Source organism: Zeugodacus cucurbitae, chromosome 2 (genome assembly GCF_028554725.1).
Source record: "Zeugodacus cucurbitae isolate PBARC_wt_2022May chromosome 2, idZeuCucr1.2, whole genome shotgun sequence".
NCBI classification, from domain to species: Eukaryota; Metazoa; Arthropoda; class Insecta; order Diptera; family Tephritidae; genus Zeugodacus; species Zeugodacus cucurbitae.
The window spans coordinates 20,801,004-20,909,725 of NC_071667.1; the positions used below are offsets into that span (position 1 = coordinate 20,801,004).

At 35.3% G+C, this 108,722-nt stretch overlaps 7 protein-coding genes across 23 annotated transcripts; 5 read left to right on the forward strand and 2 right to left on the reverse strand.

Annotated features, from left to right (window-relative positions):
• Positions 1 to 1,033: 1,033 nt before the first annotated feature.
• Positions 1,034 to 2,560, forward strand: LOC128921600 (uridine-cytidine kinase-like). Its single transcript, XM_054229688.1, has 6 exons — positions 1,034 to 1,277; positions 1,604 to 1,669; positions 1,732 to 1,922; positions 2,006 to 2,151; positions 2,217 to 2,314; positions 2,411 to 2,560. The coding sequence occupies exons 1-6, from the start codon at positions 1,176 to 1,178 to the stop codon at positions 2,465 to 2,467; spliced, it is 660 nt and encodes a 219-aa protein (XP_054085663.1). The 5' UTR covers positions 1,034 to 1,175; the 3' UTR covers positions 2,468 to 2,560.
• A 2,989-nt stretch (positions 2,561 to 5,549) lies between these two features.
• On the forward strand, positions 5,550 to 7,067 carry LOC128921599 (uridine-cytidine kinase-like). The gene is made up of 6 exons (XM_054229686.1): positions 5,550 to 5,794; positions 6,121 to 6,186; positions 6,249 to 6,439; positions 6,523 to 6,668; positions 6,734 to 6,831; positions 6,928 to 7,067. The coding sequence occupies exons 1-6, from the start codon at positions 5,693 to 5,695 to the stop codon at positions 6,982 to 6,984; spliced, it is 660 nt and encodes a 219-aa protein (XP_054085661.1). The 5' UTR covers positions 5,550 to 5,692; the 3' UTR covers positions 6,985 to 7,067.
• A 2,997-nt stretch (positions 7,068 to 10,064) lies between these two features.
• LOC105217187 (uridine-cytidine kinase) lies at positions 10,065 to 18,552 on the forward strand. Of its 5 annotated transcripts, XR_003752726.2 has the most exons (9): positions 10,067 to 10,311; positions 10,638 to 10,703; positions 10,766 to 10,956; positions 11,040 to 11,185; positions 11,251 to 11,348; positions 11,445 to 11,493; positions 11,983 to 12,095; positions 15,363 to 15,500; positions 18,441 to 18,552. XR_003752726.2 is itself a non-coding variant. In XM_011192072.3 (8 exons), exons 1-8 carry the CDS (start codon positions 10,210 to 10,212, stop codon positions 18,545 to 18,547), a joined length of 927 nt encoding a protein of 308 aa, XP_011190374.1. In that variant the 5' UTR covers positions 10,065 to 10,209; the 3' UTR covers positions 18,548 to 18,552. The 5 variants fall into 5 exon arrangements, 4 of the variants coding, with proteins under 4 accessions (XP_011190374.1, XP_011190373.1, XP_011190375.1 ...); XM_011192072.3 differs by lacking the exon at positions 11,983 to 12,095 and having other exon boundaries at positions 10,065 to 10,311; positions 15,363 to 15,530; XM_011192073.3 differs by lacking the exon at positions 11,983 to 12,095 and having other exon boundaries at positions 10,066 to 10,311.
• Positions 18,553 to 18,698: 146 nt separating this feature from the next.
• Positions 18,699 to 20,397, reverse strand: LOC105217190 (hatching enzyme 1.2). The gene is made up of 2 exons (XM_011192083.3): positions 18,999 to 20,397; positions 18,699 to 18,890 (listed from the first exon to the last, which is right to left on the reverse strand). Exons 1-2 carry the CDS (start codon positions 19,812 to 19,814, stop codon positions 18,795 to 18,797), a joined length of 912 nt encoding a protein of 303 aa, XP_011190385.1. The 5' UTR covers positions 19,815 to 20,397; the 3' UTR covers positions 18,699 to 18,794.
• A 2,457-nt stretch (positions 20,398 to 22,854) lies between these two features.
• On the forward strand, positions 22,855 to 65,442 carry LOC105217188 (protein crumbs). 9 transcript variants are annotated; one of them, XM_054235910.1, is made up of 17 exons: positions 22,855 to 22,985; positions 23,779 to 24,371; positions 50,848 to 50,991; positions 51,083 to 51,307; positions 51,393 to 52,379; positions 54,589 to 55,011; positions 55,556 to 56,106; positions 59,065 to 59,609; positions 59,672 to 59,777; positions 59,837 to 59,913; positions 60,003 to 60,889; positions 60,951 to 61,139; positions 61,480 to 62,506; positions 62,577 to 63,340; positions 63,434 to 63,561; positions 63,628 to 64,047; positions 64,108 to 65,442. In XM_054235910.1, exons 2-17 carry the CDS (start codon positions 24,047 to 24,049, stop codon positions 64,336 to 64,338), a joined length of 7,029 nt encoding a protein of 2,342 aa, XP_054091885.1. In that variant the 5' UTR covers positions 22,855 to 22,985; positions 23,779 to 24,046; the 3' UTR covers positions 64,339 to 65,442. The 9 variants fall into 9 exon arrangements, with proteins under 9 accessions (XP_054091885.1, XP_054091877.1, XP_054091879.1 ...); XM_054235902.1 differs by having other exon boundaries at positions 22,915 to 23,606; XM_054235904.1 differs by having other exon boundaries at positions 22,915 to 23,344.
• A 3,054-nt stretch (positions 65,443 to 68,496) lies between these two features.
• LOC105217184 (zinc finger CCCH domain-containing protein 13) lies at positions 68,497 to 73,640 on the reverse strand. Its single transcript, XM_011192069.3, has 8 exons — positions 73,481 to 73,640; positions 73,056 to 73,281; positions 72,344 to 72,984; positions 70,709 to 72,282; positions 70,546 to 70,640; positions 69,581 to 70,453; positions 69,248 to 69,517; positions 68,497 to 69,167 (listed from the first exon to the last, which is right to left on the reverse strand). The coding sequence occupies exons 1-8, from the start codon at positions 73,517 to 73,519 to the stop codon at positions 68,941 to 68,943; spliced, it is 3,945 nt and encodes a 1,314-aa protein (XP_011190371.1). The 5' UTR covers positions 73,520 to 73,640; the 3' UTR covers positions 68,497 to 68,940.
• A 1,272-nt stretch (positions 73,641 to 74,912) lies between these two features.
• Ald_5 (fructose-bisphosphate aldolase) lies at positions 74,913 to 93,106 on the forward strand. 5 transcript variants are annotated; one of them, XM_011192065.3, is made up of 5 exons: positions 74,913 to 75,065; positions 87,045 to 87,465; positions 87,741 to 88,160; positions 88,227 to 88,426; positions 92,751 to 93,106. In XM_011192065.3, the coding sequence occupies exons 2-5, from the start codon at positions 87,087 to 87,089 to the stop codon at positions 92,844 to 92,846; spliced, it is 1,095 nt and encodes a 364-aa protein (XP_011190367.1). In that variant the 5' UTR covers positions 74,913 to 75,065; positions 87,045 to 87,086; the 3' UTR covers positions 92,847 to 93,106. The 5 variants fall into 5 exon arrangements, with proteins under 5 accessions (XP_011190367.1, XP_054091967.1, XP_028899285.1 ...); XM_054235992.1 differs by lacking the exon at positions 92,751 to 93,106 and adding an exon at positions 89,471 to 89,940; XM_029043452.2 differs by lacking the exon at positions 74,913 to 75,065 and adding an exon at positions 75,122 to 75,145.
• The last annotated feature ends 15,616 nt before the right edge of the window (positions 93,107 to 108,722 follow it).

A 108,722-nucleotide genomic window follows, 5' to 3' on the forward strand; every position in this document is an offset into this window, starting at 1 on the left:
TCAAAAAAATCCACCGAACGAAGATTCCAATTACAAGTAAGCGATGAATTGGCAACGGACTCAATTTAGTTTAAACAATATACATATACTAAGGAAAGCATAACCGCGCGAAATATCTTTCCATATATAATCGAACAATCCAATACAAACTTCCCATTGGAACCACATCATTTGAGTACTGTTGATTACTTTATTCAATTGAGACTGAAACTCTCCACCGGTTGAGCCTTCAGATAGGCACGGATGACAAACTCAGCCGACTCCAATTTGTTGTTGCCTACACTTAGTTTTTAATACATTTAAACTTAATTACAAGCTTTGAATAATATGTTTAGTTACCTCTTTTAACTCACTTAGAAGCAAGGAATCCCATACGTTTGGTTGAAAAGCCATTGTGCGGCTTCCTTCACAAAAAGTCACAAACGCTTACAATTCACACGATTGCAATTACTTCGATGCGTACATACACGATATTTTTCACCTTATTCAACAAAATAAACGATTTATATTTAATAAAAGTAATTAAACTAAACATTTTCACTCGCGAATAAATTTTAAAAGACTTTTCCTCTAAAATTGACGCAGGAAACGGTAAATTGGCGCAATTGTACAGGGTTGCATATGCCAAAAAATAATTATGCTAAAATATTTTTTGTTAAACAATTGAAAAATCGTTCAATGACAAATTATGCAAATGCTTACAGAATTTATTTATTTATTCAAAAGTAATTCATATTTATTTATACAATAAATTTTAGTGTTTCTTTAATTTTAATGGAATGCTTTACAATTTAATGGGTAAAGTGGCAACAACCATAGTTGATGCTACCATCATCAATGTTCTTCTAGTATCGAAATAGCGAATTTTTATTGCTTTCAAAAAGGTCCTAAACACTAAAATTGTATATTTTTTGTAATATAAACATATATACATTCTTAAAGAGATTATTTCTGTATATGCAGTCTTTCATTTCATAATAGTTTTGATATGCAATATTTAATATACAAAATATTCAAAATGGGCAACACTGTGCGCAACAGCTGTTTTGATGTTTTACACAATGCGGTTGTATGAATAAAAAAAAAACTGCAAAGTTCTTGTCATAAAGTTAATAATATTAATTCGGAAGTTATAAGTGTAATTTGTGCTCCTGCAGAAGCTGCATACAATCATAATGGATATCGACAACACTCTACTGCTGCCTAATAGCGAGCACAAATCAGATATAAAGACACCATTTCTAATTGGAGTGGCTGGTGGAACTGCCAGTGGAAAAGTGAGTATACCTAAGTAACAATTGGTGCTAGTGTCCTCATATGGGGCACGACATATTATTTATCTGGTGAAAACGCATTAAAAGTTTGTGAAATAGTTTATACAACAGCGTAGAATGTTGTACTAGGCAGTGTATATACATATGTATATGGATGCATGTGTGTGGTCTTATTTGATAATTGAACTGAAAGTAAACCAGATAGTAGGAAGCGAAATCTTTACAAACACTAGGGCTTCCTCAGTTCATAATAATCTTGTCTTACTCAAACCAATTTTGTAGCTTTTCAATTGAAATTTAATGTTTATATTAAAATTGTTTACTTGCAGTCAACAGTATGCAAAAAAATCATGATACAGCTGGGTCAAGCCGACATGGATCAAGCACAACGACAAGTACAGTATATAAACCATCAGGAAGTGTATCTCATACTGATATTTGTCTTTTTTGTGTTTAGGTTGTCACAATAAGCCAAGATAGCTTCTATCGTGAGTTAACGCCCGCTGAGAAAGCCAAAGCGAGGAAGGGTCTCTTCAATTTCGATCATCCAGACGCATTCAATGAAAATTTGATGTACGATACATTGCAGGAGATATTAAAGGGCAGAATAGTTAAAGTGCCCTGCTATGATTATCGCACAAATTCGCTGTAAGCTAATTTATTAATTATCGGTGCTGCATTGAGTACTACATACTTATATTAATAATGACTTTATATCTCTTTAATGACAGTGATCACGAGAATAAACTAACTATATATCCGGCTGATGTGGTATTATTCGAAGGTATACTTGTATTTTATTTCCCCAAAATACGCGACCTCTTTCACATGAAACTCTTCGTGGATACAGACTCTGATACACGCTTGGCGCGAAGAGGTAACACCCCCTTAATTAAAAAAATTAATACTTATATAACATATCTTTTGTAAACAACTATATAGTGCCGCGTGATATCAATGAACGTGGGCGTGATTTGGACGCAGTGCTGACTCAGTATATGACATTTGTTAAGCCTGCTTTTGAGGAATTTTGCTCACCGGTAAGTAATTTGGAAGCAGCGTACATTGACACGCACCAATATTTACCCACACAATTCACACTTATTTATAATATTTGTTTTTTTTCTCATTTCTAGACTAAGAAATTCGCAGATGTAATTATACCGCGAGGCGCTGATAACACGGGTAAGTAATGTTTTATTTTGTCTGGTTTTGTTGTTGTACTCGTTTACTTTTTTGATTATTTTCTTATTTATGCCAAGTATTTGACAATTGATAACAGTCATACTATGTATATATATACATTGTATGTATGTATATGTAGCATTTAGTTGCGCTTCTTCAGTTGTTACTATGTTACTTAATGAAATTACTAAAAGATTACGTAGTTTGTTATTATGCTAATTTTAACCTGTTCCTTAAAGGCTTTTATTAATATTATTCGCAAAAACAACACACACACGGCTATTTTTCTAGGTTATCTATACAAAAAAAAATTAAAAAAAAGTAAATATTGTGGTATCAGCAAACGCAATACAAAGTCGGCGCAGTGTCGTACTGCAACACAATCAAGCACAGCGTCCTCGTCAATATCTTCCTCATCATTTGTTACCTGCAGTGGCGATTCACTCTCATCACACTCCTCGAGTTTCCTCGACAGCATAACCAGTCCAAGTTATTTGACTAGTTTCGTGCCCGCTATGTCCGAGCTAAATAGCCTGACGCTCGAATCCGATGGCGAATCACTGCATCTTTCGGATCCCTGCAACAGTCCTTTGCAAGACAAATACGACAGACTCTTTGGCACTGGCGCTTTGAATACCCGCACGTCGGCAGAACAAACAATTTTAGGTGATATCGACACGCCGCTTGAGTTGAGCTTACAATTCCTTGGTACAACGCCTGGTCCACTCGACTTTTCGCTGGAGCAGCCGCCGACGACATGCATTAGTCCGCTAGTGGCTTTGGACTCATTCAATCCGTTTAGCGATTTTCTGCATGATTATCCAGAACAGGCATCATTGGACCTGTTTCTAACATAACACCATCGTTCAGTGGGACCTTTCGCCTTACATTTTACTAGTATCTAACTTAGTTCGAATTTGCTTCAAATGCTCCAGTGAGCTTTATCACTATTCACATTTCACGTGGCCATCACTAGTATTTCACATTATTTTCTTACAACATAATTTAATATTCGTTGCTTATTTTAATAAAAAAAATTCATACATATATAATGCATTTAATCAAACAGTACTGAACGAGTGCGTGTTGAACTCAAATACTTACTTGAGTAAAAAATTATCTGTAATAATGCATTACTCTTACATCGCTATTTTATGGAGTTGACTGTACTTTTTAACTATTTTTTGTATTTTTTTATCCTCTTTAAGAAATTAAGTTAACACTTTGAGATTGTTTTTGTATGTTAGGTAAAAGAAGATTATTGTAAACATTTTCTATGGAAATATTTATTTTTTATTAACAAAATATTCTTTATAATTGTTGATTTTTTATTAATATAATATATACACAAGATATTAAAGCAGACAAAAATGTCACAAAATGTTTTAACACAAATACTAAAATTTCAAGAAAAATAAATAAATGCAACAAAAAGACAACAACAAGAAATAAACTTCTTGTCTTGACTTTGATTTAAATTGTTATAATATTATATACAGTGGAACTGCTCTAACTCGAATCACCATAATCCGCAAAAAAACTTCGAATTAGAGAGACTTCGAGTTATAGACATTTTCATTAAAATGTACATTTTTCAAAAAACTGTAAAATATAGATTTATGTACAGTTTTATTTAAATGCGTTAAAACATGTATTTTATAATTTTGTTTGTTGCTATGTTACTGGTGATGAATGTAGCTTTTCATTGGTGAAAGTATTCTTTAAATCGGCACAGTAGTTTTAGAGTTTATTCATTACAAACATACATACAAATGTTTCCTCTTTATAATTGTAGTATAGATAGATAAATATTTGTAGAGAGAGAGAAAAAATAAAATATAATAAAATCACAATTCGGAAGCTTCTTCACAAAGGCTCTGTTTATTGTCTACATACATCGAAATTAACGACTGATTTACCGTTACACTATTAAAGACTTATAACAAGAAGAGCCTTCCCCGCACCAAGTCTCTGTTGTCTTTAAAGTTTCTTATCAACCGTTTCTTTCAACCGCTTCATGATAATCGCATTTACAACTATTGAACATAATACAGTATTTCAAAAAAATCCACCGAACGAAGATTCCAATTACAAGTAAGCGATGAATTGGCAACGGACTCAATTTAGTTTAAACAATATACATATACTAAGGAAAGCATAACCGCGCGAAATATCTTTCCATATATAATCGAACAATCCAATACAAACTTCCCATTGGAACCACATCATTTGAGTACTGTTGATTACTTTATTCAATTGAGACTGAAACTCTCCACCGGTTGAGCCTTCAGATAGGCACGGATGACAAACTCAGCCGACTCCAATTTGTTGTTGCCTACACTTAGTTTTTAATACATTTAAACTTAATTACAAGCTTTGAATAATATGTTTAGTTACCTCTTTTAACTCACTTAGAAGCAAGGAATCCCATACGTTTGGTTGAAAAGCCATTGTGCGGCTTCCTTCACAAAAAGTCACAAACGCTTACAATTCACACGATTGCAATTACTTCGATGCGTACATACACGATATTTTTCACCTTATTCAACAAAATAAACGATTTATATTTAATAAAAGTAATTAAACTAAACATTTTCACTCGCGAATAAATTTTAAAAGACTTTTCCTCTAAAATTGACGCAGGAAACGGTAAATTGGCGCAATTGTACAGGGTTGCATATGCCAAAAAATAATTATGCTAAAATATTTTTTGTTAAACAATTGAAAAATCGTTCAATGACAAATTATGCAAATGCTTACAGAATTTATTTATTTATTCAAAAGTAATTCATATTTATTTATACAATAAATTTTAGTGTTTCTTTAATTTTAATGGAATGCTTTACAATTTAATGGGTAAAGTGGCAACAACCATAGTTGATGCTACCATCATCAATGTTCTTCTAGTATCGAAATAGCGAATTTTTATTGCTTTCAAAAAGGTCCTAAACACTAAAATTGTATATTTTTTGTAATATAAACATATATACATTCTTAAAGAGATTATTTCTGTATATGCAGTCTTTCATTTCATAATAGTTTTGATATGCAATATTTAATATACAAAATATTCAAAATGGGCAACACTGTGCGCAACAGCTGTTTTGATGTTTTACACAATGCGGTTGTATGAATAAAAAAAAAACTGCAAAGTTCTTGTCATAAAGTTAATAATATTAATTCGGAAGTTATAAGTGTAATTTGTGCTCCTGCAGAAGCTGCATACAATCATAATGGATATCGACAACACTCTACTGCTGCCTAATAGCGAGCACAAATCAGATATAAAGACACCATTTCTAATTGGAGTGGCTGGTGGAACTGCCAGTGGAAAAGTGAGTATACCTAAGTAACAATTGGTGCTAGTGTCCTCATATGGGGCACGACATATTATTTATCTGGTGAAAACGCATTAAAAGTTTGTGAAATAGTTTATACAACAGCGTAGAATGTTGTACTAGGCAGTGTATATACATATGTATATGGATGCATGTGTGTGGTCTTATTTGATAATTGAACTGAAAGTAAACCAGATAGTAGGAAGCGAAATCTTTACAAACACTAGGGCTTCCTCAGTTCATAATAATCTTGTCTTACTCAAACCAATTTTGTAGCTTTTCAATTGAAATTTAATGTTTATATTAAAATTGTTTACTTGCAGTCAACAGTATGCAAAAAAATCATGATACAGCTGGGTCAAGCCGACATGGATCAAGCACAACGACAAGTACAGTATATAAACCATCAGGAAGTGTATCTCATACTGATATTGGTCTTTTTTGTGTTTAGGTTGTCACAATAAGCCAAGATAGCTTCTATCGTGAGTTAACGCCCGCTGAGAAAGCCAAAGCGAGGAAGGGTCTCTTCAATTTCGATCATCCAGACGCATTCAATGAAAATTTGATGTACGATACATTGCAGGAGATATTAAAGGGCAGAATAGTTAAAGTGCCCTGCTATGATTATCGCACAAATTCGCTGTAAGCTAATTTATTAATTATCGGTGCTGCATTGAGTACTACATACTTATATTAATAATGACTTTATATCTCTTTAATGACAGTGATCACGAGAATAAACTAACTATATATCCGGCTGATGTGGTATTATTCGAAGGTATACTTGTATTTTATTTCCCCAAAATACGCGACCTCTTTCACATGAAACTCTTCGTGGATACAGACTCTGATACACGCTTGGCGCGAAGAGGTAACACCCCCTTAATTAAAAAAATTAATACTTATATAACATATCTTTTGTAAACAACTATATAGTGCCGCGTGATATCAATGAACGTGGGCGTGATTTGGACGCAGTGCTGACTCAGTATATGACATTTGTTAAGCCTGCTTTTGAGGAATTTTGCTCACCGGTAAGTAATTTGGAAGCAGCGTACATTGACACGCACCAATATTTACCCACACAATTCACACTTATTTATAATATTTGTTTTTTTTCTCATTTCTAGACTAAGAAATTCGCAGATGTAATTATACCGCGAGGCGCTGATAACACGGGTAAGTAATGTTTTATTTTGTCTGGTTTTGTTGTTGTACTCGTTTACTTTTTTGATTATTTTCTTATTTATGCCAAGTATTTGACAATTGATAACAGTCATACTATGTATATATATACATTGTATGTATGTATATGTAGCATTTAGTTGCGCTTCTTCAGTTGTTACTATGTTACTTTATGAAATTACTAAAAGATTACGTAGTTTGTTATTATGCTAATTTTAACCTGTTCCTTAAAGGCTTTTATTAATATTATTCGCAAAAACAACACACACACGGCTATTTTTCTAGGTTATCTATACAAAAAAAAATTAAAAAAAAGTAAATATTGTGGTATCAGCAAACGCAATACAAAGTCGGCGCAGTGTCGTACTGCAACACAATCAAGCACAGCGTCCTCGTCAATATCTTCCTCATCATTTGTTACCTGCAGTGGCGATTCACTCTCATCACACTCCTCGAGTTTCCTCGACAGCATAACCAGTCCAAGTTATTTGACTAGTTTCGTGCCCGCTATGTCCGAGCTAAATAGCCTGACGCTCGAATCCGATGGCGAATCACTGCATCTTTCGGATCCCTGCAACAGTCCTTTGCAAGACAAATACGACAGACTCTTTGGCACTGGCGCTTTGAATACCCGCACGTCGGCAGAACAAACAATTTTAGGTGATATCGACACGCCGCTTGAGTTGAGCTTACAATTCCTTGGTACAACGCCTGGTCCACTCGACTTTTCGCTGGAGCAGCCGCCGACGACATGCATTAGTCCGCTAGTGGCTTTGGACTCATTCAATCCGTTTAGCGATTTTCTGCATGATTATCCAGAACAGGCATCATTGGACCTGTTTCTAACATAACACCATCGTTCAGTGGGACCTTTCGCCTTACATTTTACTAGTATCTAACTTAGTTCGAATTTGCTTCAAATGCTCCAGTGAGCTTTATCACTATTCACATTTCACGTGGCCATCACTAGTATTTCACATTATTTTCTTACAACATAATTTAATATTCGTTGCTTATTTTAATAAAAAAAATTCATACATATATAATGCATTTAATCAAACAGTACTGAACGAGTGCGTGTTGAACTCAAATACTTACTTGAGTAAAAAATTATCTGTAATAATGCATTACTCTTACATCGCTATTTTATGGAGTTGACTGTACTTTTTAACTATTTTTTGTATTTTTTTATCCTCTTTAAGAAATTAAGTTAACACTTTGAGATTGTTTTTGTATGTTAGGTAAAAGAAGATTATTGTAAACATTTTCTATGGAAATATTTATTTTTTATTAACAAAATATTCTTTATAATTGTTGATTTTTTATTAATATAATATATACACAAGATATTAAAGCAGACAAAAATGTCACAAAATGTTTTAACACAAATACTAAAATTTCAAGAAAAATAAATAAATGCAACAAAAAGACAACAACAAGAAATAAACTTCTTGTCTTGACTTTGATTTAAATTGTTATAATATTATATACAGTGGAACTGCTCTAACTCGAATCACCATAATCCGCAAAAAAACTTCGAATTAGAGAGACTTCGAGTTATAGACATTTTCATTAAAATGTACATTTTTCAAAAAACTGTAAAATATAGATTTATGTACAGTTTTATTTAAATGCGTTAAAACATGTATTTTATAATTTTGTTTGTTGCTATGTTACTGGTGATGAATGTAGCTTTTCATTGGTGAAAGTATTCTTTAAATCGGCACAGTAGTTTTAGAGTTTATTCATTACAAACATACATACAAATGTTTCCTCTTTATAATTGTAGTATAGATAGATAAATATTTGTAGAGAGAGAGAAAAAATAAAATATAATAAAATCACAATTCGGAAGCTTCTTCACAAAGGCTCTGTTTATTGTCTACATACATCGAAATTAACGACTGATTTACCGTTACACTATTAAAGACTTATAACAAGAAGAGCCTTCCCCGCACCAAGTCTCTGTTGTCTTTAAAGTTTCTTATCAACCGTTTCTTTCAACCGCTTCATGATAATCGCATTTACAACTATTGAACATAATACAGTATTTCAAAAAAATCCACCGAACGAAGATTCCAATTACAAGTAAGCGATGAATTGGCAACGGACTCAATTTAGTTTAAACAATATACATATACTAAGGAAAGCATAACCGCGCGAAATATCTTTCCATATATAATCGAACAATCCAATACAAACTTCCCATTGGAACCACATCATTTGAGTACTGTTGATTACTTTATTCAATTGAGACTGAAACTCTCCACCGGTTGAGCCTTCAGATAGGCACGGATGACAAACTCAGCCGACTCCAATTTGTTGTTGCCTACACTTAGTTTTTAATACATTTAAACTTAATTACAAGCTTTGAATAATATGTTTAGTTACCTCTTTTAACTCACTTAGAAGCAAGGAATCCCATACGTTTGGTTGAAAAGCCATTGTGCGGCTTCCTTCACAAAAAGTCACAAACGCTTACAATTCACACGATTGCAATTACTTCGATGCGTACATACACGATATTTTTCACCTTATTCAACAAAATAAACGATTTATATTTAATAAAAGTAATTAAACTAAACATTTTCACTCGCGAATAAATTTTAAAAGACTTTTCCTCTAAAATTGACGCAGGAAACGGTAAATTGGCGCAATTGTACAGGGTTGCATATGCCAAAAAATAATTATGCTAAAATATTTTTTGTTAAACAATTGAAAAATCGTTCAATGACAAATTATGCAAATGCTTACAGAATTTATTTATTTATTCAAAAGTAATTCATATTTATTTATACAATAAATTTTAGTGTTTCTTTAATTTTAATGGAATGCTTTACAATTTAATGGGTAAAGTGGCAACAACCATAGTTGATGCTACCATCATCAATGTTCTTCTAGTATCGAAATAGCGAATTTTTATTGCTTTCAAAAAGGTCCTAAACACTAAAATTGTATATTTTTTGTAATATAAACATATATACATTCTTAAAGAGATTATTTCTGTATATGCAGTCTTTCATTTCATAATAGTTTTGATATGCAATATTTAATATACAAAATATTCAAAATGGGCAACACTGTGCGCAACAGCTGTTTTGATGTTTTACACAATGCGGTTGTATGAATAAAAAAAAAACTGCAAAGTTCTTGTCATAAAGTTAATAATATTAATTCGGAAGTTATAAGTGTAATTTGTGCTCCTGCAGAAGCTGCATACAATCATAATGGATATCGACAACACTCTACTGCTGCCTAATAGCGAGCACAAATCAGATATAAAGACACCATTTCTAATTGGAGTGGCTGGTGGAACTGCCAGTGGAAAAGTGAGTATACCTAAGTAACAATTGGTGCTAGTGTCCTCATATGGGGCACGACATATTATTTATCTGGTGAAAACGCATTAAAAGTTTGTGAAATAGTTTATACAACAGCGTAGAATGTTGTACTAGGCAGTGTATATACATATGTATATGGATGCATGTGTGTGGTCTTATTTGATAATTGAACTGAAAGTAAACCAGATAGTAGGAAGCGAAATCTTTACAAACACTAGGGCTTCCTCAGTTCATAATAATCTTGTCTTACTCAAACCAATTTTGTAGCTTTTCAATTGAAATTTAATGTTTATATTAAAATTGTTTACTTGCAGTCAACAGTATGCAAAAAAATCATGATACAGCTGGGTCAAGCCGACATGGATCAAGCACAACGACAAGTACAGTATATAAACCATCAGGAAGTGTATCTCATACTGATATTTGTCTTTTTTGTGTTTAGGTTGTCACAATAAGCCAAGATAGCTTCTATCGTGAGTTAACGCCCGCTGAGAAAGCCAAAGCGAGGAAGGGTCTCTTCAATTTCGATCATCCAGACGCATTCAATGAAAATTTGATGTACGATACATTGCAGGAGATATTAAAGGGCAGAATAGTTAAAGTGCCCTGCTATGATTATCGCACAAATTCGCTGTAAGCTAATTTATTAATTATCGGTGCTGCATTGAGTACTACATACTTATATTAATAATGACTTTATATCTCTTTAATGACAGTGATCACGAGAATAAACTAACTATATATCCGGCTGATGTGGTATTATTCGAAGGTATACTTGTATTTTATTTCCCCAAAATACGCGACCTCTTTCACATGAAACTCTTCGTGGATACAGACTCTGATACACGCTTGGCGCGAAGAGGTAACACCCCCTTAATTAAAAAAATTAATACTTATATAACATATCTTTTGTAAACAACTATATAGTGCCGCGTGATATCAATGAACGTGGGCGTGATTTGGACGCAGTGCTGACTCAGTATATGACATTTGTTAAGCCTGCTTTTGAGGAATTTTGCTCACCGGTAAGTAATTTGGAAGCAGCGTACATTGACACGCACCAATATTTACCCACACAATTCACACTTATTTATAATATTTGTTTTTTTTCTCATTTCTAGACTAAGAAATTCGCAGATGTAATTATACCGCGAGGCGCTGATAACACGGGTAAGTAATGTTTTATTTTGTCTGGTTTTGTTGTTGTACTCGTTTACTTTTTTGATTATTTTCTTATTTATGCCAAGTATTTGACAATTGATAACAGTCATACTATGTATATATATACATTGTATGTATGTATATGTAGCATTTAGTTGCGCTTCTTCAGTTGTTACTATGTTACTTAATGAAATTACTAAAAGATTACGTAGTTTGTTATTATGCTAATTTTAACCTGTTCCTTAAAGGCTTTTATTAATATTATTCGCAAAAACAACACACACACGGCTATTTTTCTAGGTTATCTATACAAAAAAAAATTAAAAAAAAGTAAATATTGTGGTATCACGTTATTTTTTTAAATTAATTGTTGTTGTTTAATGTTTTTTTAAACTATCAAAATTTTGCTAAAAAAGAAAGTTGTTATTGTACAAAAAACATGTTTAGTGCTTGATTTCCAGTTTTCCGTTTTTTTGTTACTTGTTATATCTCTTACAGTTGCCATTGATCTCATTGTACATCATATCGGAGAAATTCTTAGACCCGGCGGCAGCACTAACAACCTGCACTCGTCAGTGCACACAGCAATAAATAATACAGCTGACGGCATGGTGCGCGAACACTAGAATTAAATAGACAAACAATTAGGCAGAACAAAATAAATAAAAACAAAAATACAAAAAAAAAAAACAAACAAATACACGCATATATCTAATAATAAGTTAGGATCAAAACGATTGGCAAATTAATTAGGCGAGCAAACATTTAAATACCACACACACATACATACATACATGCACACATTCACGCACACGTGTGTCCATGTGTCTTGTTAAATAAACTCTAGCGTATGTGCTGGGCACACTCACTATCTACACCTTTGAGTCCTAAGAAAAAACAATTGCCGCACAATAGCCGTTTGCAGATTAATTAACAACTGTGCTGTCTTTTATTTTTGTATTTTACATAGCTGTAAGCTTAACAGTAACGCTTGGCAAAGTATTTTTAGCGTGATAATTTCTCAGAAAAAAATACATTTATGTGCATTGGAAAACTTCACTTTTTTCAGTCAAAAAAATGTTTTTGAGTAAAAAAAATAAATTTTGCGTTAAGTAATATTAAATATATTGAAGATTTTTTATTTTTTGTAATAATTTTTGATTTTAGTAAAAAAAGTGAACCTATCTACAAATATAAAATAAAAAAAAAAATTAATAACAATAATAAAAATAAAATTTTTACAACGCTGCCACTTTGTAAAATTATGCATTTTATTATATTTCTTTGAAATGAAAACGCTATTAAATCATTTTGCTGTTCATTAACACAAATAAGTACACGTACTCTATTAAGCGTATTTTAACAAATTTACATTTCAGCGCATTTATACATATTTTTAATTGATACTCTTTTTCTATAAGAATTTCAAAAAATATATATATTAATACTGCGCCACAAAATGCTAAAAATAGTAGAGTAGTATTTAAAATTATTAAATATAAAGTAAAAAAAAAATCACTTCAAAAACTATGTTTTTTTTTACTTTTAGCACTTTGTGAGCGCAATATTGATATAAATATATATATAAACTTCGATGTATACTAAAGGTCTCTAAATTTGTCTACTGAGCTATAATACATATCTAACGGATATAAAATCTACTAATATTTACTTTAAAAAACATATACACAAAAACAAAATGTTTTTTCGGCTATTAGAAGAGTTTCATGTAAAGCGTAAAAAACACAAATATTTATTTCGCACACCAAAAGTTTAGTAACGCTTCAATAAAGTATTTATGTAGTATTAAAATGCAATTTTATCTAGCTCGTTTTTGTAATGGTAAATAATTTTGGTACCACTGGGTTAGTAGATAATTTTTTAATTGCCGAAAGTTTGTGCGCAGAAATTCTCTAATTTTATGCGAATATATTCTTTATTAAGGAATTAGGGGTAATCAGAGACACGAAAAAATTAGAATTTTCTGTATTTTTTATACTCGGTTACCCCAAACTTAATTTTTTGCGATAAAATAATCCTATTTTACAAAAGTAATAATATGGCATTATTACACAATGTTTTGAGTGTAAGTCACGAAAACAATTAATTTATAATTCCAAAAGTTATAGCTGTTTGTGTTGACCCAGTTCCAATTACAGGTCCTTGCTGTGACTATCATAAATCCTTGGAAATTCATCTAAAATCTATCGAATATAGAAAATTAGTTTTATAAATTGATTCATTTTTGATCTTAAATTTAAATAAATTTTTTTTTTTAATATCAAAATGGCTGTCTCAGGAAATATTTTTCTAGATTTTTGGGAAAAAAATCAGCAGTATAATTGGTCTTGAAAAATCGCAATTATGAAAAAAACAAATCCTTCGCCCTTAATATGTATTCTGAGAACTGTATAAATTTCATCAAAATAACTGAGCGGCTTTCGAGTTACATTTGTCATCAGTTCAAAAAACATAGTTTTGAGAAAAACAACATGCAAAATGCTCCCGAACGTTTCGGAGTGCCCGAGCGCTCTTTGTTATTTGTCGAATAACTCGAAAAGTAATTATCGCATCAATTTCAAATGCAAAAAAAAAAAATAATTGTTGAAAAACCTGACTACCCCCTAAACCCCTTAAGGAATTTAATATGAGTAGGTCTGACATTGTCAAATAGTTTCCAAAATAAAATAAATTAGATATTGGAATCCATTGAAGTTAAAATCATTGTTGCATTAAAACTTAACAAATTATTGATTATTTAATAATATTTATTTTATAAACTACAATTTATTTCGTTAAATGTTTACATTACTGCTGAGTAAAGCAAGTAGCTGAAAAATGTGAGTTTCACATTTTTTTTTAAGTTAAAATAAAATAATTTATGTTCATATCCAGGCCGCTCTAGATTTTATTTATTTTTTCAATTGGAAAAAAAAATTAAATATTAAATTAAAATTAAATTATTTGAAAATCATTTGTGCACAAATGAAATTAACAGTTATTTATTTAAAGTGTTTAATTTACGTTAATTTATGAATAAAAAATATAAAAGCAAATATTGTTTGAAATTATTTGTTGAAAAAAAGTGTTTCTTTAAGTATTTACAGGCATAGATATGTATTTGTTGTTGCTGTTACGACATAAAAAATCACTAAAGTAGCTGTTAGTATATAATTATATTTATAATTTATTTATATATTATACATTGTTATTAACACTTATTTAATGCATTATTTTAACGTTTCAGTTAGAGTGAAACTTATTTTATTGAATTAAATTATTATTTAATATATTTTTATGAATATTTATAGCAACATTTAATGTGTATAATTATTATACATTGTTTTGTTGTTATTGTCTTAATGTTTCTAATTATTTCAAAATATTTATTTTTTAATTTAAATTTTTTTAAATACTCTAACACATTTCATTAATTTTACGCAATTATGCTAGTGCAAATGTATGAAAACATTTTGTGGGGTAACTAATTTATTTTTTAATTGTAGCAATAATAAATTACTATAAGTAGTTTTTTAGTAAGTAAAATAAACAAACAATGTATTATATGTTAACACAAATTGTTCAGCAAAAAAACAAAATAGTTTTCACCCATAACAGACACATTTTAAGAACGCTACGCTGTCTCCTATAAAAAAAACCTTGTTTGAGGTAAGTCAACAGTTTCTAAAAAGTATGTATGTGTTTATGGCTCCTTCAAAATTTTGTTTTCAAAGCTTTTTCGTAAAAACAAAAAACTTAAAAATGTTCCATACTAACTTCTTTAAAAAACAAAAAAAAAAAAATAAAATAAAAGCAAAGTTTACACATTTATCGAAAATGCATAACACTAACACTGGTGTACCCAAATTCTCTTTCAGTGGCCATTGATCTGATTGTCCAGCACATACGCGACTTCCTCAACAATCGTTCGCGTTACGGCTCGTCGACCAGCATCGCTACGAATTGCACGAATGCGGAACACGAGCATGGCAATTTGTATGGTATTGGATTTAGAGGTACTGGTACTGCTGCCAGTGGCGGCGGAGGTAGGCCGACTACTACACATTGCACTGTGCGCTTAATACCACCAGCACGTACTAACAACAACAACAAGCACTTGAAAGTCAATAATGCTTTGTCGTATATAAGACCGCATTAATGCCGTTGCGCTTGATTTTAACAACAACAAAAATAATAACAACAATATTAAACAACTTGCTCTCATTTGGTGCAATATTTTGTACTAAATACTATAAACAAGACAATGTGATAACAATTTTGCTTGTATGCTGCTCATTAACAAATTCAATTTCAATTCAATTCAAGTTGTTGCTGTTAAGCTAAAAATTATATATTTGTTGTAAACTAATATGCACATATGTTTGTATATACATATATTATTAATGTGAAAAACTACTTTATAAATTACTAAATATATTTTTAATCACCAATTAAATATAAGATTTAAATGTTTTCAATTATGCACGCAAACAAAAACAAAAATTACAACTATACAGTTCAATATATGTACGTTCTGGATAATAAAATGATTTAAAATTTGCTTTAGAACTGAAACGTATTCTATATTCATATGTATATATGCACTAAATTGCTATTTCTAAACATTTTCGATGGCCAAAGATAGTCAGTTAAAAATTTTGATTGATATATTAATATTTAAAAAATATGCGTTCATAATAATTTTAAAATTATAAATTTAACAGTTCTGTTTCAAATTGAAATTTCCATTTAGTTGCATTGTGATTCTGAAATTTTTTTAATTATCAATATTTAAATGTTTAAAAGCTTTGCATGACAATTTGATTTTTAAAACCTGCCATTTTTCATAATGAAAATATTTATTAATTTATTTTTTAAATTGTTTTGTTAAACAAAGTTTTTATTATCACATATGTATATAACACGATAATATATTATTATATATACATATATATGTATATAATATATATTATCACATTATAAAAATGTGTATTCTATAATATATTATATATAATATTTTTAACCAAATATATTTTATCTATATATTGATAATTTTTTTATTAAAATTTAAAATAAAAATTATTTTTATTATTAATATTTTAAAGTATACTTATTTTGAATGACAAATATTATTTGAACAAATTAAAAAGGATTCCATCATATAAACTCAAATAGATATTTTTAAATTTGTGATGCATAGATTATCTGTTCTTTAAACTTGATTATTTGTTTATTTTGAAAGAGTTTTTGTATAAAAAGATTTTAATACAAACTGAAATTGTTTAAAAATACATTTTTCGAAAATGAAAACATATTTTTTAATTTCATTGTTCCATAGTAATCACATATTTATTTTTTATTTGACAATGTAGAAGAGGCTTAAACAAATATATTTTGGAGGACAAATTATGTTTTAATTGTTTTAAGATTAATATTTTTCTAAAAATAATATTTTTTTTTAATAAGACATTTTTATACTCTCGCAACAAATGTTGCTAAAGAGAGTATTATAGTTTTGTTCAGATAACGGTTGTTTGTAACACCCAAAACTAAACGAGTTAGATATAGGGTTATATATACCAAAGTGATCAGGGTGAAGAGTGGAGTTCAAATCCGAATGTCTGTCTGTCCGTCCGTCCGTCCGTCTGTGCAAGCTGTAACTTGAGTAAAAATTAAGATATCTTGATGAAACTTGGCACACTTATTTCTTGGCACCATAGGAATGAGCAAAATCGGACCACTGCCACGCCCACAAAATGGCGAAAACCGAAAACACATAAAGTGCCATAACTATGTCATAAATAAAGTTATGAAAATGAAATTTGGAACATAGGATCCCATTAGAGAGGGGCACATTAGGATGTAATTTTTTTGGGGAGGTGGGCGTGACCCCGCCCCCAAATAGGTTTTTTGTATATAACTCGCAAACCAATAAAGCTATATAAGCCAAACTTTCTGCAGTCGTTTTTACTACTACTACCGATTGCAATGAAACTTGGTTTGTAATAGTTTCCTTATATCCCAATGATATGTTGTGAAAATAGGCCAAATCGCTTCACAACGACGCCTACTTCCTATATACCAGAACTTTGAAGACAATCTGAATCGTTTACTTTACAATATATAAAGTAAGTACTAGTGAAGATATCGGTGCAGAACTCTGCACAAATACTATGTTAGTAATGTCGCAGCCCCATTCTAAAAATCGCCGAAATCGGACCATAGGTTTTTAAGGCCCCATATATCGAACACGTGGACCTCGATGCTTCTAACCTAATATTATGGTTTCCAAATTTCAATGGACGAATATGTGGGTCAAATTGTGTATTATATAATATAAATAAAGTTAAATAAATAAATTGCGAGAGTATAAAATGTTCGGTTACACCCGAACTTAGCCCTTCCTTACTTGTTATTTTTGAGTTTAAGCCAAGATTTTGTTTACTACTTTACAAACTTATCAAAGCAAATATATATGTATAAATTTTTAACTATAATAGTAGTTTTTGAAATATATAAAACTGATTATTTTGCACTTATGTGTTTTTATGTATTAAATACAAATTACAAGTCTGCGTGTTTCAAGTTCAAGCCATGCTTTTATTTACTAATTTATACACTCTTTATGCAAATACGGCATATGCATTAAAGTATATTTAAAAATGTATGAAATTTTGACAAAACGACTTATTTGACTTAATCCTTTTAATATTTTACAACAACTACGTACTTTTATAGAGAAAGTTAATATTTTAAAGCGACTTTTAGGAGCAACACTCTATTTGTTTGCAAATTGTAAAGAATAATTTTATTCAAAGCGTCAGAGGAACAAATGACTAATTCAAGATAAGTTATTTTGTCAAATTTCGACATTTTCACCTAAAACTAAATTTATAAATGTTTATTTTCATTATGGTATCATATTAAATCTCAAATATTTTGTAATGCGAAAAAAGATCCCGATTCATTCATGGCCATACGCCGTTATTCGTCACTCTACAACGAACTCAACATGAAGGATAATGTCTACTTTGGCAAACATCAGAATATTACACACCATTAGAAGATCTCATAAAGAAAAGAGAAAACAAAAGCAAAGCATATCTAACTAAGCAAAAGTAAAAAGAGGCGATGTTTAATTTTACAAAAAAATTAAAATTATAAAAAAAATATTTGAATGTATATGTATGTATATAAAATACTTATGAAAAGTTGCATACGTTTATTTGACATTATTGATTGTAGTTATAGAAATGTAATAAATCCATATTTTAATAAAAAATAAATAAATTTATTTAATTGTAGAGCGTTTAAACTCGGCATTTATACATAGCATTTAGTTTTGCAATGTCACCTTTGGAGAAACCATTCCGTTGACCCATCAAGCGCGCATCGCTCGTTTGTTTCTAAAAAATGTTAATAAATCATTACATTTTTATTATAAAAAATACGACTCTCTAATGTAATATATAACCCGGAAAGGTCCGAACCTCATTTCTTCCATATCCACTTACCAGCGCCTCAATGGTCGGCTTCCCGTTCTTCGAGAAACTTGTCTTCGAGTAATGCATGACACTGGCATAATCGTAGGGCACACCGTAACCATATTGCTCTGTCGATGAACCCTTTTCAAAATTGGCCATCATACCATTTTTAACATTCTGACTCAGCACACGTACGTAACTATCGCGTTCGGGTCGATTCTGTTCGTGTAAGAAGCCGAGGGCGTGCATCAACTCATGCATCGATGTGCCGTAATGACGAAAGCAGAGAGCAGGCTGCAAATTCACAACCTGCTTGCCACCCAAGCGACCCACACTCGCCCAACAACCGGTACTATCGCCCGTTATCGCAATATAATCGCGTTCGGTGGAGCGTGGTTTGAAGCGCACACACGTCGTGCTGTGATACTCCTTGAAGGCATTGTTAATCATCGCCAATTCCTTCTCAGTAAAGCGTCCCTCTATCTCATAGGGTACAATACCTCTTGGCCAACGTGCGCTATATGCTATCAGACCATTACGGTAGATGATTTTTTTGCCATGCGGTATGAGTAGATCGCCCTCCAAATAGGGTCCAAGTTCTTCTGGATTCAGCGTTGCGTGCTCTTCGAGCTTTGAGAGTTTTTCACCAACCGCTCTGTCAGGATTGCCGAATATGCGTTCACCGAAACATGTTAGATCAATTAGGTTCCGTTTATCGATCAATAATTTAGTGTTGGCGTTTTGAACCGGTGTACATTGTAACTGCGAAGCAGATAAGGTTAAAAGCGCGACTGCGTAGAATACCAACATTACTGCGGAAGAGTTGAGTATAAGCTTGACTAACATTTCGCTTGTTAACGAGGGCTTTTATACTGGCGGAAGTCAACGAAAGTGTGATAAGAATAGCGCGGCCTTTTAAGTACTTTACTGTGGCTTTTTGCAAAGTACTGTTATAATCATAAATTTCCAGGAACATTAAACAACATCATTAACATGGGAATTACACATAAAACAATCTATTTTATTGCCTTTAAATTAGAAACCGGACGACTTTATGTATTAACTTACTTTTGCCGTTGTTCTTACAGGTAAAGCATGAATATGTACTAGCTCTCTTAAAATTATTCGAAACCCGTTTATTCGAATATCCGATTTTTAACATATGAATATTACCCGCGAGTAAATGAAGAAATGATAATTTTTCAAAATCCAAGCAGTCTTTGATTTGAGTGTGTTTTTCGTGAGTTTCACTTTTTTTCAAAAAAAAAAGAAATAAATAAACTCATACTATTCGAATAGTCGACAACGAACGGTTAACCGGATAGTCTTCGACTTACGACTATCCGGATACTGCAAATCAAATACCATTATTCGAATAATGGCCTAATAGGTACACATGTAGTAGAAATTGAAAACTTTATGGAATTTAGGATATAGCTGATTTGCTCGAACCGTCTCTATCACATTGTCTTTTAAAGAAATTTACAAACTCTACTCTTCACCTCTACCTTTTTGGGACTTCTACATCGTTATGACGATGGAAGCGACTTTCTAGCATGACATGGCTTCGTATTCTGAGTGACTTTTTACTTGTATATGTGGATATAAGGCCTTATTAGGTGATTGGCTTGAAATCGCCTTGTGGGTTTTAGATTTTAGGCGTCGTTGGGTTGATGACTGATGATAGGATTTCAAAAGAAAGGAGATTTCATTCGTATAAAGATTCGCGATCTCAAAGCTTCAACTTGCTTATTTATAAAATAGACCTTAACGTAACTTCCAACTCTTCTCCTCTGATTTATTTAATTTCATATCGTAATCACAATCATTCTTATTGACATTTGTAAAGTTGTTTCTAGTGAGGTGGAGTTGAGATCTGGCAGCTATGTCTACTTGGATTACTTTTCGAAGACATGGAGAGCCCATTCTGGTCATAAAGCCAAAAGGTTTTGAGCCGACAGGAAACCGACCAATTATCGGTGATTTCAGTAAAATATTAAAGAAAAAGCTCAGGTGCTTATACATTATCAAGTAAACAGATAGACAGACCCTCATGATGAAATCCTAAGTTTTGGCTTGAAACAACACGTGCGGACTCATGGAAAAAAATAACACTTTTAAGACTTTTAACATATCTCTCGGAATATATGTATGTTGCAGTAATGCAATTCCTAGGTGTGAATGAGACCCCACTAGAGAGTCATGATTATTCTAGCAGATGGAACCTCTAGCCCTAAAAATATAAAACTCAACTCCAGCTGACGGTGGTAGATACAGATTTAGGTCCAGTATCCGTTTGAAAAACCTGGTGGAGACAGATTTTGCATTATTTCGACCACAATTTAGGTTGCTATAAACTTCATGACGAGGTAGGAGGGAGATTACTACGCTGTTAAATTCCAAAAAATACACAGACAAATAATAATGCCTGAGTTTGACAATTAAATAAAATTTCTAACTAATACAAATATGTTTTCGATCGTTTTAACGGGGTGATCCAGGTAGAGGTACTTTTTTCAATACCCTTTTTTGGACAGATAACGCGTGAGTTGTGTCAAGCTGTCATGTTATTTTTGTTCAGTATTGTTATTCATCATGAAAAGACTTGCGCCTGAACAACGCTTACACATTTTTCAACTTTATTATTCATTCATTATTGGATAATATTCGATCCAATAGACCACGTACAGTATGCATTGAACAAGCCGAAGCTGACAGTGTTCACGAAAATCGTGGAGAGTCGGTGAGTACGTAACCGTCAATGGCGGCCGTTATCTCGCCATGATAACCGACTATTTGATGCCTGAAATTGAAGCTTGTGATTTCGGCGACATTTGGTTTCAACAAGACGGCGCCACTTCCCACACATCGCATCAATCAATGGATTTATTGAGAGAACACTTCGTTGAGCAGATAATTTGATGTTTTGGGCCGGTCGATTGGCCACACAGATCGTGTTAAATCACAACGTTAGACTTTTTACTGTGGGAATATGTAAAGTCTAAAGTCTATTCGGAAAATCTCGCTTCGATGCAGGTCTTGGAGCACCATATCGCGTGTTATTCGCCAGTTACCAGTCGAACTGATCGAACGAGTCATCGAAAATTGGACTCAACGGATGGACCATCTGTGCGAAGTCGCGGCCAATATTTGAAAGAGATAACCTTAAAAAATAAATGTCAAATAATGTTCTTTCGCCTGATAATAAACATTCCCTATTTTCTGGGTGGTTTCTCTTTGAAAAAGTAGAGAACCTCGATATGTATCACCCTTTATAATTATCTCACATCGCTTGAATTTCAACATTAGTCCAGAGTGCCATATAACTTAAACTTACTTTATTCATACCACCAAAGTACGGTTTGTTTAAGTTTCAGGTTCAGCTTCAGTATTTTCGCTAGTATTTCAATGTTCCATTTAGTTCGCCACCACTGTACATCAGCACCGCAAAACTGGAACAAAGCAGCGGCGAAAAGTGATTTCCTGCGCGCACAATCGATCAAACAACGCTAGCGCAGACACAAACCCTCAACTAGTAAGCGTCGTCTCACAGTTTGACAGCTTTGCCAATTGTTTTGCCTGCATACCTGTTTACCGAACGACGAACCACCGTCTTACCTGTATGCCGCGCTCATTTCCACACGCTACCAGCAAAGCGTGTGCAGAAACGGTTTTTCCTTTCCACGCGTGCGGTGATTTCATGCCGGCTACACCAACTTTATCTGTGATAACTACTGCATTTGCTGTCTGTTAGCCACACACTAACTGGCCTACTAAGTTACTGGCTAACTAGCGGCGAACATTGTTAACAAAGCGAAACTTTGTTCGTGTTATCTCGTTTCCGTGTGGCAGAACGTGAGCGCCCGATTGAGTGTGTACGCGCCGAATGTTGGTAGACCGACGGTAGGTCTGTGCTGCTAGCCACACTGGCTTAGTGCAGCGCGACAACCTGTAACTTCAGTTACGCTTTGATTCTCGAACCTGTCGGACGTTATGTTGTGAACAAAAGTGAGCGCAGTAAGTGAATTCGCTGGTTAATTTCTGTGGCGGTTAGTGCGCGTTTCTGTGTGTGTGTATATTCGTGTGTGCGTGTGTATATGTAATGAAGTGCAGTGTAGCGTGTTATTGTTGTTGTGCGCACACATTACAAATGAAATGGCTACATAGCGCTTTGGGTCAGTGCGACTGAAATGGCCATAAACGGAAAGGTGTAAATTTAATAAATGTGGAAAAAAATGAAAGAATGAAAATTTTCACTACCAGTTTCAACGCGAAAAGTTAAAGAATAATTAAATAAGTGTTGCGAATAATCATAAATAAATAATTGTTATTATTGGAAAAATAAGTTAATTCACAGAAGTGTTGAAAGATTCTTTGTAAGTGTAGAATTGCTGCGAACGAAAAATTAATACTTCATAGCCCGGCAGTTCGTCAGCGTTAACGAATTCGCTGCCACTTTTTTGCTGTTGTTGTTGTGTTATGAGGCGAAATAGGTTTTAAGACCAAGTTAAAAGGCAATAGCAGTAACAACACTCACAAAAAAAACAACAACAACAATAATAAACCAGTTTGCAGCGCCTGAATGCAATATTGCCTACATGTTTATGTATATTTATTTATACATATGTATGGGCATAAGTATGTAAATACATATGTATGAACGCATATAATTGCTATACAACAAAAATATAAATATTGAATTTTCTACTATTTATTTTCGTTGCCGTTCGTTAATTCTTTAGTGTTTTAGTGCATTTTTAATTTTTTACTCGCTCAAACCACTAACGAGTAGGCTCATTCATCTATTTAGAAATGTGTGTTCTTTAAGACTGGCTTTTGTGTGACAACGCATTGGCATAGAATTTAATAAAATATTCGAAATATCAAAAATAAATTAATTGGAAAGAAAATAAAATAAAAAAAATACAAAATAATTGGAAAACAACCACAAAAATTAAATAAACAGCAGCACACTGCAAAATTAATAAAAGCAATTTATTTAATAACAACAAAACCAACAACGTGTTTTTAAAGTAGTAAAAGTGTATTATTAAATTACAACAACAATAAAGCGCAGCATGCGCTCTAAAACAAAAAACACAATTAAAGAAATTGAAATCCAAACTGCAGCCAGAGGCAGCGACGCCAACAGCGACAGCACAATGCTGCCAACAACAACAAGTATCAATACAAGAATGACAACAACAACGAGGAGAGGGCACAGCGCAAGTGTCCAGCAGCAAAATTTCGCAAAATATGCGACACAGCGGTGTTTGAGGGGTAGCGGTGCACAGCTGCCGACTGCAAAAGCGCAAACGCAGCGGACGGAATCCATCCACCACCTGACAGCATCCTTCACGCCCCGTTGCTTGTTGCTTGCAATGCTACTATGTTTCATACACGGTAAGTTGCGTGACGATGCAATGCTTGGAAGGTTTATGAGTTGGGAAGGGGAGTTTGAGCAATTTTGAGCCAAAATTTCTTAGATATTACTATTTTACAATATATGGATATATGTATGTAATATTCGAACTTTGCGTCAACGTTTTAACAATACGTGTAGTCTTTTGATAATCACATCTGAATAGAACCCAGAGTTCCTTTATCATTGTGATCTTTTCCCGATCATTTCTGAATCGATATAAAACTATGGGTTTTCTTGGAACTCTTTGGTCTATCGCGCTTTTATTACATACAGTTCAGCAATATCTAAGAATTCGCTTTTACGCCTATTTATAAAGGTGGTGATATTACTTATATTCATAATGATAAGGTCCTTAGAATTAAAGTAGCCGTCCCATCAGAGCCAATCCACTATGATGTGAATTAGCGTCTGCCCCAATAGTTGCATATTTATTATTTTTCCCATGTATTTCGTCGTGGGGGTGAAGATAAAGAGTCGAAGAGGGAGCAGATAGAGTGCCACCAAAAGCAGGGAATAGTTGATCATGTAGCTTCGCCCTCACTGACATGAGGGCTGGTTCCGACTAGTAAACGCTGTTTGGGCTCTGCCAGTCTAGTGACCCCAAATTCTCAGACTTTTAGAGAAAGTTTCCTTCTCCTTTTGCCGTGCGGTTTAACGATTTTTTTTGTTTGTTTTGTGAGTTGGGTTGGGTTGCAGCCCAAGCTTTCCAGACGGTATTGTTCATTAAAACCTCCTACTTTCCGAGACGTTTCCGGATAAATGACACCTTTTTATTTTGCATATAGTTATACAAAACTAGTAATAATTTTGATTTTTTAACGATAACTTTGTTACTGAGATTTTCCATTGGGGCTATGTATGATTTTAAAATATCTCTTAATATATAATGGATATTAATAGATTAAACTGACTAGTCCTGGTATTTCTTAAAAAGTCATTTCCTTAAGCGAACTTTCTATCAACCACGAGCTCTGGAGTCGGTATAAATTTAACTTTTTATCGGTCGCATATTTTATTATTCCTAATTAATAAGAATATTCCTATTTATGTCTAAGGATATGTTTTCACATTTCCTTACTTTATTTTGATCGTAAGCATACGTAGTTGATTTGGTTTAAACAAGATATTATTCTTATAATCAATTTTTGAGAATTTTGCCTAGTAGCAAAGATTATCTTCCGGTATATTTTTCCTTAAGCGTACCCTTAGAATTTCACCTCTTAAAGTACGAGGGGTTGGGATTCTAATATTGTCAAATTATCGAACTCACGATCCAACAGATCCAACCGTCATTCAAATAAAGATAGATACGTTTTATTCCGAGAAGTATGAGCTCGAGCGGATCATCTTATACACTCTTGAGATCCCCTCTTATTACTGCGAACAATAAGCTGAGCTTAGGCTGCTAATTGCGCCGACTAACCACTTTTGCGAGATATCCACTTACATTTGCTTTGTGCAGAATTCTTTCCTACGTCAAACGTCATTGCGCATTGTTGATTTTGCTTCATCCTTTTGCTTTTGCTTTTGATTTGTTTATTTGTTTGGTTTTGCTACCACAGGTACCTATATATGTATATAATATATACTCATAAGGTGCAGGTGTATGTGTAAGCATTCGTATGTTAGACTCGTCTTGACGTGAGATCGTGTCTAGAAGTGGAACGCTCAGCGCTGCTGTCAAAGTGAAAGTGTTGTATTACCAAATGGTCTGCACGACGAGTCGGAATTTCTCTCGATTGGCGCGATTTATTTTTTTTTTTTTGCAAGATCGGCAGCAAGTGAGGAAGAAGATTGTTGCACAAACACTGACACTTACATATTCGGAAGCATGTATGCTCCTCCTGCTGTTTAGCACACTTGTTATTGTTGTTGCTGCAGAAAAAGTTGTTTTAATTAAAGCATCCAAGTATGTCAAGTAGGCGAGTTGTGGAAATTGTTCATTTCCACTTGTGATAATGAGAGAGAAGCCTTTCACTTGTTGAGTTGTTAATGTTATATTTTTCTGCTGATTGTAGTCAAGTATGTTTTCATCGGTTCTTCGATTGTGTTGTTGCTGCTGTTGAAAGGAGATTTTCACTGAATATATCTTTTTATGGCAGAATCCATTTACAACAAATACTTTCCATTGCGATTCGCTGTTTACGCCTACAATGGAGCTTCTGGTTTCGGCAAAACTTGATTGAGAAAAGTTCGTAGACTTTCAGCTGCTGTTTTATTTCTTGTACAATAAACTCAAAGCTTCTTCAAATTGTACGAGATTTGCACTTAGTTCAATTAACAGGGGATACAAAAGACGATTAGACGGGACTAGAAGTTTTCGAGAAAAAGGTTTTCGAAAAATTTATGGAGGAAGCCGTTGGAAGGAGCAAGTGAAAAGTGACCTAGCTTCTGGTGTTTCCAGTTGGCGCCAAAAAGCAATGAGTGGCATGCTCAGGTAGATTCGGCTATAATCGCTTAAAGCGGTTCCTATTCCAAATATTCACTCTCTCTATTTTTGGACATCAAGCAGTAAGCATCTCTTATCTATTCTTGCGCATATTCGTACCTACGCCTACACATTGGTACATACGGACACACGTCTACCGATCCCCACATCTGGTAATCCGTCAGGTAAATTGAACACAACAACAAAGCTGAAGCAATAAAGCTTAAGCTACATTCGAATGGCCTTAAACGACAGCCATTTGGTTTCCGATGTCAGTATTTTGGATAATCCAAGCTCCACTCCACGATTGCCATTACCAACGATGACAGAGGACAATATCGAAGAATATTTTTATTCCCTGGATTTTTGGTTCAACGCTTCTTCGATAAACAGCGACAATAAGAAATACGACATCGTCCTTGCTAGTGTACCGCCTAAAAAGTTGATGGAGCTTCGTTGCATAATGGACGCAGCACCGACTAATTTTAAATACAAGTACATCCAGGAGAAAGAAATCGAACATTTTTCGGACAGTCAACAGCGTCGGCTACAACGAGTTCTTAAGGTCATGGTTCTGGGCGATCGACGCCCCAGCGAACTATTCAACGAGATGAAAAGCGCAGCCGGGACGACTCTGAGTGACAGCATTTTGCACGATCTGTGGGTAAGCCGACTTCCTCCATACGAACAACCAGCAATAATAGCCACAAACGTCGCTATGGTGGAAAAGCTCAAAATCGCCGATTCCATCTTCGAAAGCATCGGGATTCGCAACAACAACGCTCAAGAGGTACTTACGCTTAGTGAAGTTTCTAACCTCAAACTCGAAATAGTGGAACTAACCAAGCAAGTACATAGACTTTTTAGTAGATCACGGTCTAGGTCACGTGGACCTCATACTCCGTTAAATAAATCAGATAAACCGTTTTGTTGGTATCACAACAAATTCGGCGCGAAGGCAACTAAATGCAGAGAGCCCCTGCAATTTTTTATCATCGAAGAAAGCATCATAGGCCAGCTCGGCTGCTACAGTTTTAGATTTATGCAAGCAATCTAAAACTGCTCAAACATACCGTTTACGTATATACGACACGTCAGCAAAAATGCATTTTTTAATAGATACCGGTGCGGACGTCTCCGTTATACCAAAGTGCGCTAACACAGCCCGAGCTTCCCCTAACGGTATGAAACTGTTTGCCGCAGACGGTTCGCCCATCTCTGTATACGGTGAGGCGATCCTCAAACTTAACCTCAATTTACGACGCGAATTTTTATGGAACTTTCTATTGCTGATGTTTCTCAAGCAATTATTGGTGCTGATTTTCTAGCACACTTCGAACTTTTAGTCGACCTAAAAAATATATGTCTACTTAATCGCAAAATCGAATTAAAGACGGTTTGCGTCTTTAATAGACAAAACTATTATTCTTCATTTAAAATCATTTAACGCCAATTCGACTTTTTCAAATATTCTCGAGGAATACGTTGACATCACACGCCTGCGACCGCGTAATACAGCAACGAAATCGTCAGTAGAGCATCGGATAATCACCACCGGTCAACCTGTATTCACACGACCACGACGCCTCTCACCCGAAAAGTTTAAAGCTGCTAAAGAAGAATTCGATTCTTTACTGAAACTGGACATTTGCCGCCCATCCCGTAGTAATTCTAGGAGGTTGCCACATATATATTCTAACCTGGTAACACAATGTTTGGAATTTTATTTGGTTTTTCTTCGTAGGCTTTCGAACATTGACTACAAAACTTATAAGAAAGTGTTATTCAACGTGTACGTCTAGTATTTCTTGGTCAGTACGACTTTCAAATAAAAGTAGTATAAATTTTAGGAATAGTTTGAAGGTAAACAAATAAGTTACGAAACCCAAGTTTTAGGTCATTCTTCAAATTATATATGTCTATTGTAGGGCAGATATACCAAACACACTATTTCAAAGAGCAATAGAAGTTAGATGGACTGAAAAACTTTTGTAATACTTAACTACAATCTCATTATCACACTTTTTACTTTCTCTCACGTGTGTATTTATAATAATTTTGTTACAGGCATGTCGAATTATCGGGTACTACAATTAGCGTCACATTTTTGTCAAATAGCAAGACGATCTCATTGCATCATAAACGTAATAACTCACCTGCCTATTTAAAAAAAATGTAACGCTGCGCCGTTACGTCAACGACATGAGTTAACGGTACACACTTGCGGCTAATAAAACGGCCTTATCATTTACACAGTACACATATTGTATTTTACATTTCACAAACGAATATTGATTTCACGCTCGTCATTTCGTCGTTTGTTTCTCTTCAATTCAATGTTTCACATTTTACTGCATTTCATTGCTGTTGATGTCGCGTGGCTGTTATGACGGCCTTTTCCGAACGATGACATGTGACTATGATGCTATGAAGCGCTAAATGTGAGCAAAAATTGTGATGTGCATTACCGCTACAGTTCCAAGTGCACGTGATTGTCTGCGTTTAATTGCAGCCACCCTGTAGGAAAATCTAAATTAAAGTATATTAGTTTCTTTACATTGTTCATTAGGTTGGAAGTAATGCTGTTCTTAACCCGTCCAGTAAAATAAAATATTTATTATATCTCTTTAGCACTCAATATTACCCAAATGGACCTCGCTGGAATTGTTTCAACGCATTGGATCATAACTCCTTTACAATAGCTAGAAGATTAGAACTTACCGATCCAGACAGGTCTGGGTCGCCGAAATAACAGAACCGGCTGTTGTAAGGATTGCCTTTACAATAGCTCCAATAAACTGTTTAACTCTGAAAACAGGTTTCTGATCAGTCACATGTTTTGTGTTCCTAACCCTGTACTAGTTTATCTTGTTGATATACATAATTACCGGCATAAAATACACAAATAATGCCTTCTATCAAGACGCGAATATAGGTGTGACCCCCTGAAAAATAAATTGTGAGATAGGTGTGTCTTTAAACTTATGTAAAATTTGTTCGTTAGTTGACTTCAATATGGCTTGACTTCAATTTTACTTGATGTACTGATCAGATATGCACTTTTTCATTATCGGTTACTTAAGCAATCAAACCTCGCATCTTAGCAGATTACGTTAATGTCTGGACATATACAGTCTAATTTAAGTATTTCTAATCAAATGTTCTTCGTAGCATGGCATCAGCAGATATAAGAATCCTATTTTATATGAGAGATTTGTTGTCTGTAATGGATCTGATAGTAGGCTATCTATCATGTCTAATGGGAGGAATACGAGGCGGTGCTACACTCTTGGTAAAGAACGTCATAGCAGGCTGAGTTTGAAAAGTATATAAAGGTCAAAATGTGTCAACTTTGAGTAAAAATTTCAAAAGTCAAAGCGGCTTCGATATGAACGTGCATCTAGGGGGAGTATTCACAATTTTGTTTTCTAGCATTTGTTTGCTCCATTTGGTTGTTGACTAAAATAGTATAATTTGTTGTAGTAAATTACAATATTAAAAGATCAAAAGCAAAAAACAAATAGAAATCACAACTGTTGTAGCAAAATGAACAAATGTGGCGTGAAAATACCAATAAGTCGAAAAGCTGCGCTCATTAACTTTTAAGCGGGATGTTTCGAGCTTGTTAAAATGTTTATAGAATATATTATATAGATACATATGTAAATAGGAAAGGCTATTTCTGACTGCCAGTGTTCGCTTACCAGTTTGGTCCCAGTCCGCTTGGCGTAGAATTTATGGGCGTATTCACATAGCGATAGCTGACAGCAGCCATAAAAGCAACAGCACACAAAAGCCACTGCTCATATTCATAGAAATAATTTTTTAGTAATTTCATTTTCGTATTTATTTGTTTGTTTCATGTCGACAAAGGTGCATATATGTATATATAGGTATGTACGTATGTTTGTTTGTACTTCCTTCATTTGTCGGCAATGCGTCATACCATCAGCGATAAATGTTTGCTTAGACCGGTTTTCACTTAAAATTCATTAGAAGCCTCAGTAGATAACCACGTACATATGTACATATTAACACAATATTTAAGTACTTTGTTATGTATGTATGTACTTTGAACAGCTTCAGTTTCTATTGTACAATATGATTTATTATCTATTTCATGTACAAACTTAAATATATACCGTTGTATGCTCGGTATTGTTATCTCGTGCTGTATGTGGGTAGATAGTTTGCTAGAAGCTTCTTAAAGCATTATCATATATTCACCTACTCTCTACATTGGAAAAAGTAATTAATTTAATAAAAAGTATTAAATAATGTACGATCTTGTTCAGATTTAATATCTCGCGATTTCTAAGGGTATTTTCAGTAAGATTTCAATGTTAATGTGCAATAGAAACGATCTTTATCTTTCTTGAAGAATAGTGTATTTCCGTATATTAGTTCTACCTAAAAAGAGTTTTATGTTCTCTAATTGAATATTTTTCGCTTATTTTATAAGCTATGTAACATAAAACAAGAAAGGAAGGACTTCCGGCATAAAGTCCAATAGAATAACGAAAATCATCACATACATATACATACATAGTATATGTATATTGTCTGAGGTAATTCTTGAACCAAATTCACTAATTTTCACCACCAACGTACACTACATCCAAGTCGCTCACTTAATTTTGCTAAGATATCGGTATAGAGTCCACCGGATGTGTGAAAACCCTAATTATTATATGGGAGCTTGGAGCCATGACTCGATTTCGCCCATTTTCAATGCAGAGACACGCTGTTAAAAGAAAAAGAATTTCTCTGAATAACATTAAATTAATAAGAGAATTATCCTTATTCACTGAGCACTTCTTGTTCGATACACGGGACCTTGAAAAAGAATGGTCCGATTTCGACAATTTGAACGAATCAGATCGACTTCAAAATTTTGTATATATAAGGTAAGTGGACGTGATTGTTAACCGATTTCGATTTCGTGGCCCGAAATAAGTCCATTAAGCGGATACATAATTTGTTCCTACTAGTGCGGGCTTCAAAATCTATCTGTCAGGGTTTCTGCCAAAGTGTCTTCTTCAACCTGGATGCAGCGTAAACCAATATTCCATTAATGATGATATTTTAGCCAAAACAGCAGGCTCCTGTGTGGCTTCCGTTCCAAAATTTATTGTGTAAGTCTGTAGAAATGTCTTTTTAGCTGTTGATCTCTATTCTGAGAATTCTTTCGGTTGATCTCTTGATCTCTGGTCATCTTCTGAAGCTTCTGAAAAACTATTAGCTCTAAAGTAAAATGTCTTAGTATATCAAATGGTTCAGCATTGCAATTTAAGGAAGAGAGTGTCGAGTGAAGCATCGATTATATTATACAGTCTTCATTCAAAAAAAATCGAGGAGAGCTACTAACGTCTCCATGTATAGATAACAATCAAAATTTTATACAAATACGATCAAACAAGCACCAATCGCTTGCAACCTTGATGTTTTCTTAAGAATACAGACTCAAAAAAGAGCGTATGGAATTTGAATAATGAAAGTATATTTCTTGTGCGGCATACCTATTTCATAGACGTCATAATTAATCACAAATATTTTTCATCAGATCAAATTAAACATGTTTGAGATTCTTTGTAACCCATATATGCTGACACACCCTCGAAAGAACACATGCTAGATAAATGAAGCGTGTCTGCTGCTTGGCTAAAACTAATTTTCTAATAAGTGCCTGCTAAAGAGCGTAGAGTTTTTCACGTAACACAGGTTTACCTCCGCTGTAGTATATATATACACACTAGGCGTATAGGTATTTGCCGTGTCAATAAACGCGACTGCATTTGGTGGATAGAGCTGCGCTATAAAGGGCGCTGAACCAAGGTTTCCACATTGTTTTCATTGTGCTGTTTATTGTTTTTTCCAGTTGTAAACGCGTTTTCTGCTCGTTTAGTACCACAAAATTGTTGTTGGTGTCGTTGTTGTCGGTTCATAGGTCTACCACTGATTCATTTCCTGAAAATGCTAAGCACATACAGACATAAATACATACATATATAAATGGTTTATATGTAAACATCAGCAATTGTACCTAGTTGTTACCTGATCGTCAGCTCGCCAACCTTTGGAAGCACACACACACATATATTAACTTCGCTTGGGACTCTGCACTCGATGCGAGGCAGCGACTCGCCGAAAACAAAATGATAAAAACAGGTTTTGAACGCATAGCATAAACAAAAGCCGCTCTTTGTCGCGTCATTCGAACCGAGCGCCGTCGCGCCGCTCTTGCACATTCCATGCGCTCGGCACGGTCGTGGCTGGCTACAAGATTATAGCGGTTGTCTGAACGAAATAGCCGATGAATCAAATGGCACAAATGCTGCGCCCGCATAACTTAGCGCGATCAACAAAAACAACAATAATTACAACTAAAAGTAAATGAAAGAAAACTGAATTATGACAGATTCGTGTCGATGGCTTGCAGAGGCATACGAAATTTGGAGCAAATTGTTGCTCATAATCGAGATATGCACGTGGGTATGTCTTCTGCATAGTTGAGTTAATTTTTCGTTGCGTGGAGTTTTTCGTTAATGGCTTCGAAATTTACAACCTAGAGGTGTCTAAACCTTGTTAAATTATTTCCTCAGGTGTGCGCTATTTCTTACTCTCTTATTCTGACTTTATTTTAGAAGTCGCTAAGCGCTGAATACACCAATGGAGTGAATCAACCTGTTTCAAACAGATCCACTCCATACTTACTAAGAGAGATTCATATGTTATTCTCGAAAACAATAGAGCCTGATCTGGTCTGGTCTCATAAACACGATACGTCTCTTTCAACCGTTTTCAGAAATCTTTAATAAATTGGGTATTTAACTTGAAAATTGGGTGCTGTGAAAACAATAATATTAGACCGGGGCCAAAATTGATGCGCTAAATTTAAGCTATGATCGGGATAAGGTTCCTTCTGAGATCATGACTCTTAACGGTTTTTGATGACCTTCCGAGGCATACGAGAGCGACAGAGAGAGATACAAGTTTATAAGTCAAACCTGGCGATCACAGCGTCAGACAGTAGAATATCGGAAAGTAAGGTTGAGAGGAAGACATTTAGAATGATAACTGTTTATCCATAATTGATACTTGGATGAAAATTTCTTCGATTTAATAATGAATGTAAAGAAGCATTAAAGGTTATAAAATTAATGCAATGGTGTTGAAAATGAGGTCTCCTCAGAGTCTTTACGTATCCATAATCAATACTAAAACTTTATTAGTTTCCATCCAGTTTAAATATATCTTGATATGATACATATACACTTAATTGAGCGATTATTTAAAACAGAATTTGTCAATAATCACGCCATAAATCACTTCATTAAGGCTATATTTGGATTTAAATTATATATAAAGGTGTGAATATTGAATTAATAACAATAAAATGCATTGCGTGCCACAATGCGAAATCGGCAGTTGCAACAAGCGCTACTTTCTAATCAGTTGTGCGCAAGCATTGCGTGTCGGTTTGGTATACAGCGGACTTAGCGGAATGCAATTGCATTACAAGACACAAAATTCGACTGATATATATGAATATATGTTTGTATATATACATTTGTATATATGTGCTTGTGCTTATGTTGTATATATGTATATACACATTAAATTGAAATTAAAAATACTTTCAACTCATCAAACCATAAATTTGGTGCAGTGTAAACCAAAATCACTGAACATAATCGTTACATATTCATTAAAATGCATAGTTTGTAAGTGTATTATATTTGTCTGTTAATTATTATTTTATTTTAAGTTTTGTTTTTATTTTTATTTTGCTTTTATTTTTATATTTTTTAAATGTTTTTTATTTCATTTTTTTATTTTTATTTTATTTTTCTTTTTTTCTTATTTTTTTTACTTTTTTTTTAATTTGATATTTTCATTTAATTTTTTATTTTTATTTATCATCTCATATGTGTGTTAATAATTCTGCTGAATTTGCTTTTTCAACACATTCGTGTTATTTGCACTACTTTAAATGGCTTACTTTTACTAACTGTAGATGATGTTTTAAGACGCCAACACAAATTATGCAAATTTTTAATTCGCCAAATTTAAATCCGTTTTGTATTATGAGATTATATATTTTTTTATCGGTCATATTGCCAAAACTAATCATTCATGAAAATACCGTTAAAGTAAAAGGTAGCTACTTCAAAATGATGCCACTTTTGAGTAATACAATACTCTACTAACTAATGTGAACTCTGAAAAAAGTGGGATATTTTAGGTGTTTCCATTTATGGAGACTTTTATTATGGTACTCACTGAGGGGTTAATCGCGGTCAAAAGATGTTTCGACAGAAAATATTGAATTCAATTGATTATACGAGTAAGTAAAATTAAAAATTTGGGAATATTTAGAATACTCATATAGGAGTTTCAGAATATTGGCAAAGATCCCGGGCTTTAGAATCTCCTTTCAACCTCAATTAAGAGAAAATTTGAGTTCAGAATTGATTATTCACTCAATTATAATTATACAAAATGAAGGAGCACTAGCTGCAGAGGCTTTCAGTTCCTACAATAACTAATCGAGTGTAATATAACATTATAATTTGTATAGATTTATAGCGTTTTTAGACAGCCAAATTATTTGAATAATCAAATTTTTGTTTAGAAACCCGTTTTTGCCTTTTACACTGCCGGCTAATCGATAACCGATCAGCTGTTATACATCTTTGTTTTTACTTTTCATAATAAATTAGTAAGTTTCATCAGCTGATTGATATTTTTTGGCACATCTTTTTAGACATCTAGTGTAGCTTCTTTATCAAAAAATTCAGCCAATCGCAGACAAAGAATTTATGTCGTACGTCTTTGTCGCAGAGGTGCATTTCATTTTTTTTCATTTTCAATTAAAAATTAATGTATATTTTTGTTTTGTAAATAGATCTTAATAAGCGTTGTAATCGAGCAGAGGCCGGTTAATTGATCAATCAGCTCCTGTGTAAAAAGGCTATTACTCTATCGAATACATTGAGCTTAAACACTTTAGACCAAGGTCGGAGGTCATCTTTTAATATTTAAACTAATATTCAAAACTAACAACACAGTTATACGGTCCAATTTAATACAGAATAAGAATGTATAGAAGCCCTATTGAAATGATCTAACCATTTACTATTCTAGTTACACTTCATTATGCCCATACTACTTGCTTTAAGCGAATTGTTTGTTCGATTCGTCACCTTCTAACTTTTCATTTTGGGAAAAACTTTTAAATAATATTATATATTTTACTAAAGTTAAAACCGCGTTTAAACAATTATCTCCATAATACGTGCTCAAAACCACTACAATTTTACAAACATTTCAACATTTTCTGCTGAATCGCATTTAAAATATTTTTTGTAACACTTCACTTCATTTCTGAAGTGTCGAGTTGATACATTGTACGCGCGATTTATTGACGTTAACACATTTAATAATAAAAAACAAGTTTAAGACTAATTGAGTTAGGAGTTCGGAGGATCGTTTATATTAATCTACATAATATATCATGTAGAACATATACTTCGAACATAATTGACCTTTTTTCGAAATTAACAGCGATGTATTCGCTTATGAGATCGTTAGACACTTAATTGATGTTCGATAGAAATAGTACTTATTTCTCAAATAACATTTCCTATAATTACTTTTTCGTTGATATCAGTATTGTAAGTTTTGAAATTATTCGTTTTCAGAGTAAAGAAATCAAAGTGTTATTAGGAGAGAAGAAATGGAAAGGAGAAAAAATGGAAAATATAATATAATAAAAGCTTATGAATCGATAATGCTATATGTTTCTCCATTGTCGTGACTAATTGGAGTGTGCGAAACTTCTTGGACTATTTAACTTATCATCCAACTCATATTTTCAAAATAATATTATCTTCATTCCATTAACATTTAAACTCTCTGTGTTACCCTCGTAAACCCACATGCATATTAAACCGTAATTTATTACACCGCCTTCTTTCGCCCTTTCGAAAAATTTAAATTAGCTGCAACTAATTACATTAAAACATTTTCAGATCAAGAAGCAAATTAACGAAGAACAATGTAGCTTCCACAAATCATTAGATGCATGGAGATTGAACTTAGCAATTCGTTACGAAAAAGTGTTAAAGAAGAAAGGGAAGTGTGTGCAGCCTAGTGACTTTCACAGAACAAGTTATGAATTATAAATGCATAGCATATTCGTTTAGAAAGAAGTGACTAGGCCTGTTAGGGTGGTACTTTTTTTGTTGGAAATTAGTTTGTTATACCATATGTCATGAATGTGTATTGGTATTATCATAAATTAAAATAAATATTCAAATTGTTAAGTCATGGTGTATGGCAAAGCTGTTTCTATAAATATTAGGGTGATGCTAAATAGTTGGAAAACATCTTTTTGTATTTTTTTTTAATATTTATTAAATTGTAAACATAAGGCAAACATCACTATAGCCAAAGACATCAAATAAAAGACAGTTTGGTTCTAATTATTCAGGTGTGTTGCGTGGGGTCAAAGTTCAGATTACCTCAACTTTACTTTTTTTTGGATTATCCCTAATTTAATTTTTCTTCAGTACCACCCTAATGTATAAAAAATTAATATAATCATAGTTACTTTTATCTTGTATATAAATTTGCCGTGCTCTACATTTTCGTATAGAGAATGCATGTTACATTTTCCCTTAATAGGTATATGTACATATGTACATTCAGACATAACATACATAAATATATAAATATGTACATGGCTCTTGTGCCACTTTAAATCATTTTCCCAACAGTCTAATTGTTTAAGCTCTTCAACAGGCCTCTCCAGCTCTCTCCAGCTGCTAAAAGTAATACAAGTATATACTAAATAGTAAATATGTACGATACCTCTGATAAGCGGTATTTCACTACAGACTTAAGTTTCTCAATGTTATCACATATTTCTTATTATATCATAATCGAATTCTTTTCGAATGCTATCACAGTTTACTTTAGTTGACCAAAAATTGTAACTTTTTCAAGTGCAAAGCATATTTTATAGACACACATACATACATATGTACACCTCCATATTACTTTCTTTGCTTTCTTCTACAAATTACCATTTAAATAAATAAATTATGAATAAATAACTTCTGTTTGGTTATTGAACCGCATAAACGTAGCTTTTTTACTGTGGCTTTCGCCATTTTTGGTGTGTTTATTATGTCAGCATATGACCAAAGTGTGGACCCGATAGTGAAACGCCTCTATAACGGCTTATTGCAATGCAAGACTCGTCGGCAGCGCTTTACTATTTTCATTCGACTCAAATTCAGCATATCAAGTGGCACTCGAACGCCGCACGTTTTAGCCACTAAGTACTCACATACATATATGCATTTATACATATGTAAATATATAAATACATATGTATCAAGGCAACGTGTATATTTGTTTAGGAATTTTCGTCAATTGTAGCACTCACAGTGCAAGCAGTGGAATGCATAAATAATTCGGTTAAATAAAAAATTAATTAATTTTCAAAAAAAATATTGTAAATTTTGTGTTTTTGCTTATTGACTTTGTGCGCCTAAAAATATCGGTAATGTCCATTTACAAGCACATCACCACAACAATGCGCGTTGTTTGGCTAAATGTAGGTCATGATAATTTTATTTACAAAAAAGAAATATTTTTAGAAATCAATACATATATATACAGGGTGTTCAGTAAGTTCAAAAAGGGGGTGGAGTAGAACAAAAGACTCTAACATGTGTCTAACAATTTATAACCTACTTCCGTATTTTCCGTATGAACGACAGAATTTTTCTAAAATTGCCTCATAAGTTGGTACTAACATAAAAAATCGTCGAATAAATAGCGATCCTCCTTTCTACTTGGTCTTTCTAGCGTAAAATTTATTACTTTGCTTTTAGTAGCGCTTTAAGACATTCCTCAAATAGTACCTTATCAACGAATTGTCTGCCACTGATCAGATAAAATTCAGGATGTTCATTCAGGGTATTCAGGAAAATTCAGGAAATCACCAGCTAACACGGGTCCAGATATAATTTCACTATGTTATTGTTATTCTTGCGGTAGGAAACAGACCGAAAATAATTTTGGTTAAAGTTGTCAAGTTAGCAGTCGTATACAAAATCAGAGTTTATTCCCGTTTCGTAGACCTTGGAAAAAATTTTATGTTTCGACAAATATTTAATTGAAACTTCCCAAGTAGCGTTCCATACTTGGAACGGGGAGTGAACCTAAGCTATATTTAGGCCATACACAGTTTTCCACAAGATCTAGTTATATCAGTCGGCGGTGGCTTCAGGACCCTGTCATGGATCGCAATATCAAATATAAACTGTTCTGTTTTACACATATATTAATTATTGTCTAGGCGAGGTTTAATTCCAGCCATGAATCAACAAATCTTAACAATTTTTGGTGTGTCGAATTTCATTGCTCTTCTTTTGAGTATTTTTCATACCTTAGTTCTGTCAGTTAGCAGACCGTCATTTCATATTTAGCCCAGTTTAACGATTCATTGACTGGTTAGATAGATAGGTAGGTATAGTGGACGTCGGACGACGCACCTAGGCCTTAGGAGGTCCATTGTGATACCACTGGGACTGGAATCCGCTCACACTACCATGTCTTCATTGAACCACCCAGTGGTCTTGATGAAATTAATTAATCAAAACAATTTTATCGAAGATACAATGACCGATAGTTGCCATTATTATCCTGTATAAAGCCTTGATCCGCATAGATTATGTTCTGCAGTCTCTTCTTCTTCTATTTCTTGTCAGCTTCTGCAGTATCCCCAATCTGCTGGCATGTCTACCAATCAAACCGTTAGAACTCCTACCAGAGTTCTTATATTGGTCCTTTTAAATTTAAACAATTGTCAAGTACGGCACATATTCCATCCAGGTCACATGTTTCTGCTTGTGGAGCAAGTTAGGGTTTGTATCCACTGTGACACAGCTAACTCGGTGAGATATTTATCGATTAGGTGTTTACAAGTGTCCAAAGGCATGTACATATATTCCCTCTTTATCGGGTGCTAATTGTGAGGTGGAGCCCAATCTGACAAGTCATCCGCTTCACAGTTGCCTGGAATATTGCTGTATCCTGGGACCCATTGCAAATTTGTAGTAAATCGTTCATTGCTGATACAACACGGCATATATAGAGTTATAGAGGAATCGGGTCCTCGTAAACTTATAGCGTACGAGATTGATATGGTCCAAATTTTTAGTGGTTGGCCAGATTAATTATTCTCACTAATTTTTCTTTACTTAGAACGAGGCTGAACATACTTTCTAATCCTTTACTTTTTTTCGGTAACTCTCTCGAAGTTATTGACGCGGTTCCTAAATAGCACTTCACTGAACACAAGCTTTGTAATCTAACCTATTATTTTAAGCCGAAGCAAAAATTTGACTTAATAGATCGTTATTTTTGATTAATCATTATACTCCTCAGGGCTTTAGCCCGAGCCAAAGCCACCATGTAGCCTGAGGAATCACACTCATTTGCCACTAATTATGCCGTTATGCCGAAGTTAGAACATTAATTATATATATATATATAATATAGACGTATATGTATATATACATATATTCATATACATATGTGTTTAAAGCGCATCTGCCGAAGTGCATTTCGAATACCACGATTGAATATGTTCGTGTAATGTGCATACAAGCGTTTAGTAAATGCCTCTAATAACCGAATGTGTTACTGTGGCCGCATAATGAGCTTCCGTTGCCATTAGATGAACAGATTTCCAACAAAGGCCTATATATGTAGGTACTTATGTACCCCCACACAAGAACATATATGCCGAACATTTGGTTGTCCGTCCACAAAAACACGCGCTCCATTAGCATTGTTAACTTGTCCATTTAGCTGTAGAACGGCTTAGTGTACTAAGAGAACGACGCACGACAAATGACACGCCACCAAACGAAGACCGAAGCCGGGGTTCGCACATATAGGCAACACGGTGAATCTGATCGATGGCCTCATAATGACACAGCAAATTAGTTGTCGGCGTTGACGACAGCCATGCGGATGACCAAGCGGGTTCTGCTGTAAATTCAGGGCAGGCCAGTTGGGTCGAGGAGCATACAACTTATTGTACACTTGCTGTTTTGTTGTTGACTCATTTGACCCGCGTCGTTTTTGTGCAACAAATCCACATTACATGCGCGCAAAATACCTTTCACACCCGCCGAATCCAACTAATGTCGCCCAGTTCGCCTGTTCAGCGGCTCAGCGTTGACCCACCCACTGTTTATGCGGTTTGAGGTTAGTTAGAGAGTCGCCAACATTGTTAGGCCGCTTCGCTATATTATCGCTTTCTATTTATTACATTCTATTGTTGTAATGATGTTGCGATTAAAGGTTAGACTTCGTGTTTCACGGCTCGCTCCATTCATCCACAACGGCATTACTACAACTTAGCACACATTTCACTGTGCTCCACATATGGCACTGAAGTCGTCGAGGGGTATATATCGTATGTGTCGGCAGTGGCGCTGAGTAGAGTAGTGGACAACATGTGGCTGAGCTGGCTGACCAGCTGAACAACAAGTTCAGAAGAAAGTCACTCTTTGCTGGTTAAGTGTCTTTTTGGCAAATATTTTTATAATTTCTAAAAATGTAGATTTGTATTTGGCGTTTTAGTGAAATAAGTTTATGTGGTGTCTGTAGAAATGTTCAGACTTGCAAATTTGCTTTCCCTTTTTTCTTTCTTGTTTAAAGACACTGTAAATGTATATGCCGAAATAATATTATTTGAGTTATTTGCTATCAGGCTCTTCTAATGCACAACTAGAATCTTTTAATATATCCTAATATTTATTCGTATCTCCAACACATAACATTTCGCATATCAAACTTTCCAAATAGGCATTATGTTTTCGATAGGAGAAATAATACTATTATCCCGTTGTGTACTTCTCTATAAGTTATAAGCTTTTCTAACTGTGATTTTCCCCCAACTAGTCAGTTTTGTCTGACATAGAGAGCTCAGAATGAACAGCATGTATTATAATCAGTATAGCAGTAGATTGTCTAGAATAGATCGTCGAATAAATTTGTGTTTTCACATCCGCCGAATTTTATTTCTAGACAATAATCGTTGGCACCCCAACATTTCATGACATTCCCATGAAACTAACGCACTAACTAACGAGTATTATAGTTTTGTTCACATAACGGTTGTTTGTAACACCCAAAACTAATAACTAAGATATAGGGTTATATATACCAAAGTGATCAGGGTGAAGAGTGGAGTTCAAATCCGAATGTCTGTCTGTCCGTCCGTCCGTCCGTCTGTGCAAGCTGTAACTTGAGTAAAAATTGAGATATCTTGATGAAACTTGGAACACACGTTCCTTGGCACCATAGGAAGGTTGCTTTCGAAAATGAGCAAAATCGGCCACGCCCGCAAAATGGCGAAAACCGAAAACACATAAAGTGCCATAACTAAGCCATAAATAAAGCTATGGAAATAAAATTTGGTATGAAGGATCGCACTATAAAGGGGCATATTTGGATGTAATTTGTTTTGGGAGGTGGGCGTGGCCCCGTCCCCAAATAGGTTTTTTGTACATATCTCGGAAATCAATAGAGCTATATAAACCAAACTTTCTGCAGTCGTTTTTTTTAGCCAGTTCTTAATACAGTCCAAAAATGAAAGAAATCGGATAATAACCACGCCCACCTCCCATACAAAGGTTAGGTTGAAAATTACTAAAAGTGGGTTAACTCACTAACGAAAAACTTCAGAAACACTAAATTTCACATAAGAAATGGCAGATGGAAGCTCATATGCAAAAGAATCGTTCCAAACGAGGCTTCAGACAGGGTGACTCACTATCGTGCGACTTCTTCAATCTATTGCTGGAAAAAATAATACGAACTGCAGAACTAAATAGAGAGGGTACAATCTTCTACAAGAGTGTACAGCTCCTGGCGTATGCCGATGATATTGATATCATCGGAAGCAACAACCGCGCCGTTTGTTCTGCGTTTTCCAGACTAGATAAAGAAGCGAAGCGTATGGGTCTGGTGGTGAATGAGGACAAGACGAAATATCTCCTGTCATCAAACAAACAGTCAGCGCACTCGCGTCTTGGCTCCCACGTCACTGTTGACAGTCATAACTTTGAAGTTGTAGATAATTTCGTTTATCTGGGAACCAGCATTAACAACACCAACAATGTCAGCCTTGAAATCCAACGCAGAATCACTCTTGCCAACAGGTGCTACTTTGGACTGAGTAGGCAATTGAAAAGTAAAGTCCTCTCTCGACGAACCAAAATCAAACTCTATAAGTCGCCCATTATTCCCGTCCTGATGTATGGCGCTGAAGCGTGGACGATGACAACATCCGATGAGACGACTCTTGGGGTTTTGGAGAGAAAGGTTTTGCGCAAGATTTATGGTCCTCTAAACATTGGCAACGGCGAATACCGCAGACGATGGAACGATGAGCTGTACGATTTATACGACGACATTGACATAGTTCAGCGAATAAAAAGACAGCGGCTACGCTGGCTAGGTCATGTTGTACGGATGGAAGAAAACACTCCAGCTCTGAAAGTATTCGATGCAGTACCCGCTGGAGGAAGCCGCGGAAGAGGACGACCTCCACTCCGGTGGAAAGACCAAGTGCAAAGTGACCTGGCTTCACTTGGTGTTTCCAGTTGGCGCCAAAAAGCAAAAAGGAGGAATGAGTGGCGCGCTCTGGTGGATACGGCTATAATCGCTTAAAGCGGTTCCTACGCCAAATATATATATATATATACATATATGGTATAAAGTCCAATAGAAACACGAAAATCATCATATATGGTAAATAGGCAGAGGTAATTCCTGAGCCGATTTCACTCATTTTCATCACCAACATACATTATATCTAAGTTATATGTTCACTTAATTTGGCTAAGATATTTCATATATTACCCGATTTATAAGCTATTAAGCCAATCGTTTTTTCTAATTTCTAAAATTAGCTATATGAGAGCTAGGGGAAGTTATGACCTGATTTTAACCATTTCTGATACAGAGACACGCTATTAGAAGAAAAAGATTTCCTCTGAATTAAATTAAGATATCTGAGAGATTTACCAATATTTTCGGTGAAAAATTACCATGGGGCACTGAGTTCTTCATATTCGATATCCGGGGCAATGGAAAGTTATAGTCCGATTTCGACAATTTTTTCACAAGTGATGTCACGGATCATATACTGTATTTGTGTAAAGTTTTATTTCACTATCTTCATTGATTCCTTATGTATATCTTATAAAGTGAAGGAATCAGATGGAAGTCAAAATTGAGTTATATGGGAAGTTGTCGGAGTTGTGAACCGATTTCATCCATTTTACACATGTGTCATCAGGGCGTTAAATACAGAATTTCATTGAAATCTGTCGAGTTGTTCCTGAGATATGGTTTTTGACCCATAAATAGCGATGCCACGCCCATTTTCCATAATGTAAAAAAATCTGAGTTCAGCTTCTTTCTGGTATTTATTCTGTAAAATTTAGTGTTTCTGACGTGTTTCGTTAGTGAGTTAACGCACTTTTAGTAATTTTCAACCTAACCTTTGTATGGAAGGTGGGCGTGGTTATTATCCGATTTCTTTCATTTTTGGACTGTATTAAGAAGTGGCTGAAAGAAACAACTGCAGTTTGGTTTATATAGCCTTATTGGTTTGCGAAATATGTACAAAAACCTATTTGGGGGCGGGGCCACGCCCACTTCCCTTTCATAGTGCGATCCTTTGTACCAAATTTCATTTCCATAGCTATTTATTGCTTAGTTATGATACTTTATGTGTTTTCGGTTTTCGCCATTTTGTGGGCGTGGCAGTGGTCCGATTTTGCCCATCTTCGAAAGCAATCTTCCTATGTGGCCAAGAAACAAGTGTGCCAAGTTTCCTCAAGATATCTTAATTTTTACTCAAGTTACAGCTTGCACAGACGGACGGACGGACGGACAGACAGACCCTATATCTAACTCGTTTAGTTTTGGGTGTTACAAACAACCGTTATGTGAACAAAACTATAATACTCTCTTAGCAACTTTGTTGCGAGAGTATAAAAATATGATATCTTTTCGTGCTTCACTGTTGTTATTATGTTATCTTTCCATATTAAAATGGTTTTATCGTTCTAAAAGCAAAAATTGTTGCAAACTTTCTTTAAAACTTATTTTCGGTGGTTTTATTTTGTTAATTTCCGTTGGAAATTACCGTAATACGTTTATGAACGTGGTTCCGTCACTATTTTATTATTTCTTTTTATATTTTTTTGTTATTATTAATTCGATTTTTTAATATCTTATATACATACATATGTATTTTCGAACTACATATATCTACATACCTATATATTGCGGTAGTTTTGCAAGTCAGGTTTTAATTAGATTCTACGTTTTGATATAATTATAGAAAGCCATATGTGTCTAGGTATACTATATATATGTATATATAAATATGCATGTATATATGTACTTTTTCCTAAATATATATCTATTTATAGAAATTTCAATTTTTGTACGTGCAAATTATTATATTTTTAGCTAAATTGTAATGTGTATATACTCATAAAACTAAGTAGTACATAGTTTCAAATCATACATATTCATATATTTTGTGTGAAAAATCGGGGCTGTAAAGTGGCTTTCAATGCTTATCAGATGAAATTCGTGTAGTATTTGCATATTGCTTGACTAGTTCGGCTGTAAATAGCAAGTTGGTAAAATCTATACCATTCTACATATGTATGTACTATATACTTACATATACATACACTTATGGACAAAATAATAGGTGTGCGCTTAGCTGTTACAGTTTTTTGCAAATTTGATTGTAACTGTTACTTTGTTTGATAATTTTATATTTTTATGATGAAGGGGAAATAGTAGAGTGGTTTTACAAACAAATTTTGCATTTTGGACATTAGTTATCATTGTTTCATTAAATTTGTTTGGTCACTAAAATAGGTTTCAGTACAATATTTAAAAAATAAGTGGTTATTTCGAAGTATTTATCATGTCAATATAGTTTTGGAGTATTTGCAATTTTATCTTTCTTTGAACACCATAAATTGAAAAGATGAAACGATTCAAAAAGCCACTCCGCCGATGTAGAGCATCGATTGAAAAAAATGGCGTTATGAATGAAAAACGCACAGATTCACTGTCAGTATGTTAGGGCGATCGTAAACTTTATAACTAATGGTATAAAGCAAAAAATAAATAAATAAAAAGAAATCACTGGTCGTCCAAGAAAAACAGACATGATCGATGATCCCCGTATACTTCTCATAGCAAGAAAGGACCCTTTTGTGACTTGACGACAAGTTGGACTAAAAAATAGATCGCGGACAATTTGGCATCCATTAGAGAATACAAAGACTCAAAGTACAAAAATATTCTTATACAGAAGAGGAAAGTTGCTGAGCACAAAAATTGATGTGGACCCACTGGCGGTGAAATATTATATCCAGGGTTAAAGTTAAGATAAATAATTATGGAAATGATTGTAAAAGGACTGCTTGTCTGCCAAAAGACTAAACAAGTTGATTGTAGAAACACCATCTGTCAAAGTGTTGGTCCGTTATTTTCGATAAATGACATAATGATCGCCAATGAGTACAGGGATATTTTGCAAAAAGTTAAGCTGTCATCCTTTGAAAATTACATGCCCCAGAGTTGGTGTTATCAACAAATTAATAACCTGAAACACGGATCATTGCTGGTATCTGAGTGGTTCATGGAGGAAACCTGTGACCTGTATGTAATGGCCCAATAAATCCTCTGATCTAAACATGATTGAGAACTTGTGGAGTGTTCTTAAGAGAAGATTGGCAGCCATTCCATTTGTAAATTTGAAGCAAAAGTGTTTGAAAGCAAAGAGACTACCCATTGAAAAACTACCAAAAATTAATACGATCCATGCAAAATGGAATCGGAAAACTGGTGAAAAACCATGGAGGATATACAGATTATTAAAAACGCATAGACCAAACTTCAATTTTTTTTTTAATTTAGAAACAAATATTTTACACCCATTATTTTGACTAATGGTATTTCGTATTATGTAAAAATTTTATATTTAATATTCAAAATGAAACATTTTGGATATATTTCGGTTGAATTACGTAAAACATAAATATAACTAAAAAGAAATTCTTTTAAATACAATCACTTTAAAATTAATAATTAAAATCTATACACACCTATTATTTTGTCCATGAGTATATATATATCTATGTATACTATATATTTTTTTGGAAGATCACACGAACAATAGAACGTGAGGATAAATATAACTGAAAACAAGTAAGGAAGGGCTAAGTTCGGCTGTAGCCGAACATTTTATACTCTAGCAATTTATTTATTTGACATTATTTATATTATATAATATACAATTTGACCCACATATTCGTCATATATATTGTATAAAGTCCATTGAAAGTTGGAAACCATAATATTAGGTTAGAAGCACCGAGGTCTTCGTGTTCGATATATGGGGCCTTAAAAACCTATGGTCCGATTTCGGCGATTTTTAGAATTGGGCTGCCACACTATAAACATAGTATTTGTGCAAAGTTCTGCTTCGATATCTTCACTAGTACTTACTTTATATATTGTAAAGTAAACGATTCAGATTGTCTTCAAAGTTCTGGTATATAGGAAGTAGGCGTGGTTGTGAAGCGATTTGGCCTATTTTCACAACATATCATTGGGATGTAAGGAAACTATTACAAACCAAGTTTCATTGAAATCGGTCGAGTAGTTCCTGAGATATGGGTTTTGACCCATAAGTAGGCGACGCCAAGCCCATTTTCCATTTTGTAAAAAAATCTGAGTGCAGCTTACATCTGCCATTTCTTATGTGAAATTTAGTGTTTTTGACGTTTTTCGTTAGTGAGTTAACCCACTTTTAGTAATTTTCAACCTAACATTTGTATGGGAGGTGGGCGTGGTTATTATCCGATTTCTTTTATTTTTGGACTGTACTAAGAAGTGGCTAAACAAAACGACTGCAGAAAGTTTGGTTTATATAGCTCTATTGATTTCCGAGATATGTACACAAAACCAATTTGAGGGCGGGACCACGCCCACCTCCCCAAAAAAAATACATCCCAATGTGCCCCTCCCTAATGTGATCCTATGTTCCAAATTTTACTTCCATATCTTTATTTATGGCTTAGTTATCGCACTTTATGTGTTTTCGGTTTCCGCCATTTTGTGGGCGTGGCAGTGGATCGATTTTGCCCATTTTCGACGGCAACCTCCTCAGGGTGTCAAGAAACATGTGTTCCAAGTTTCATTAAGATATCTTAATTTTTACTCAAGTTATCGCTTCCACGGACAGACGGACAGACGGACGGACGGACAGACATCCGGATTTCAAATCCTCTGGTCATCCTGATCATTTATGTATATATAACCCCATACCTAACTCTTATATTTCTTGGTGACACAAACAACCGTTATGTGAACAAAACTATTATACTCTGTGCAACAGGTTGCGAGAGTATAATAAATAAGATTTGTTTGTTTTGCGGCTCGGCAATTTCAAAATTTAAACACGGGTTACGGGACTAATATGTTCGCACGTCGCGTCGAATTATATATAAAAACTACATGCGGTTCGCTAATCATTGGAACGTGGCTAATCGAACAAGCAATTAAAGCTCTTTAAACAGGTTATTTTTACCTGAAAAAATCGCAAATAATACTTTTATATTCTTAATACATAGTATCCACATATATTAAAACAACTTATTTAAACTAAGTACTTTTATACTCTCAATTATTCCACAAAATTTTTTTTAATTCAGCTTCTTGTGAAAAATATACATCTGAATGACACATCGCATTTTACATTTGAATTCCATATAACAGAGTACATGGATACCTCATTAAAGCGGTTTAAACGCTTATTAGTTTAAGTCCGATTGACCGAGACCAGTTATTTGTTCGATTCACCACTGGATAATATTTGTAGAAAGAAGACAGCTATAGTTAGTTTATCAAACGAAGAATTTAAAGAAATTGTTAAATACAAAATTTGTTTTTGAAACATACCTCTATAAATTCTCTGCTATTACTGTAACTTCTCTAGTACTCTCGCAGCTGTGTGAGTTCAACAAGTCGGTTAAATGCTAATGGATTAAATGCTTTAAGGACTAAATATGCCCATAGGTCGACCATTCTGATGAAGACCTCGTTGATTACCATATAGAAGATATATTGGTAAGATCCAATATATGTAAATGTATTGCCAATTACTCCAGTAGAAAAGAGAATCACTAGTGCGAAATATACTTAAATGTTATACAATAAGCCTACACATACTACTTGGGTATATATAAATGTGTGTCCGTCAAATGCACTATTTCATTTTGCACTCTTAGTAAATACGATTTCCATGTGACATTTTGTCGCTCTGACATTTAGCACCTTTTTAGTTCAATAGGTCGCATAAAATGTGTGTTTCCGACTAATGACAGGGTCTTTATGTATGCGCATTTGTATACGTATTAAGATATATTCACACATAAATATATATTTTTACTGACATTTATATACCAATGTACTATATTAAGACTATTCGCACTTTGCTTTTCATTTGCTTTGTCATTATGCGTGGAGCTTCTCTTAAATGCCACTTCATTTCATTCTCCACTTAAAAGCAACGAAAAATAATAAAGTACAGTTGAAAAGACTTACTCTAACAATATCTAAAATAACTAGGAATGTTATAAGAAACTTATTTTTATTAAAATATTTGAAACCTTTTAGTTGAGCAGATGACACCACTTAAAGGTCCGAGCTAAGGTTAGGTTAGGTTAAATGAACTGCTATAAAAATGATGATAAGTTCTACTAGATCTCAAAACTTCCAAGAAAGATAACTCAAAAGGAAATTAAACTCATGTTTTGTGTAGTCAGTAATATATTCATCGGTTTTATTTTGCTTGTAGTGATGCGACTGCTTTTAGATATACCCCTTTCCAGAATTGAAAAACGTGCCTCAGGTGTTACCCAATCTCTGAATCACCTTATCGGTGGTCTCCTTATGCCACATATTGACACAGTATATCTTAATAAAACTTTTTTTAATTAAACAAAGCACAACGATCAAAGCTTTCTAGCACGCAATAAATAGGAACAACCTTCAAGAATTGTCAGATTTTCTGTGCATTCATGTCTTGTAGTACTGGTTCACGACTCTACTTTTGATTAAAGGAAAGTGTATAACCTTAATGCCGTTTCGACACCATTTCGCTAAGCACAAATAATAAATTTAACATCTGTCCTCTAATATAACATGGCGAAATAGGACTGGAACTAAATTGATATGGATCCAGGGTTTGCATCAAGATCTCTGCATTAAAAACTTCATTTAACCAATATACTCAACATTCTATTGTCCTTTACCTACAGGTTTCTTGTTGTAACCAATTCTTGAAATACGAGATGGAATTAGCTAAAACTTTCCAGAAATGAATAAAATTCTAGCGAACGCGATTCCCAACGTTTTTTAAGAACACTTTTCAATCATGCACACTCTATCGAAATTATACTAGATTTTCTTTACCTTTGTGAATTATAGGGCCTTTATGGTCATGATAGGGCTTCAATGTAATATGAACGGCTGAACTATTCTGGTAAACTTCATTTTGTTTTGTTTTACAACCGCCAATTCTAGAACCAGCATCCATTCAAATATAATTCGTTCAGCTTATAGTGGCTTTAAAGTTTCGAAACACGACGAACCAATTCTTGGAGTCCACAAAATAGTAATAGAATTAGAAATTACCACAGATTCGGCCTTGTTGTGTGTGGTACTATTGCTCCTATAATTCCTGGGGCTGTACTTAGCGTTCCAACTGGCAGGCACAGTTCTAAAAATTGACTTATTCATTGTACCAATAGATATTTTACTATAATTTTAATTATAAATCAATATGTTAAACTAATATTTTATTTATTTAATTAATATTTTTGCAGCTTTAGGTTTAATTCAAACAGTGCACGCCGTTTCGTCAGGTATTACAAGTACGGAGGCATATTTCAATGGTTCGGCTTACCTGCGATTGCTCACACCAATGCCAATTTGGGATCATTCTGCCATAAGTTTTCGCTCCTGTCGCGGTAAGTTAACAAGCGCAATACAAATATCAACTAACTCTAATTAAACCATCTTACACAATTGACACATCTCTTCAACTGACTCGTCTTGCAGGTGGTGAAATTTTAGCTCAACAATATAATAAGAACTCATTCGTCATCACTGTGCTGAGCGATTTTCTGCAAGTCTCACTGGCCGGTCCGGCGGTGATTGGCCCCAACAACCGTTTAGACGTTAAACTGCCCTATCACTTACTCGACAATCACTGGCACACGTTACAGTTCAAGTACGAGTACGGCAATCTCTACTTGTACATCGATCGCACGTCGTTAGTTTTCGGTAAGTACAGCATTACGGTTACACCATGTCAATATGACACTGTCATATTATGTAATACACTTCGTTGCTCCGACTTTAATTACAGCGAATTCCACGTATAACAGTCAATTTCTGACCAACCAAGATATCGGCAATGAGGCGGCTATTTTGATATTGGGCAACTCATTTAGCGGTTGTCTACAAGACGGACCCGGTTTACTCTTCATCAATGGCTCTGTGCAGAATGTCGTCTACGGCACATGTCCGTTGAGTACCGGTCCTTGTGGTGAACACGATACGCTCATGCCTGGACAGGATAATTATTGCTCGAACAATCCATGCATGAGTCATGGCCAATGTATACCGTTAAACGATGGTTACGAGTGCCGTTGTACGCCACGTTACGCGGGCAAGAACTGTCAGATCGATAACGGTTCGCCGTGTGCGCGCAATCCCTGCGAGAATGGCGGCAACTGCACCGAGGATGTGCGCGGCGATTACCAATGCAAATGTACACCAAATTTTAGCGGTCGTACTTGTGAGATGGAAATCAATGTGCATCCCGCCTGTCAACCGAATCCTTGTCAAAATAACGGCGCTTGCATTGTCGCGCCGGGTACCGCGAAAGTCGAGTGCGAATGTGCTAAGGGCTATGCGGGTTCGCGCTGTGAGAACGATGTGGACGATTGCGCCTCGCAGCCATGTCAGAATAACGGACGTTGCTTGGATTTGGTGAATGGCTTCACGTGTGATTGCCGCGACACCGGCTTCACGGGTCAACACTGCCAGACAAATATCGACGAGTGCGAGGGCACACCGTGCAAACATGGCGGTCGCTGTTACGATCGCTACGGTTGGTTCATCTGTCAATGCCCCGATGGTTGGGCTGGAGAGACGTGTGAGGAGCCGACGAACTGTAAGACGCAGCAGTGCTTAAACGGCGGCACTTGTGTGAATAAGACGATCGGCTTCTATTGCCAGTGCGCGCCAGGCTACAGTGGTGAGCTGTGCCAGCAAAGTCCACCGTGTCCGCAGTGTCCCATCGATTCGGAGTGCATTGGAGGGAAGTGCATATGTAAGCCAGGCACTACGGGTAAGTTTCGCCTTTTGGATAGATCTTTGAATTTCTCTACGATTTCGTACGCATTGCACGCATTTCATCGGTGTGCGCAGAATATGTGGGGTTTAGCAAGTATGGTTATATTTTTATATGAAATAAGTTAGTGGTAACGGCTTCAAAATGGGTTAAAGGTTACTTCTTTAGATTAAATTTATTTAAGCAGCTTTTTATAGGCTTCTACGCTGTAAATTTACTTTAAATTCAAATTTATTTTAAATATTCCTTCTGGCATGCCAAGCTTCTTCTGATATTAACCTCTCGCTCAACGAATCCTATGAGTCACTCAGCCAATGGGAATGTCAGGGTGAGAAGCGCAAGCGTTACATACCACCCGATTGGTTAAAAAAGAAGCGTTGTGAGCTGAAATTAAGTACGTCATTGCGAAATAAAAACATTTAAACATTGTTAAATGAAATATAAATATTTTTTATCGTACCTCAAGCGTTAGTCTATTTTAGTATTTTGAAGTAAAAATATTAATTTTGTATGGATGTGGTTATTTATTCAATTTTATTTTCTACTGCTTTGGTGGTTTTAAAAATGTATTATATTTACTATATATTATAATTTTTTCCTAAAGGTATATATGTACTGATTTAATCCGATTCTACAACTAAGTTAAGCTATTAATTATGAGTTTTTTCAACGAAAACGGCATAGATAATATTGAGTTTTGACTAGAAATCAATTCTGAGGCATTCCAAGCTTTCAGGATCTTTCGTCTCCATTATATGAATCGAGGTTAGAATACACTAAAAATTGTAGCAAAAGCTCGTCTAAAGACCCAGAAAAGATATAAATTAGTTTTTAACGTAATAAAAGAACAATTAAAAGCCTTCGCGGATTCCTCTGAAATACGAGTTTATTTTTCAAGATGCGGTTAGATATCGACTTAAAAAGTTTAGAATTAAATTAAATCAGTATATTTGTAAAAGCTATGTATTATATGTATATATACTGGTGGTATATAGAAATTAAGTTTAAAATGGTACATGAGGACTAACAAATGTTCGCTTGGCTAGCAAAATACACCTCTTTCAGATTTAATACCTGTACCCCTGAATGCAGTAAAAACCTTTTCAAAGTCTTTTCACCGGAGTTTTCTTTTTAAAAAATTCCGAGAACCCTCCCCAATCTTAAAGTATGAAAACTAAATGGTGATCCATTTCGAGGTTCCCTACTTCTTTAAAGAAAAAAAAAACACAGAAAATTCAAATTTAATGGGGAATGTTTATTATCCTTCGAAAGAACATTCCTTGGCATTTATTATTTAAAGATTATCTCTTCCAAATGTTGACTGTGGCTACGTCTCAGATGGTCCGTTGAGTCCAATTTTCAAAGACTCGTTCGAGCTTTTCGATTGGTAACTGGCGAATGACACCGGCCCGCACACCGCACCAAACCCTTTATTTTTCTGGATGAAATGACAGCTCTTGAATCTCTGCAGGTTGATCTTCGTCCCAAATTTTGCTTGTTTACATATCCATTGAGCTAGAAATGGGCATTTTGGCTGAACAGAATTCCCTCGAAAACGTCGGATCTTCATGGAACTATTCAAGAGCCCATAGAGCGAAGCGACTTCGCTTGGTAAGATCGAGCGATTTCAGTGCTTGTATATGCCAATTTTTGTACGCCTTCCATTTAAGATCTCGATATAAAAAGCGTCAAGTCGTTCCATACGTCAGTCCGAGTTGCTGCTAATGGCGTTGGATTGACTCCCCAGGGTCTTCGTGTACATTCAGCTCCGGTTGCTACATGTATTTTCTTGATTGATGATGATGACGAGCATTGTTGAATATCGAGGATCTTGAAAGATCTTGGCGACGTAAGTCACACCCTTAACGAATTATTTCAAGATTTCAAAATTCAAGAGTGATGGTTATAATCCAATTTAAAGAGAAACATTGTTTTAAGAACTTATCTTCAAAACAGAGAGCCACTAAATTATTAGTTAATGCCAACCAAGCGAACAATTTTGTTAGACACTCAGAGAATCTTTGTAAGCTTATCACACATTCAAACACACACACACATTAGTCATATACATGTAAACACAACAACAACAACAATGAAGCAAACACTCACACCAACATACATACATACAGAAAATTCTATAAAAACTAATTGTGGTGCATGTACTTTGTACTATTTCCTTTCAATTGGCACTAATATCTTAATTTAGGCCCAATTGGCCATTGTTTACCAATACCGACAACACCGTCACCACCAACAACAACAACCACAACGACGACAACAACAAGTACAACAACCGCCACAGCGCCAGCCACCAATTTGTTGGTGGCTAATGCAGCAACAACAGCAGCCGCAGGTGCAGCAGCAGCAGCAACAACAACAGCAACTGCTACTGCAGGACACATGGACATAACAACACCAATAACAACAACAGCCACATTGACAACAACCCGAAACAGTGCAACAAACACGGGAACAACAACAACAACAGCAACAATAAAAACCACACATAATGCGCTATTATCACATTTGGCTCAATTGAAAGCATGCCCTCCCGATAATTGCTTGAACGGTGGCACTTGTAGTGGCAGTGCTTCAAATTTTACTTGTTTATGTGCTAGTGGATACACAGGTTTGGAACAAACAACAATTACAAATACTACATATGTACTTACTATGTATACTACACATGCAAATACAAACTATCCAAAGTATATAAGCAAAAAAAAAACAAAAACCAAAACAACAACAAACAATCCCGTACAAAGTCACTATAAAATACTTAACCTAAAACACTGATTTATTTACCGTTTCTAATAGTAGTTAGTTAGTTGGTATACTTGTTGTTTTTGTAGCGTACTTTATATGCAAAAAAACGTTAAATGCGAATGTTATAAATATTATTACTTAGATGTATGTATGTATGTAATGCTGCTCGCAATATTATTATTTTTTACCCTCCTCTGACTCTCTCCCACCCACTTGAATGTAATTAAATTCCCCTCGCCGTATTGTTGAACGATCGTAAATTTACTTAATTGGCGTTTGGTTTGCTAGTTTTAACTCTTAGTTAGCATTAACCCTAAAAAATGTATGTAAAAATAACTGTACACTCCCCCACCTCACAACACACACCGAACGCGCTCGACTAATCAGCAATTTTCCCACAACCACAGGTTATAACTGCGAACTGCCCGTCACAGATGGTCCAACGAATGTGTTAACCGGCGGCAACAGCCCCATCGGCACCATGGTAAATTGCATCAATGGAGGCAAGTGTTTGAACGGCGGCACCTGTTCAATGAACGGCACACATTGTTATTGTGCCGCCGGCTATTCGGGCGAACGCTGCGAGAAAGCCGAACCTTGTACGGCGCTCAATTGCCAAGAGCCAATGGTGTGCCAGCTGAATAAGTGCGTCTGTCCAGAGAATAAGGTATGCACAGCTTGCTCGGCACAGCCGTGTCGCAATGGTGGCGTCTGCACGGATCTGTCGAACGGGGAGTACACCTGCAGCTGCACGTCCGGCTGGACGGGCCGCACATGCACGAAGGATGTGGATGAGTGCGCTTTGGATCCGAATATTTGCGGTAATGGCATTTGTAAGAATGAAGAGGGCTCGTACAAGTGCTATTGTACGCCTGGTTTTACCGGCAAACATTGTGACTCGGATGTGGATGAGTGCTTGAGTCATCCGTGTCAGAATGGTGCGACGTGCAACAATAAGGTAAGTTTGTGTACTTAGTACTCTTGTGCTTTGAGTTTCTAAAGCGTTTCTAGCTATTCTTTTTTAAATATGGAAAACATCGGATCTTGAGACAAGTGAGTTCGGTTGAAATTTGGAATTTATAGCAATGTTTTGCTTGTATGGCTGTTTCCTGTAATTTGCTTCGTAATACTAAAAGGTGATCCATTTCGAGGCTCCCTACTTTTATAAAGAATAAAAAAACCGAAAATTCCAATTTAATGGGGAATTTTTACTATCATTCGGAACAACGTGAATCCAATTTTCGATGACTCGTTCGAGCAGTTCGACTGGTATCAACTAATGACACGCGTAATGTTTTGCTCCAAAGCCTGAATCGAAGCGGGATTTTCCGCATAGACTTTAGATTTTCCCTATCCCCACAGCAAAAAGTCTAACGGTGTGAGAACACATGATCTTGGCGGCCAATTAACCGGCCATAATGTGAAATTATCTGCTCAACGAAGGATTCTCTCAATAAATTCATTGATTGATGCGATGTGTAGAAAGTGGCGCCGTCTTGTTGAAACCAAATATCGCCGAGATCACGAGCTTCAATTTCAGATATCAAATAGTCGGTTATCATGGGGCGATGACGGTCACCATTGACGGTTACATTCTTATCGGCATCAATTTTGAGGAAATATGAACCGATGATTTCACCGGCCCACAAACCACACAAAACCGTTGTTTTTTCTGGATGAATATCATCTCTTGAATCTCTTCAGGTTGCTTTTCGTCCCAATGCGGCAGGTTTGCTTGTTTGGCTTGCAAACGAAGAACATCTTCTTGAAACTTTTCAAAGACTCCATAGAGCAAAGCGATGTCGCTTGGGAATGTCGTGCGGCTTCAGTTCTTGCATCAGCTGTATTTTGAACGCTTTAAATTTAAAATCTATAAGTAAAATTCGCCATGTCGTTCCATACGTCAGTTCCAGTTGCTGCGAACGGCGACGAAACGACTATCCACTCACAACTATGGCTGCTATATTTTCTTTGCTGCGTGCTGGACGTGATCTATTCGGTCGAATATTATCTAATAATGAATACTGGGTCTCAAAATGGATGATCGTGTTGCGAACTGTACGCTCAGAAGGTCTATCATGTTGACCATAATTTGAGCGAAGCACATTCTTTCCACTACGTTGAACGTTTGCATACGCTGTTTAGTCTTTCTATGATGAAATTTCAAACAATACTGTACAAAAATAACATGACAGCTTGACACGACTCATGTGTGATCTGTCAAAAATGGTCTGTTGAAAAAATTACCTCTTCTTGGATCATCCAATATATATTTACATATAGTTGTGAACATTGTAGTTATTTTAATGCGTATTAGTCTATCCTTAGCTAATATTCTCAACTCATACCACTTATCCTATATATCCGACAGATTATTAACACCTTTAATAGGATTCTTTGGGTAATTTTATTAAGACATGGTGAATTCAGTGAACTGGGTGGTCCGTATAGGTTGGTGGTATACGGAGTATAGGTTGGCAAATTTCAAAAAATCACAACTCCAGCAGCGATCTAATTTAAATTTTAAGATAACTGATCCGTAAATACTTCTCTCCCATCCTTCGTTTTCAACACATTGATATAATTCTTTCGTGGATCCTAAAGATTAAGACCCACTAAATTATTAATAATAATTTAATAATCTGAACAATTCTATGACTGATTTGGAGTATAACGAGAAACTGCACATCAAACAGACAACAAGTGTTGCGAACTTAGACGCGTCTTAAACTTAAATGCCAAAGCTTGAGGCGCACGAAATAACGGGTGATTTTTTTGAGGTTAGGATTTTCATGCATTAGTATTTGACAGATCACGTGGGATTTCAGACATGGTGTCAAAGAGAAAGATGCTCAGTATGCTTTGACATTTCATCATGAATAGACTTACTAACGAGCAACGCTTGCAAATCATTGAATTTTATTACCAAAATCAGTGTTCGGTTCGAAATGTGTTTCGCGCTTTTTTATCGACAAATTTTGTTCAGCGATGAGGCTCATTTCTGGTTGAATGGCTACGTAAATAAGCAAAATTGCCGCATTTGGGGTGAAGAGCAACCAGAAGCCGTTCAAGAACTGCCCATGCATCCCGAAAAATGCACTGTTTGGTGTGGTTTGTACGCTGGTGGAATCATTGGACCGTATTTTTTCAAAGATGCTGTTGGACGCAACGTTACGGTGAATGGCGATCGCTATCGTTCGATGCTAACAAACTTTTTGTTGCCAAAAATGGAAGAACTGAACTTGGTTGACATGTGGTTTCAACAAGATGGCGCTACATGCCACACAGCTCGCGATTCTATGGCCATTTTGAGGGAAAACTTCGGAGAACAATTCATCTCAAGAAATGAACCCGTAAGTTGGCCACCAAGATCATGCGATTTAACGCCTTTAGACTATTTTTTGTGGGGCTACGTCAAGTCTAAAGTCTACAGAAATAAGCCAGCAACTATTCCAGCTTTGGAAGACAACATTTCCGAAGAAATTCGGGCTATTCCGGCCGAAATGCTCGAAAAAGTTGCCCAAAATTGGACTTTCCGAATGGACCACCTAAGACGCAGCCGCGGTCAACATTTAAATGAAATTATCTTCAAAAAGTAAATGTCATGAACCAATCTAACGTTTCAAATAAAGAACCGATGAGATTTTGCAAATTTTATGCGTTTTTTTTTTTAAAAAGTTATCAAGCTCTTAAAAAATCACCCTTTATTATGTATTTTCAAAGCCTAGAATTCCTCTACTTTTAGTGCTACTTATATTTACATAAATCCCTCATATCATTGATACCCTAAACTGTTTCCTACATTCAAATAAAAAATATGTACCCAATGAGTAGTTCTCCGATTTAATCATCTCCTTTCTTTATGTGAACCTGTTACTTTCAATTTCAAATATATATGTATGTATCCCACCACCAGATCAACGCCTATGAATGCGTCTGCCTGCCCGGCTATACCGGTATTAATTGCGAAATAGATATCAACGAATGTGAAATGAATCCCTGCAAGAACGGCTCAACCTGCCACGACATGATCAATAATTTCACCTGCACCTGTATGGTCGGCATGACGGGTCGCTTATGTGAGAACGACATCGACGACTGTATCTCGGCGCCTTGCCAACACGGCGGACACTGTATTGACAAATTGGGCGGCTTTCTTTGCGATTGTGCCAACACCGGCTATGAGGGACAACTCTGCGAGCAAAATATCGATGAGTGCGAATCGCAACCTTGTCAAAATGGCGCTGCTTGCATAGACGAAATAAATGATTATCGCTGTAAATGTTATCCGGGCTATATGGGCAAGAATTGTGAAACCGATATCAATGAATGCGAAAGTAATCCTTGCTTGTATAACGGCAATTGCTTGGAACGTTCAAATATGACATTGTATGCGTTGAGTCAAACAATGGATTTGCCGGAATTCTTCAATCGGCAATTCTCCTATCAGAATGCGAGCGGGTAAGTCTTGGTTGGATAACTGAGGGAATTTATATTTTCTGATTCTATATAATTTCTTGTAGCTATGAATGCGTTTGTGTACCCGGCATTATGGGCAAGAATTGCGAGATCAATATTAATGAGTGTGAAATGAATCCGTGCGGCAAGCATGGCACCTGTAATGATGGCGTAAGTTGTTCTTATAATTGATTTCAAAGCAAGTCTCTTTAATTTTTGCATATTTCCAGATCGGCACATACACCTGTGATTGTGATCCGGGCTTTGAAGATCGACATTGCGAGACCAATATCGACGAGTGCGATCGGTAAGTGCCTATAAATATGCTATATACTACAGCATTTTACTGAAGATCATGATATGAATTTATCATTTTTTGTACTCTATCATCCAAAGGTATCAACCTTGTGGCGCACACGGTACCTGTATCGATGAGATCAACGACTACACCTGCGATTGTGATGCCAATTATGGCGGCAAGAATTGTTCGGTTCCTTTGATAGGTTGTTTGAGCGCACCATGTCAAAATGGTGGCAACTGCAAGCCATATCTAGTCAACGAAACCGAACATCTCTTCAACTGCACGTGTCAGCATGGCTTCCAGGGTGACATTTGTGAGAAGACTACAACAATTTCGATGGTTGTCAGCAGTTTGATAACGGTGAAGACGCAACGCGAGGAAGGTTACGATATAAATCTACAATTCAAAACGACTTTACCCAATGGTGTACTCGCCTTTGGCACTTCGATTGGACACAATGAACCTGTTAGTTATATACTGGAGTTGATTAATGGTCGTCTGAATTTACACTCCTCGCTGTTGAATAAATGGGAGGGCGTCTTTATTGGTTCCAAATTGAACGATAGCAATTGGCATAAAGTATTCGTGGCGATTAATACTTCACATTTGGTGCTCTCAGCCAACGATGAGCAGGCCATCTTTCCAGTGGGTTCGTATGAGACCGCCAATGGCAGTCAACCGTCATTCCCACTTACCTATTTGGGCGGCACAATACCGAATTTAAAATCATATCTGCGCCATTTGCCGCATCGTCCATCGAGTTTTGTTGGCTGCATGCAGGATATTGTCGTCAATGGTAAGTGGATCTTCCCCGAGGAGCAAGGCAACGAAGATACGAATTTGACGAATATACAGGCCGGTTGTCCGCGTAGCGAGCAATGCATGCCGAATCCGTGTCATTCGAATGGCGCATGCACGGATTTGTGGCATACATTCTCGTGCACTTGTCAGCGGCCGCACTTCGGGCACACCTGCAAATACAGTGAGTTCAATTGTATTTAGTTTAAGAAGTTTTTAATAATTTTGAATTCAATATTTAACAGATATAACTGCAGCCACATTTGGTCACGAAAACACCACGCATTCTGCGGTCGTTGTGGAGACGAACGACTCGGCGCGTCGTGCCATACGTTCCATACTCGATATCTCGATGTTTATACGCACACGCGAGCCAACCGGTCAGGTCTTCTATTTGGGTAGTGACCCAAGGAAGACCACCATAAAAGGAGCAAGTAAGTATTTACAACTAATAAACTTTTTGAGATATATACATACAGTTGGATCAATAAGGACTCAAGTTTTCATGCACTCAGATTATACTTCGAAAGCGCAGCCTGGTAACTCTATCAGTAATCTCATGATTTTCATGGTCTTATGACAATGAAACCATTCCTTATTCATATTTTTTTTAATCACATAATGTTACGGTACTTATTGATCCAATTACCTTCAAAATATACATACATACATATATATATTTATCTTAAATCCTCTATAATAATTTCTTTCTACACCCAACAAATCTTTAAACATGTTAATAAAATTTCAATCTTCAACTCTCTTTAATTTGAGAGCGTTTTAAAACCAAAAATCTCTTTCTTAAAGCTGACACTGGCGAATCGTATGTAGCCGCCGAACTGCATGGCGGTGAATTACTAGTGAAAATGCAATTTAACGGTACACCAGAGGCCTACACAGTCGGCGGTAATAAACTCGACAACGGCTATAACCATCTAATCGAAGTGGTGCGCAATCAGACGCTCGTACAAGTCAAGCTCAACGGCACCGAGTACTTCCGCAAAACACTCTCCTCCACGGGCTTACTCGATGCACAGGTGCTCTATCTCGGTGGACCACCTGTTGGCGAGCAAACGCAATCGCCAACAACCACCGGTACTGATCCCGCGGCGGCAGCAACGGCCGAAGAGAATGTCATAAATAATGAAGTTGATGAGAAGGACTACTTTAAGGGCATCATACAGGATGTGAAAGTAAGCAATGGATCACACACGATGATCGTCGAACTGTATCCATTGAACGAAGATGACTTACTGCTGCCACCATCGTTCGGTGTGGTCACTATCGATCGCACTTCGGTGTTGAAGGGTGAAGTAACGGATGACTTGTGTCGCAAGAACCCTTGTAAGCATAATGCCGATTGTCGTAATACGTGGAATGATTACGTGTGCACCTGCCCGAATGGTTATAAGGGTAAAAATTGTCAGGAGATCGAGTTCTGTCAGCTGGTCCAATGTCCGGGCAATAGTAAATGCCAGAATCTCGACGATGGCTATGAGTGTTTGACGAACATCACATTCAAGGGTAACGAAAAGAATCCGTTGGCATTCACTTACTTCGTAGAACAATTGACTGATGAGCCGAAAATGTTAGTGAAACCGATTATAGAGATTGCGTACAGAACACGCGCTGGCGGCACTCTATTTTTCATAGAAAATGGTGAGAGCTTCTTTGAAATTGGCGTGAATCAGGGACAAGTCACGGTCACTTGGAAGTTGAGTCAAGAAGCGTTTGGCGACACCAAGCGTTTTACCAAAGACACATTCGATTCCAGTCAGATGGAGATGTTGAACGAACCAGGGTAGGTCTTAAAAATCATTAAATTAAATAAAAGATATATGCATATTTACTTTCATTCTTTGACCCAACAGTTGGAACCGCATTTATCTACGCGCGCAAGGCGGCAAACTCGAGGGTGGCTGGAAGGGTTGGGAGAGCATGGTCGACCCATCGCCCGCATTTTCTGCCGACATCGATCAGCAAGCCTTCCAAGAGTTACTCTCCAGTGACACACAAGTCTATCTCGGCGGCATGCCCACTGATAGCCGGCAAGCGCGTGGCAGCAGCTCAGCACAGCAGGGCTCGCAATTCAAGGGTTGCTTGGGCGAGGCACGCGTTGGTGATCTTTTGTTGCCTTACTTCTCCAACGCGGAGATGTATCCACGCACTGAGAACGTCTCGGTGCAGCCGCACTCGCAATTCCGTCTCAATTCGACCAAACCGGATGAGGGTTGTGTGCTTTGCTTTAATACGGATTGCAAGAATGGTGGCTACTGTAGCTCACCATCGGAGCAGTACGCCTGCACGTGTCTGCCTGGTTATGAGGGGGAAGATTGCGCAACCGATATAAATGAATGCCTGAATGCGACTTGTGAGAATAATTCCACTTGCATCGACAAAGTGGCCGACTTCCAGTGCCGCTGTTTGCCTGGCTACGATGGGCGTCTTTGTGAGCATAATATTGATGAGTGCGCCTCGCAGCCCTGTCATAATGGTGGCAATTGCACGGATCTAATTGCTGCCTTCCATTGCGATTGTACGGAGGACTATGCGGGCGTTCAATGCGATTTCTTGAAGCAAGTCACTTGTGATAATTTGCCCTGCCGCAATGGTTCGACCTGTGAGGATGGATTTAGTAAGTACAATTTTTTTATTACTTTCAAAAACAACAATTAGAAGAGGAATTCGTTTTTATACATATTAAAATATTAACTCTCGTTAACCACAGACGCCAACACCAACAACAATTTCACCTGTAACTGTATGCCTGACTTCGAGGGTCCCTATTGCGATGTGCCCTTCTGCGAAACGACACCCTGTCAGAATGGCGGTCTCTGCATACTCGCCGATGCTTTCGTAAGTACAAATATATGCCACTACTGAATGTAAGAAATTTATGAAACGCGCTTAATTTCCTCACAGACACCACTGTGTCAGTGCAGCTTGGGCTATACAGGACACTTATGCGAAAAGGATATCAATGAGTGCGAACCCAATCCGTGTCTCAATAATGGCATGTGTCACGACCTCATCGGCGCCTATCAATGCAATTGCACCGGCACTGGCTTTGAGGGCAACAATTGCGATCTCGATATCGATGAGTGTACCTCGGGTATTGAGTACTGCGGCGGCCTTGGACGCTGCATTAATTTACCGGGTTCATTCAAATGCATTTGTCAGGACTCTTTCTGTGGCGTCTACTGCAACTTTACCGATCCGTGCAAGAACGGTGAAGGTTCACCGTGCATGAATGGCGGCAGCTGCCTGGAGGCGTGCGGCGATGAAGCGGACTATACGTGCACCTGTAAGGCGGGCTATGAGGGCAAGGATTGCACGCTGGTGGTGAGTGCGAGAATGTAAAATAAAAGTATTTATGCAATTTAACGTTTTCTTTTGAAACAGATGGCCGCTAAAGATGAGGGTCCCTCCACCGCGGACATTGCCATCATTGTGATACCCGTGTTGGTGGTGTTGTTGCTTATTGGCGCAGCGCTTCTGGGCACCTTCTTGGTTATGGCGCGCAATAAGCGTGCGACGCGCGGCACCTACAGCCCCAGCGCGCAAGAGTACTGTAATCCGCGCCTGGAAATGGACAATGTGCTGAAGCCACCGCCAGAAGAGCGTCTTATTTAGTCGTTGACAGTTGCTTTGCTAATACTTTTTTAAACATATTTGTAGTTAATGTTGACTTGACTTGGCACGAAAGTGATGTATGAAATGAAAGTGAACTGGTTACTATAAAGTCTTTATCCGCCCATTAAGTATAGTTATAATAAATAATTAAGTGTTTAAGTGTATTAATTATTAATTATGAAATATTGCTCATTAAAACGGTTTGAAAGACATGAGGCGCGTTAAAAATATTACACTCGTTCTTTACATCGTGCATTCGCTCGATTTGTGCGACTTTCCTAACTTCACGTTACCGTTACGGAGTTTATAAAATGCAACCCTGGCATAAAAATGAAGGTAAAATATGATTCGCGTAAATAGAAACATTAAAAGACATTAATCATTAAATAATTAAGTTTAAATGAGAAAAAGAACAATAAATATATGTTTCATATAATGTAACTAGTTAGCTCAGACAACCTGTTTATGTGCTCAGTTCAAACACAGCGTACTTTCATAGATATAATAAACGTAAAATTTATAACTTAACATGAAAAAAAATAATATAAAATAAAAATATTTATAGTTAAATAGTTGTAAGGTTTAAAACCTCAGTATTGTGTTTGAATGCCAAGTGAGCAATAAAATTATAAACAAAAAATAGTTATTAAAAAAATTTAAGAAAAAAAAAACAAATTTAATATTAAAATTAAACAAAACATTTTACTCACACAAAGAAAAAAATTGTTCAACATAATTGCGATCAGAAAAAATATTTGTGTAAAGCAAACGCCTCACTATGGACTTCCAAACAAAAGTGCTCTTAAAGAAATATAAATCCAATTTATGTATTTGTCTAACTAATCTAATTCTAAGTCTAGTTAAGTGTATATCCATTACTTAATGCGAGGTAACCTAAAATCCGCGACTACTACAACCACACTGTGGCTTTATTTTGTGTAATGACATTTCGATTCGCGTTACTGTTATTTAGATTTTTTATCGTATATTTACTTATTATGTTATACTATATATACATACATAAATACGTTAACTTAAGAGACTGTATTATATTAAATCGACTAATTTATATTTAATATTAATAAAGACCTTGAAACATTCAAAGCTTCTTACTTGATTTATTTAACGAAGTGGAGCTACCTTCGCACAATAATCGGTCTGCGTAACGTGAACGGACCCAGGTTATTTCCGGTCAATTTGTTTCATTTTTACTCAATTCAGACACGTGGTCTTTAATTCTATTGGTCCTCTCAAAGAAACGATGTGATCATCAACTGTTACATCAATCCTTCCAGCATTACGATCACACTTAAAATAAGAATAGCTGTTGTGGGTCTATCTATATAACAGTTTCAGGAATGCTATAAATTGGGCGGGAAGGATCTCTCTGATCCGTTTGATCCAAACGAGGTTTCATACAGGATGACCCAGTATCGTGTGACTTCCTGAATCTATTGCTAAAGAAAATACTAAAAGCTGCAGAGCTAAATAGAGAAGGTACAATTTTCTAGTGTACAGCTGGTGGCGCACGCCGATGGTATTGATATCATTGGAAGCAACAACGGCGCCGTTCTGCTTTGTCCAGACTAGATAAGAAAACGAAGCGAATGTGTCTGGTGGTGAATAAGGACAAGACATCTCCAGGACATATCTCTTGTCATCAAACAAACAGTCAGCGCATACGCGTCTTTGCTCTCACGTCTCTGTTGATAGTCATAACTTTGGCGTTGTAGATAATTTCGTCTATCTTGGAACAAGCATCAACAACACCAACAATGTCAGCATCGAAATACAACGTAGAACCACTCTTGCCCACGTGTGTTACTGACTAGGCAATTGAAAAGTAAAGTCCTCTCTCGACGAATCAAAACCAAACTCTACAAGTCCCTCAATCCAGTCTTGCTTTATAGTACAGAAACGTGGGCGTTGTCGACATCCGATGAGACGGTACTAGGAGTTATCGAGAGAAAAGTTTTGCGGAAGATGTATGATCCTTTGAATATTGGCAACGGCCAATACCGCAGACGATGGAACAATGATCTGTATGAGCTATATGATGACATTGGCATAGTTCAGCGAATAAAAAGACAGTGGCTACGCTAGCTAGGTCTGTTGTTCGAATTGATAGTGTTCGATGCAGTACCCGCTGGTGGAAACCGAGGAAGACCTCCACTCTCTGTTCACTTGGCGTTTCCATTTGGCGACAAATAGAAAAAAGGAGGACTGAGAGACGCTCTCTTATTGATTCGGTTATAATCGCGTAAAAATCGGCAGCAAATTCAAGAGTGATACCTCTATTCAATTTTATAGTGAATGTTGTATTTAAAATCTACAATTTAAGATGGAATAACATGATGTAACCCTTTTCGAAGTTTGAAAAATATTTATTTTATAAGAAGTATACTCAACTGACCATTATTAAGCTAACGTTCTGACTGACCGCTCTTGGTATCAGTAACGCTTCCTAAAATCGAATACAGTCAGTTAGGCACGTGAAGGCACGAGAAGAATCTCCATGCATTACTGTTGAAGCGGATCGTTGCAAAAATAGGGGTGCAACTAAGAACGACGACTTCTTATTCGTATTTGTGAATCTGTAGTTGTTTTTGTTGTTGTAGCGGTTGCCCAAACCTGCTTGAACCGGCAAGTCTAAAATAATTGTTACCGGAGTCATCTAACGGGAGACCCAGAAAATGAGCTGTTTCGATAGATTCGGACCAGAGGGGAAGCGGTGTTAGATGAGTGGGATTTAGGGGACATGCAAAGAGGTGGTTAATGTCATGCGTGGACTCTTTGCATGCGGTACATATGTTGAGTATGTCGCGGTTCAGTCTGGATATTTAGAATGTTTACCTGTTACAGTATCCAGAATGAAGTTGCGCGAGCATCACTCTAGTACGCGAGGCAACTCGAGCTCTGTACCATAGTGATGCTTTATCTCCAAGTACGCCATTCACAGGGAAGGCGTCGAAGAAGGTGTTAATGGCTCCACTGTGATTGGCGTCCTGTGTTTGTCGAAAGATTGTCGCATCCGAAGTCCGGTCGGTATAGTCTTGTATGTCGTCTTAGTATATCAGGAATGTAATGGCTCTGGGAGCCGACTCGGCTTCCAGTAGGTGACTGCAGCGGTATTTTGACAAGTCTCAAGCTTCCCCAGCTGCGTCCTACTGCAGCCAGGCTGGCCCCTCTGTAGTAATATTTGTGCATCTATGTTAGGGGTTTCTTGGACATTGTGAATTTCAGTGTTGTAAATTATGTCAAGAACGCATTTACCAACATTCAATGTTAGACCCCAATAAATTATAATGGATACCATTTGCTGGCAAGTAGTGTACGAAGAGATCCATTAGGGCTTGCCGATCGCAAATATGTAGGTGTGTATTTTCATTGTAAAGATTTACATATCTATATAACGGTTAATAGTAAAAAAAAGAAAAAGAAAATTAAAAAGGAATTAACTAGTACTCAACTCCACAATGAATTTGGTGGATCATAAATATTTCGTCATTTCTATTAACTTACTCATACTCACATTTATTATTATTGTTTGGTTAGTTTTATTATACATTTAAGAATCAAACTAACGCGATTTAGTGTAAATGCAGCAAATTTTTAAATGAATTGGTAAGTAGAGCATTTCTATGAATTTTAAAACAGTTTATTTAGGATAAGAAGAAAGGGAAAATGCCAAAAATTGCAATGGAGTAGACCTTGAAAATGTGCAGAGCGCATTTATGAGTAGTGCTATTGAATTTGTTTTAACGATAATCGAGTCATAAATTATTAGAGCTAAAATTAGTTGTTAAATGTTTTCTGATGCTAAAACAACAATAAAATAATGTAAACTGAACGCACTGGATTTATATTGGGTCAGGGACTATTATTAAACTCGCCAGCATTCCATACAAGAATTTGAGGAATATTTTATAGCAACAACAAAAACAAGTTTGCTTGTTTGTAGTAAGCATTAAAACACATAACCTCAATTTTTTCTTTGTTTTCAAATATTGTACCTTAGAGAATCACGACATTCTTTATAGCAAAAACTAATGCTAACACCTAATTAACGATACAATTTGTGCAAAAAATATCAGAATATAGAAAAACTAGCAAATATTTAAATTATGCAAATTTTTGCTAAATATTTTTTTATTTAATTTTATCTGCATTTATAATTACTTGACAAGCCCTAAAATTCGAAAAAACATTTAATTTACATACTAATTCAAGAGTTCACTGCAAAACTCGATGCGATTAATATTTATTGCATATAGCATACTTTTTTCGTTTCTTTTTATATGCGAGAATATTTATTTCTTTCAGTGTATGTGCACCGCTTTAATATTTATTATGCGAGAATATCATTAGTTTAATAATTTAAAATTTGGATTTCCATATATTTGTTTGTGTTTTATTATTATTAATTTTTAATTGCGTAGAGCATAACTACGCAGCGTTTATAATTATAAATAAAGTAGTAGTAAATATGAATTCGTTTGCATTGCTGCACAACATTTACATTTACAAATATTCATAGAAATGAGGGAGAGTCCACTAAATGTATGTGTGTTAGAAGAAATGACAATAGGCATGCAGCGCATTTTAAACAACCGATGCGACCCATTTAAATTTGTTGCTGCTCTGCACTTCGTGATGATAGAAATTGCATTCCAATTTGTTGATGCAATTCTTGCCAAAGCGACACGGCTTGGGATGGTAGAAGGTGCAGCCGACCTTCGTGCATGTCGGATAGTATTTGCACATGGTGTTGTTGGCGGCTGCTGTGGCTGAAATCGATTTGTAATTCTGCACAGGCACAACATGGGATGCTGTAGAAGAGAAAGAAGATCAACAAAAAATATTAATTTACAACTACACTTTGAGAACTCACTGAACCTAATGCACTTACATAAAGGTGGCGCCTGTGGCACCAGCTGCGTCGGATCCCTTGCACCGCTGTGCGCATAATTGCAGTCCAGATTCGTGCAAGCGAGATCATATTTGCAATGCGGATGCGAGTACAAACATTTGTCGGCGAATTTGCAATTCGGGAAACTTTTACACGGTGCTGTCGGGTGATAATAGTCGCAGAATTGTTTTGTGCAATTCGGATGGTATTTGCACCGTTCCTTAGTCTTCATAACACGCACCGCGGACGAGTCCAAAGTGACGGAGCTCACTGCAAGTTACAAGATGTATGATTAGTTGAAGATTAACTCAAAATTACAACAAATATACTTACACGACGGTATGTTGTCGTATTTCTTCGCCTCCACATTGCGCGTTGAGATCTTGCGTCGCTCTTCACCGCTGTGCCGCTCTACGGAATAATCGCGCGAGGCTGCACGTTCGCGTTCACGCTCACGATTGTGACCTTCTTGTTCGCGTTCCCGCTCACGCCCTCTTTCACGCATACGTGTGCTATCGTCGCTTCTGGAACGGCGCTTATGCACCGGTTGCGCCTCCACATCGTCCATGTCATCATCATCTTCATCGCTGTGCTTCATGTCACGCGCTCTGCCCTCATATTGGCCACTGTTGGAGGAGCGTTTACGTTTGGGTGGCGTGCGCGACTCCGTGCGTGTTTCCTTGCGTAAGTCGGATTTTCGCAACGGTGGTGGCGTGGTGGAACGCTCCACGCTGTGTGTGCGCTTGTGTTTGCGTTGTTGACTGCCGTTGCCCACTACAATTGTGGATGACAACTTCTTTGGACTCATCTCCTCATCGTCCGTATCATTCTTGATAATGATCTTTTTGATCTCTTTTGGCTTGCGATAAGTTTCGACTAAATCGGAGCGTCTTAGTGGCGGTGTTGCTGGCAATGAATTGGATGATTCGTGATCGCTAAAACGTGATACCGTTGATGATGGCATTACTTTGGCTGAGAGGCGTGATTTTATGCTGGCGCGACGACTGTGCTCATTTTCATGTGCGCCCTGTCGTGAGCGTGGCGCTTGTGTTGATTTTGTGGTTGTTGTTGTAGTGGAAGATGCTTCAGCACGTTTGGAACGTGCCACCGAGGAGGATGAGGAGACTTCTTGCAATGGCGACTCGGAACGTACTCGCTTCAAGGCAGCCTTTGCGCGGGACATGAACTTCAAAGCCGCTTTCTCGTCTGCAAATGGAAAATACAAAAACAATTGAAACAACTGTAACTGTAGCTAATCACATTATAACTTAATCGCCGACTTAAAGCGTCTAACTTACCATTAAGCGTAACCACAAATTGTGTTTTCCTTTGTGGCGCTTTATCAGCTATTTGCTTCGCATTAGCAGTTTCATCCTCGTCAGCCTCATCGGAGCTGTAGAAAGCAAAATCATATTTAAAACTTATAAATATTGCACATAAATAACGGTATGTTCAACTCACTCTTCACTCTCGGTGCTTTCCTGCTCCTCATTCTTTATGCGTATCATTTGCGGCACATACATATAATTGATGTTGGAGTCTACGCGTTGGAACACCGTGCCTGGCACGTACTTCTCCTCCAACTCCTCTTCAGCCTCTTCAACATCCTCCACATCACTATGCGCTTGCTCCTCAGCATCCAACTCCTCCACATCGATTTGCGCGCGTCTCCGCTTTTGTAACGGCATATCGCTTTCCACTTTGATTACGAGATTCTGCGTTGCGCGTCTGAACAAATTCGAGCTTGTTGCCGATGTGGAAGTGACTTTGGCGCCGCGTTTCAAGCGCTCACGATAGGCTTTGGTATATAATTTGCGCTCGTCTGTTGGATCTTTCATGATGTTGCTAACTTTGCTCGGCACTGCCTTTTCCTCTTTGTGTCGGGCCTTTACGACGGTCGAGCGTTGTGCTTCGGCGACAGCGCGCAGCAACAATGTCTTGCAAGCCTGCTTGCTGGGTGATACCGGTGCACGTGGTTTAATTTTGATGATCGAATTCAAAGATTTATCCTCATCTTCGGAGGATTCCACTTGTTTCACGGGCGCTACAATGACACGTGAACCAATACGCTGTCGCTGTGTTTGTGGCGAGTGTGTGGTTTTAGACTCTTCATCACTACTATCACCACTGTCTGTAGATGTTTCACTTGCCGATGAGTTTGTTTTCTCATCAAGCTGCTTTTCAGAGACACTCTTGTTGGTATAATTTGGTTTCACTATTGCCGATACCGTTATGTTAGGCAGTGTACGCTGTTCGTTATTGGTTGTGGTGCGGCGTAATATTGGCGATAATGAGCGTCGCATGCGTGGCACACTACCTTTACGCCTATTTTCAATTGGATCACGACTACGCTCTCGACCACGTTCTCTTGGACGCTCACGTTCACGTTCCAAATCACGATCTTTACGTCGGTCTTCACTTCTACCACGCAGTCGTGCAGGAACTCGATTTCTTTCACGTTCCCGCTCGTGCTCACGTTCGCGTTGGCGTTCACGTTCCCTTTCTTTTTCACGCTCCCGCTCACGGTCGCGTTCCTTATTTCTATCATGGTCTCTTTCGCGTTCACGTTCTTTTTCGCGGTCGCGATCCCTATCGCGTTCACTGTCATTGTCTTTTCGCCGGAACGAGGGCACAAATAGTTGTTTATCCTCACGGGTGCGTCGCGGTTGTTGTTGTTGTTGTTGTGCATCACGCACTGCCGGCGGACGTATGCCCAAACGTTCATGCACTGGTTTCTTAAGCACCTCTGCGGGCGTTTCGTGTCTATCACGTTCGTGTTCGCGATTTCGTGACTTTTCACGCTCCTGACTATGTTGCTTTTGTTGCAATGGTTGACTACTTCGTAGACTATTAGTAAATTGTGGTTCACTGGTGGCCACAAAGTTCATTGGTGGTGGCGGTGGTGTAAAATGAGCAGATCTATCCGAGGTCTCATTTTCAATAGATTTCGTTTCATCGCTCTTCTTTTCACCAGCATCAAAAATGATTGGACTACGCCTCTTATTAGTTCGTTGTTCAGTTGGTGTTTGTGGGAGCTGCAAATAAAATTAAACAGTTATTAAAATATGAGTGGAAGTATTGAAATAATTTATATACCTTTTCTACTGCTTTTGGACTAAGGTTTTCAACTTCCTCTTCGGTGCCGTCCTCTTTCAAATTTATGAAATCTTCATCATCACTGTTGTCATCCAATTCGCCCAATTGGCGTAAGTGCTTTTTGGCTGCGTAGATTTTCTTTTGTATTTCGGCTAACTCAGCCAAGTCTTTTTCGCGATTGCCACTAATAATTGGTGCAGTTGTTGTGACTTTCTTACTATTAGTAGTAACACAATCACTAACATCACCATTATAACGTTGATCTTTGCTAGCTGTGGTATTTGGTGCTATATTCGAGTTCTCGCCAGACAATTTTGTAGTAGCATTTTTAGTTGTTTCACTACTTGCTGTTTTGTTGCTACCTTTAGCCTTTTTTATGTGCGCTGCCGCTTCAGCCGTTGTAGTTAAATTTTTCTTAGCTTTTTCCAAAAACACATCCGCAAATACATCGGTTATGGAGTTAATGGGTGGCACAGTTGGTGTGCTTGATGTTTCCGATTTTTCAGTTGTATTTACAGCGGTGCTCTGCACCTCTTCAGATGTTTTTTTAGAAGTTGAATTTTTTCTATCTTTTTTATTACTTTTACGTTCCTTTTTGTTTGACACATCTTGTTTTGGATCTGCCTTGCGTTTCTTTGTCGCTGCATGATGTGCAGAAAATAACAAAATTAATAAATCAAATATTTAGATATCACATATATTAAATGCTTACCAATAGCTGCGGGTAATGTCACTTCTTGCAATTTTTGTAGCACTTCATGTAGCCATGTTACGAAAAGTTCAGTTTGTGAGCCAAGAAACAGATTCAGGTCGGCGATCATCTGTTGTTTGGAACGCTTGTTTGCTACCATTATCATCACATAATCCGGCAGCTCATCGTCTATATAGCCGGCAGTGCCACCAGTGCCTAACTCTACGAGTTTGGCCTTTACGGCACTCTGTAATAAAATAAAACAATTATTTGACACTGACACACCTGATTTATGTAGATATTTTAGGGTGCTTAATCAATATTTGTTTGATATTGAAAATACTCCACCAGCTGCATACAACACTTCATATCATATATACATATATTGATAGTGAAAAGTATATTCTTCAACATTTTCATTATATTCTCACTTGAGCACAGCTTACCCGCATTTTTTGACCGATTTCACTGCCAAAATTTTCCATTTTTATCAGAAAAATATAGAAATTATGAAAATTTCGTATCCTTTCTCCTTAATGTTCACTCTGAAAAATATTGCTTTTGACTGACAGAAATTCAGTGCAAACGTCAAATAAATAAACAAGTAGGTAGAAGAATCGACGTTAATGCATGGTTGCAATTTTAATTCACCACCCTTAAAGTGTGGTGAATATAAGTTGCGGTAGAGAAGAACGATATTTCTATGGAAAAAACATTAATTGTTTATTAATGGTTTTTACCTGTTATGTGTTGGTAAAGGTCATTTCCTCGAATCCATTATTTACCTAAGAATGTAGGCGTAAATATAATAAAACTTTAAAGGGATTAGAAGAAATTAAAAATATATTTCTTGTACATATATAGTTTTACCAAAAAATTAAAATATATCAATATATTTAAAAAGACTCAAACATTATATGCTTTGTTTAACATTTGACTGTTTAACCATTATCTCTTCTGAGAAAGGGTGTGTTATGTTTACTAATTTTTATATAAGAAGAGAATTTAGTTAAATGCAAAATAGGATGATAAATTGAAGAAAATATATCTTTTATTCTTGCAATACATGATTATTAAATTCACCATGGTGATTAGAGTTAATAATGCCCAAGTTCCAGGAAGTCCTACACTTTCGTTCCACCGTTAAAATATTGAAAACATCACATTTTTTTCTGCAGAGGGGTTGTAGCGGCAACTTTTTTAATGTGATGTTATTGTAACGTGGTAAATCATTATTCTTGTAGTTTGAGTGATTTGACAATCCTTGGACAGGCTTTTATTCGAGCCGTTGACATAGCCCCAGCTTAATTTAAATAACATTTTTAATGCTTAAGACGTAAGCTGCATACTAAACAGTTAGGGCCATAACTTCGATTAAAGTGTATGCAAAGAATCAGTGATAAGTTTTTAAGGGTCGGGCCCTATAATTGTTGTTGATATGGTTTTTAAATAGGGAATAATATTTTAAATAATATCTTTTTAAAAAATCTACACGTGTTGCACCAGTTTTCCATGACCCTGTAGCATATTTTCTCTATGCCATAAGTCCTATAACTATAACTGAAGACTTAATATTCGATACTCTCTGTGTCTGCAACGAATTCAGAAATTTGAAAATCCGTCTAAGAATTCCACTTGCCGTGGAGTCCATATATCAGTCGATTTTGTAAAAACCCATAAACGTTTTCATGATTATTTTCCAGAATTTTAATTTAATACTTAAAATAGCGACTAAATTTAATAAAATATAAGGTTAATGGCCAATGCTCTATTGAAAAACACCAATTTAAATAAATTGTCACTTTTGCAAAAAAATGAATTTACTAACGCTTTACTAGCGCATTACTAAGCAGAAAATATTGCGCAATATTTCGTTAGCGTAATATTGCGCAGTATACGAATTGCCGGTGTGTGGCGCATATCGACTGAATTGCTGAATGTCAGTCTGAAGCAACGACCTCCATTCAACCTTTCGGCTGCCACTTCGCCACTTTGCAGAGCTCACAGTGAAAACTAAAGTTGAAACTGCAGGTACGTAAACGCGTAATCACAAAGTGAATTACTTAATATTCAGTTAAAAAATAGTTAATAAATAGTTAAATACACTCCAGGTTAGTGACGATAAAGTGTCGTACACAAACAAATATGAATTTCGCGATTTTTACAAAAAGTTACTGAGATAAGTGGCATTTTCTTTGGGGTGGTGCGAGTTGGAGGCATTTCGTAACTGCACTTTCAGATTGCATTACGCACGTAATATGTGTGTTTGTGTGAGAAAGTGCGTGGACGTGAGTGGCGTGGGAAGAAAAGTCCACTTAAGCGTGTACAATGTGCTATATAATTTTAACAATTCAAATTAAATGACTAATTTTTCAATGATTAGGGATGACGTCGAGGGCACAAGGGTCACGTGTAGTAGTATGTACCATTAACATGCAATTGCTGAGTGATTCTTCTCGTTTCAATTAGTTTGTCGCAAATTTGACTTTAATTTGTTGCTTTCTTTTTATTTATTTATTTTTACTTGTGTGCTATGTGAAGTGTAGCGATTAAAAAACGACAGTGATAATTGCACCTTAGATAAAGTGAATTTAATGAATGTATATATGTATTTAGATATAAAGTGTGCTATTGTGCACGTATATTCATACATATATACATACAAGTTACTGAGTATCAACATATGTACATATGTGACATTGTAGCTCTGTGGGAAATTACCTACTTATGCGTCACACAATTCAATGTTACTGAAGTTAGTAGATACGCACGTACTTAACTATATAAAGATATACATATATACGTACGTGTATATAATGACAGATGCAAATAATACAGAGCCAAAGAACATATAATAATAATAATTTAATTATTATATGTTCTTTGGTATTATAGGGGTTTCTTATTAATTCTTCACTCATATCTCCAATTTAATTATAAATCGCAATATATTGCATTGGCATTGAAATGATAGGTAATCAGAAAATTAGTTAACCACCCAGCCTAATCAAGCCTTTTTATACTCTCGCAACAAATGTTGCTAAAGAGAGTATTATAGTTTTGTTCACATAACGGTTGTTTGTAACACCCAAAACTAAACGAGTTAGATATAGGGTTATATATACCAAAGTGATCAGGGTGAAGAGTGGAGTTCAAATCCGAATGTCTGTCTGTCCGTCCGTCCGTCCGTCCGTCCGTCTGTGCAAGCTGTAACTTGAGTAAAAATTAAGATATCTTGATGAAACTTGGCACACTTATTTCTTGGCACCATAGGAAGCTTGCTTTCGAGCAAATGAGCAAAATCGGACCACTGCCACGCCCACAAAATAGCGAAAACCGAAAACACATAAAGTGCCATAACTAAGCCATAAATAAAGCTATGGAAATAAAATTTGGTATGGAGGATCGCACTATGAAGGGGCATATTTGGATGTAATTTTTTTTTTGGGGAAGTGGGCGTGGCCCCGCCCTCTACTAAGTTTTTTGTACATATCTCGCAAACCAATAGAGCTGTATAAACAAAACTTTCTGCAGTCGTTTTTTTAGCCCCTTCCTAATACAGTCCAAAAATGAAAGAAATCGGATCATAACCACGCCCACCTCCCATACAAAACTTAGGTTGAAAATTATTAAAAGTGGGTTAACTCACTAACGAAAAACGTCAGAAACACTAAATTTCACATAAGAAATGGCAGATAAAAGGTGCACTCAGATTTTTTACAAAATGGAAAATGGGCGTGGCGTCGCCCACTTATGGGTCAAAAACCATATCTCAGGAACTACTCGACCGATTTCAACGAAACTTGGTTTGTAATAGTTTCCTTATATCCCAATGATATGTTGTGAAAATAGGCCAAATCGCTTCACAAACACGCCTACTTCCTATATACCAGAACTTTGAAGACGATCTGAATCGTTTACATTACGATATATAAAGTAAGTACTAGTGAAGATATCGGTGCAGAACTTTGCACAAACTAGTGTGGCAGCCCCATTCTAAAAATCGCCGAAATCGGACCATAGGTTTTTAAGGCCTCGGTGCTTCTAACCTACTATTATGGTTTCCAACTTTCAATGGACTATAAGTACAATGATCTATACAATATATATGACGAATATGTGGGTCAAATTGTGTATTATATAATATAAATGAAGTTAAATAAATAAATTGCGAGAGTATAAAATGTTCGGTTACACCCGAACTTAGCCCTTCCTTACTTGTTCATATTCCGTTATTAAAGAAATCTTTTCTTAATATTTTTTTTTTATAATTTTAAAATAAATTTTTACCAATTACAGAGGAAATTTTAATGGCTTAAAAATTCAAAGCTAAATATGTTTAAAACAATTACTATGAGTTTGGATAAAATTATTCTGAAATAAACATTAATTTTCTAAAAACTCTCGGTATATTTTCAAAAAAGCTTCTAGAATATTCCACAAATCCCGTATATGTTAAAATAAATATTTGTTGCTAATCTCATTCCGTCATTCGAGATCTTTATTTGAGAGTATCTTAATTTATTGAGGACTTTCACTAAATTTTCAGGGATAATAGAGTGTGGATCGCTGAAGAATATTTGTGATAGATCTCTAAATAGAGTATGAAGCAAACGTCACATTTGTATACGATACCTTATTGCAGAACTTGACAATTTTACTTATATAAAATAATTTTAGCTAAAAAGTGATAGAATTAGATTTATGTTTTTAAATATTTAGAAACATTCATTTACTCGAAAAAAAATTACATTTCATATAAAGAGATCGAAAGTGATATTAATCGCTTTAATCTCGACTGAAACTCCGAAACTCATTCCGGGCTAGTTCCAATTCATACATGGTGCATATAATTATTTTCTATGTAGACAGAATTTCTTTGATTCGAATTTAACTGTAAATCTTAATCAATTATCCTCTGTCTAAATAGTTAGCACATCGCCATTTTTTCATAACCATAATAAAATTAATTGAATACAATTATCACTTTTTAATTAGTTTTCTACCAAATTCCCCTCCGCCAAACTAACACAATTCTTATATGCAGAAATATTTTCGAAATTATGCGCGCCGCAATTGGGTAAGTGGACAAAAATATACATATATACAATTGGCTATGTGTATGTATAAGTCCTGAGTGTAGTGGTCCACAAAATGCACTATCTGCTTGTCTAAATGCACGCAAATATTTCGGCTAAATAAATAGCTTAGTAATTGTCGCTTGTCTAAAATTGTTTCGCCTATTTGCATACATACATACATATCTACTACTCGTGGGTGCTCGTTTGCACCTTGCATGCGGTGGTGTGATGGCAGGCTTCCAATTTTTTCTTGCTAAAAAATTGCACGCTTAAGTCGATATGTATGCAGATTTCACTATATATGTATATATTATACTCATATGTGTACAGCAAAGAGTGGATACATTAAACTTTGTTGTTATTGTTAAATTCATATTTTATTTAAGTTAACACATTCAAATGAAGTACGTACATACTGGATCCCTTTACAAATATTTATATTTGAACTGTACTAAGGACAACCGACAGCAGAGCGGCAATACTGGTTTTGAGTTTTGTGACGGTACGCTCAAAGTATCATTAACGGAGTATTTGATCTCTTTAGTATTAGCTTCAATATACTTCGATATTCTAAATTGCCTGAAACTGCAAAGCCGATAAGTTAACAAACTAGGACACCTTAGCCACAATGTCATAGGAGTGGAAACAAAACGAATCGCTTGAGTGTGAGTGTTCGACATCCATACCTCGAGTGAGTTCGGTAATCGCTAGACAACAACCAGCACTTGTGCGGTTGCAACATTCTTTCTGGCCCGGGCTGTAGCGGAAGATGTCCTCCAAATTGTTTTGGCTAAGCAAGGTTCATCTTGCCGCATGCGGTGAGACTAAAGATTTTGCTAAGTGCAAGCTGCAAAAGCTATATGAAGGAAGGCGAAGATTACATTTAGGCACTTTCTCCTCCAATGAATAGCTCTTGCTAGACTAAGGTCGAAGCATCGTGATAATCATACCCTCGGCGAACACAATAAACTAGCTGGCATTGATATTAACCGACTCAAGAAATTTGTGGAAGTTTCAAAGTGCTTTGTCGATATGTGAGGGTCGTCTTGATCCAAATATAGCAGTGCTTTTTATTGCCATTACAAAATATCCACATTTTCTAGCTGTCCAGGTGGGATCCGCTGCGATCTAAAACGGATCAGCCTCCCAACCTAACATAAGGACAACTACAATAGATTTATTCAAGTTCAGAACCTATTGCCAATTTGACGCATATAATCGGTATAGAGTCCAATCGAATAACGAAAATTGTTATATATTGTATATGAGGTAATTCTTGAACCGATTTCACTAATTTTCTCCACCAAAATACACTATATCCAATACTATACGCTCACCTTATATTGCTAAGATTTCTCACATATTAACCGATATATGCGGAATAAAGCCCTCCGTATTTTTTGAAAAACCTATAATTTGGTATATGGGGGCTAGGGGAAGTTATGGCCCTATTTAAACCATTTTTGGTACAGAGACACACTATTAGAAGAAAAAAATTAAATTAAATTAAATTAAGATATCTGAGAGATTTACCTATATTTTCAGTGAATAATTACTCTAATTTACTGAAATTTTCATATTCGATATCCGGGTCCTTGACAGTTTTTCCACAAGTGGTACGACCCCTCAATAGTAAACCTCACACAGTTCCAAGGAACATGTGTACCATCTTTCGTCAAAATATCTTAATTTTTAGTCAAGTTCTCCGCTGACAGACGGACGGATGGACGGACAGACAGACTGAGTTCAACTCGTCTCATCATCCTGATCATTATGTTTTATATAACCCTAAGCTAATCGTTCACAATACTCAGTTTGCAACATGTTGCGAGACTATAAAAAACTTAAAATATTAAATAACATGATTATATAAACTATTATACTGTTTTCAAAAATTTATTTCGAAAAGCTGAATTAAGTCGGAGCTTCTCATTTTTGACTTCTTCTATGAAACGACAAGCACTGCAGTTCCACTTATATAACCAGTTCAGTATCAAAGTTCACGAGCCGTTATAATAAATACTGTTTGCAGCATAGAAACGACGCTTGCGCCGAATGCCGATCAACATTGAAACACTTCACGTGGCAACAATAAATGAGTATTGATCAGCTTTTAGGAACATAAATAAAATTACTTAATATTGACCAAATCGATTTCAATAAAAACAGAACGAAAACAAGTTGTTTATTTCAACTACACGAGCTAAATTATTTAGTTTATTTAGTGTTAGAAATATTTGTGGATGTATGTGTTTGTTGTTGATTATTTTATTTTTAAATATATTCACATTTGAGCTCAAATGCGTGCCAACTTGCAGATACGGAGGCTCGTTTTTTTCTAATCCGGTTTGCGTTTTAAGTGTTCAAATACATACATACCTACACAAGTGTCGAGTAACACGTCACAATTAAGGCAGACACGCCCCACCGCAATATATAGATACTGTAACTGTATGTTTGCATATACTTGTGTATATAAGTGCATATATACATATATGTTTCTTACTATCTGTCTCCACATTGATAAGCATAACATAGTGATAAAGCTGGAAGAACTTGTTTTGAAATTATTCGTTGTTTTTACTTTTCACGAATTTTCTTGTTGGTTTTACTTGCTTTGGGCGATATGTATTTTCTTATGTTATCAAAAGTGGTTTTCAGTTGTTTCACTTGATTGCATAGCTGGTGTGTGGCCACATTGTATCTCTCTGTATTATCATATAGACGCTTGCATGTATTTGTTTATATAGAATTATGTACAATTGTTAGATATGTATGTATGCCTATTCGGGTTTTTTTCTGCGTATATTAAAGTCCGTCGACCGGCAAGTTTCAGTCACAGTTCACTTTTAGTTGGCAGCGTCGCAGGAAGCTTGTCTATTTTTGAAGAAGGTAACGTTTTGTGAAGGTTCTGGTTTTTGAATTTGTAAAAAAATGTGTTGCTAAGGTGTAAAGTGCATAAAAACACTGAAAATTATAATTAAGTGAAACAAAATGTAGACGAAGTTACTAGTTGACCAAAAATTATTTGAGGTTATCTAAAGGGTGATTTTTTAAGAGCTTGATAACTTTTAAAAAAAAAAAACGCATAAAATTTGCAAAATCTCATCGGTTCTTTATTTGAAACGTTAGATTGGTTCATGACATTTACTTTTTGAAGATAATTTCATTTAAATGTTGACCGCGGCTGCGTCTTAGGTGGTCCATTCGGAAAGTCCAATTTTGGGCAACTTTTTCGAGCATTTCGGCCGGAATAGCCCGAATTTCTTCGGAAATGTTGTCTTCCAAAGCTGGAATAGTTGCTGGCTTATTTCTGTAGACTTTAGACTTGACGTAGCCCCACAAAAAATAGTCTAAAGGCGTTAAATCGCATGATCTTGGTGGCCAACTTACGGGTCCATTTCTTGAGATGAATTGTTCTCCGAAGTTTTCCCTCAAAATGGCCATAGAATCGCGAGCTGTGTGGCATGTAGCGCCATCTTGTTGAAACCACATGTCAACCAAGTTCAGTTCTTCCATTTTTGGCAACAAAAAGTTTGTTAGCATCGAACGATAGCGATCGCCATTCACCGTAACGTTGCGTCCAACAGCATCTTTGAAAAAATACGGTCCAATGATTCCACCAGCGTACAAACCACACCAAACAGTGCATTTTTCGGGATGCATGGGCAGTTCTTGAACGGCTTCTGGTTGCTCTTCACCCCAAATGCGGCAATTTTGCTTATTTACGTAGCCATTCAACCAGAAATGAGCCTCATCGCTGAACAAAATTTGTCGATAAACACATTTCGAACCGAACACTGATTTTGGTAATAAAATTCAATGATTTGCAAGCGTTGCTCGTTAGTAAGTCTATTCATGATGAAATGTCAAAGCATACTGAGCATCTTTCTCTTTGACACCATGTCTGAAATCCCACGTGATCTGTCAAATACTAATAATGCATGAAAATCCTAACCTCAAAAAAATCACCCGTTATAATTTTTTTGTAATCTGTTTTTAGTGTTAATGTATTCTATCTAAAGCATTAATTATTCTTCTCTAACATAAGAGGTGCAGTTTTATTCTCTCTTCGCTTGTTTGATAGTGTTCAATAGGACTTGGCATTATGTTTAACGAGTTGTTGGCAGCATTTTCTATTCGTCAATTTCGACTAATTTCTGCTATTATGAAGCAATTGTCAAGCTTCATACTAAAACTAAAGCTGCAATAAGCTGTCTAAGATTATCTCAAATCATTGCTCCCATGTGTATTCAACCGATTTGTAACTCCTAAAAAGCAATTTTTTTTGCAATTATTTTTCTAGCTTGATAGGATTTTTTGGAAGAAAATACCTGTTTGAAAGTTAATAACAACTTTTTGAACCAACAATTGCAAGCTTTTGAGAAAGTAAGATAGCTGAGGAATTTTAATCTGTCAATGCCTTTCATTCAGAAATGAAGAAATTATTTCTGAAGTAGATCTTGACCTCAATTATACATACAGACTATCCCTCGAAGCAATTATAGAATATAGCGACTTATTTCTGTGAAGAAATGGGGAAAATTTAAAATTGTTTAATATAGATATAATAATTGAAGTAATGAAAGTAGAATAAAAAGAGCTTAAACGCAATAAAAGAAACGACAATATAAGAAGAAAATTTTGAAAAATTTCATTCAAATTGACACTTAATTCTTTGCTATATGTATAAATATTGATATATATATCAATTTTGAAGGTATTTGTTCAATTTAGGGTTCTGCAAGATTAAATTTCACACTTAAAGTAAAATAAATTTTAATAAGAAAACTATTAGAAAACACTACAAGGCGCAAAATAGTATGTAGAGAAGTTAGATGTGAGTCTAGAAGTCACTCGCTGACGAAAAATACCCTCTTGAATAGTCAAGCTTGAGAAAAGTGACGTCTTAGAAAATCAATTATCATCTGACGTATATGAAAAACAAACATATTGACAAATAAACACGTTTGATAATAATAAGTTGCATAATTAAATTATATTTGTTTATTCATTTTCGCTGATAATTTTTTATATATTTTGAAAATATATTTTTTTTTTGTATTTTTGGGAATTAAAAGTTGTACATTATATATATAGAGCATATATAATATATACGATTTTTATTGTCTTTATCTGCAATGGCAAATTCCATTCAAAAATATTGTGCGAGGTCAAGTGCGAATGTATTATACATAAATATATTTTAAGAGATATCAACTCTATTTGTCTAAGCTTATTAATATAAGTATTGTTCTGGAGGCGTGGTTGTTGTTAATAGATTTCAAAAAATAGATTCACAAAATGAAATTATTGCTTAGCACTTGAGATTGATTTGAGAATAATCAAAACCAAAATGCTTATAAGAGTGTTTAAGAAACTTTGCTAAGATTGGTAGCTAAATTATTTTATTTAACGAGGTCTTCTGTATTTTTCATTCAATATATAAACTTTTAAATATAATGAAAATATTATTTTTTCATTGAAATCTTTTTATTTTTAACATCAAAACGGGGTTCTCTGCAAACTCATAACTAAATTGAGAAATATTTACTAGAACCACTATTAATTGTTATACTCAAATTTTGACCATCACATGATTATCACGAGTTCTAAACAGCTGGTTTTTCAATTTCGTCATGCTTTGATGAACCTTAATTAAAATTTGCCGCATTTAGCTGTTTCTTATAAGTATTTGAGTAATGAATTTTTCGCTCGAAAACAACTTGTTTATTTCAAGGAACATACATATGTATGTATATCGTCATGTTTTTTTCTAAATAAGTGTAAGAAATAATTATTTTATATATTTAAAATTTATTTAATTATTTTGTAAGTTTATTTTTTTATTTTCAAAAAGGACATATAAAATAAAATTTTCAAAAATGGAATATACAATTTTAAAAAGTGATATTAAAATAATTATTTATTTATATAAATTTATATATACTTTATTAATTTTTATTTTTAATAATTATAAAAATATGCAAAAAAAATAATTTTTACAAATTTTTTAAAATAAAATTATTATTTCCATTTTTTCAAAATAGTAAATATATTTGATTTAGGTTTTTTCGAATATCTTTCTTAACAATATTATAATAAACGACACAAAAATTAGAAAAAATACATGTTTCAAAAATTTAAATAATTAATAATAAATTAAAAATTAATTATTTTAATGAATTTATTTATTTATTTTAAATAAATTTAAATTAAATAATTTCACAACCTTACAAAGTTGACAAATCACATTTGGCCTTTAACATCCAACATCCAAACAAAACGCACATACATATGTATACATATATCAGTATATATGTATGTATGCATTTTCAAAAAAAAAAAAAAAAAAACCAGCATTTCCTTTAGGAGTTGCCTCTTCCGACTTTGCCTTCAATGTCAAGCGAGTCAACGAAACTTTCTTGCACGCCAAGCGTGTGATCTCCAAACCATCCGCTAGTAAAGTAGCTGAAAATATAAATGTATGACTATACATATGTACATTTGTATAAAAACAGCTAAAAGTTTAAATATAAATCACGCAGAGTGCATGGAAAACAAATCACGCGTTTTTCGCGAAGAAAAACTCGAATACACACATACGTATTTACTGTACGCTACCTGAAAGTTCAGCAACCAAAAATGTTTCGTCAACAATCGAAATGTTGCAACAGCTACAAAAACAAACAACAATTTGTTAGCAACATGTTTTGCCTCTTATTTGACCTTCGCCAATGTCGGCGCGGCATTTATGAGTGTGAGTGTTTGCGCGTTTGCTCGCCACATGCCGTCACTAAAGCGAACGTTCGAGGACGGGGGTCTAACCAGCCCAGCAAGGGGCTGTTGGTTTCGCTGGGGCGGCGTGCGGTCGGTCATGTTTTTGTCTGTATCACAGAAATTGAGCGAATTGAAAACGAAATTTCGTGTTGTTTTCGTATAGTATGGCACTACAAACACATATGTAGATATATACATATCCATACATACATACAAAATATTATTACTTAATATCATGCGCAGGTCCACAAATAACCGAGTGGTTTTTGTTTTATTGACAATTTTGTGTGAGTATACGTTATTTGTTGTTCATACTCTTGTATTTAGTATGTGTTGTTTTTGTTTTCCTCCTTTTTTTGGAGCGGCAGTCAGCCATCTCTTCATCTGCTTGCTGCAAATTCACTTTCACCGCTCCACACACAACATGCAGTGAGGAAAGTGAAAGTCTTTTGTAGGACACTCGACACGCGCATATTCCACGAATCTCCTATTAAACGCTCCCACCTCCCCTGCGCCATCCACCCTCAAGTGGAGGTCAGCGCCAATGTCCCCAAACTCTCTCTCTGCTATGCTCGTGTCTTATCAGTTCAGTTGAAAAGTGGGCCTGCCTACTCGTATCCACTCGCCCGAATTTGCGTTGGTGGTCGGCCTAACAACTGTTCGTGTGTTTGAGTGTATGTGAGTGTGTGTGTGTGTGGCGGAGCTTACGTGCTTCCAGCGCTCGGCTTTTCATTCAGTATCTGTGTAGTGCTTCGAGCGAATCGGTCGGACTTTTCTTGTGGTGCGTGAACTAAGTGGAAATTAAATTAATAGATATATATACTAAAGTTCTTAGATACATCCACATACAGTTATATTTATAAATTTTATTTAGTTTTTTTTAATTTCACTACAAATAAAGTGCATTCATTTTTTTTTGGAATACTGTGTTGAGAAGCAAGCAAATTATTTTTGTGAGATTTTAATAATTTTTTTGGAGAATTTTTGTGGAATATTGTGTTGAAATGGAACTAAATTGAATTTTTTTCCAACTTTTTTAAGTTTTTTTTTTTTTTTAATTTAAATATTTTTAATAATACTGTGGTGAATAAGTTGAATACATGTTCGGTATTTTTTAAATAAAATGAAATACAAATTCATTAAATAAAATTTGTGCCTAAAATATATGTATACACACACACTTATACATACATATTTACATATACAACGAATACATACACATTTTCCTGCATAACGGTGGCTTTTTATCAGCTCGTTCTACGGACTTTCTATTCATTTCTTTTTAAATAATTTTTAATGAAATAAATAGGAAAGTGCACACAGAATAAAAATAAATTACAAAGAAGATTAAAATTACTCATGTATTAATAGATACATATTTTATATACATATACATGTATATGTATACACACATTTCCGGGTTCTAATTTCTGCTGTCTTTTTTATGACTTTTAATGTTGAATTTTTAGTCTCAAAATATTTTCGTTAACCATAAAATTATATTAAATAAACAAAAACATCACAATCAAGAATTCTAACACAAGCATTATTGCCTTGTTGCACAAGTCTTATCAACATTTATTGATTAACTTTGTGACTTGTCTGCACTTTGATTAACCCCACTAAAGCGTTATCACATATTGCCACACAAAAAATATCGACGATGAGCAAAAATAATTGAAGATGCATAAAAATTGTCATAAAATGCATTTAAATTAATACCGTTATTGCCGTTTTAATCATTTTGTATACAGCGGTATATATATTTCAATTAAGTCCAACAAATAACCAAATATACACACATATATACATGTATACATACATTTGTAGATATATATATTTCGAAGCGACGCATTTGTTACGACGTCACAGCAAAATACGCGTGACATTATCTACAAATGTCGGCTTACGCATACGTTGGCAACAATGTTGCGCAACATTACGTTGGCAAGTTGTTTGTAGGCAACATAAGAAATGAAAAGAAAAGTTAATAGTTAATAGCAAATTTTTCTTAATTTTTCGATTTAAATAAAAGTTTTTTTGAATTTTATTTTATTAAAAGTGAATTAATCTAAAATAAATAAATGTAATATTATTTGATTCTAAATTCCACTTTAACATTTTCTCTTCTACTCTTCTCTCTTTACAGTCTCTTTCAACACCACAACAAAAAAACCATATCTATAACAAAATGACCACCTACTTCAACTACCCATCCAAGGAATTGCAGGAGGAGCTTAGCCGCATTGCGCGCGCTATTGTCGCTCCTGGCAAGGGTATTCTCGCTGCTGATGAGTCCGTCTCCACCATGGGCAAGCGTCTGCAAGATATTGGTGTTGAAAATACCGATGAACATCGTCGCCTATACCGTCAGCTGTTGTTCTCCACTGACCCCAAAGTCGCTGAGAACATTTCTGGTGTGATTTTGTTCCACGAAACCTTGTACCAAAAGGCTGATGATGGCACCCCATTCGTTGAGCTGTTGAAGAAGCGCGGCATTATCCCCGGCATTAAGGTCGATAAGGGTGTTGTGCCATTGTTCGGCTCCGAAGACGAGTGCACCACTCAGGGTAAGAAGTGAATTTCATTTACTTAATTGATAGAATTTGTAGCGGACCTTAAAGGAGGGTCGGGAAAGTCGAAGTTTGATATTCTGAATTTTTATTGTTGGGGTTTGGAGAAGTTTGAGTCGAGTCGAGTTAATACTTAAGACTGTCTAAGATACCACCAAAGCCTAGTTCATCTTAGTTCCTTTCTGTCGGGTTTCGATGTGTCTTACTTCAATTCTTAAACAAACTTAGCTTCTTACACAAGCATACTAAATCTCTCTCTCTCATCCCCACAGGTTTGGATGATTTGGCTGCCCGTTGCGCCCAATACAAGAAGGACGGTTGCGATTTCGCCAAGTGGCGTTGCGTCTTGAAGATCGGCAAGAACACACCTTCCTACCAATCCATCTTGGAGAACGCCAACGTTTTGGCTCGTTATGCCTCCATCTGCCAATCGCAACGTATCGTACCAATTGTTGAACCCGAAGTATTGCCCGATGGTGATCACGATTTGGAACGCGCACAAAAGGTTACCGAAACTGTATTGGCTGCCGTATACAAGGCATTGAATGATCATCATGTCTACTTGGAGGGTACATTGTTGAAACCCAACATGGTGACAGCCGGTCAATCGTGCGCCAAGAAGTACACACCCGACCAAGTTGCGCTCGCCACCGTTGAAGCTCTGCGCAGAACTGTACCAGCTGCTGTTCCCGGTAAGTTGTTGTTGTAATACAATTTGTTTGTGTTTGTTGTTATTGTTATTTGTTTATTTGTTAAAGGCATCACCTTCTTGTCTGGTGGTCAATCTGAGGAAGAGGCTTCCGTTCACTTGAACGCCATCAACAACGTGCCATTGTTGAAACCATGGGCTCTGACCTTCTCGTACGGTCGTGCCTTGCAGGCTTCCGTATTGCGCGCATGGGCCGGTAAGAAGGACAATGTTGCCGCTGGTCAAAATGAGCTCTTGAAACGCGCGAAGGTATGTACACACATGCATTTTTGATTTTAACATAACGGGACTTTTTGGATTATTTAGTTGTATTTTATTTATTTCAATTTCGGAATGCTTATGGGTTGGTAGGCTTAAATTCATTTGAGCGTAAGTTAGGTCGATAAATCCACATGGGTACTTTATACAATTTTATGAAAATATAATTACTTAAATTTAAGAAAAATATTTAAACAAATATTGTTGAGGTTATAAAATTAATATTTTTAAAATTATTAAATATTTCCATTTCAAATACTGTTTGATCCTGATTTTTCTGAAATATTAATGTTATTTTGTATTTTTATTACGTTATATAAATGAGTAGTTCTTTATTATTTTGAATTAATTTATTTTTTTTGATATGCAATTTTTATCTATGATTAAGAGAATTTTATTAAACATATATATGATATAGTTTAAATTTTTATTTTATTTTTTTATTATTTATATACGTATTTATTATTTTTATAAATATATTTTGCTATATTTTCGCTTATTAAATTTTTCTTAATTACTATTTAACCATTAAAAAGTCGTTAGTAAGTTTAAAAGCTTTTTTTTAACTCCAATGCTATTAAAATTGTAATTAATTTCCTAACAAAAACATAAAAAAATAATTTCATGTAACTAATATGCATGTTTTATAAGTATTAATAGTACAGTAACTAACACATACATTAACATATTTTTATTTTGCTACAACTCAAAAATTACTAATTGTTGAAAGTAATTAACAACTAATTATTTACTATTATTACTAAACAATTATTATTTTATAATTTTTTAAGTTCTTTGCTTTATTTTCTACTTTTATTTGCTTTAAATGTTGTTTCGCATAACTTAAAAAATATTTTTCTTAATCTATATTATCGCTATGCTACAAAAAATACACACACATATGTTGTGAAAACTATGCACGCACACGCACACTCTTGCAACACTTAAAAAACCGTCGCTGCGTCTGCTGCCCCCCACTTATGTACCACCTCTGCATAAAAAAACACACACACATACATACATACACAAATACAGGCTAACGGACTCGCATGCCAAGGCATCTACGTGGCTGGCTCAATACCCTCCTTTGCGGCCAACGCCAGCTTATTCGTCGCCTCGCACAAATACTAAAACCACAATCTTAAATAATTTATCAATCGAAATAAATATGCTGACAAATTAGATTTACAAGTAATTTAACCACAAAAAAAAAATAAGAAGCACGCACACACACACCTATGCAATTATAACTGGCTGCGCGTAAGGATTTGAGCAGCGCGTCTTTAATTGGATCGCAGCAGTTGTTCGTGTAATCAGCTGTAGTTTATGCATAGTTGTTGTTATTAATCTTTACTAGCTCTACTATATACATTTGTATGTATATGTATTTAGTATATATGTAATATAGTTTGCGTGCTTTATAATTTTACTAATTTAGACTATGCGACTTTTTGCATTTAATTTTTTTATTAAATATATTTTTATAAAATATTATCTACGTTTTATGACCGTTGTTTTTATTTTATTTTATTTTCCACTTTACTTAGTTATTTATAAATATTTTTTTAAATATTATTTGAATTTTTTACAGCAATAAAAAAGTTGTATTTATGCTTTTTTATTCTTTTTTTATTATCGCTATAATTTATTTATTTGTTTTATCTATAAATATTTGTATTTTACCTACAAAACAAAGAAATAGCTCAACATTGCAGATTTGATGAGTTTTCTATGGACCCTCTTGTAATGTGTACTATACATGTTCTTGGTTCAACTTTTTGCTTGAATTTCTGTATATAATAATCCAGAGTACAGGAACTGTTCTCCTCTCATTCCACCAAAGATATGGGTGGAATATTTATTATTAGAACGCCCTGGCACCAATTAAAACGGGTCCGTCTAGGTTATGACGAACCAACTGACGTAGGAACAGTTATGTTTGATCAGTTAAGTAAACGGAAACGTCAGTTTTTCAAAATTTTCAAAAGGTTGTCTTCGATCAGCTGTTTTCCTACCAATGAGCTTTCTGTCAAAAGCTTCGTTTAGAAGTAAGCTTAACGGCCTAGTCATCAATATGGTGCTAGTAGTTTGACATTCAGCGGTTTATTCAGTTTTCATGCTCTCTAGCTGTATAAGTTAAGATTAATCCGCTTTCTTATCGTAGCCCAATCAATGATTATGTTTACGTAGGGCCTATAAAGCTCAACAAAGCTCACCACTAAAGAATAACTCAGTCTTTTTCGACATTCTCATCCCCGGTTTCACAGTCAGTGCTTAGGTTGTGCTTAAGATAAAACAGAAATATTGCGTTTTACAGTTCATACTTAAGTTCTGCTTAAGTACTGAAAATGGGAGACTTAAGCAGTGCTTAAGTAACAGCTGATTTTTGTTTTGAATATTGACTAATTTGTCAAAAAAATAAAATAAAAATTATTTGCTGAAAAAATTTTTGGAATTTCTTGCATTCAATGACGGTTATATGCTTTCCTGTAAGTTGTAATAGGTGCCACCACTCGCTTGCGGTGAAATTCGGTGTCCTTTTATTGTTTCCATCCATTTCCCAGATTCTAAACATCATCAACAATAATTTCAATTTGTCAGATGGTATTTGTAAACAAATGTTTTTCATTGTGCTGCCATATATCATAATAGAATTTTATAGAAAATAAGCATCGACTGTGAAACGCAAATGACTACTCAGTCAACAACAATGCTTAGCTAAGATTTTATTTGGGCACAACTTAAGTACGAACTGTGAAACCGGGTATCAATTTTTTTTTTTTGAAGTACTCCTAAATATTTTTTTTATGTACAAGCTTTCATCAACAAAAAAATTGGATTCTCATTTCATTTACCGTAAAGGCACAAACTCAATGTGGATTTGTTGTGTTGGCTTGTCTTGTCAATGCTGCGTCGATTTTTATTAAAATATTTATAAAAGTTGCCACTGAGGACTTTAATGATGGTTTGGCTTGAACTGTCAAAGATGAGCCGATTTTTAATAAATATTTTAGAGAAGTTGCCACTGAGTAATTTAATTAATTACTTGAAGTGTTTCGACCGATAAATAGCCCAATTCTCTGCCAATCTTTGATAGATTTTGACAGTTTTGATTCATACATTATTATTTTGACTATCGTTTTATATTCGCTGTTTGGCTCTTTTCCGATTGATTTCTCTTTTAAATTGGGAACAATTTACCAAATTTGTTCGTCAAATTTATTGCCGTGATTCGTCTGTACTTTCGCTTTCTTATAGGAAAATTTTTTAGACTTAAGTCAACTGCAGATTTTTGAATTAAATATATCGTGAGCCATAAATTAAAGCTTCCATAGTAATAGAAAGATCAACAGACGTATGTTTCTTAAGACTAAAGCTAAATAAAGTTACGTAACTCCTTAGCTACAGGCTAAGCTTTGCTATAGTTGCCAGCTTCGGTCAAAATAATTACGGAAATAAAGAAATAAAAGCTTTTAGATGGGTTCTTCAAAAATTGCGTTATATACTACGAAAGCGAAGAAATCTCATCAGCTGTTTTAGGAGGAGCTTTATAGCTTTAGGGAGGAGCTTTAGGAGGACATTTTTAAGCCTTAGGTTAGGTCACATTATAACATATAGCAAGAGACTAAATATATAAAGGCTAGATTCATTTCATGATTTAAATGTGATATTTAGTGTCATAAACACTTTTAGTGAGCAATATTGCTGACGATGATATATAAAGATAATAGATTAAGTTATGGACCCCTATTTAAACAGCTGTTTAAAGAAAATTTGAAATCTCTTTTCGCTGATATTAAGTTTGGTTAATGCAATGGTTAAAGCATTTAGGAATCCTGATATCTCTAAAAATATAGTAGGTGCAAGAGAGTATAAAATTGGTTGAAATGATAACATAAAATAACTAACTTCGGATGAATTATTTTAGATGAGAATTATTTCTGGGTCAAATCCAACAAAATTTTATATTTAGACTTTGAAAAAAGAAGATGTGCTCTCAGTACCATGGCGGCTTCGTAAGGGTTAATATTAATAACAATAATAATCATAACTATTTATATGAAAATTAATTAACATATTATATATTACTTAATTAAGGCGGTTATTAGTTACGGATGTTACAGTTATATAATATCTATATTTAAGTTTATTTAAATATAATTATATTATGCAATTTTTATTTCATAATACCTCCACTTAATCCAATAAAGTTCCAATTACTACAATAAAATATCATATAAATATAAATATTTCCGTTGAATAATTATCTCTTGACAATTTCCATTAATTAATCGCATACTTCGCTCTCTTACAGGCTAACGGTGAATCTGCTGTAGGCAAATACGTTGCCGGCAGTGTGGTCGGTGCTGGTGCTGATGCCGCACTCTTCATTGCCAACCATGCTTACTAAACTAACAACAAAAGTTAAAAGCATGCAACAGTTGGTGCGCTGAGCCATGGCGCGGGAGGATGATTGCAAAGTAGATTTAGAAGAAGAACTAGTGAGGAAATACAGGCTTACGTAAAATAGTGTTGAGATGGATTATTGTTTGCAATTTATTTATTAAGCATAAAGTGACGCATATGAAAACAGAATAAGAGAAATAATAAAAATATAAAAATAATTTATAAAAACAAAAACAACAAATATCATACTATAAATTAGTAGAGTAAACCAAAGCCGGAGGAGCAACCAACTACAAACAGTTAGAGTGTAAAAGCAACAAGAACAAAATTGATACATGCTGCCTCTTCCTCCCACCTTATTGTTGTACATTGTTTTTGTTTGTTAAGTGTTAAGCAAAATGTACAAAAAGTGAGGTATAAACGAAAAACCAAACGCAACAATGCATTATGCAATCGCAACAACAAAAAAATTGTTAAGTTTTTTTTTACTGCTATCGAAGAGCTTGGCATTTTGGCAGCACACTCTGTTGACTACGGCGGCGGACGCACACAATAACTAAGCGACAAAAGAACAACAATAACAACAACAAGATAAAACAACTATTTGCTGTTACACTAAACAAATTTATTATCATTATATATATGTTTAAGTAAAAAAAATACAAGTTGAAAGTTAAAACAAATTTAGACAAGATGAGATGAGAAAACAAAAAACAAGAAAAAAATAAATAAAAATACATAAAATATTAAAAAAAAAAACAATGCATGTGCTATTCTTTGACATTGAAACTAAAACAACAAGTTGTTACTTTAAGCGTTTCGTTATGACAAGTTGAATCACATATGAGCCATACATATGAACAAATTATTGCATACCTATATATTATTTAATGTTAGAAACTCTCTTGAATCTGTAGTTTTAGCATTACTGTGACTTGCACAAAATCAATCAATTTGTGTAGAATAGTGTACATAGACGACGATGATTTTTATCAAATTGTTTGCCTTTTTTATGATACAAATAAATTATTTCAATAAATACATGCTTTACTCAGGTGAATGGCGGTTTTGTTAATTCCATGAGTGCGGACTTACAAATTTTGCAAAAACAACAATTTTTACAGAAAAAATAAATAAATTAAATTGCTTATAGAGAAGACGCTTTGAAGCACAGTTCGAATAACTCAATGTATGATACTCACAATGTATTTACATTGACTGTATGCATACATACATATGTTTACCTAATTACAATGTAAGAACAAAACAAACAACAATAAATTGTATGTAGTGCTCACTGCAATTTGTTTGTATTTGCTGTTGTTGCTTGTTTGCAATTTTGTTGTATTGTTAGATCAGTTAATTGTACGAAAATTAATTAGTCATATAACACTATTTGAATTTGAAATTTCAACAAATTGCCATTTTATAGTTGGTTGTGCGCCTAAAAGTATGCAACATCGATCGTGTGTTCTAAAAAAATGTCATTTAATTCCACATGCTTGATTTTGGAAAGTTAAATGTGACTTACGATTTTCCAAGCAGCCTAAAAGTAGGCAATACCAACCTTTCAATGACTCGATTTTTGGAAAGACAGGATTTTTCAGCGATTTTTCGTAAGCGTTCTTGTACAACGATGGCCTTGTAAGGTTGTAAGGTTATTTTTGGAAACAGCAAAATGTCACATGTAGTCATGACTGGCGAATATGAAGGCTAAGGCATCGTTACAATATTGTTTTTGGCCTAGAATTCTCGAAGAAACAACGAAATTTAAGCTTTTAACCAACGAAAATCGCCAAGCTCATAAAACACGACTAATTTTTGCGGCTGTTACAGACAAAGTAGGCAATGAATACAGGTGGAAATTATTATTTATCGTACTTCAGGGGCATGTATATCAACAAAAAATTTTACAATTGGACTCTTCAAACTGTGGAAATTCTAAATTTTACAATTCCTGTTATTTTTGGAAAACACTATGTTTATTTTACATGTGTGAAATGTCTTTAATCTGACAGTGAGATCGCGCTACTAAGAGCACATCCCCATCTTCGTCTTATAGTAACAATATTAATTAGAATGTAAAGCAATGGTTAGATAAGCCGTACGTCAAATTAGCTCCAGCATTTACAATTTCCAAGTACAGTAGTTTTCCGAAATAACGAACACATTAATTGTCAGGCCTGTTCGCTATATCGAATTTTTCGTTAATTCGAGTACTCACTTAGAGGTATTTTTATCAATAAAAATGAGTTATATATCCGTAAATTGCAGTTTAATAATTATTTTATTGTTTTATTAATTATTTGTTAAAAAATGAAAAACCATAACAAAACAATTCAAATCCAATAAATTCTTCCAAAATGGATCAATTCTGACACTCATACTTCTATTTGGTGCTGATCAATAATTTTAAGCTTTTTTATAAAATTCAACATTTTTTCAATTTGCACAATGTTTTTTTAATTTTTTCCAATTTTATTTTTAATTCTGGTTCGATGTAATTTGATTTTTTCCTCTTTCTTCATATGTTTTCTTCATGTTGTTCGTTAAACTGAGTACTCACAAATTCTCGATGTTCGTTATTTACGGTACTCAATGTCACAAATTTGCTTGTTCGTTATAAGCGGTTTTCGTTAAAACGAATATTCGTTATTTCGGAAAACTACTGTACTGATTTCCGGAATTTCTTTGCTATCGAACCATTGCTGTTATTGTCATAAAATATTCCCGATGTAATTTTGAGGACTGCTGCTGAGTTGAAAGTCTTTGCTCGCAAATCCGAACCGGTAATGTAAGCCCGGTTTTTGTGAGAAAGATAGACCCGTTTCCATTTCGTTGCTTGTGAAAATTTCAGATGTGTGACAATTATTTTCTATTCCTTGATTATTACTGCAAAAAGTGTTATTGAGACGTACGTTTACTGGGTTTCTATTACTACAACAATTTTTAAACCTTATCGTTTGTGTAGTTCATTACTCATTCATATGTTTCAGATACCTGAAACGACACCCAGATACCAGCAGCGAGAATGTGTATTGCTGATAATCTTCACAGCCGGTCAAATCTTTGGCTTTTGTTTCGCATTGCTTGGGCGTAATCATGTAATGATTCCTGTATTAAAGTATTGATCAGACGATTATAGTGAAGCACTAGGCGCTTACAAGTGTACTAGAATTCTGTCAACGTAATTGTCATTATTCATGTTTATAACTTATTCATCCTTAAAACCAGTCCGGGTGCTTTATTATGGCACTCTGCTTTTTTATCCACGATATTGAGAATACCCCGATACGCAAGACTTCATTCTTCTGAAAACTATATTACAGGAGTAGCCTGCACTAATTTTATTCAGCCTCAATTTGACTCATACGTTGCGAATCAATACGCGTATTCTTGTTTTTTGAGATTTAACCGTGAAATTATGACTTGCCTTTGCGGATTGCTTTCTTCGTGTCTTCTCAACAAATTGTGTGCATTCTTCCAGTTATCTAATCCGTCTTTAGTGCATCGTGGTGTCACAGTATCGGAATTCGTAACATTGCAAACAAAACAATAAAAGTCGTCTTTTAGTTTCCGAATAACGCAAGCAGTCTCTCTAATATACTTAAACTGCAACACCTAAATCTACATGAGTAGGCATTGTACTGTAACTAGCTCTCAATTTCGGAACATGATTGACATGATAATCGATTCAAAAAAAGCCAGCTATATTCACTCATAAAATTAATCTCTAATTTATAACAAATCGAGCAACCACTGATCGTGACCTTTTTCTCGAAATATAATACTTAAATATTATATAAGGTAATCTATTTTAGTGCAAATATTTTAATAATAAAATAAATATTTTAAGGATATGCTCATCGTCGATTAACAGGCCCTTAACATATTTGCGCTTGCTTATATAGTAAACGATTATAATTATATTGAAAAATAATAGAGAGAATGATGACAGTAGTATGAATAATAATAAAAAATATTTATCGGAAGTTGTACAGTTTCAAAACTTCGTAAAGCGTAAATAGTCTAGCAAAATATTTTTAAGATAAATTGATATTTTATACGGTCGGACATGTGTTGAACCGCGGGCCCCATAGCATTTACTACTCTTGCCACGTGACGAATCCGGCACTGTTAGAAATATGATAGTTACTGCAATGTTTCGTAATCTTCAATAAAACATTATGCACAAATATCACATATTTGTAAAATAATGTGAATATAGGAGGTTAAATATTTTGTGTTGGGTTGAACATTTTTTCTTTAATAAATTTATTGTTTATATTGGATGTTTTGACAGAAGAGTGTGTGGTCGAGGTCCTCCATTTATTCAGTATTTTCTTGACAATTTATGACGAATGACAAAATGAGAACTATGGTACTGAATATCTTTAATATATATTGTGTATGCCCTCAGAGGTTCTCCTATCCTAGATACACAATAATAGAAGTATTATTTATTATATCAGGATCGAGGACATTGTCTACTGTAATTTAAAAAAAGCAAAATCTTAAAATGTTAAATTCAAGTCGATAAACTAGTGTTCAAGTATCACCATTCGTAAGTGCTCGTATTTACATCAAAACCATTTGTCACGCTAATTAAGATTGGAATTGCAACCACCTCGAAAAAGAGCACCACTTTTAATGGAATTAAATCAGTGACCTTGACGTTGACAGGCTCTAAGCGTTGGCATGCATGTCCTTAACTTCCCTTTTATACACACACACACGCACCTACAAACATACTCGTTATATAGCCGGATATTCAATATTCGCACTCAAGGTACACAAGCCATTGCATGTTAATTAGCGCACTATCAATTAAATGCCACGCAATATTTACAAAGACGGCGAATGAATATCCGCCGTAACTGTGAGAATAGATACATATGACAGGTATGCACGGTCACTCCCTTAATTGCGTTGGCGTACGCCAAACCTTCAAACGGAAGCGGATGCAAATTGAAAGTGGTAGACACGTGTGTTGCCTGAAATGCGTGTGGAGAGGTGAAGTTACATGTATACTATTTTTATTACCATTCACTAAACAGGATGTGTATAGCATGTAAAAGAGAAAAGTTTCATAGAGTGATAGTTTTATGTACCCTTCCTGATGTTAAGTATTTAAGTGCATTGAACGACTAACAGGAACTTCCAATTTAGAACTTAACTCGTTTGGAAAACTTTTGTTTATTAGTTAATAAAATAATTATTTATGCATGTTAGAGATGCTTCACAGCGTTTTTATACGATATGTAATATATAATTGAAATATCGACAAAAGTTTGGTTGAGTTATTATATGTAGATTCGGTATTGTTCTCAGGAGGACCTTAATTAAATGCAAGCAATTTCCGTTAATATAAAGTTGTTAGCAACGTATAAAGAGGGTCTAAATATTGTCATGAGAAGAAGGTTTTTATGATACGATGTGCCTTAGTTCGATTCGAAGTTTCTTTGCATTAGTTAACTTTTCAAAAATGGTTCGATAGAACCTAAAAAACTCACTTTTTATAGTAAGTGGATTAATAAGTTCTAATTTGGTTCAAATGTGTATTGGTATTTCAATCAAAAATACAAAAGGAATTATACCATCTCTTTTGATTCTCTCTCATTTTGTTTGGAAGGTGAGAAAACGTATCATCTGATATGGTACTTACTCATCCTTATTCCCATATTATCTGAACACAGAAGCAGAAGGTTTTTGTCGATAATATAATACTCAGTGAGAATTCCAATAGTTAAATTCACTCAACTGGACTCAGTATTTATACCCAGTTAAGAATTTTCATATCGAAATCTCATACTAAAAATATATAGATTATGCTTTAAGGTTCAACAACAACAACCAGAGTGAGTTATAATCCTTAGATTCCTGTCCAATCAATCCCTAAGAAGAAGAAGAATTGGATCCACTTGTGAATATATATATTATTACATGAACGGCTCTTAGCAGGCTCTCTCTCGCTTATAGAGTCTGTATGGTAGTTTTGTATAAGCAACTTCGGAGAATTCGTCAAGAAAATCATTACCGATCGTTGTCTTTTACCAAGCCTTGTATCCACATAGAGGATGTTCTACTGTCTCCTCCTCTTCTACTTCTTGGCAGCTTCTGCCTGTCTACTGGTCGTTTCTTTTAACTTTCGATTAAATATCTACAAGTCGTCAGAGACCTGGATATTCCTTCTGTATGGGAATTTTTTTTGTAAAGTGTTTCTTAGTAGCTTCTGCCTGTCTACTGGTCGTTTCTTTTAAATTTCAATAAACGGCAAGTGCGGCCCTTTTTCCAGGCCACCTGTGTCTGCTTGTTGAGCAATTCAGTGATTCTTTTCACAGAAACTCGGCTTTGCCTATGACATATTTGTCGATTAAATATCTACAAGTCGTCAGAGACCTGGATATTCCCTCTGTATGTGAATTTATTTGTAAGGTGGCACCAAGTCTGACACCAAGATCCGCTTCACAGTTTCCTATAATATCACTGTGTCCTGGAACCCTTTGCAGGATTATCGTGAAATAGTCAGATTGTTCCATTAATAGCTCAAGGCATTATTTCACTATCTTCGATGAGACTCTAAAAGTTTAGAATTTCTAACCATATCAATATTAACTGATTACAGTCGCAAATTTGTGTGTGTACATGATATGATATGATAAAAATTTAGCCCGACGAAGCATCAGGAAATATTATATTAAAATTTAGGTTAGATTAGTTGAAGGGTCTTGGATGATTTCTCTTTGCATTCCTCCAAGCAGCTTTGAAAACACGCGTCTGGTTTTGATACCTTATCTCAAACCATTTTTCAGATAAGGAGTTGCCGTTTGATCGATCAATAAGTTCATGAATTAATACTCAGAAATTTAATATCTCTAATTATGTATATGTATTTAAGCCTAATAAATACAGTATTCAGATATATGTATATATAATAAATTAGGATACATGCATTTCTGTCACACTGTAATATTACTGTTTGTATTAAATGGTTAAGTTATAAATATTTATTGAATCTAAATGTGTATATAGATTATTAGTTTTTTTCCAATATTAGCACAAATAATGACTAGCGAATTCCACTTTTACGTTATATACATATACATATATGCAGTAGTATGTACGAATACTTTTCGCAGTACTTTATTATTTTTTAAGAAACTAGGTCAGCCTAGTAATTAGGGCAATGCATGGAAATTAAGAAAATACCAACGTTGAGATTAAAATAAAAAAATATACAAATTAATTTAAACTGATTTATTTATTTTTCCAAATATTCCTCCGTTTGTATGCATGTATGTACGTATGCTGAAGTGAACGAAGAAGTGGAAGAAATACACGCTCATTTAGCGGCAAATATTTATTGACAGGCATCATTTGCCAAACATTTGTACGCCATCTGCAAGCAGCAAATATAAATCTATCTACAACTTTATGTATAAATTTATCTATATATAAATAAATATGTGTGTATGTATGTATTTATGTGTTTGAGTATCACTTGCAGTTCTCTTCATTTTCTTTTTACACATCCATCTCCACAAATATTTTTGGCGGCACGCTGCTGCCTCTGAGGTGTGCAATAAATTCTGATCTACATCGTTACCCTGTGCACTTACACACAATAAACACACATACATATACACATTTATTTTAAAAATTAAAATAAAACATTTCCTTGTCAAATCTGTGGCAATTGGCCAAAATTGAATTTGAATTTCTCTTAGTCTTGCCTAATATTATTATTTTTTTGTTGTTTTCTTGCTCTTGCTCTAGTTGGCAATTTCGGTACATACATATCTACTATACCTGTACATACATTCATATGCAAGTGTGTGTGGTTTGATTAGAATCTTTGGCAGCAGCAGCGGCATTCGTTTTAATTCACCTCATGGTCAAGTGCAGGCCACCGTGTAAACCAAGGAAGCACCGAACAAAATATGAATTGTTGAAAAATCCGAAAATGTTTCGAAAATAATAAAAAATAAAATAAAATTGAACTAACAATAATAAAACTTGACAATTAAATGTGGTGAAAATTAGTGTGTAAAATTGCTAGAGACTTCTAGTCAAAAAATAATACTTTATTTGTAGGTTTATACACATACATATGTATATCTATTTTTCTAGAACTGTAAATATTTTATTTATTATGAAAAATCGTTTTATTCATTAATACAGATTTTTTCCTCATTACAATAATGCCTTTCAGCTGATATACATAGTTATTGCAGCAATATTACCGTAGCGACACTGAGCTGTAGTGATATCTTTTAACAGAAAATATCTTTAAAAACAAAGAAAAATATTCTAATAGCGATGATTTTGTAGGCTCAAGAAGACTTCTCGCATAACAGTCCTCGCGGTTTCTTTTTAAGTGTTGTAATATAAAAAAAAAATATATTTTGAAATATAAATTCGTATTTGAACTAAAATCCCATAAGTTAGAATGACGTACATAGCCTTCAGACATTTCGATATTTAACATTTTAAGCATTTTAATAAATGCCGAAAAAGGAACTAAAATGCAAAAAGCAAAAGCTCCAACTTTGAAATGTTCTCAATTTTTCATAAAATGCCCAACGGATATACACAATGACAGCAAACGGATATTTAAATATTGACAGCGAGATTCACATTGAAGTTGGCTGCAGACACAGATTTATTATTCCAGATAGCGTTTCGTAACTTCATCTAGACACTAATATAACGGGTGATTTTTTTGAGGTTAGGATTTTCATGCATTAGTATTTGACAGATCACGTGGGATTTCAGACATGGTGTCAAAGAGAAAGATGCTCAGTATGCTTTGACATTTCATCATGAATAGACTTACTAACGAGCAACGCTTGCAAATCATTGAATTTTATTGCCAAAATCAGTGTTCGGTTCGAAATGTGTTTCGCGCTTTACGTCCGATTTATGGTCTACATAATCGACCAAGTGAGCAAACAATTAATGCGATTGTGACCAAGTTTCGCACTCAGTTTACTTTATTGGACATTAAACCAACCACACGAATGCGTACAGTGCGTACAGAAGAGAATATTGCGTCTGTTTCTGAGAGTGTGGCTGAAGACCGTGAAATGTCGATTCGTCGCCGTTCGCAGCAATTGGGTTTGTGTTATTCGACCACATGGAAGATTTTACGCAAAGATCTTGGTGTAAAACCGTATAAAATACAGCTCGTGCAAGAACTGAAGCCGAACGATCTGCCACAACGTCGAATTTTCAGTGAATGGGCCCTAGAAAAGTTGGCAGAAAATCCGCTTTTTTATCGACAAATTTTGTTCAGCGATGAGGCTCATTTCTGGTTGAATGGCTACGTAAATAAGCAAAATTGCCGCATTTGGGGTGAAGAGCAACCAGAAGCCGTTCAAGAACTGCCCATGCATCCCGAAAAATGCACTGTTTGGTGTGGTTTGTACGCTGGTGGAATCATTGGACCGTATTTTTTCAAAGATGCTGTTGGACGCAACGTTACGGTGAATGGCGATCGCTATCGTTCGATGCTAACAAACTTTTTGTTGCCAAAAATGGAAGAACTGAACTTGGTTGACATGTGGTTTCAACAAGATGGCGCTACATGCCACACAGCTCGCGATTCTATGGCCATTTTGAGGGAAAACTTCGGAGAACAATTCATCTCAAGAAATGGACCCGTAAGTTGGCCACCAAGATCATGCGATTTAACGCCTTTAGACTATTTTTTGTGGGGCTACGTCAAGTCTAAAGTCTACAGAAATAAGCCAGCAACTATTCCAGCTTTGGAAGACAACATTTCCGAAGAAATTCGGGCTATTCCGGCCGAAATGCTCGAAAAAGTTGCCCAAAATTGGACTTTCCGAATGGACCACCTAAGACGCAGCCGCGGTCAACATTTAAATGAAATTATCTTCAAAAAGTAAATGTCATGAACCAATCTAACGTTTTAACGTTTTTACGCAAATTTTATGCGTTTTTTTTTTTAAAAAAGTTATCAAGCTCTTAAAAAATCACCCTTTATAATAATAAAGGCAGTATTTGCTTTGAAGCTTTGAATAAGTAAGTAATTAAATAAAAATCTGAATGATATAGAAACCTAATTTATTCGGTTTTAAAATTCTGCTAAAAAATTATGTCGCATATTCAAATGAGTTTATAAGGAGAATTAAAAACTTACATTCCTGACAAGACCTCTTAATTGGTTTAAACCTAAACTCTGCAGCAAATTCAAGTCAATTATAATAGAGTTATAGCCTTTGCACACAACAAAATCAAATTGATTAAGATTTTTATTGGGAAACACTTTTTCGCCCTTCATACTACCAACTTCTCGATAACCGATCAGCATTTTTGATTTTGCTTTTCATCAGCTGATTGCTATTTTTAGCAGCGATATCTAACGTTGAGTAGTACTGTTGATTTTATAAAAAAATACAGCCTATCGCAGACAAAGAACGTATATATAATTACAGAGTTGCATTTCATTTTTAAGTCAATTAAAAAGTTAATGTAGATTTTTATTTTGTATGGTAAATCGATCTTAATCAGCTTTTAATCGAGCAGAGGCCGATTATCAATTGCTCCTGTGTGAAAAGGTCTTTAGATTATTTCGGCATATGAAGAGTCCACTTTGCTCATTTGCGATATTATAACATGATATAATTGCTATTAAAATGGCACTTATTGCAGTGCTATTTTTAGACTCAACTAAAGTTGAGTTAATCGATTTTTATGTGAAGCATAACACCTGGTTTCGTGCGTTCACACTTTAACTTTTTATTACCCCGTAGGAAAAAATTATATAAATTTTAGAGTTTTTGTTATATTGAAACGTGATTTTTATTTTACTAAATTTATTTTTTTAATCTCATCCCAGTTAAACTGCCTTTTTCGGCTTGCAGATTTCATTTAGTCGGACAAGAAAAGGCTGAAAGTGTCAGCTGATTTGACAGCTATCCCTCAAGGTAAACCCGGTACCTTTAAAAAACCCTATATATTTTTATCTACAAGATAACGGTGTGGAATTAAACATGATTATATGTATTTTTTATGAACCTATATATATAATATTAACGTATAAATATAAGTATATTGGTCTACAACTTTGCTCCTGCCGTTTTTTTTTGTAAATTTAAGGCTTTTTTGTTTAAAAACGGTTACAAAAATGTTATTCAAAATATTGACCGTCGCTAGCTACTACTTTTGACCATTAAAGGGTGAATAGCCAAAAGGTAAATTGGGTATTTAAATGTAAATACCAAGGTATTTATCCAAATTGAAATAAATTAAAGGAATTCAATTGTTTATTATGAATTATTATTATATTTTTTAATAACAAATTAAATATTTTTCAAATTGAGTGGAGTGCGTGCTTTCTGCTGAAGGTGGTAAACTGTTTTTATAAAGCAAGTTCCAGTTGCACGATATAAATATATGTTATGTAATGCAACCAAATATGTTTGAGCTTAAATTGAATTGTTCCCAATATTTTACAATATTTTCTCAATATTTACCCGAAATTAGATAAATACCCGTGCTTGACCCGAGAGACATCTATTGGAAAACGGCGGAAGCAAAGTTGTATTTGTTAATGTTTATTGCTTTATATTTTGGTTACTACCACTATATTTAAAGTCAAAATTTCTCCAAATTTTCAAACTTTTTGAAAGTACTGTAAATTCTTACTCATTTATACGGTTCACCACAAATGTTGTAGCCATAATTTTCTCCTATTCACAAAATCATGCACAAAAAACACTAATCACACTGTCTAGATATTTGCATTCCTAACTAATTGTTATATTGATTATAATAAATACTTTCAGTACTATGTAATGCTTAGGTAATATGTATGACTAATTTATATATACATACATTTAGGTGTCTTTCATAGATAATTTACATTCATTCATAATGAAGTCACCAGTGTGGATACCTCATAAAGTGTGCGTTTAAAAACTGGGCTAGACCTAATCACCGGAAGTTTTGATAAAAAAATATTGTTTTAAGCACTTTGAACTTTGTGCATACTTTGGTACTCATGTAATGTTTTTAAATAAAGCGATGGATATATTATGTTTAATTAAAAATAAATAAATTCATTTAACAACTAATAAATGAACGATATTTAACTATAATAATTAGTTAGTAGTTTGCATTTACCCTTTTGTTTTCTTCTCTTGGACCATGTTGGTATACCATGTAATGTAATAATAGTTACTGATTCATTGAATTTTGTTTTCATTATTTTATTTTATGAGACATTTGCTATTACTAAAACACGAGACTTCGTAAATATTGCGTAAAATCTTATTCTCGAACATATTCGGAGCTTTTGCATGATCTGATCAGGTTTGATAAGGATCTCGTGAAGTAAAGGGTGATTTTTTAAGAGCTTGATAACTTTTTTAAAAAAAAAAAACGCATAAAATTTGCAAAATCTCATCGGTTCTTTATTTGAAACGTTAGATTGGTTCATGACATTTACTTTTTGAAGATAATTTCATTTAAATGTTGACCGCGGCTGCGTCTTAGGTGGTCCATTCGGAAAGTCCAATTTTGGGCAACTTTTTCGAGCATTTCGGCCGGAATAGCCCGAATTTCTTCGGAAATGTTGTCTTCCAAAGCTGGAATAGTTGCTGGCTTATTTCTGTAGACTTTAGACTTGACGTAGCCCCACAAAAAATAGTCTAAAGGCGTTAAATCGCATGATCTTGGTGGCCAACTTACGGGTCCATTTCTTGAGATGAATTGTTCTCCGAAGTTTTCCCTCAAAATGGCCATAGAATCGCGAGCTGTGTGGCATGTAGCGCCATCTTGTTGAAACCACATGTCAACCAAGTTCAGTTCTTCCATTTTTGGCAACAAAAAGTTTGTTAGCATCGAACGATAGCGATCGCCATTCACCGTAACGTTGCGTCCAACAGCATCTTTGAAAAAATACGGTCCAATGATTCCACCAGCGTACAAACCACACCAAACAGTGCATTTTTCGGGATGCATGGGCAGTTCTTGAACGGCTTCTGGTTGCTCTTACGTAGCCATTCAACCAGAAATGAGCCTCATCGCTGAACAAAATTTGTCGATAAACACATTTCGAACCGAACACTGATTTTGGTAATAAAATTCAATGATTTGCAAGCGTTGCTCGTTAGTAAGTCTATTCATGATGAAATGTCAAAGCATACTGAGCATCTTTCTCTTTGACACCATGTCTGAAATCCCACGTGATCTGTCAAATACTAATGCATGAAAATCCTAACCTCAAAAAAATCACCCGTTACTTTGAGAGATCCAAAGTGGTGGCGAATGATTTCGTCAAGGAAATGGCAATGACATTTCTTTGTTATTGTATAATCCTTAAAAACTCATTTTGAAAAACAATTGATTTGGATATTTCCAGATTTCACACTTGAAACTAATGAAGTCGATTTTTATCTAAGTGAACAGGCCTTGTAAAATAGGCACGCATGTGTTGAGACTTGGTATCCTGGCAGATGCAAGTTTCCAAAGTGGGCGAAGGCAGAATCATCTAAGCATTTCCTCCTTCCTTGTTCAGCTTTTGCCAGTCTGAGGTTGAAACACCTTGGAAGGCTCACCTTGGGCGAACCTAGCGAATTGATATTTGCGAATAAAGAAGTTCATAATAGATTCCAAGCATTTTGCTGAATCTTAAGGGTCTTTGTTCCATTAGGTGTTTATTGGTATCACAAAAGTCTTCGCTTAAAACTGTCTAAATGAGACGTTTCGGCTTATGTAGAGATCTGTCTAACAACCTAACCTAACGGGCCTTAATTTACATACAAGTTTGTATATTCTGAATATATTTTACCAAGACCAATTGGATCTTTGGGAACCTCATACATATATATTTTTTTTAATTTTTCATAAATTTTTGTACTCTCGCAACAAAGTTGCTAAAGAGAGTATTATAGTTTTGTTCACATAACGGTTGTTTGTAACACCCAACACTAAACGAGTTAGATATAGGGTTATATATACCAAAGTGATCAGGGTGAATAGTGGAGTTCAAATCCGAATGTCTGTCTGTCCGTCCGTCCGTCTGTGCAAGCTGTAACTTGAGTAAAAATTAAGATATCTTAATGAAACTTGGCACACTTATTTCTTGGCACCATAGGAAAATGAGCAAAATCGGACCACTGCCACGCCCACAAAATGGCGGAAACCGAAAACACATAAAGTGCCATAACTAAGCCATAAATAAAGCTATGGAAATAAAATTTGGTATGCAAGATCGCACTATGAAGCTGCATATGTGGATGTAATTTTTTTGGGGAAGTGGGCGTGGCCCCGCCCCCAAATAGGTTTTTTGTACATATCTCAGAAACCAATAGAGACATATAAACCAAACTTTGGAAAATGGGCGTGGCGTCGCCCACTTATGGGTCAGAAACCATACCTCAGGAACTACTCGACCGATTTCAATGAAACTTGGTTTGTAATAGTTTACTTACATCCCAATGATATGTTGTGAAAATAGGCCAAATCGCTTCACAACCACGCCTACTTCCTATATCCCAGAACTTTGAAGACGATCTGAATCGTTTACATTACAATGTATAAAATAAGCACTAGTGAAGATATCGGTGCAGAACTGTGCACAAATACTATGTTTATAGTGTGGCAGCCCCATTCTAAAAATCGCCGAAATCGGACCATAGGCTTTTAAGGCCCCATATATCGAACACGTGGACCTCGGTGCTTCTAACCTAATATTATGGTTTCCAATTGCGATCGACCGCAACACGAGCGGGATGGGAAAGATACCGAGAGCTGAAGAGGGAAGCGAGACGCATTTGCAGAAAAAGAAAGAAAGAGGCAGAAATGCGTGAGTATGAAGAGCTTGACAAGCTGGCCGACAGGGGTAATGCTCGAAAATTTTACGAAAAGATCCGGCGACTAACTGAAGGTTTCAAGACCGGAGCACACTCCTGTAGGACCCCCAGCGGTGATCTAGTGGTTGATGACCAGAGTATACTGTGTTTGTGGAGGGAACACTTCTCCAGCCTGCTGAATGGCAGTGAAAGTACAACACCAGGAGATGGCGAACCCGATTCCCCAATCGACGACGATGGAACAGATGTTCCATTGCCCGACCGTGAAGAAATTAGAATAGCAATTACCCGCTTGAAGAACAACAAGTCGGCGGGGGCCGATGGATTGCCGGCCGAGCTATTCAAATACGGCGGCGAAGAGCTGATAAGGTGCATGCATCAGCTTCTTTGCGAAATATGGTCGGAAGAAAGCATGCCCGACGATTGGAATCTCAGTGTACTCTGCCCAATCCATAAAAAGGGAGACCCCACAATCTGCGCCAACTATCGTGGGATAAGCCTCCTTAACATCGCTTATAAGGTTCTATCGAGCGTACTGTGTGAAAGACTAAAGCCCACCGTCAACAAACTGATTGGACCTTATCAGTGTGGCTTTAGACCTGGAAAATCAACAACTGACCAGATATTCACCATGCGCCAAATCTTGGAGAAGACCCGTGAAAAAAGGATCGACACACACCATCTATTTGTCGACTTTAAAGCTGCTTTCGACAGCACGAAAAGGAGCTGCCTTTATGCCGCGATGTCTGAATTTGGTATCCCCGCAAAACTAATACGGCTGTGTAAGTTGACGTTGAGCAACACCAAAAGCTCCGTCAGGATCGGGAAGGACCTCTCCGAGCCGTTCGATATCAAACGAGGTTTCAGACAAGGTGACTCGCTATCGTGCGACTTCTTTAACTTGATGCTGGAGAAAATTATAAGAGCTGCAGAGCTAAATAGAGAAGGTACAATCTTCTACAAGAGTGTACAGCTCCTGGCGTACGCCGATGATATTGATATCATCGGAAACAACACCCGCGCCGTTAGTTCTGCTTTTT

Bases quoted from the DNA above. Each gene is read 5' to 3' on its own strand.
- LOC128921600 (XM_054229688.1), top strand. From the start codon at position 1,176: ATGGATATCGACAACACTCTACTGCTGCCTAATAGCGAGCACAAATCA. The intron at 1,278-1,603 runs GTGAGTATACCT...GTTTACTTGCAG, and splicing joins GTGGAACTGCCAGTGGAAAA to TCAACAGTATGCAAAAAAAT. The intron at 1,670-1,731 runs GTACAGTATATA...TTTTGTGTTTAG, and splicing joins TGGATCAAGCACAACGACAA to GTTGTCACAATAAGCCAAGA.
- LOC128921599 (XM_054229686.1), top strand. From the start codon at position 5,693: ATGGATATCGACAACACTCTACTGCTGCCTAATAGCGAGCACAAATCA. The intron at 6,440-6,522 runs GTAAGCTAATTT...CTTTAATGACAG, and splicing joins GATTATCGCACAAATTCGCT to TGATCACGAGAATAAACTAA. The intron at 6,832-6,927 runs GTAAGTAATTTG...TCTCATTTCTAG, and splicing joins TTGAGGAATTTTGCTCACCG to ACTAAGAAATTCGCAGATGT.
- LOC105217187 (XM_011192071.3), top strand. From the start codon at position 10,210: ATGGATATCGACAACACTCTACTGCTGCCTAATAGCGAGCACAAATCA. The intron at 10,704-10,765 runs GTACAGTATATA...TTTTGTGTTTAG, and splicing joins TGGATCAAGCACAACGACAA to GTTGTCACAATAAGCCAAGA. The intron at 11,186-11,250 runs GTAACACCCCCT...ACAACTATATAG, and splicing joins TACACGCTTGGCGCGAAGAG to TGCCGCGTGATATCAATGAA.
- LOC105217190 (XM_011192083.3), bottom strand. From the start codon at position 19,814: ATGTTAGTCAAGCTTATACTCAACTCTTCCGCAGTAATGTTGGTATTC. The intron at 18,891-18,998 runs GTAAGTGGATAT...AACATTTTTTAG, and splicing joins AGCCGACCATTGAGGCGCTG to AAACAAACGAGCGATGCGCG.
- LOC105217188 (XM_054235910.1), top strand. From the start codon at position 24,047: ATGCGCTCTAAAACAAAAAACACAATTAAAGAAATTGAAATCCAAACT. The intron at 51,308-51,392 runs GTAAGTACAGCA...CTTTAATTACAG, and splicing joins TCGCACGTCGTTAGTTTTCG to CGAATTCCACGTATAACAGT. The intron at 55,012-55,555 runs GTTTGGAACAAA...CCACAACCACAG, and splicing joins ATGTGCTAGTGGATACACAG to GTTATAACTGCGAACTGCCC.
- LOC105217184 (XM_011192069.3), bottom strand. From the start codon at position 73,519: ATGGAAAATTTTGGCAGTGAAATCGGTCAAAAAATGCGG. The intron at 73,282-73,480 runs GTAAGCTGTGCT...ATTTTATTACAG, and splicing joins AAATCGGTCAAAAAATGCGG to AGTGCCGTAAAGGCCAAACT. The intron at 69,518-69,580 runs GTAAGTATATTT...TGTAACTTGCAG, and splicing joins ATACGACAACATACCGTCGT to TGAGCTCCGTCACTTTGGAC.
- Ald_5 (XM_011192065.3), top strand. From the start codon at position 87,087: ATGACCACCTACTTCAACTACCCATCCAAGGAATTGCAGGAGGAGCTT. The intron at 87,466-87,740 runs GTAAGAAGTGAA...TCATCCCCACAG, and splicing joins AGACGAGTGCACCACTCAGG to GTTTGGATGATTTGGCTGCC. The intron at 88,427-92,750 runs GTATGTACACAC...GCTCTCTTACAG, and splicing joins AGCTCTTGAAACGCGCGAAG to GCTAACGGTGAATCTGCTGT.